The following is a 109,496-nucleotide window of genomic DNA, read 5'->3' on the forward strand; positions in this document are numbered from 1 at the left end:
CGGTTAGTGAGAGTTTGGAGACAGTTTGGAGGTTTATGAGAGTGAGGAGAGAAAGTCAGGAGAGAATGGAGCCAGCTAAGAAGAAGAGGATGTCCTCCCCTGTGTGGGAACATTTTGATTTTATTCCTCCCAACAAGGTATGTAAATTTCTACAGAAGATGTATTTTCATAATACTGATGGTGCAATATAATTTATGTTAAGCTGTCTTTACTTTTGTACAAGGTGAAGTGTTTGCTATGTGCCAGGGAGCTGGGATATAACAACAACACCTCATCCATGCTTAGGCACTACAGAGCTTTGCATGAGAATAAGGGGAACACCGATTGTGGAGCAAGACCAGGTGAGCCATCAAATGTCATGATAATATAGCATGCAGTAATGTTACTAAATGATATAACAATATTATACAACTGTTATAAGTTACGTGTGTGATATTTATATTTGTGCTTTGTCTTTATTGTCTTTCCTCAGGAGAAAAATCTCAAATAGATGAAGACCTGGTTAGCATGGTGATTGAGGACTCCCAGCCATTTAGCATTGTGGAGGACAAAGGATTCAAAAGATTTGTTAAATCATTAATCCTAGCTATGTTCTCCCCACTAAAAGGTCATAAAAGCAGTGAAAATGTAGTTTTTACAGAATAAAATGTGAACAGGCAGGACTGAGGCTCAAAGCCTCAGTGTGTAGCTGTCCATACCTCAACGTTACAAAAGCACAACCACTGTCCACACCCCAACCACACCTCACCTCACAGTAAATGATCATTTCCATTTTAAGCATTTCCAAATGATCATTTTCCATACTGCCAGTATAAATATACACAGTGTACTGCATCACTACAATATAGATGTTTTACACACTCCTTTAGTTGTTGACATTTACAGGCTGTGTGCAAAAGGCCACACTCTTCAAATTCATGCCAACTAATATTTTTACGTCCAGTAGGTGTCCTGCTAGAGCAAATGAAGCTTCATGAAGCTTTGCGCTTGGGTGAACCAATTGATGAAAAGCTTCAGTGCTTCATGAAGCTTCATCTGCCCATCACTAATTTTGAGACTGCTGCATCCCTCTGCAAGATATCTCACTATTTTTGACTTTTCTGAGCCTGTCAAGTCCTTCTTTTGACCCATTTTGCCAAAGGAAAGGAAGTTGCCTAATAATTACGCACACCTGATATAGGGTGTTGATGTCATTAGACCACACCCCTTCTCATTACAGAGATGCACATCACCTAATATGCTTAATTGGTAGTAGGCTTTCGAGCCTATACAGCTTGGAGTAAGACAACATGCATGAAGAGGATGATGTGGACAAAATACTCATTTGCCTAATAATTCTGCACTCCCTGTATATATATACTTTTTTTTTCATTCCACTAAGATCCTCAGTTTGAATCCACTGGCTGACTTGGCATGCTTGCATCACTGTCGTGTTGTACAAACCCTTCTGAGAGGATTTGAACTTTGTGGCATACTGAATAAACATAGTACTAAACATAGTACTGCATAGTAAATAAACATAGTACTGCAGATGGCCCTTTATGCAGTCAGTGTGTAAACAATGAACTAAGATAAACAGGAAATGTAAAACAATGCCCAAATCTTACCCCAGAAATGTAACTTTAATTACAGTAATTTAAAAAAAGGTGTACAGTAAACAAAATATAGTACTTCAGAGTTTCTGCTAGAAAACAGCAGCTTGCATTGGGGAACATAAGTCAACCTGAACAAAGAAAACAGCATAAAGTTGTATTTGTTCCTTGTTTCTTTCACACTTTGAATTTGCACATTTCAAAGTCTTAAGCAAGGCAAAGGGTGATCTGTATAAACAGTCTGCAGAATCTGTGGCACCAGAAACTTTTCTGGTACTTGGTGCATGCAGCAAGTCCGAATGAAGAATGAAAGACAAATGCACTAGTCAAAGTGCACTCTCAAAACAATCTGATGACATCATACCTCTTTAAAACCGACAATGTAGACTATGACCAGTGCATGGGACCCAAAGTTCTGGTCTGGATATCCAGCCACTACACTGCAAGCTCCAAAGTGTCGGCCGTTGCTCCAAGAGGTTCTTCAGACCCCAGAAATTCGGATTTCTCCACGAAAACAAACATGAATGTCAGTTTGATGTCCCCTGAAGTGATGGAAACATGGTTGTGTGGGTGTAAACAGCTGGGTTCACATCCATTAGTTTCTTTAACAGTTTTAAAACTTGGGGGTTGACTGGCGAAGTCTTTTCCTGTGTGAACTTCCCAGTCTCCTTTGACGGGAATTTGCCTTGTGGAACTTTGGTGCCTGTGTCGGGATTTATCCCAATCAATCGCCTGGAAAAAACAAATGTGTGGTCAGATCCAAAGTGACACAGGAACGGGTTCTTGCAAGCCTTTTAGCACAAAGACCTCACATCACAAATTAACAGCTGGAAAATGTACTCATCTAACCTTTGAATGAATTCCAGTGTGCATGCAGCATCGTCTTGATACTGAAGATTGAAGATGTAGTAAGTAGAAAAGACAGCAGCGAGGCCGGACAGAAAAGTCGGCTGGATGCCCTCGCAAATGATGTGCCCCTCAAGACTGATCATCCAGCGGCGAATGGAGCTTTCCGGTGATTCGGCTTAAAATCCAAATAAAATCCCACCATTAGTACTGAAATGGTAATGAGCTTATTTATTCAATATACTTCTTCAGTGCAAATGTGTTAATAAACACACAGAACCATCAAGTACATCACTCATACCCTGTCAAGAACATTTAACATCTGTATCTGACCAGAATTTCGCAGTTAGGCATGAAAATAAAGCTGTAGATTTTCCAGTCACACAGCGTGACTTCAGCTTCCGGAGTCGCGCCCATAAAATAAAATTTTAATATGCCGATGATTGTGTAGTGTATATGACTCGGCAATATATAAAACATTGTTCATGTTGACTGAACATATATTTACAGGGAACTTTGGGCATACAACTTGCAAAAGCAAGCTAGATAAGCTTTGTTTTTGTGTTGTGTTTGTTTTCTTTGGGGTGCTGAAGAGTAGCTTGTTGCAGAAGCTGTTTTTTAAGACATGATTTTCTTCTAATTTATTGACTTTGACAATTTTTTGATTTGCAAGTTATACAAAGTCTCCTGTGTTTTTTTCATCATAATAAAATAGAAAATGGAAATGGAGAATCTTCACCACTTGAAGGTGCTAAAACTTCTACTGCCCAGACAGAGTCCTCCAATATCAGAGGAGCTATGGAGAAAATTATGAGCTGGTGTCTTCCAGTGATCATCATATTGAATGTGAGTTGTGCCACATTTATGCTTTACAGCAGACAAACAGGTGAGGGTAACATTTTCTAATTCAAGATCAGGAACAACCTGCAATCTGTGAAGGTGCCAAAAAACGTCAGCATGACTCTGCCTTTTGTTTTAAGCTTCAGTCTCTGGAGACCTGTTGGTGACTTCCTAACTGGATGACGATTACTGCAGTTTGCATGGAAAATGTGCAAAAGAGACAAGGCAAGTGAAAGAAGCCAACAGTGAAACCGGGTGAAAAATATGGGGGGGGGAAAGGCAACCGGTAATTAAAATTTGACCTCCTCTAGGTCGACTGAAGGCTCATTAACTCATCTCGGTTTAAGTTGAACTAAATTTCTTGTGACTTTTAGCATTTGGCAACGGGTGAACGTTCACTGTTGTAACAGGATTCTTGGGTAATAAGATAAATCTTTGTTATGACATTATAAGTCATGAGTTATGAAATTATAGTGAGGCTATTTTTCTTCTCAAGAAGCACTTAATGCTTAACGCTGTTGGCTTTTGCAATCATAACTAGGGATGTGCACTGGTGTCCGGTTCTGACATAAACTGTAGTAACCAGACCGAAAAGCAGCGCACATTTCGGTGCTTTATTTCGGTGCTTTATTTCGGTGCTTTATTTCGGTGCTTTTTTTTTCCTGAGCTGTGATACACTTCTAGCCAATCATTTTACGTTTCCGAGGATAGTAGGCGGGCCCAGGTACGTACGTTCAGTTAGAGCAGAGCTACAGATTAAAAATGTCCAAGGCGAAGCGGTCAAAAGTCTGGCTGTACTTCACAGCAAAATATGCAAACTCAGCAGCCTGCAACAAGTGCTTTAAGCTGATACTGTGATGCTGTCAAAGGAGATAACACCTCAAATCCGATGAAACACCAGGCGACGCATAGCGGTTTTTTTAAAAGCCGAGAAATGCGCCGTATTTGATAGCTTGCTGCGAGACCTCACACCGAGCGCATCTACTGCGGGTGGGTTGCCTGTTATGCAACATCCCCCAAAAACCCGAAGAGGAGAGTCCTGGCCCCTAGCCCTGCCAGTGTAGCAGAAATGATGAGGATGATGATGGCAGCAGCAGCCGTTCTTCTCTGCGTGAGTAGTTTAATGTTGTTCGTGTGTAATTTACGTTGAGTAGGCTAACCACGTTATTACATTAATGCATGTAAGGTGAACTAGCAAACATCATCATAGCTACATGCAGCTGTCCTCTTGTTTGATGGCAGATACTCCCTTCACCCTGGCCAAAAAGGCTAAAATGACCAAAGAAAAAGTGGAAAACAGTTAAACATGAGAGGTTTTTGGACAAAGTTTGTGTTTTTTCCATTGTTTAAGCACTGCTTCCAGCCAAGAGTGATACCATATATGCCCCATAGCTGCAGAAAAGGCTAACATTGTTATCTTTTTACAAAAAACCAGCTGAACATAAGAGGTTTTTGGACCAATTTTGTGTTCTCCATTCTTTGAGCACCGTTTGAGCACCGGCACTGTTTCAAAAGTACCGATTTGGCACCGGTATCGGATAAAACCTAAACGATACCCATCCCTAATCATAACAACAAAAAATAAATATGTATGTCATACCGAGGAGTATCAGTCGAGGAGTTGCAGGTAGTTGGAGTGTCGTCTGTAATTCAGCTGCTGTGGCATTTGCCTAGGACACAGAGTTATGACTAAATTAATTAACAAAAACATGAAACAAATAAAACTGCTGTCTTCCCCAATAACAGAGACAACAGATACAGGTGTCACCTTTGAAGAAATCAAAAACCCTAAAATAACTCACATTTGCAAAAAGAATCAGTCCTCCGAGGGGTTCGGAGAAGTGAGCCATCAGAAGTTGCAGGATGCAGAAGGATAGTTCAAGTTTTGGACCCACTGAGAGGATGGATTGGATATCTGGATTAGTGGACTTGCTGAAGACCTCCAGGATGGTTGGTCCACACTCCTCCATTGCAACCTCAAGAGTGCGAAGCACTTTGATATCAGTGAGCAGCTCGAAATGAGTATAAAGTCCATTGTGTGTGAAAAGATAAGGCCATCGGCCCCTTAAATCTCTAATAGCCGGTACTGGGAGTGCATTTATTTGGCGGCGCTGCAGGTAGAAGGTTACTTTCATGAGTTCTTTTACTTCGTCTTTTTCTACCATGCTTGAGCCATCCTGATGGTAAATTTCTTCCAGTCGCTGGCGTTTTCGCTCCACTGTTTCATTTGTCTCCTCCGGCAGCAGGCCAGGCTCAAATCTGGCGCAGCCATAATTGTTGGTGGATCCTCTTTTCATTCCAGACAAACGGCTGTGGCGAAAGTTGCTGGTCCGTTTCAGGTTATCAATTCGGTTTTTGATTTGAATCACAAGCGAGATGTAATCCTCTTCCAGCAGCTGACCGTTGTCACACAGATCAGCAAAGCTCTGAGGGTACTTACGGACAATGTTTCGGCAGATGGTTACACACTGAGCACGTGTTGGGTTTAGCTCGTGTTTCCTCATCTCATCTGCTAAAATTCTAACCATCTGTCTCCTTGCTGCAGGGGATGGTCTCTTGCCCTCAGCAACCGCTGCTTGAATTTCCATTGGCATGAGGTCCCAGGGCACCTGGAACGTCTCTGCCCAATGTTTTCTGAAAAGGGTGGTTTGCCCGCAGCTTTCTGAGTTGTCATGTTCTTGATTTGAGAGTGGGAGTACACCAGATGAAGTGGAGCAAGGTGACGCTGCAGGACTGCTGAGCAGTGAGCTAGAGGAAGGAATCACTGGCAGGTCCAAAGTAACCAGGTCTGTCTCTGAAAAGGAAAGGGAAAAAAACACACAGTGAGCTCAATTGTCTCTTATACAAGGGTGAGCTTAAAATAAGTTAATAATATATATATTTTTTTAAATACTGCCGACCGTCAGTCCGACCCCTGAGCCTCCCAGTATCCTCCTCCTATGGTATAATTTTCTAAACCCTACATCTCCTTGTTCTTGAGTTATGGATTCTTAAGGTTTTCAGAAAACTTGACCTCTAACGGTGAGTTCAATTTAACTGGAAATTGAACTAATCCAGGATTTTTAGTAGATGCGCCTATGTCACCCTGTTTCCAAGTTATCATATTCACAAACTTTGGTGTCCAGAATGAAGACAATACCCCACTAGCCTTTTATCAACAACCAAACCAGGAACATGAGAATACAAATACTAGCAAAAATCTCACCAGAAGGTTCTGATTTTCCCTAGGATCTGAGGCTCCATAGACATAATGAATCCCCCTTAACTGTTTTTTTTTTTTAACGGAGTAGCGCCTCCATCCAGATAGATACCCCTCTGAATAGCCAAGTTACTCATTATATCTCTAAGGCCTTGGTCAGAAAAACCTAGACATCTATCTAACAGTCAACAGGGTGGTTGCCAGTAGTCTCTGGAAGTCGCTGGCAGTCGCTGTGAAAAGCTCCCTCAGCCACAGAGGGTCACCACACAGGTAGTTGATGTTTTATTTGGCAGATTTTTCATCCTGATTCTATTCCTGGAGCTCCCAAGGGATTTGTGTCTCTTTCTGGGATTGAATCAAGGATCGTTTGCTTGTTAGATAAATGTCTAAGCACTACTAAAGACCCATTCATGCAGGTCCGGTTCAGACTGCTGCCCCTGATGTGAACCCAGATAAACATCACATAATGGATGGATCAAGAGCTGCATCATATTAAAAGGTTTTGGTAAAAAACACAGACACTTGGCTGTAGCACTCAGTGGGGAAACCAGCAGTGTTAGAATGACAAAATAAGTTAACAGAAGTAAAAAACAGTTTTAAAAACTTTCAGTACAATTTTACCATTTCGCTGTACTGACGGATTTAGTGTTCAGGGAATATATATTTTAAGAAAAAGGCTGTTAGAAATGATCAGATATACTACTATAACATTGTATAGAAAAAATAGTGTATTTACGTCAACATTACCATTTTTAAATGCTTCCAGGAGTGTCTGTAATTGAAGGGGAGGCAGCAAGTCAGCAATATCATCTTCAATGACAAATTTTAGGTCCTGGGTAGACTCCACTCCATCACTTAACAGCTTATGAATCAATGACTGTTGAGTGTCTTCAGAAATTAATGGCAAAGCTCTGAGGATGATATCCTTCAGGTCTTCATCCAAGGGTTTCCTTTCATTACTGTGAGAAAAAAGATCCACGACACTCATGAAAATGTTTTCCTCCAAGACAGAATAGACTGAACATTTAAACACACATTTCCATGAAATGATTCTTCAGTAGCTAAATTGGTAGTCAGTGTTGAATAAAAGTCAATGTAATCTGGAACAATCTTGGTTCACATTCAGCATCTCGTTTAGAAACAGGAGTTTTAATAGTGGGTTAGCAATCCAGCATCTCTGTTTCCATTTAAGAATAAATGGAATAACTAATGCTTCCTGCATAAAGGTTATCATTAGCAGCTGTGCAGTTTGGCAAACCTGACTGCCTTTCTCAAATCAGATTCGCAAATTAGCTTGAAAACAATTGACAATTGTCAATACATACTTTAAGATCAAAACACGCAAAAATTAACTTATAATATAATCAATAATATCAACAGAATGTTAAAAATAGAAATATTAAACATGTCTACATTTTACATCCACTGCTGATTAGCATGCCAGCTAGCATGCTAATCAGCAGTGTTCAGACCATCATGTCTTATTATACACCTTTGTATCTTAAACAGCTACCTATCATCCATATACCCATAGTCTAGTATAAGAGGAAAAGAAGTGATGACGCCACATCTTGCCAGTGATGCCATACCTGATAAATGGAGCGGTAATCATAATGTTTCATTACTCTCTGGGCAAAGATCAGGTTGCATTCAATAGCAATGAAAAGAAACAATAGCAGCAAAACTCTGCTAACATAACATCTGCCATCCAGCACTGGAGCTGCTCAAAGTTTTCAATCAATCATTTAATCAATCTTTTTAAGGAAGCCTGTATTTCAAGGTTTGATATGATATGAGTGAACAACAACTTCCAGATAGTTCATTTTTCATTCTGTACATCACTTTAAGTTGCAGATCACCACTGCTGAGGAGTCACGCTTATGTTGACTATAAAAATCATCGACAAGTAATTTAAAAGTCGACACGTCGTTGGAAGTTTTGTAAGATTCTGAAAGACGCAGAAGTAAGTAGTAGGTAAGTAGTTTAACGCGACGAAGGGTGTCCAAATTCGAAGACTCCTCGAAATATGGCCAAAAAAATCCACCCTCTTTTTCCCTAGATTTGATTGATGGGTCGGGTGTATCCTTCGTGGCCCAACCTATCCCAGAATTCATAGCGCGGCCCAGTTTCCAACAACGGCAGCAGCTACTTAGTTTTAATATTACTCTTTCTGGGTCGCAAAACTACATTCTCGCCTAAAAATATCTTAAAGGTTTATTTTGCAACCCTGAAAATCTGGGACTCGCCACCATTTGACCTTAGAACTGAAGAAGCTTCTCGGATGAGAGGTGAAACGTCTTCAAGCAACTTAAAGAAGTCCAGACGCTTTTCTTTACAAGCTCCTTTGACTACGATGACCTGGATGACTGAGAACCTTCACAGACAACCCAGAAAGAGTGTAAGAGTAACAAACTTTTAAGATATTTTCAGGCGAGAATGTAGCTGTGTAAGCTTCAAATATCTGCTCAATTTACCAAGACATCACATATTTGCAAAAGTGCTCCGACGTTTTCGGAGACACCTGTTACGCACCAGCTCGATAGCTGACCAGGAGGTCAAGACTCACTAGAGCCAGCGAGAACAGTCAACCCCCGGCACATCATTTTCGACTCCCCCGCGGTCTTTTGCTACTCAGGTTAAACATATATAAGTCACTTAGATAACTTAAAAATGTCATTGTTTGGATTTTTTCAGTGTTTTTTATTTGTTCCTGAGTAAATCAGTTTGGTTGAGATTAAAGTTATAGTCTTCACACAGCTGAATAAATGTCAAACAGAAAACTGATTAAACAGAAGTGTGAGATGGTCGAGAATTTACTCCAATGTCCTGTTAAATTTTAGGGAGCGAGAAGCAGACGGCTGAGTTTATTAAACTCCACTGAGACAATCTGCAAATTTCATTAAAGGTTTAATAAACTATCATCTTGTCTTTATTTTAAGTTAGCACATACCTTAAACACTTCAAGCTGTAAGCTAGCGCTGGGCGATAGAACGATAACGATATGTATCGCAATATAACTTTTACTCGATAGAGAAATTAAACTATCGCGATAGACCTCGCCACTCTTGTCCTCTTAAAAAAAAAAAAAAAAGGTCAGCCAATCCAAATTAAGTAGCGCAGAGCCGAACCAATCACAGCCGCAGCGTCATGTTGCGTGACTTGTTACGTACAGCACAAGTGCCAAGCCGCACATGTGTATTTGTTTGGGAAGCAGCCAGCGACCGTACCGCCCGGGTAATGGAGGAAATGAGTGTGCCGACTAGAAAAATCAACCAAGCGTGACCGAAGGTTACCGAAGAGAAAACAGATGATGGTTCCAATGCCGGAGAGATTGTCGAACGGAAGAGCCATAGAAGTTCTGTAGTGTGAAGGTATTTCGGCTATTTCAAGTCTGACAAAAAATAGAGTAGCGTGCACTGTAAGTTGTGCCGAAAGCAAGTCTGGAAATACAATAAACTGGTGCATGCGTCACACTGTGCGCCACGTTATTGTTTCGGTGAAATGAATTTCTACAATACTGTTACTGTTGATTCTACTCTCTACAGTGTTTAAATGCTTACATATACACACAGTTACTGTCCCTCCACACATACGACTCGGTTCTGCTTCTATTCCCCAGCTTTGTTTACTTTTTCCCACCGAGGCTTCTAGACTTCTGATTGGCCAACATTTCTGCACGGTTAGGAATCTAGCTCCACCTGCTGCTTTGGCATGTTCATAGCAGCGTTTACCTTCATTTCTGCCTTTATGTGTGGACGGGATTATTTTTTAAAACGAAAACGGAAAATCTCCGTTTTCAAAAATACCCGTGTACGTGTGGACGTAGCCTCAGTCTCTGACTGGAAGCGCTAATTCGTCATTCGGCTTTTGTCAGACATCTACCCTGTTGAACTTCATCCATCCATTCGCGTCCGCTTAATGGATGAACTTATTATGGGAAATAAATATTTAAATAAAAACAAGCTGCTGATTATTTCACATTTTACTTGTGAGCAACGGCACATTTAAATCTTACAAATATAGTTATTTGGCTGATATCGTGATAGATATCGTTATCGCCTGAAATGAAAAAAACATATCGTGATATGAAAAAATCTTATATCGCCCAGCTCTACTGTAAGCTAATGATAGTTATATAAGAGCAGACACATGCTGATGCAATAAGCTGTACGGTATACATCCAATAGATGCACGATTTGATTAGTCGACTAATTGCAAAAATAATCGGTTGCTAGTCGACTATCAAAATAATAGTTTTGGCAGCCCTAGTCTACCCATACAACAGGAAATATCAAACAGCTCAAAATATTAAAGCCAGAAGACAGCACACCAGGTAGGAGTGCAACCAGGAGAAAGCTTATTGTGTTTTTTGATCTTTACTGTTTCTGAACACCTTTGAGACCAGAGGTAAGCCGGTTTTCTACAGCAATGTCTCAAGGGAGAACATTGCAGAATATGTTTTTTGGCCACACCAATGCAGCCCTCTTCATTCTTTCTCCAAGATGTAACTTCTTTCATCTTCATCTTCAAAAAGGTTTCTAACCCATAAGATTGAAGATGGGTCAAACTACCATCTTCGGGGCAGGGCAGGGTGGGGAAAGGTGGGGCTGTGGTGGTAGAGCAGATCAGCTACTGATTGGAAGGTTGGTGGTTCGAACCTTTGCTTCCCCAGTCTGTATGCCAAATATCCTTGGGAAAGATACTAACCCCAAGTTGCCCTCCGATGCGTCAACTGGAGTGTGAATGTTGGTTAGATTGTACTTGAGGTTAGAAGTCCTTGTGTGAGTGGGTGAATGAGGAATGTTGTAAACAGCGCTTTGAGTACTCCAGGAGAGAAGAAAAGCGCTATATAGGAATCAGTCCATTTGTCACTGTCCATTTCCAAAATGCAACATAATAAATGCTATGAAACTGTGTTTTCATTCTCCAATTTTACCGTTTTTTATTAATCACTTACCTCCTGTGCAGTGTGGTTTGTTCAGAAAAGGATGAAGAGTCTTCAGCACCATCAAGCTTATTCACATCATCCTGAACATCCTCTGAGGCCTGGAAAGTTTTATAGTTTTTATTTAGTATGGGTTTTGTAATTAATGGTTTCTGACAATGCCATGTGGAGGGATTAAGAAGGACAAAAGAAAAATCTACAAAGGCAGAAATGCTGAATCTGACACAGTACCTTCAATCGAACAAAGAGGGTAGCACTCCCAGTTGACTGGACAGCCTCTTTGATCTCCTCAGTTGTCAGTGACTCCATATTTAGAAGCTCTAGTATCTTGTCGTCATTAGATATCAGGAGCTCCAGAGGTTCAGCAGCAGCCAGCTGAGGGAAGGTTGACCTCAGCTGAGCTAGGAAGTCAGCCTCCTGAAGACCTCGAGGAACCTGCAGCTCATGAGGCAGGTAATTCTGAAACACTGGGATAAAACAGGAAAGAGTGCTAAGTTGCCAGCTAACAGGGAGCATCACACCAAAACCTGACAATTTCATTCAAAAAACAAGAGCTCAGACGTCTTAGACAGTCTGTTATCAGCTGCAAAGCAACTACAATATTTATCAGATATTTGCATTAAAATGGTCCAAAAGGCTCCAAGAGCACAAACACAATCCAGAGGTCCAGCTGAGGTTCAGGAAGCAGCTACAGCCACCTGTCAGTCAAAGAGACCATGTCCCCAACATTAAGCCTTACCACTGACAGCCTTGCTTGAAATCCTCTATCACGGTACCACTACCAAAAAATGACCACCATCAGCATTCTGAATGACTGCTGTGTAGTGGCTCGTGCTCCAGTAATCATGAAGTGCTTTGACAAACTGGTCCAAACTCAGGTCATCACAAGCTTCCCAAACCATCCAGCAGCATGCCTACAGAGCTCTACAAAGGACCTCATAGTCACAAATGTGTCCTGACCACCCTAGGAGCTATGCTCGGCTACTCTTTATTATTTCAGCTCAGCATGTGATCACAGTGGTGATAACTGAATATTGTACTGGACAGATAAATTAAAAGGCTTTGAACTTACGATTGGGCGAGATGGTATCCATCTGAGGGTCCTCCACAATGTGGACCTTGAGATGCACGTGGGTGTCTGATTGACTGATCTGAGGTTTCTCAGACTCAACTCTGGGGGAAAAGAACAAAATTGGATTGAACTGTTGACATAAATAACAAACTCTAACAGCAGCAGCTTACTCTTTTCTTTGACTCACTCAGTGGTCAGTGTGGTTGGATCCAGGCTGGGTGGAGGAAGTTCAGCAGCGGTAGCATCTTCTCTCTGTAGAGACCTTTTCTCTGGACCCTAAATTTCCACCAAAAAGTAAAAGAATAGTTTTTTTATCTGATTTTTTATTCAGAACAACATGCTCTACATTTAAACAATGTTTTCACCCTGATGTTAAATTGGTTCTTGCAGTACCTTCAGTCGGATGTAAATACCAGGATTCCTAGTCCTGTTCTTGCAGATCTCTTCTGCAGTCATACTCTCCACTCTTGGAGGAATTAGATCGTGGTTGCGACCAATTAAGATGGTAAAAGGTTCACCAGCAGCCAGCTGAGGGAAAGTGGACCTCAGCAGAGCCAGGAAGTCAGCCTCCTGAAGACCACGAGGAACATTCAGCTCATGAGACGGGTGATTCTGACACACTGAGAGAAAACAGAGAAGCTCACAAAGTCAGAATCAGAATGTCTTTTTTGTCATTGTCACAGGTAGAACGAAATTAGAATTGATCTCTGATCAATGCATCATCCATACAAATGTAAACTTTAAATAAAATTTGTAAAATAAAATCAATCCCCACACACATGCCTCAGTCAGTGCATAGATCACTTCAGGAGTAGCGTGATGGACATTTTTTTAGTAGCAGCATCAAGACATATTTTTCTGATTTGGTAAAAGCTGTGTTTGAGTCTGTTTGTCCTTACGCTGATTGCTTTGTACCGTCGGCCCGAGGGCAACAGTTCAAACAGGGAGTGGCCAGAGTGTGAGGTATCTTTTATAATGTTACGAGGTTTTTTAAGACAGCGGGTAGTGTGACTACAGTCAGAGCAGTTTCAGTCATCGACAAGTTAGAAGACATGTTTTCCTGAATCAACTAATAAACGGGTAACTCAGCAAACCTGCACAGAGAGCTGGATGACTAGTACGTTGGACTCTTGAGACATGCAAAGCCTCTAAATCAAGTTAAGGAGCTAATAAGAGGTAGAAAACGTTAACGGCATCAAATCCTTCCAAAGATCTTTGAAGGTTAAAAGCTTTAAACTTACTTATATTTGTGATCTTATCAATCTTAGGGTCCTCAAGGATGCGGATCTTAAGTCTTAAATCTTCTGGACACAGTGACTGTTGTATGTAGAGGGTAGATCCCCGAGAAACTCTGATGATTTCCTCTGGTGTCACAGAGTCTCCTTTCAGAGGTTTGAGTTTGTTGTGCTTGGCCCTTAAAAAAAGGTCAAAAGGTTCATCTCCAGCCAGCTGAGGGAAGGTAGACCTGAGTAGTTTCAGGAAGTCAGCTTCCTGCAAACCACGATGAACCTTCAGCTTGTGAAGCGGGCACGTCTGAAACACTAGAACACAGAGGAACGCTGAGAGATCAGTTCAATTTTTCCAGTATTAGGAGAAAGAAATCATCACTTTCCTGTTGTACTTTCACTAAATGTTCGTCTGATACTACTTTCCAATTGAATCTGGAATCTGCTTTCACAGTTTGGAGGTACCAGTGGTGACATGGGCTCCTAATGTTCCAATCATCACAGTGAAATCTTCCACATCTGCTCCAGAGTTTCATGTGTACTGAGGTGTTTTCATTGTGTTTTATAATGAAAATATTCTTGGTATTATAGTACATATTTCTTTATTAATATGTTACAATTCTTAGACCAGGGAGTAGTGCAGAAAGATGAAGATGTCCATGTAGAGTGCAGGGAGGCAGCACAAACGGTATATGTGTCCTGACCAATGTTCCCTCTAATTTTTCATGTGTCTGAGCGAACACACAAACTCCCTGAGCGATCCCTTGGACCATTGTGAGCGACATCAGACGTGTGCACTGTGGTCATGCCAGCATCGAATCCATCCAAGTTACATGGTTTATTAAAATAATCAAATTATAGCATTTACATTTACATACAAGCTCTGACTTGTATTATGGGTATGAGTCTGGTCTGGGAGATAGTCCTGTAACGCTCTGTCTGCAAAATACAGTTGATGTCGGGCAGTTAATTATATAGTTACTTCTTCAAAAAAGTTACTGAGTTTTGCAAACAAAGTTTTTTGCAACTGTTTACCTAAAAATGCAACTAAGGCATTTTTTTAAAAAAACATTTCAAACTATTTACGGAACAGTCAGCTGTTCTGCATCAAATTTGATGCCCCCCCATTCCTAAACCACTAAATGCCATATTGCCATATCATGTTTTGATTGGTCGACATGGTACATTTTTCGACGAATGGGAAAGGGTGGGGGCTTTTTGGTTTTGTCTTTGCTCACAGGTGGAGAGTGCTTTCGAGCGTTTTCCTTATAAAACGCAGTTTTTACCATTTCTTCCCGCAGTAAATATAAACAATGATAATATTCAGGAAGAAAACCAAACATTGCAGATATTTTTGTCATAACTCTGGTTTTACGTGGCCTATCAACACAATTTAAAAACTGGTATAAAGTCCACACTTATTCCGTCAATTGTTCTGTCTGTCCTGCTCACATCTCCAATGGTTATACACTAACGTGGCTTCACGCCACATCAGTCACGCCACTTTGCTAGCTAAAACACCGGTGTCGACACATAAGGACGCTGTCATAGCCTGTTAGCGATGTTGATTAGCTGCGTATATACGAATGTGAATCGCATTATTGGCTGGACTATGGGATAAGGTGGCATCGGTCTAACCCCATACGGGAGCAGCCAGTCACTTACTAACACTGCAAAAAACAGAATTGTTAAAATATTTACTTTAATTTCAATTCAGGTTAGATTTTTTTTTTTGCGCGCAACCTAGATTTTCTGTACGCAGTACGCAGCTTAGAGGGAACATTGGTCCTGACCAGGGTTTCAGCTGCTCTCGAGCATTACTGGCATCAACAATTGTGATTTACAAGGTGCAAATGACTGTTTTTGGTATAGAGGTGTGGTGGAGACCATCAGCTTCACCTGTGTTTAATAGACCGATCTCCGAGCAGGTAAAAGGGTGAAAAGCACTTCAGAACTTACCTAGTAGGTAACAAGGTGATATACGGCTTACATGTGCTGCATTTTTATAGCAGAAACATCTAAATTTCACATCATGTTTGCTTTAGACTTACCTTGTTTTGACAAAACATTAATCTTTCGCTTTTCCAGGATGCGGATTCTGAGATTTATATGGGTGTCTGTCTCAGTGGATGGAAGATCTTCATGATCTTCATCAGCATCTTCTTTCTGTTTTACAGAAGGTCGGAATTTTCTTCTCAAATCAAGTTGTCAATGTGTTGTAATCTTTGGTAACGCTGTTGAGATCAGTTAAATCTTCTCAGCACAGTACCTGCAGTCGTATGTAGAGGGTAGATCCCCGAGAAACTCTGATGATTTCCTCTGGTGTCACAGAGTCTACTTGCAGAGGTTTCAGTTTCTTGAGGTTGCAATATAAGAAAAGGTCAAAAGGTTCATCTCCAGCCAGCTGAGGGAAGGTAGTCCTGAGTAGTTTCAGGAAGTCAGCTTCCTTCAAACCACGACGAACCTTCAGCTTGTGAAGCCGGTACATCCGAAACACTAGAACACAGAGGAACACTGAATCAATCACAGTGAAATCTTCCACATCTGCTCCAGAGTTTCATGTGTACTGAGGTGTTTTCATTCTGTTTTTAACATTTAAATTTCACATCACGTTTGCTTTAGACTTACCAGTATTTGAAAGCACTTCAATGTTTGGGTTTTCCAATATGCGGATTTTGAGATCTATGCAATTTTGTGATTTGCTGATTCGACGTTTGCCATGTTTTTTTCTCCTCTTAGACGGAACTGTTTGAGTCAAGAACCTAAGGAAAACACGGAAAAACGGGAGCTGGGATACAAAAGATAACACATATACTTTTGTACATAGTAGACATTTATGCACTTGTCTTTTAACCTTGATGTTGTTACATAATCCAGCTCTGTCGTGTATCCTTCCTCCTGCTCTAAATATTCATACTCTTCATCCTCTATCGGTGCCTGAAATCCCAGGCTCCTACTGTCGTCCACCCCTAGGAACAAATAAATTCTTATGTTAGTCACAATTATGTGTTGCCCGGCTCAACAAGAACTTGACCATTTACATAACCGAAAGGGAGCATGCTGCTACTATCTACTGTTTGTGCTTTAAGAGGACATGAGCTAATGTATCTTTTCCATTACAACCTTCTCGGCTCGACCCAACTCAGTTAAATTGTTTTTCATTACAATCAAGTACTGCCTATGTGTGCAAGGTCATTACAGCAATACTACTAAAAGTCCCATTTTGCATACAACAAAAGCACAACATCACACTGGAGAAACTTGAGGCGATGGTAGACCTGCTGTGTGGTCTATAGCTTTTTGTCAGATTTGGAGACAGGCTTTGAGGATTTGATTTTTGTGAATGACATGCTCTCATGAGTCATCGAGTGACAAAACTGACTAGCCAATCGGTGGAATGCAATCTGTTGACGTTACATTTTCAGATTGACTGAATTGCTTTGGCTGAGTAGGTACTAAAAAAAGTACCTGGCCCGAGAAAGGACCCAATGGAAAACCATATAAACTTTGTAACACGCATTTGTTACACCATATCTACCTCTCTCTCTCTCTCTCTCTCTCTCTCTCTCTCTCTATATATATATATATATATATATATATATATATATATTAGTGCTGTCAAAATTATCGCGTTAATTGTTAAGATCAACGCGAAATGTTTAATGCATTAAAAAAATTTAACGCTGATTTTGTTTTTTTATTAATTTCCTGTAATCTAAGACCTTTAAATTCATGAGCACCTCTGGAGGAGGGGGCAACAGTGTGCTATGCTGGCGTTTGGCCTGACAGAAATGATTAGAAGAAGAAGTGACACCATGCTACTATCTAGCTAACACTAGCTAACACACGCAAGCATGGACGAGGGCGGACTTTTGGGTGGAAAGTTTCTCTTTAAGAAGTTGCCTGATGGCTTGTTGGACAAAACGAGAGTAAGATGCACAATTTGCAAAGCTGAATTCAAGTACCACAGAAGCAGTTCATCACTGGCGTATCACCTGAGAGCAAAACACCCAACTGAATCCACCTCTACGGGACCTCGCCAGTCTACGCTTCAGGAGTATGGTGCTTGTGGACGAATAACAAAAAATGTGAGAGAAAAGGTAACCAATTCCTTGGTTGTTTGGATAGCTAAAAACTGCCGACCAGTTAGCATAGTAGAAGATGATGGACTGAGAGAAGTCATTCGTGCTGCATCAGGAGATGAGTGTTACAATCTGCCCTCGAGAGGAACCATTGTGTCGAGACTGCACACTTTGTATGGGGACCAGAGGGCTCAGCAGTCCAGCAAGCTTGTGCAAGTAAGGAATGTCGCTCTCACCGGAGACCACTGGACTTCGGTGAACAACGATAATTACTTGGGGGTCATGGCGCATTTTATTGATAACGACTGGACTATGCAATCGTTTGCACTAACAGTGAGTAAAACTGAAGAGAGACACTATGCTGAGGCGTGTGCTGACCATTTTCTGAATGTTGCAAACGAATGGAAAATCAAGGACAAGGTAACCACGCTTGGCACCGACAGTGCTCGTAACATGGTTGCAGCCGCCAGACTACTTCCATTTGAACACATGCCCTGCATGGCCCACATTCTGCAAAGAACGGTCACAGTTTCTCTTAATGACAGCGCATTTGAAAGGGCTCTGGCCAAATGTCGCAAGATTGTTGGACATTTTAAGCATAGTCCAGCAAACGCTCAGGAATTAAAGGCACAGCAAGCTGCACATGGACATCAAACAGAACCGCTTGTTCAGGACGTTCCAACAAGATGGAACTCCACCCTAGAGATGATCAAGCGGATCCAGAGAAACAAATTTGGGCTGACCACCATCCTGACTCAACAAAACAGCAAGGTGACTATGTTGACTGACCAGGAGCTTGACAGACTGCAAAAGCTGGAGGAACTACTGGAACCTTGCAGGTAAATACATTTTGTTTCTCATGATTGTGTGTCTATCTTTGCATTCTAGCTTTGTTTTCAAGTATGTTCTCCACCTCCACCTCTCTGTGTATTTTCATATGTAGTTTTTATGTTTGTCTCTGTGTGATTAATAGAAAAATACAGACTTGATCTTTCTATTGCAGATATGTTACCGAACTGCTGGGAGGAGAGCGGTATGTCTCTTGTTCCATGGTGTTGCCAGCCTTGTGTCATTTGTTCAGGATTATGGAGCCCTCAGATGATGACCCAGTCTACGTTTTGAGGTTTAAGAAGATTTTTACCACAGACCTAGCTCAGCGGAGGGACAGCAGCAATCTCACATGGCTGAAGATCGCTACTGCCCTTGATCCCAGGTTTAAAGATCTTAAATGCCTTTCCAAAGATGAAAGAAGAGAGGTGTGGGCATCAGTACATGACCTTCTGATGTCAGAGACGGATGCACACCAACCATCTGTTCAGACAACAGAGGAACCCTCACCAAAGAAGAGCAAGATGTCCATCTGCTTGCTGGGTTCTCCTGATTCAGATACAGAGGAAGAGGAAGATGCTATAGACTGCTGTCTGAATCTGTACAAAGCAGAGCCCAAAATTGACATAGGAGAGTGTCCACTACAGTGGTGGTTAAAGAGAGAAGGAGCACATGCCAGGCTGGCACCTATTGCACGCAAGTACCTGTCAACCCCTACAACCACAGTGCCTTGTGAGAGATTATTCTCACTCTCAGGTCACATCATTCAAAAGAAGCGTGCTTCTTTGTCATCAGACAATGTAAACAGAATAGTCTGCCTCAGTAACTGGCTGAGTGCAAAGAAGGACTAATCCAGATTGCTCCTTTGAAGTGAAAAATGTTCAACATTCTGGGTTTTCAGCTGTGTCTTTTTGTGTTTTAAATACTGAGTTTTGTGCACCCTTTATTGTTATGATATTCACTTTAACCTGTAGGCCTGGGTTCAGTCACTGTTGATGGCCTTAAAGGTTTTTTGTAAGTTTTCACTGTGTTAACGATTGATGAAAACTATTAAAATTCTCTTTGAATTTCAGCATACATTCTTTGTGTTTATTCTGCATTTACTTCATTGTGTTGCATAAATGTCTGTTACAATCTTAAAATATAAAGAATAAAAAAAATGTAATTGGAGCCAGGCTATTAATAAAATAATTGAGATTAATCGCAATTAATAACAGAAAATTGTGAGATTAGTTAGTTAATTTTTTTTTAATCTATTGACAGCACTAATATATATATATATATATATATATATATATATATATATATATGTATATATATATATATATATATATATATATATATATATATATATATATATATATATATGGCGTACAACATTAGAGGCCAACTCCAAGCCCATAGCACAAGTCACCATCAAGTGCGGGATCTACCAAGGAGATGCTCTGTCCCCACTGCTGTTCTGCTGATCTTGTTCTTACCATTCAGCTGACTCCTCAGGACTTGCCTGACCCTCTGCAGGTACTTGGTGGTTGCAACTTTCCTACTGGCCTCTTCGTGGTACCCATTTGCCTGTGTGTACCCCAGTTAATTGTAGCTGTTCTCTATGTCTGCAATGTTGCCTTCTGGTAGTTTGATCCCCTCAGTTCTGACTACCTTCCCTCTCTTTGTTATCATCAGACTACACTTCTCCAGTCCGAACGACATTGCGATGTCATTGCTGTATATCCTGGTGGTGTGGATCAGTGAATCGATGTCTCGTTCACTATTGGCATACAGCTTGATGTCATCCATCTACAGGAGGTGGCTGACAACTGCTCCGTTCCGTATTCAGTATCTGTAGCCAGTCTTGTCAATGATTTCACTGAGGAGGTTAAGGCCTATGCAGAACAGTAGTGGGGACAGAGCATCTCCTTGGTAGATGTTCTTGATGGTGACTTGTGTTATGTACTTGAACTAGGCCTCTAGTGTTGCACACCACATCACCATTGAGTTCCTGATGAAGGCTCTTAGGGTCCTGTTGATCCAGGCAGTGCACACGTTATCCAGTCTGGCCTTGCAGTCTCAGCTGATTGTTCGGTCTACCAGTAGCTGGTGTTTTGCCCCTCACGTATTCTTGCCCATCCCTTTCTGTGCCCCACTTATGTATTGACCAATGTGCCTGTTCATCTTAGCCGCTATGATGCCTAACAAGAGCTTCCACATGGTTCTGAAGCAGGTTATTGCCCAGTAGTTAGATGGGACTGGTCCCTTCTGGAGGTTCTTGAGGATCAGGACCGCCCGGCCCTAAGTTAGCCATTCCGGGTGTCTCTCGTCAACTAGCAGTTGGTTAATTTGTATTGCCAGACGCTTTTGGAGTGAAGGTCAGCTTTGTCAGCCAGTAAGCGTGAACCATGTCTGGGCCTGGTGCTATCCAACTCTTCATATTGGAGACTCTTTCTTGGATGTCTGCCACTGTGATGGTTACTGGACCTTGTTCAGAGAGGGTGCTGTGATCTCCTCTCTGACCCACTAGCCGCTGAGCTTTGCTGTTATGGGTTGCATCCTTCTCCCATATGCTCTTCCAGTACAGTGGTCCCTCACTATAACGTGGTTCACCTTTCACAGCTTCACTGTTTCACAGATAATTTTTTTAATCCAATTTTGCATGCTTTTTTTTTTTTTTTTAATGGACTGGTTCTTATATAGCGCTTTTCTACTCTTCTGAGCACTCAAAGCGCGTTACACAACTTGTGCATTCACCCATTCACACCCATTCGCACAAGCACATTGTTCTAGGTGCTTTCTAAGTAACATTCACACACATTCATACTCCGATGGATGCATCGGAGAGCAATTTGGGGTTAATATCTTGCCCAAGGATATTTGGCATGCAGACTGGGGGAAGCCAGGAATCGAACCACCAACCTTCCGATCAGTAGATGACCTGCTCTACCGCCTGAGCTATCAGATACCGTCGTAGTTCCGACCATAAACGATGCCAACTAGCGATCCGGCGGCATTATTCCCATGACCCGCCGGGAAACCAAAGTCTTTGGGTTCCGGGGGGAGTATGGTTGCAAAGCTGAAACTTAAAGGAATTGACGGAAGAGCACCACCAGGAGTGGAGCCTGCGGCTTAATTTGACTCAACACGGGAAACCTCACCCGGCCCGGACACGGAAAGGATTGACAGATTGATAGCTCTTTCTCGATTCTGTGGGTGGTGGTGCATGGCCGTTCTTAGTTGGTGGAGCGATTTGTCTGGTTAATTCCGATAACGAACGAGACTCCGACATGCTAACTAGTTACTCGACCCCGTGCGGCCCGAGTCCAACTTCTTAGAGGGACAAGTGGCGTTCAGCCACACGAGATTGAGCAATAACAGGTCTGTGATGCCCTTAGATGTCCGGGGCTGCACGCGCGCCACACTGAGTGGATCAACGTGTGTCTACCCTTCGCCGAGAGGCGTGGGTAACCCGTTGAACCCCACTCGTGATAGGGATTGGGGATTGCAATTATTTCCCATGAATGAGGAATTCCCAGTAAGCGCGGGTCATAAGCTCGCGTTGATTAAGTCCCTGCCCTTTGTACACACCACCCGTCACTACTACCGATTGGATGGTTTAGTGAGGTCCTCGGATCGGCCCCGCCGGGGTCGGTCACGGCCCTGGCGGAGCGCCGAGAAGACGATCAAACTTGACTATCTAGAGGAAGTAAAAGTCGTAACAAGGTTTCCGTAGGTGAACCTGCGGAAGGATCATTACTGGCTACAGCGAGCGGCCCCGGCTGCTGTCTCCCTTTTGCCGCTGAGGGTCTCCCGCCACCGTCGCCGGTGCGGGTCTCCCGAGGTCTTCGGCTCGCGCATCCCCCACCGGAAGCTCGAGCCTTAGTCTGGGCCTGGTCGCCGGCCGGACGAACCGACGGCCCCTCCCCGCCTCTGCGCCAAAGCGAGCCCGCTGCCCCGACGGCTTCCTCCGAGGGCCGACGGAGGAGAGTCGGGACTGTGGCTCGTTGGAGGCGGGTGCCGGGGTCCCCGTCCGGCAACTACCAGTACCGGCCCGCCACGAGAACCTCGACCGAAAGCGCGGACTGGCGGTCTCGCCCTGGCCGCTGCCCGCGCGCCTCCGGGTACCCAACTCTCCTCCCTCCTGCGGAGGGAGCACGGGGGGTTCAATGTTCAACAGCGCATTGTGTATGTCAACAAAATGTTTTGCACCACCAAAGGCACCTGCAGTAGCACCCAAAAGGCAGAGGAAGATACTAACCATAGTAGGGCTGGGCCATACTATACCGTTCACGGTAATACCGGTATAATGTTAGGAAACGATAGGAAAATGAAATATCGCGATAGGATGGGAGTAAAACGCGCATGCGCAGTGCCTTTGTTTTCATACGCACATGGCCGATTGTTGAGTGAAACAGATGAACCAGAATTGGTTTGTAAAAATGGTGCAACTTCAGTGATGTGGAACTGGTTTGGTGTTTCTCCGTCAAATACATGACAAAGCACATTTTTTTGCAGAACATGCAAGCGGCCGTCATTATTGTTGTATTTGTCGGACTAAGATGCTCTTAAATCTGGGAGTAATCTGGGTCCGAAACTCCGTATGCTTCAGGTCAAATGAACACTGCAGCATCACTGAGAGTTAAAAACTGTCTAAATTCTTTCATCTTTAATAAAACGATCAGCATTGCTGCTTAACCAGGTGAAACTATGAAGTTTAACTTCCAGGCATCCATGAAAACCAAATTTATTACATTTAACGGAGTTAGAAGTTAGCAGGAAGCTAGCGGGAGTTAGCTCGCTAGTTTCGCTAGTTACCTAAGCATGATATTGCATGTTCTGACTGAGAGATTTCTGAAAGAATTAAAAGGTACAGCTCTGCTATCACTTCCAACATAAATGAAGACAGGAAACTAAACAGCAGTGACGTTTGTAGGTAGAGCTGGGCAATAGAACGATAACGATATGTATCGCGATATAACTTTTACTCGATAGAGAAATTAAGCTATCGCGATAGACTTCGCCGCTCTTGTCCTCTTAAAATAAAATTTTTTTTTAAAAAAAAGGTCAGCCAATCCAAACTAAGTAGCGCAGAGCCGAACCAATCACAGCCGCAGCGTCACGTCGCATGACTTGTTACGTACAGCACAAGTGCCAAGCCGCACGTGTGTTTGTTTGGGAAGCAGGCAGTGGGTAATGGAGCCAGCGCGTAATGGAGGAAATGAGTGTGCCGACTAGAAAAATCAACCGAGCGTGACCGAAGAGAAAACAGATGACGGTTCCAATGCCGGAGAGATTGTCGAACGGAAGAGCCATAGAAGTTCCGTAGTGTGAAGGTATTTCGGCTATTTCAAGTCTGACAAAAAACAGAGTAGCGTGCACTGTAAATTGCACGCTACTCGGCACGAAAGCAAGTCTGGAAATACAATAAACTGGTGCATGCGTCACACTGTGCGCCACGTTATTGTTTCGGTGAAATGAATTTCTACAATACTGTTACTGTTAATTCTACTCTGCAGTGTTTAAATGCTTACATATACACAGTTACTGTCCGTCCACACATACGACTCGGGTCTGCTTCTATGCCCCAGCTTTGTTTACTTTTTCCCACCGAGGCTTCTAGACTTCTGATTGGCCAACATTTCTGCACGGTTAGGAATCTAGCGCCACCTGCTGCTTTGGCATGTTCATAGCAGCGTTTTCCTTCATTTCTGCCTTTATGTGTGGACGGGATTATTTTTTAAAACGAAAACGGAAAATCTCCGTTTTCAAAAATACCCGTGTACCCGTGGACGTAGCCTCAGTCTCTGACTGGAAGCGCTAATTCGTCATTCGGCTTTTGTCAGACTAAAGTAACTGTTAAAACTGTTTGAAAAGCTAAGCTATACAACAAGGAGAGATTGAGAATTTCCTTTTAGTTCTCAGTTTATTTGATACTGACAAAAGTTAGTTTTGTCTGTTCTTCTGTAAAACAAACTAAGATTTATTTTTAGAATTAATATTTTGTTTCTAAGTGGAATTGACAATTTAATAGTCTGTTTCGTTTGTTCTATTTTGAAACTTAAACGCTTTAGCGGCTGCCTTTTGTGTAGTTTGCAATATTTGCCTTTATTTATCTGAAAAAGCCTCATGTTCCTTAAGTACATCTACCCTGTTGAACTTATTATGGGAAATAAATATTTAAATCAAAACAAGCTGCTGATTATTTCACATTTTACTTGTGAGCAACGGCACATTTAAATCTTACAAATATAGTTATTTGGCTTATATCGTGATAGATATCGTTATCGCCTGAAATGAAAAAAACATATCGTGATATGAAAAAATCTCATATCGCCCAGCTCTATTTGTAGGGTTACTGAAGTTGGGCTAGCTGGTATATAATGATGTGCTACCTGATTGCTAGCGACACAGCTATGTTAGCATAACATAAACAGTGAAGCTGGAGGACGAACACTAACACTTTTCCACTTATAAAAGTTAACGTTAAAGTTCCTGATAGTTAGACACAAATGCAATTGCATGGCAGGATGCTGTAAACGGACCAAACTTAAGTAAGGAGAACAACTGAGATAATCCATCCACAATACAAGGTTAGTCATTAATATACTGCAACAACATGGGAATAGAGCAGCTGCAGAGAATTCAACATTAATGAATCAATGGTACAGAAGTGGAGGAAGCAACAAGAATGAGTTTAATAAAGTTTGATTTATCTGACTGCTTTGTTTCGCTTAATGTGCCTTATAATCCCGTGCACCTTATGGTCCGAAAAATACGTACTGTACACTGCAGTTTAATGTTGCAAAGCACCTCGTTTTAACTTCAGTGGATATTATACATGGTTATGCTCAGGATATGTCAGCCCATTTCTACTGGAAATGCCTTTTGGTTAAACTTTCAGCAAGGAATTTGCATTTGCACTGTTACATTTTTATAAAGCTTTACTGTACATAAAAACCAGCTTCTTGTTTAAGAGAAAATAAATGGAAAGTTGTCTTTTTGCGCTAGTAATGTTGTGGAGTTGTATTTTGTCTCGCATCAATTATATCGTCAGTTATATCGTTATCGCAAATTTTCAAATATATATCGTGATAAATATTTTTGGCCATATCGCCCTGCTCTAAACCATAGCACAAAAACTTGGACTTTGAAAGGAAGGTGAAAAGGTAGAAGTTACCGTATTTTTCAGATCATGAGGCACACCGAATTATAAGTCGCATTAAGCGACACAAAACCACAGAAGACCAGAAGTCTTGTTCTTTGTCCAGATGAACAGTTCCCAATTAATCAGGGTATTTAGGATGCTTTAGAACTGCTTGGATTCTTTGGAATGGTATGGAACTTTGGATTTTCCCAGAGACTGACAGTTTGTGAAGAGTATGCATAATTCTGGACATAACACTTTTTGCTCAAATGTAAAAAAAAGCTGAGAATTTTTTTTTCCACAAAAATGCCTCTTGTATATCGTCTTATTATCTTTTGGGAAACACCTGTGCCATTTCCCATCAAAAAATATAACTTGCTAGTTGAATAAAACTCACTTTAAGTCAAAATTTGCCAGGGGTATAAATAATAATGGGCTAGACTGTATGCTTTCTGGCTGATGTTTTGGTCACTTTTCAATCCTGGTAGTGATTTCACTCTAGTGGTAACATGAGACGAAGTCTACAACCCACACAAGACGTTCCAGACCTGTATTCCAGTCCTAAATCTAACCTTATCCCTAAAGAGGTCATAAGAGAAAACAAGTTACATAAGACAAGAGAAAGTCACGAAAAACAAACAGAGAGAAAAGTAGTAAACAAATAAAGACAAATAGGTCACAAGTAAGGGGAAAACAAGCAAAGTAAGACAAGAAAGTCATGCAAAGAGAAAAACAGAAACAAAAGCAAGAAAGAATTTTTAAGAAACACAAGTTTGAAACCCAAGAGTGGGAGGAGCAAAGAAAGAGTATAAAAGCCAAGAGAGGCACAGAAATAAATAGAAAGAAATGCCGAAACGTCACGAGGGCCCAATGATGTAAAATGCTTATACACCCAAGATGGGTAATTTTTTTGAAACAGGGCAGGGACATCACCACCCGGCCCCAATGATGGCCCGTGCACTTCAGACTATCACGTTAGCCAAAGCCAAATAACTATATTTGTAAGATTTAAATGTGCTGTTGCTCACAAGTAAAATGTGAAATAATCAGCAGCTTGTTTTGATTTAAATATTTATTTCCCATAATAAGTTCAACAGGGCAGATGTACTTAAGTTGGTAACGAGGATCCATTACCTTAATTGGCTGCTTGAATCCTTCATTTTCAACCGTGTTTATTGGTAGCATGTCTTTAGCAAGGCAGTAGGCTATGGCATTCGTTATGTCGCTATGTCTCTCAGCTTTTTTGTCATATGGTAAGACGCTGGAGAATGCCGACTCAATTGACTGTTGCTGCTTCACAGGGATTCCCCTGGTTGTTTTCGATGACGAATTAGCGATTTCAGTCAGAGATTGAGCATGCTCTAGTGGGTGGCACTGCTTCAGGGGACAAAAAAAGGTATGTTGTATAACCAGACTTTGTGGGAACATGCTTTCGGCACAATTTACATTGCGCGCTACTTTTTTGTCACACTTCAAATAACCGAAATACCTCCTCACTACAGAATTTCTCCGGCCCTTCCTTTCGACAATCTCTCCGGCATTGGAACCGTCATCTGTGTTCTCTTCTCTAACCTGGTCACCCAAGCTCTCGGTTGATTTTTCTCTAGTCGGCACACTCATTTTCTCCATTACCCGGCCGGCACGGTGGCTGGCTGCTTCCCAAACAAATACATGTGCAGCTTGGCACTTGTGCTGTACGTAACAAGTCACGTGACTTGACGCTGCGGCTGTGATTGGTTTAGCTCTGCGCTACTTAATTTGGATTGGCTGTTCTTTTTTTCTTTTTTTTAAGAGAGGAAGAGAGAGAGACGAGGACTATCGCAACAGTTTCATTTTTCTAACAAGAAAAAGTTATTTCGCAATACATATCGTTATCGTTCTATCGCCCAGCTCAACTTATTCCCAACCTTAACCAGCACTTTAATGACGTTAAATAGTGTTTTCCCAAGCGATTATAAGAAAAGGAGCAAACGTGTAGATTGAGTCCAAACGGTTTTCATATTTCCTCATTTTTTCCAATGTCATCATTTAGGAACGAGTTGGGTGCCCAAAAACGTAATATGTTGACGATTTGTCACCTAGCGTAAAATGTTACGCTCTGGAAGTGAGAATGTGTTGTCAATACAAGCTGTGGGGATAAGGTTTGCTGTGTCTGTCGGCTTAGTGTCCGGTGTCATGGAGATGCTATCAGGAGACAGTACATCAGGAGCCTCAAGTGCCAGTGTCCTGCAGGTTTTAGATGTGTTCTTGATCCACCACAGCTCATTAAAAAAAAACAATACCTCCTAAATTACTTCCTCAACATGTCTCCAAGTTCTCCAGAGGCCTGGTAATAAACTAATTATCTGATTCGGGTGTGTTGACCCAGGGTGATATCTAAAACCTGCAGGACACCGGAACTTGAGGACTGCAGTTGCCTAATTATCACATAATTATGAATGAAATGTTTTTATTAGACTTGTCTACTGATCATACATCAGAGACATGAAACAGCAGCCCTGTCTAGAACTGAACTTTATTCATGTATGTCACGGTTCTGGGTCCGTTGGACCCAGTATTTTGAGTTTATTATGTTTTGGTTTAATTTTTTATCATGGATTGTTTTCTTGTTCTCTTGTTGTGCTGGTGTTGATGATGATGATTATGATGATGTTTATTATTAGAGTTTCATGTTTCTGTTTATCCATGTTTTAGGAATTGTGGTCTCATGTATTGTTTGAGTTTCATGTATCATTTTCTGTCCGCCCCTCTGTGTTGAGTCCGTGTCTTTGAGTAGTGTTTCATGTTTCCTGTTTTGTTGTGAAAGTTATATTGTGAAAGTCTTTGTCTTATGTTTGTGTGCAGCTTTGTCCCCCTGTCTCGTTAGCCCTGATCTCTCCCAGCTGTGTCTCCCTCCTGTTGCCCATTCCCCATTATTACCCTGTGTATATAAGCCCTGTGTTTTCCTGTGCTCGTTGTTGCGTCGTACATTCGGATTATGCCTGTGTGTTTTCGTGTTCAGTATTTTCGTGTTCAGTTCCATTGCTCAGTTTGTTTTGTTTTCTGCAAGCAAATAAAGCTGAGGTTGTTGAGTTACAATTCAGTGTTCGAGTCCTGCGTTTGGATCCTCCTCTCCGCCTGCCCACACACAGAGCCCTGACAATGTATGTCAAAGTAGCTTCTTACTCAGCTCATATTTGTCCTGCTCCTGATTATCCAGTAATGGACCACCTCCATCTTCACAGAAGGAAAACAGCTGCTGGTCGTCTGCAAAAGTATGTTTAATGTTCAATTTTAGAAAAAACAAATGTGCCATGATAGAAAATAAATGAAGAAAAAGTTTCTAGCAATGTTAAGATCTGCATCAAGTTGATGAGTATCCTGTACTAAGCTTTATTTCGGTGCTCTTTTTTTCCTGAGCTGTGATACACTTCTAGCCAATCATTTTACGTTTCCGAGGATAGTAGGCGGGTCCAGGTACGTACGTTCTTTTAGAGCGGAGCTACAGATTAAAAATGCCCAAGGCGAAGCGGTCAAAAGTCTGGCTGTACTTCACAGCAAAATATGCAAACTCAGCAGCAACAAGTGCTTTAAGCTGATACTGTGATACTGTCAAAGGAGGTAACACCTCGAATCCGATGAAACACCTGGCGACGCATAGCGGTTTTTTTAAAAGCCGAGAAATGCGCCGTATTTGATAGCTTGCTGCGAGACCTCACACCGAGCACATCTACTGCGGGTGTGGTGTCTGTTATCGGACCCGGATTTAGCAACATCCCCAAAAACCCAAAGAGGAGAGTCCTGGCCCCTAGCCCTGCCAGTGTAGCAGAAATGATGAGGATGATGATGGCAGCAGCAGCCGTTCTTCTCTGCGTGAGTAGTTTAATGTTGTTCGTGTGTAATTTACATTGAGTAGGCTAACCAGGTTATTACATTATTACATTAATGCATGTAAGGTGAACTAGCAAACACCTTCATAGTTACATGCAGCTGTCTTCTTGTTTGATGGCAGATACTCCCTTCACCCTGGTCAAAATGGCTAAAATGACCAAAGAAAAAGAGGGAAACAGCTGAACATGAGAGGTTTTTGGACAAAGTTTGTGTTTTTTCCATTGTTTAAGCACTGCTTCCAGCCAAGAGTGATACCATATATGCCCCATAGCTGTAGAAAAGGCTAACATTGTTATCTTTTTACAAAAAACCAGCTGAACATGAGAGGTTTTTGGACCAATTTTGTGTTCTCCATTCTTTAAGCACCGGTTTGAGCACCGTTTGAGCACCGGCACCGTTTCAAAAGTACCGATTTGGCACCGGTATCGTATAAAACCTAAACGTTACCCATCCCTACTGACCAGACACTTTATAAATTCTTTGTGGCACATATCCTTTGAGCTTGGGTCCTATACCAGACGCTTTGGAGCATTGAGGGTCCTAAGCAGTATCTTAGCTGTTTCTAGGACTGCAGTCTTCTGGAAAGAGATCTCCAACGTTTTTCCTAGGATCTGCTGGAGCCAGACTACACTAGGTGCAGAGTCACCGATACATGAAGCTATACATTTTTAGACATAAGTTGTTGCATAGGTGGTAAAAGTGGTTTTCCATGTTTGAGTCCATGGCGGGGACCGGTTTGCATTATAATTTGCATAGTACAATTTCCTGGTCCGTGTCAGACTGTTCATAACCAACCATGTTAATGCTACAGATGTAGTCCCTCATTTAGGAATAAGGTGCTCAATGTGTTTTGACTGCTCCAAGAGCACAAACACAATCCAGAGGTCCAGTTGAGGTTCAGGAAGCAGCTACAGCCACCTGTCAGTCAAAGAGACCATGTCCCCAACATTAAGCCTTACCACTGACAGCCTTGCTTGAAATCCTCTATCACGGTACCACTACCAAAAAATGACCACCATCAGCATTCTGAATGACTGCTGTGTAGTGGCTCGTGCTCCAGTAATCATGAAGTGCTTTGACAAACTGGTCCAAACTCAGGTCATCACAAGCTTCCCAAACCATCCAGCAGCATGCCTACAGAGCTCTACAAAGGACCTCATAGTCACAAATGTGTCCTGACCACCCTAGGAGCTATGCTCGGCTACTCTTTATTATTTCAGCTCAGCATGTGATCACAGTGGTGATAACTGAATATTGTACTGGACAGATAAATTAAAAGGCTTTGAACTTACGATTGGGCGAGATGGTATCCATCTGAGGGTCCTCCACAATGTGGACCTTGAGATGCATGTGGGTGTCTGATTGACTGATCTGAGGTTTCTCAGACTCAACTCTGGGGGAAAAGAACAAAATTGGATTGAACTGTTGACATAAATAACAAACTCTAACAGCAGCAGCTTACTCTTTTCTTTGACTCACTCAGTGGTCAGTGTGGTTGAATCCAGGCTGGGTGGAGGAAGTTCAGCAGCAGTAGCATCTTCTCTCTGTAGAGACCTTTTCTCTGGACCCTAAATTTCCACCAAAAAGTAAAAGAATAGTTTTTTTTTATCTGATTTTTCATTCAGAACAACATGCTCCACATTTAAACAATGTTTTCACCCTGATGTTAAATTGGTTCTTGCAGTACCTTCAGTCGGATGTAAATACCAGGATTCCTAGTCCTGTTCTTGCAGATCTCTTCTGCAGTCATACTCTCCACTCTTGGAGGAATTAGATTGTGGTTGCGACCAATTAAGATGGTAAAAGGTTCACCAGCAGCCAGCTGAGGGAAAGTGGACCTCAGCAGAGCCAGGAAGTCAGCCTCCTGAAGACCACGAGGAACATTCAGCTCATGAGACGGGTGATTCTGACACACTGAGAGAAAACAGAGAAGCTCACAAAGTCAGAATCAGAATGTCTTTTTTGTCATTGTCACAGGTAGAACGAAATTAGAATTGATCTCTGATCAATGCATCATCCATACAAATGTAAACTTTAAATAAAATTTGTAAAATAAAATCAATCCCCACACACATGCCTCAGTCAGTGCATAGATCACTTCAGGAGTAGCGTGATGGACATTTTTTAGTAGCAGCATCAAGACATATTTTTCTGATTTGGTAAAAGCTGTGTTTGAGTCTGTTTGTCCTTACGCTGATTGCTTTGTACCGTCGGCCCGAGGGCAACAGTTCAAACAGGGAGTGGCCAGAGTGTGAGGTATCTTTTATAATGTTACGAGGTTTTTTAAGACAGCGGGTAGTGTGACTACAGTCAGAGCAGTTTCAGTCATCGACAAGTTAGAAGACATGTTTTCCTGAATCAACTAATAAACGGGTAACTCAGCAAACCTGCACAGAGAGCTGGATGACTAGTACGTTGGACTCTTGAGACATGCAAAGCCTCTAAATCAAGTTAAGGAGCTAATAAGAGGTAGAAAACGTTAACGGCATCAAATCCTTCCAAAGATCTTTGAAGGTTAAAAGCTTTAAACTTACTTATATTTGTGATCTTATCAATCTTAGGGTCCTCAAGGATGCGGATCTTAAGTCTTAAATCTTCTGGACACAGTGACTGTTGTATGTAGAGGGTAGATCCCCGAGAAACTCTGATGATTTCCTCTGGTGTCACAGAGTCTCCTTTCAGAGGTTTGAGTTTGTTGTGCTTGGCCCTTAAAAAAAGGTCAAAAGGTTCATCTCCAGCCAGCTGAGGGAAGGTAGACCTGAGTAGTTTCAGGAAGTCAGCTTCCTGCAAACCACGATGAACCTTCAGCTTGTGAAGCGGGCACGTCTGAAACACTAGAACACAGAGGAACGCTGAGAGATCAGTTCAATTTTTCCAGTATTAGGAGAAAGAAATCATCACTTTCCTGTTGTACTTTCACTAAATGTTCGTCTGATACTACTTTCCAATTGAATCTGGAATCTGCTTTCACAGTTTGGAGGTACCAGTGGTGACATGGGCTCCTAATGTTCCAATCATCACAGTGAAATCTTCCACATCTGCTCCAGAGTTTCATGTGTACTGAGGTGTTTTCATTGTGTTTTATAATGAAAATATTCTTGGTATTATAGTACATATTTCTTTATTAATATGTTACAATTCTTAGACCAGGGAGTAGTGCAGAAAGATGAAGATGTCCATGTAGAGTGCAGGGAGGCAGCACAAACGGTATATGTGTCCTGACCAATGTTCCCTCTAATTTTTCATGTGTCTGAGCGAACACACAAACTCCCTGAGCGATCCCTTGGACCATTGTGAGCGACATCAGACGTGTGCACTGTGGTCATGCCAGCATCGAATCCATCCAAGTTACATGGTTTATTAAAATAATCAAATTATAGCATTTACATTTACATACAAGCTCTGACTTGTATTATGGGTATGAGTCTGGTCTGGGAGATAGTCCTGTAACGCTCTGTCTGCAAAATACAGTTGATGTCGGGCAGTTAATTATATAGTTACTTCTTCAAAAAAGTTACTGAGTTTTGCAAACAAAGTTTTTTGCAACTGTTTACCTAAAAATGCAACTAAGGCATTTTTTTAAAAAAACATTTCAAACTATTTACGGAACAGTCAGCTGTTCTGCATCAAATTTGATGCCCCCCCATTCCTAAACCACTAAATGCCATATTGCCATATCATGTTTTGATTGGTCGACATGGTACATTTTTCGACGAATGGGAAAGGGTGGGGGCTTTTTGGTTTTGTCTTTGCTCACAGGTGGAGAGTGCTTTCGAGCGTTTTCCTTATAAAACGCAGTTTTTACCATTTCTTCCCGCAGTAAATATAAACAATGATAATATTCAGGAAGAAAACCAAACATTGCAGATATTTTTGTCATAACTCTGGTTTTACGTGGCCTATCAACACAATTTAAAAACTGGTATAAAGTCCACACTTATTCCGTCAATTGTTCTGTCTGTCCTGCTCACATCTCCAATGGTTATGCACTAACGTGGCTTCACGCCACATCAGTCACGCCACTTTGCTAGCTAAAACACCGGTGTCGACACATAAGGACGCTGTCATAGCCTGTTAGCGATGTTGATTAGCTGCGTATATACGAATGTGAATCGCATTATTGGCTGGACTATGGGATAAGGTGGCATCGGTCTAACCCCATACGGGAGCAGCCAGTCACTTACTAACACTGCAAAAGACAGAATTGTTAAAATATTTACTTTAATTTCAATTCAGGTTAGATTTTTTTTTTGCGCACAACCTAGATTTTCTGTACGCAGTACGCAGCTTAGAGGGAACATTGGTCCTGACCAGGGTTTCAGCTGCTCTCGAGCATTACTGGCATCAACAATTGTGATTTACAAGGTGCAAATGACTGTTTTTGGTATAGAGGTGTGGTGGAGACCATCAGCTTCACCTGTGTTTAATAGACCGATCTCCGAGCAGGTAAAAGGGTGAAAAGCACTTCAGAACTTACCTAGTAGGTAACAAGGTGATATACGGCTTACATGTGCTGCATTTTTATAGCAGAAACATCTAAATTTCACATCATGTTTGCTTTAGACTTACCTTGGTTTGACAAAACATTAATCTTTCGCTTTTCCAGGATGCGGATTCTGAGATTTATATGGGTGTCTGTCTCAGTGGATGGAAGATCTTCATGATCTTCATCAGCATCTTCTTTCTGTTTTACAGAAGGTTGGAATTTTCTTCTCAAATCAAGTTGTCAATGTGTTGTAATCTTTGGTAACGCTGTTGAGATCAGTTAAATCTTCTCAGCACAGTACCTGCAGTCGTATGTAGAGGGTAGATCCCCGAGAAACTCTGATGATTTCCTCTGGTGTCACAGAGTCTACTTGCAGAGGTTTCAGTTTCTTGAGGTTGCAATATAAGAAAAGGTCAAAAGGTTCATCTCCAGCCAGCTGAGGGAAGGTAGTCCTGAGTAGTTTCAGGAAGTCAGCTTCCTTCAAACCACGACGAACCTTCAGCTTGTGAAGCCGGTACATCCGAAACACTAGAACACAGAGGAACACTGAATCAATCACAGTGAAATCTTCCACATCTGCTCCAGAGTTTCATGTGTACTGAGGTGTTTTCATTCTGTTTTTAACATTTAAATTTCACATCACGTTTGCTTTAGACTTACCAGTATTTGAAAGCACTTCAATGTTTGGGTTTTCCAATATGCGGATTTTGAGATCTATGCAATTTTGTGATTTGCTGATTCGACGTTTGCCATGTTTTTTTCTCCTCTTAGACGGAACTGTTTGAGTCAAGAACCTAAGGAAAACACGGAAAAACGGGAGCTGGGATACAAAAGATAACACATATACTTTTGTACATAGTAGACATTTATGCACTTGTCTTTTAACCTTGATGTTGTTACATAATCCAGCTCTGTCGTGTATCCTTCCTCCTGCTCTAAATATTCATACTCTTCATCCTCTATCGGTGCCTGAAATCCCAGGCTCCTACTGTCGTCCACCCCTAGGAACAAATAAATTCTTATGTTAGTCACAATTATGTGTTGCCCAGCTCAACAAGAACTTGACCATTTATATAACCGAAAGGGAGCATGCTGCTACTATCTACTGTTTGTGCTTTAAGAGGACATGAGCTAATGTATCTTTCTTATATATATATATGTATATATAAGAGACATGTTGTTGTTTCATGTAAGAGACATGAAACAGCAGTCCTGTCTAGAACTGAACTTTATTCATGTATGTCAAAGTAGCTTCTTACTCAGCTCATATTTGTCCTGCTTCTGATCATCCAGTAATGGACCACCTCCATCTTCACAGATGGAAAACAGCTGCTGGTCGTCTGCAAAAGTATGTTTAATGTTCAATTTTAGAAAAACCAAATGTGATATGATAGAAGATAAATGGAAAAAAAGTTTCTAGCAATGTTAAGATCCACATCAATGTCAGTTTTGGCCGGCGGTCATAGGTTCTGTCCAATAATATGACACAAGACTGGAGTAAAAGACATCCATGGATTGACACTTTATTAAAGAAGGAGCATGATAACAGCACAAACACTAACTACTAGTGATGGGACGTTCTGTATCGAGGCTTCGGAGCGTGTGTCGAGTAATGGAGGGGGCGTTTCCGCGAAGCGCGTATCGAGGCTTGCTTCATTTATGGGAGGAGCTGAAAATGATGACGTCCGAAGCCTCGCTGCCCGGCTGTACCACGTGACTGGTTCATGAAGCGGTTCGAACTTTGCCGCAAATAATCATTTTCCATACTGCCAGCATAAATATACACAGTATACTGCCATCACTACACTATAGGTGTTTTACACACTCCTTTTGTTGTTGACATTTACAGGCTGTGTGCAAAATGCCACACTCTTCAAATTCATGCCAGCTATTATTTTTACGTCCAGTAGGTGTCCTGCTAGAGCAAATGAAGCTTCATGAAGCTTCGCGTTGGGGTGAACCAATTGGATGAAAAGCTTCAGTGCTTCATGGGGCTTCATCTGCCCATCACTACTAACTACAACTAAACAAAATGGCTTCCTTTTATACTCTACCTTTTCAGGTGAGCATCTGGAATAGCCCAAGTATGGGGGTTAACTAATCAAAATGAACACATAACCCTCCACACAAACAAACATACAATAACATTAAAGCACATCACAAACATATACATATTTCCAACACATACTATAAACAAACCAATAACATAAGCTTCACCCATTTCTATCTAAATTAAAACCCTCTTTATCCATACTCCCTAACCTGGCACACTGGTCTGCTCCAAGAGCTCTTAAACAGGTGATTGAGCCGCTTTCACTCTTTTGCTCCACATCCTGCAAGAAGCAACTAGGACAGGTGAGTACCTTTACAAGTTCTCATTTCACATATGTTTAGGTTATTGATAAATGATTAACTGCAAACAGCTCTAACTTTGGCTCTTCTCCGACACAGGTAGGATGGCCAGTCCCACTGTCTCTTTTCTGTTACAAGCTGTCAATTTAATCGTATGTCAAATAACCTAATAAAAGACTCCAAAAGAACTAATGTGTTTTCTTTATTACCCTATTTTAAATTCCCAATCCAACAATTTATTATTAACAATACCAACCAGGTAATGGAACCCCTGGTCTCCATTACAATCAAGTTGATGAGTATCCTGTACGTTTTATACACTGACCAGACACTTTATTAGGTACACCTTGCTAGTACCTAATTGCTTTAATTCTTTGTGGCACATATCCTTTGAGCTTGGGTCTTATACCAGACGCTTTGGAGCATTGAGGGTCCTAAGCAGTATCTTAGCTGTTTCTAGGACTGCAGTCTTCTGGACAGAGATCTCCAACGTTTTTCCTAGGATCTGCTGGAGCCAGACTACACTAGGTGCGGAGTCACTGATACATGAAGCTATACATTTTTAGACAAGTTGTTGCATAGGTGGTAAAAGTGGTTTTCCATGTTTGAGTCCATGGCGGGGACCGGTTTGCATTATAATTTGCATAGTACAATTTCCTGGTCCGTGTCAGACTGTTCATAACCAACCATGTTAATGCTACAGATGTAGTCCCTCGTTTAGGAATAAGGTGCTCAATTTGTTTGACTGGTCCTTGTGTTTGGAGCTACCTGGTTTTGGCTCATCTTCACTGGCCATCCTGGCATTCTCTTGTCTGGATCCTCTATTCCTTTGACTGTAAGTGCCATTTATAAGTACATGTTTTTATTTGAGCCAATTTGTTTAATGTATTATCTGAAATTTGATGTTTGACAATAATGTTTATCATTTGAGTTTATTTTTGAGTCTCGACAGAATATTGAGCTTTATTGTGAAAGTTTTATGTGGAATATAAACAAGCGGACGGCGGAGCCACACAATGGTTTTAGCGTCGTTGTTGCTAACCAAAGTACTCACAAACAGTCGGTCCGGTGTGTGATCATATTAATCATAAGAGAAAGAGAGAACTCTAAGGAATTAATATAGCCACTACAGTAACCATCAAAACCATGAAAAAATATTGGCACACAGTTTATTTTGAGACCCTACGAAACAAACGATAGGTACAAAAAAAACGACGTATCGTCAGTTTCAGGCCAATCTCTGTAAACCCTAGATATGGTTGCGTGGGAAAATCCCAGCAGACAGGCCCGTCTGGCACCAAAGACCTTTCTTTCTCACTCGGATTCTCATTTTGAGCTACTGTAGGTTGTCTTGGCCATTTGAAGACATCAAGTTGCTGCTATGTGATTGGCTCATTTGTTGTTTGCATTAACGAGAAGATGAAAGAGTACCTAATATAGTGGCCGCTGAGTGTTTCAAAGCACTTCAATAAATGTTACAGGGGCTAAAACACCGACCTGCCTCCTGCTTTATCTCAGGCTGCAGGAGCTCCAGCAGTCTCCTCTGCCGGTCGAGCTCCTGCCTGAAGCACGCAGCCTCCTCCTCATAGTCGGCTACAGTCCGCTCCACCACCGATAAGATCTCCCGAGCGGCTGTGCTCAGTTTGTCGGTGATGATTCCTCTCAGTATGTCGCTCTTGGACATATTAGCGATGTCTGGCTCGCTGTCCCAGCTCTGCACCATCGTCATCATCATCGAGTCGCTCATGAAATAATTTCTTTTTTCCCGCGTGGGAAAATGTTTCTGTCGGATGTTTAACCCTAGAAGTTTTTACCGAGCTAGTGAACGCGCAAATGTTGTCCGGCTGGAAACATAAAAGGAAACACCATCCTAGGAGAAAATGACACATAGCACAGACATAGCACAGTAATAGACTATCACACGTATAATTATATCAGTATTTATTAAAAAAGAACCCCCGCGCCGCCGCCGCCCAAAAAACCCATTTAGGTTTATTTGGCACTAACTGCATTTCCATCACAATAACAGCAGGTTTTAATACATATAATAGGGAGAAATCATGATACATGTAGATTGTGCTCCGAGGGTTACTTAAAAAAGTGTCGCCCCTGTGTTTTCCTGTAGCCTAATTGTAACTTTATTGTAATTATATTGCTCCACTTTCTGTAGAGTATGCAGGAATATTATTTATTAAAAAAAATTTAATTAAAAAAATTTAGTATGGTCTTTTTCTCGTTTGTGGTTCATGTTTCCAGCCGGGCAGCATTTGCTGTTGTACGTCGCCTGTAGTGTAACATCCGTACCGCACGTTCCCCCACGCGCGTTAATTGTTTCATCTCCGGTAAAGAAGTGAGCGGGACCCACGGAGCCCCACCATGGAGCCGGACTCATCCGACCCCAATACGTCCAAAACCGACATGCTGAGAGGAGTCATCGCCGAGAAGCTCACCTTGGCCGCCCGGGAGATCTTAGCGGTGGTGGAGAAGACTGTAGCCGACTACGAGGAGGAGGCTGTGGGTTTCAGGCAGGAGATTGACCGGCAGAGGAGACTGCTGGAGCTCCTGCAGCCTGAAGTCAAGTTAGAGGCTTTAGGTCTGTGTGTGTGGATAACAGAACAGTGTGTTGTTTCCTGCGGAGAGAGCGAGAGCTCGCGTAATGACGAACCCCGTTTACAAAACACTAATTTAACATTTCTTTGCTTGACGTGAAGCCCATTGACATTCGAGTATTCATCTCAAAACCTGATTATAACACTCCTTAATTTGGTATACATGTAACACCCCTGAGCCATGTCATATTTCAGAATTTTAAGTTTTTATTGGCTCGTGGTAATGTCACAAAGCTAGCCTTTGGTTTCTCTTTAAGTGAAATCCGGTGGGCTTTTAAAGCCTTGAAATGTCGTTTAAAGTCAGCTACAGCTGCTATAAAACCCTCTCTAGAATGATGACAGAGTCATCGGGACTTAAAAAACCCATCCTAGTGACTGATTTAAATAAACATTTTAAATCGTTTCCCAAGTTGCGCCGCTGTTCCCGAATCAAAACAAAGATGGCGGCCTGCCGGCTACATGGACACAACGGTGTTTGTTCAAGCGCTGTGGTGCGATTTTACAGCGCTTGCCATGACTGTTTCTATTGAAATTTATTTAAATCAACTATAAAAAATACTGTGCTATAGTTAACACACAGCTGTGCTGTGAAACCAGCGGTTTTAAGTTCCCAACGTATATAATGTTTAGATATTACCCGTAACCTTTTTGGGGCGGGTGGGGGTGTTTCTTTTGACTTCGTCGTTCATCTTCACATTAATGTCTTTGCGAACCTTCAAATAAGCATTGACTTCTCTTGCTAATAATCACAGTCCTTTATTTTTTTGTAGACACCCATTTTTTAGAACATATCCCTTATATATTTAATTTTTTTTTACAGCTGTCTATGGTTGGATCTGGCCTATGTCATGAAACGGGATATCCTTAAATGTGCTCTCTAGCCTTCAAGTCTCTGCGAGGGGCAGCCAATAAGAAACAACGTGGTTAAAAAGGACTCGTGTCACTCAAGAACCTCTAGCAACTCTAGAATTTCACTCACATGTGATGTGACAATAAAAGTGATTTGATTTGATTTGATTTGACCTGCCGAGGAACAGTCATGTTTCCCTAGGAACCAGTTGTTGCTAAGTGCTTGTCAGCTGGCCTGTGTCCATGGGTTGTTCCGTGTATGTAGTTTGTGTAATAGTGTAATAAGTTTTGTCCACGCATTTGCTAAAAACAGTTCCACTTACCCTCTGACAATAAAATGTATGTAAATTGGACCTGACCATTCTGGGGTTGAAACAACAGGTAGCTCCATGTGCTTTGATTTAGCAGATTTGACACAAATATAAAGAGACTTTTGTCTCCTCCTGGGATCATACTGGGAATCTTTGGCGTATTAGGCCGATGTAGACACCACTACACAAAGGACTTTCCCCTGGAAACACCTGCAGGCACGCAAAAGCCTGTATGGACACCAAATAGCTGCCATATGTGAGAGCTATTTGAATGTGGGAATCCTGGAGTCTGCAGTTTGTTTACATGTAAATCAGGTGAATCTAAAGCTTAACTCATCTACTGCTGTGACTCAAGAGAATGAAACAGGTTGCTCGTTAATCAGCAGTGTCATCTGCGCTCATAAGAATAAGAATAATTCTGACGTGAAATCTTTTTTTTGATTGTTTTGTTTTATTACTTAATAACACTAAAATGCTTATATGGTGCAGATGACCAGCAGCAGTTTTCCCTTTGTGAGGCTGGAGGAGGTCGACTACCAGAAGATCAGGAGCAGCACAAATATGAGCAGAGTATGACTTTTAACCTACTTTGATATATGTAAACAAAGTCGTCATATTTATATTTGTAATGGATCAAGATGCACAGAAACATAAGAGATGTTACTATCTATCTATCTATCTATCTATCTATCTATCTATCTATCTAACTATCTAACTATCTATCTATCTATCTATCTATCTAAACACTGATGTTCGTTTGTATAAATGCAGTTCAAATTAGATGTGGTGTACTGCAGGGATCCTCTCTGGGCCCACTGTTGTTTCTGTTTATGTCATTTGGTACTTTTTATTTGACTTTGTCAAATGCATTGCTGTAATGAACAGTTTGTTGGGCATTATAACCTCCCAGTATTTTTCTCTTAGTAATAAGTTGAATTAACTAAGCTGAATTTGAAGCTGAATTTCAGAAACAACAAAATTTCCCAAATTTGAGACATAAAAGACTGATAGAGTCAAACATTTGGAGTTTTTTTAGTGTTCAGGTAAAAAAATATTTGACTGCAATTTGACCCCAGTCAACGGACAGTTTCAGTTGTAATCACATGTTCACGCACTGAAGGGGAGAGTGTAATTAACCGTCCTACAGAACTGCTTTAATGTTCAGATAATGGTTGGCAGACTAAGTAGTGATAGAAGTGTTCATTGGAGCCTCGTATAATTGTTTTTTTAACAGCAAACAAAATTTGAAGACGAGAATTTAAGTAATAGCGTTTCTTCCTCTTCCTGACGCGGCATGTTAACTGTTGTTTATTCATGGTTGCACATTTGTATGATTAATGCTGTCATGTGGGAAAACTAAATAAATAAACTTTGAATTTGTTTCCAGGGGTGGAGGACAGCCAAAGCCTGGGATTCTCAGGCTACAGTGAGGAACAAATAGAGGAAGACGAACATGAAGATGAGGAGGAGGAGGAGGAGGAGATGGCACAGCAGTGTTATGAAGCAGCACCACGGTTACAAGATACAGACACACTGTAAGTGTACAGACACCGCTCTGTGTGTGCGTGTGCTGTTGTAACATTTGTGACTCATCTGCTGATCTTGAGGTTATTTTGTTCTTTTCCTTTTTTAGGCTCGTGCCTTCCACGGTTCAGACTGACAGACGGAGAGCAGACAGACCTTGGATCAGTGAAACGCAGAGTTTCGTGGACCTCAGGATCCGCATCCTGGACTCGATGATCGACGTGCTTTCAAAGAGGGGTGAGTGTGAGAAAGATGTAAATAAATAAACCATTACTGTTGCATCTTTAAGGGTTTGGATTTTACTCTGGATGTTTTTCCCCATATGATTTTAAACTGAGGACATGGAGTTTTATGGGCAATGTGACTGCTGCAGATACCTCATAATGTATTTCAGCTTATTTGGAGCATTTGTAAAATACAGCTAAAGCACAGGAATGAATAAAAAGTCACTTTTTGTGTTTTTAATCAAAGCCTGTAGTCTGTGGGTGAAGCTTTTCCTGCAGTCTAGATAAAAACTTGTCTATCCCTCTGCATCGCAGTGTTTCAGAAGTACCCACTTCATGAGCTGCAGTGTCGTCGTGGCCTTCAGGAGGCCGACTTCCTGCATCTGCTTAGGTCAACCTTCCCCCAGCTGGCTGCTGATGAACCTTTTGACATTTTTATAACTGACAACACCAGAAAGCTGCAGCCTCTGAAAATAGACTTGTGGACTCCGGAGGCGATCGAGAGGACCATCAGGGCAAATGGGAATTCTGCCCTCTACATCCGCCTGAAGGTAAGGTGCCTAATGTGTGACGCCCTCGCTGGAGTTAACTTCCTGTAAACTATGTTCTTGACTTTGCTCGTTGCTCTGATGGTGTCTTTTGGAGAATGAATCATTCAAGCATAAAAAGGCTCAAACTCAAGGGATGAACCAGTGTTGTGTCTACACAGAACAGAGGACTTGGCGTAGAATCAGTTTTAAAATGGATCTGCAGGCAGTTTGTTTTCATTTCTTTAGTTTTATTAAATTAATCTATGAAAAATGCCAAAAGTAAAGCATTTTTGCACCAACAAGGTGATTCCTGAAGAGCTATTATGGTAAAAAAGTGTCATATCTCAGCATGGTGTGCAGTGAGATACAACAGTGAGCATCCACAGCCATCTGTAGAACACAGTGGAGGCTCTGTCATGATGTGGGGCTGCAATCCAGCCAGTCTAGTTGGGATCTTCTCATAAGGAAAGAATCGTGAACAGTCCTGCAGTCTGACTCGTTTTTGTGCCATTTTTCTAAAAAAAAACTGTCAAAACATCTTTATTTCAGAATCAGCAGAGTTTAGAAGCTGAAGAGGAGCTTCAGCCATTGCACGGAAATAAAGCTGCTGCTGAGCACATGAGGTACCTCAAGTATTCAAACGCTGCTGTAAATAACCAGTAAATATAGAGGACAAAAACAAACAGATACATCGTATATAAAAGGCTAAATTATTTGTTATAATGTTTTTTTTGACTTCTTTACTCTTTCAGGAAGAGGGTGGGCAGACCTGGGTTCAGGAAAACACAGACGCATGTAATGATCAGAATCCGCATCCTGGGTAAAATGAAGTCTGACGTGCTCTCAGCCAGAGGTGCGCCCAATAAAACCTCCAGTTTGGTGTCTCTTTGGACAAACTGTGTCTCTTTGTGACTGTGAAGTTAAATAGTAAAAGCCTGTCCATGTGTGTTCATTGTTTTTCAGTGTATCAGATGTGCCCGCTTCATGAGCTAATGTGCCCTCGGGGTCTACAGGAGGATGACTTCGTGGACCTGCTGAGGTCCACCTTCCCTCAGCTGACTGCCGATGAACCTTTTGACCTCTTTGTGAGTGACAAAAGCAGAAAACTGAAGCCTCTGAAAGTACGGTCACTGACGACGGAGGAGGTGGAGAGGGCTACGAGGACTTCTACGCTCTACATCCGACTGAAGGTGCTGATTCACAAAGACCTTTGTCTGCTACTAAAAAAATCTTAGCAGACAAAGAAATAATCTGGTTTATTGTCTGTCTTTGTGTTTTCTGAGAATCTTGAGCATTAAATAGGTTGTAAAACTCCACGTGTGACCAGTCAGGAGTGCCATTTGTACAGTGGCCCTGAGAGGCCAAACGGACTGCAACTTAAGAAAACACCAGCAATAAGAAAAACGCTGCAAAAGCACACAAAACACACAGAAATAGAAAAAACTAAAACAGAAATAGGAAAAATCAAATTTCCAAAAGCACAAGGGAAGTGTTTCTGGGGAGACAATAACCCGACGGACCAGTTGCAGGAACCAAAATATGCTAAGAACTGCACTGAGAGACACTTAAAAGAAGTGGAGGATCTATCGGTTTGTGAGGAAAGAAAAGATCAGAGTTAAGTGTGTTAGCCTAACTATTAGCCTAAAAATCCATCATCAGTATTAAATGAATCATGATAAAACACACCTAGCATGTTTTGGGTTCCTGCAGCTGGTCCGTTGGGTTATTGTCTCCCCAGAAACACTTCCCTTGTGCTTTTGGAAATCTGTTTCTTCCTATTTGTGTTTTGTGTGTTTTTGCAACGTTTTTCTTATTGCTGGTGTTTTCTTAACTTGAAGTCCGTTTGTCCTCTCAGGGGCACCGTACATTTGCATTTAACTACACAGACCAACAGTACACCACTAAATCTTTTCTTTCTTCTGTAGCCGTCGGAGGAGCTTCAAGCCTCAGCGAAACAGTTCCTGAGTGTAGGAGATGTTTTAGCTGAAACTCTTCCATTGACCCTAAAACCAACCAGAAAGAAACCCGGGTAAGTCAAAACCTGACTATAATAAATATTGGCTAGTCAGCCATAGCAAACAGATCTGTAAAAGCCTAATTTTAAGGTTTTGCATATCAAGACAGGATGAAAAACAAACTCAGTCAGGCTGTGGTCTGCACTTGACTCTGGTGACTGCAAAGTGGCCAAATCATCACCCCACTGTGCCGACTCTTGGTATGAGGTGTGTGTGAACTTTAACATGCTGACTGAGGCCCTTGGAGTCTGAGATGGAGCTTTTTGGTTTCCTGTAGTTTCTCCGGACATTGCACAGTCTGACCTTGTGGTGAATGTGCTGGGGCATTTACTCCTGAGAAGATCGGCAGCTGCTTTGAATGTTTCCACTGTAGAAAATGAAGCAGAATGATGGATGTTAGATTCTTTGGTAACTATTTTTTTCTCGCAGATACAGTTTCTTCTTTAAGATCGTTGCTGATGTTTTTCCTCCTCAGCATTCTGTTAACACACACCTGAATGCTGCGAACCATCAAACTGCCAAAACCTCTGCTTTCCTTTAAGTTAAATGCATAACGAGACAGTAGGGCTGTGCGATATGACCAAAATCTCATATAAGACATCTATCGTCCCGATAACGATATAAATCACAAAAATTTTACATTTTCTGTAAATTCTGTGAATCTCGGGCAGCTCGACTTGCGCGAAGTGTTTCCAGCTGGGCGTCGTGTAGCTGGAGTCGAGTGTTTTAACTGATGCATGAAACAATACATTTTTAGTCATAAGTTGTAACGGGCGCCGTTTTTATTACACGGCGTGCTGCAGGGAAAAGCCTGTTCTGACGTTTGAGTCTAAGGTTTATTTTTTAGCACCTGGCGGCTCTTTTTTGCTTCTCATCCGTCAATACTCTGCATCTTTCACGTGATTCAGTTTATTTTGAAAAGTCTCAACAGGATCTTGAGCTTTATTGTGATTCATCTCCTTTCCTTCTCCTTTTTCATCTTTGTGTGTTGTGTCTCAGAGTACAGTCTGCTAGGAGGAAACCTACCAAATCTGAGCTCAGTGACCCATTCACACATGTGGATTTCAGGGTCCGGATCCTGGAGGACCCTCTGATGGAGGTGCTCACACCCCAAGGTAAATTGAAAGCTTTTAGCTCTGAGGTCACATCTCCAGTTCCTGTATGAGGTGATAATAATAATAATAATAATAATAATAATGGATTTATATAGCGCTTTTTTTCAAAGCGATTTACAATGCCACTATTCATTCACTCTCACATTCACACACTGGTGGAGGCAGCTACAGTTGTAGCCACAGCTGCCCTGGGGCAGACTGACAGAAGCGAGGCTGCCATATCGCGCCATTGGCCCCTCTGGCCAACACCAGTAGGCGGTAGGGTAAAGTGTCTTGCCCAAGGACACAACGACCAGGACAGAGAGCCCAGGGATCGAACCGGCGGCCTTCCGGTTACAGATGTGCTTCCCAACCCCCTGAGCCATGGTCGCCCCAACGACAGCTTGTGTCTCTCTGGAAGCTTTTCTGCTGAGACTCTGAAATGTTAACAGTCTGTCTATAAAGAGGCTCTGTGAGTGCCTGCAGGCTTGTACAAAATCAACACACGGGTCTGAGTCATGTTAACGTATTAATCATATTTAAAGAAATTTCGCCTCAAATAACATTGGGTCGTTTTAAACCAAATGACTGTAACTGATATATAACTGTGAACCTTTTCGATTGTTCTCGGTAAACGCCGGCTGTGACTGTGACCAGCACAAGCTACAGCAGCAGTATATCCTCTGTAACTCGTGTTATTAGTTCAGACTCTTACCTACTTGGCTTTTGTGTTCCCAGTGTTTCTGAAAAGCCGCATTCAGGAGCTGCGGTGTCCTTATGATCTACAGGAGGCTGATTTCCTGGACCAGCTGAGGTCTTCCATCCCTCAGCTGGCTGCAGGTAAACCTTTTGACATCCTCACTGCTGACAAAAGCCGGGTACTGCAGCCGCTGAGTGTGGACACGCTGACACCGGCGGAGATCCACAGAGCCATCACCTTAAGGAGAAACACTACTCTCTTCGTCCGACTGAAGGTACCGTGTAAACTTGAGACCAAGTATCTGATCTGTCGCTCATAAAAATAAGGACAGTGTTGCTGTTTTTGGTGGAAACACTTAAGATACAAACCTTTTTTGTTTTTACCTTCTGGGGGAACAGGGAGCCGGTCCGTCCACCCCAAATCCAACCAGACTGGACACCAGGTGAGTTAATGTTAACAAGCCTCAGCTGCTCATTAATCAATTTAATCTCTCGTTTTATCGCCTGATCTCCATCACTAACGTTATTGTGTCCCAGAGTTCAGTCTGACAAGAAGAGCCTGGGCAAGCCTCAGCTCAGTCGATCAGACTCCCACGTAGATCTGAAGGTCCGCATCCTGGAGGACTCTCAGATGGAGGTGGTCGCACCCCAAGGTAAATGCACAGCTGCTACTTGTGTGTCCAGAAACGGCTTCAGCTGCCATCCATACACAGCAAGCTTGTGGATGCTAGCAGACAGCAGAGCTATTGTCCTCTGCCCGTCCTTAAAAATGTAAATGTAAATAATTAACTTTATTCCTTGTGCTGTGGTGACACGGCATGGTGTGGTCTATGACAAGTACTGCATATTGTATATTATTCGAAATGGTTTTGTGAAATTTTCTTTCAATGTCAACTCTGACTTTGGGCAGTAACCATGAAGGTCTAATGGTTAGCCACCCTAGGTACTCATGGGTCTACTGTGGATGCTAGACTGCTAACAGACAGGCAGACGAACTGAGCCGATTACATACTCCTTCCCTGCGGGGCAAGAATTACCGTGGTCTTGACTTGTCTAGTCTTTGGAAATGAAACAGTCTTTAGAGACCAGCAGAGTGGGTTGAAGCTGTAAAACATGAATGAGAAATAAAAAAGTCTGATTTTACATTTTCATAAGAGCCCTGACTGTGGTTGTTTGCTTCAGTTCAATAACAATAAATCAGCCAAAAAGCTTCCCAGCATCTTTACTGTTTTTAGTTATGTGTTGTACACGTCATGGATAACTGAACAAGCTGTGACTGAGTGGATTCATTTTTCTCTTTCCTCTTAGTATTTCAGAACTACCCACTTCACAAACTGCGGTGTCACCGCAGCCTGCAGGAGGACGACTTTCTGGAACTGCTGAGGTCCACCTTCCCTCAGCTGGCTGCTAACGTACCTTTTGACATCCTCACGGTTGACAAAAACAGGAAACTGCAACCTCTGAATGTGGAGTCACTGACTCCAGAGCAGGTCTACAAGGCCATTGATTCATCAAGGATCAATACCCTCTTCATTCGACTGAAGGTACTGTGACTCACTACATTTTAAAATACTCCTACTCGACATTATCCGGAAACCTTGTACAGCAAGTACAACATTGCTCTCTGGTACAAACGTGAAACTAAATGTGGATGCCCTTATCATGCATCGAAGACTGTTTTCTGCTGAAGCAAAGACATTTTGTGATTTTTTTTTTCTCTTTTTTTAAAAATTTCTTTTCTTTTTATTTTTTTAATACGAAACTCTTTCAGGCACCAGAGAAAGTCCAGGTTGCTGCGAGGAAGCTTGAACACCTGCAGAAAAAAGTGGACACAGCTACAGAGTCGTCATTTTTACCTGAACAAACTGTGATGCATGGGAGGTGAGTCGGTCAAACTATCAGTCTTAGCCGTTCAATAGAAATCTATAAAGAGACAGGAACATACGTGTGATGATGCTTGAACCTTCAAACTCGCATGTGGTCGTGAGTGTTAGGTAGTAACTGAAGAAACAAGACTGTCACTGAACGCTGCTGCACTTCACGGCACCAGCATACTGCCAGGTTGGTCGCTGCAAGTGCAGCTGCCAGTGATGTCGTCACCCAGCCCAATCCATTTATGCTCACTGTTACGGCACAGGAGGCGGCTGTTTTGTTTTGGTGTCCTCACTCAGATAATGTCAGCACTGTGTTGCAGGATCTCGCTCTGTATAATCTGTGACTTTGAGCTTCACTATTGATTTATCATTAAAACAAAAGTAAAAACCAACATTTCAACCCTGGAGCGGCAGCAGTACAGCTAGACCTAGTGACAGCAGCTGGTATATCAATTTGATGTCAGCTTTGTCATAATTTTACATAAATTCCTTGGGGATTAATAACATATCCTGATTCCGGTCTACCACACAGCAGGTATAAAAAGGCTCCTAGATTTCAAAGTTGAGGTGGTGTCTTCACATGGAGGTTCCCTGGACCTTGGTGTTACCCAGTAGGCCATAGAAAACATACCTGTGGAAGGGTGCACTTTATAGTCTCCAGTTCTGTCAAGTTTAGAAAAGTTGTGGTGTTCACTGATGTACAATCACTGACAGTGAGTTGGAAAAATATTGTCAGTATTCCTGTGCATCAACTTTGTTGGGATACTTTAATGCTCCAGTCAACACGACCTTGTTCCTTGGTGTCCTCCACCACACCGGCCAAAATGGACTAAATAATGTGGGGGGTTCATTGAGCCAGTCAGTTGCTGAAGGTGGTGTGGATGAAAATTAAAACGTGCTCTATCCAGCTTTTTTGTGGGTTGTTCTTGGTGTGGAGTGCTTGGTAGATACGAAGACTGTTCCAAGGTGGTTCAACAATGGGCCCAGTTCAGGAGCTCAAGGACCTGCTGCTGAAGTCTTGGGATCGATGACCTGGATGACTGAGAACCTTCAGAGACACTCGCTTTTCCAACTTTTCCGGTCTAAGAAAAAAAGTATTTTTTTGCAGATTAAAAAAACGTACTGAACATTGTCTTACTCTGCTGCAGTGACAGGACTTAAATTTGAAGCTAATCTTTACTGCTTCCGGAAATATTTCTCACATTTGTTCAACTTATTAAAATAGATAAAGGTAATAACTGTAAAGGGGCCAGTGTAACGCTGTGGTGTCTGTCTCTAATGTTATTGTTTCCCAGGGATCAGTCCGACAGGAGGAAGCCTGGTAGGCCTCGGATTAGCCAATCAAGCTCCCATGTAGATCTCAGGATCCGCTTTGTGCAGGACTGGGATGTCAATGTGATTTCACCTAAAGGTAAATTTAAAACTGCTCATTCTGTGTTCAGATTGGTAACAAATGTGCACTGATATGTATTTTTAGGGCCATACCTAAAAATTAGATTATTTAGATATGTGTTTGTTTAGGTTTTCAACTTTCAGTGTCAGGATTTGGAAAATTAGGCAAAGTTGGACAAAGTTGCCTTTAGGATTGCTGTCACTAGGGTTTTATATCAAATTTATTTTAAAAAAAATCTGTAGGCCTAATGCAGCAGTAGCTTGTAAGGTGAGCTGTCTCTTTTTTTCTTGTTAATGTTAGTACAGTCAGCATACTGTTTGTTGTGTTTGTCTCATGGATAACTACCTGCCTGACTATTGGAGTTTCTCTGTTTTTTCTCAGTGTATAATAAGTACCCGCTTCATCACCTGAAGTGTCCTCGAGGCCTGCAGGAGGCCGACTTTGTGGAACTGCTGAAGTCCACTTTCCCTCAGCTGGCTGCTGATAAACCTTTTGACGTCCTCACAGCTGACAGGAACAGAAGACTGCAGCCTCTAAAAGTAGAGCTATTGACTCCAGAGGAGCTGTACAGAGCCATCAAGGCGAGTGGGAGCATTGTCCTCTTCGTTCGACTCAAGGTACTGCATCTGACTGGGTAGATATTTGTGTTGTCCTTCAGAATGTCTGTGAAAGATCTAGATAGATTAATTGACCAAAAGTCTAATAAGTCCAACAAAAACTGAAGTAACACTGCTCTCTGCTTTAAATGTGTGTCCTTCATTCTACAAAGGTAGAGCAAATCAAGATGCAAACTGTAAATTAATAACATTCACCTCCAAAGGAAAGTTTCCATCTTAATGCTGCAGTCGGCAAAAAATTTCATAAGGTGCAACTTTGAAGGCACATGTTCTCCAGTTCTTTGCATCACATCTTTCACAATTTTATTACCACTTAGCAAATATTTGGCAAGTGTTTGCAGACAAATTGGCTCCTTCTGTGAGGTCTACTGGCAACCAAATCAATCGTAGGACATTTTTGTTCCAGTATTCATTTCGCAAATGTCGCCCGCTCAACAGCAAGTACCCTCTAGCAACCACTAACCAACCAACTGAGGTAAAGTACACTTTTCCCTAGCAACCAGTGATTACTAGTCTCTACGCCTCTGTGACTGATGTGTTTTATATTTGCCTCAGAAGTCGGATGTCTTGGACTGTGAAGTCAGGGCTAGTTCAACTTGAGATGTACATTCCAGTTGAAAATTCCAACTGGGAGCTCTAAAATTCTTACTTCTAGGTTCAAATGGAAATAATCACGGGGCCTTAACCCTCTGGCGTCCAGGGTATAATTGGCCGTTTTTGACTACTTTTGATTTTACCTCTATATTTCACCTTTAAAATATGTTTTTCTTGCCTTGTTTGGTATCATTATTTTCAGCACAACCTCAAATATCTGAAATTTGAGTTATTCTTTCATTTTGGTATACTATATTAGCACAGTTGATCTAAATTCAGACAAAAAATTCTAAATCTGAGTAGAAAAAAGTTATATTTTTTACTGTAAAACCCACAAACATGTTTAACGAATCATTTTCATAACTTGAAATGCAAATAGAAATTGTACATTTCTAAAAATTATGCACAAGTTTTGCAAACAACAAAGTTATCAGGTACTATTTACCAAAAATGCAGCCAACACCTCAGGCGTTTTTTTATATAACCATTTAAATCTATTTACAGAACAATCAGGTGTTCTGCACCAAATAAGAAGGCACACAAATGATTTGTGCCAGTCCAAAAAAAATAGTTTGTGTTCAGTATAAGACAGAGGAGAACACCACAGGTCTGACAGCAGGAGGTGCATCCGTCCAGTTTTCCATGTGGGACCAGCATTTACACTGGAATCTGCCTTTGACGGCTTTTTTAGAGCAAATATGAAATTCAGCAGTCTAACTGACACACAATACGAGACAATAACTACACAACACACTAACTACAGCCTCCAAACACGCTAAACGTCACTAATGTCTCACATAGGAAAACTCTCTCACTCTGTCTTTCGCTCGCCCGCTTTCCGTCGCGGGTGTCACTCCTAAAAACTTCCTCTTCTCCCTAAACAACCAAGTGTCACAGGTTGCCTTATCATTTTTTTGATTGGCTGACATGGTAAACTCTAACACCAATAGGGAAGGGGTGTTATTTCTTTTTCTTTTTTCACTCGCAAAGGGAGATATACTAGCGATATCTGTAGAAAACGCAGTTTTTACCGTCCTTCCCGCTGTAAACGCCACTATTTTGTTCAGAAAAAAACATCGCGTGTATTTTTTATCATAACTCTGGTTTTACGTGGCCCATCGACACAATTCAAAAACTGGTATATAGTTTGAAGTCCGCACTTTTGAGCCAAGTTGAAATGGAGACTCCGACGTGCTGCATCTTGTAGCTGTGTCGTCTTAAATTGGTCATGTGATTTTGACGCGCCGGCGCGTCCGGCAACCCCAGGGGGTTAAAAGTTATTTTGATGTATGCTCACGTACCAGAGGTTAATGATTTCTAATTCGACTTTATGTTTTGGATATTCACGCAGGCACCTGAGGGAGTCCAGACTAGCGCGAAAAAGCTTGACCTACAGAGAAAAGTTGACGGCACTGAAGAGTCTTCGTCCTTTACCGAGCAAACTGGGCTGCACATGGGGTAAGCACCACCTGTTAGATCCAATTGTTAAAAAGTCTGAGGTTTGCTGAAAGAGTCTAACTGGACAGATTGCTTTTTATGAAACATTCACTCCCAATCAATTCATGCTCTGTGGTGTTAGAAGATGCTACACAGACACCACTTTGAATATCTCAACTCACCAGTAAACTGTTTGTCATTAATAACAACAATAAGCCCTAAACTTTAAATTTCTGTTCTCACAGAAGCCCTCATCAACCGGAAGAAAATCCAGTGAACATTTTCTCAAACAGCTCAACATCACGTCACAAAGATGTGGAGCTGAAGGAATCTGAGGGTGGTTTGGAGTACACTGGTCTCTCGACCTTGCAATCTTTAATACTTTATGAACACAACGAGTTGAGTGATGGGCTTCCCAATGAGAAACCAAACATAACCAATGATCATCTGGTGAACGGTGAACCCGAGAAGACGAAAGGGAATCGACGAGTCAAACATTCAGTCATCCGAATAAAGAAGGCAAAGCAGAAAATGTTGATTCACAACAGCGAGGCTCTGCTGTCCTGTAAAGTCTGCCAGATTTTACGTGGGTCGACAAACATGCTGATCAAACACGCCTGGAGTCATGTGGACGAGCGAGAAAGGCTCTGTGGAGTGTGTGGAGAGCAGTCAGTGTCTGCAGAGCAGCTCAGGAGTCATCTTCAGACTCACCAGAAAACGCACACCTGCAACATCTGCGGGAAGTCCTTCCTCACCGTCGTTGGCTACAGGGGTCACCTCGCTCGACACAAGGGAAACACGCCGTACAAATGTAGAACCTGCCACAAAGCGTTCCCTGAGAAGTGGGTGCTGAAGAACCATGAGTCCCGGGTCCATGCAGTGGATAAGCCACACAGAAAAAACTTTTCCAAGTTGAAGCTCAAACTTCACCGGCCGACCAATCATGCGGGGGGGAAGCCACACAGCTGCAATGTGTGTGGGAAGCGCTTCCGCCACCTGGATACTTTGTCTCAACATGTGGCACTTCACTCGGGTAGCACGGCAGCCACAGACAGACGGATCCATACAAAGAACCACAGCAGGGAGAGGTTGTTCGCTTGCGATAAATGCAACAAGAAGTTCTTTCACAAGTCAAACGTGGTGACTCACATGAGAGTCCATACTGGAGAGAAGCCTTACAAGTGCACACACTGTGGGAAAGGTTTCAGCCAGGGCCACTGTGTGAGAAGACACCTCCTGATCCACCAGAAGAAGTACCACCAACAAACAGAGCAGCTTAGTAGGGTTGAAACTGAAGACAGTTATGCTAAGGTGGACAGCATGCCCTCTCCCCAAAAATGAAACTAAAATGTGGTGGGTGTGTACAGTAGTGACCCAGAGGGGGAAAGATGTGCCTCACCCTCAATACCAACCGATCTCTGGGGAAAGTTAGCTTATAGGTTTCTAGATAGTTAGAAGGTGAGTGTTCAAGACGGCCCAGACGGTAGCGGCTGAAGTTCAAGGGATGACAGTGGTTCCTGATAACGTCACCAATGTAAGAGGGTACCATCCATTTATTTCATGTTTTCTTTCACTTTTTAACAGTGGGCTGCTTTTTTTATTCTTACTTAAACTAATGGTTACGTTCAGTGTTCTTCACAATGTCAGAAAGGCAACTTCTCAGGATCAGCTGAGGCCTTCGAATGCCTTGATTTGTTCAGACCAAAACTCTGAGACCCAAAGGTTATTCAGTTTACAAACAAAGTAAATACTGAGTATTTTTTGTGTTTACCAATAAAACTAGTGCTCTTAAAGCAGGTAGGGCATTATCTTTTTTGGCCAGTATTAGATATTTGCCAGTAAATGAAAATTTAAAATAAAGAAATAAGTACATTAGTAAGTACACATAACAAATGTTATGTTTCGTGTTTCAAGTGGAAAAATAAAAAATATCACCTGAGATATTAGAATATCAGTTACCGGTATCCTTCTTAAAACTCCAGTATTGGTCAGGTTCTAAAAGTAACTTTTTGCATGTAGTGTCCACAAATTTTCCAAGTTCCTTCACTATGGTTTTTTGTTTTCGACAAAGATTCAGCATATTAAGGCGTGTTTATGCTGCTATATGCTAGCAGCAATGTGGCAAAGGAATATCAAAGAAAACAAAATAATGGTTAGCGACTCAAAGGTTAGAAGAACTAAAATGTAAGGTTACTATGGTAAACAAAGCCTAGCTTCCTTTTTTTGGGATATAATTTGAGCTGGAGGAACCTTTAGTCCTTGGAAAGATCCTGGACATTGAAGCTTAATTAGCAGTACTGCGCTGAACCTGCACTGGCGTTTACCTGCACTTGTGAAACTGAGTTGATTGTGATAAACCAGGAGCTGTTAAATCTTGACCAGCAGTTACTTTGAAACTGGGGAAGGACAAAAAGACTTCAAAACTGACTGAGTCTACACATGAACTGCCAGAGCTGTGAAAATGGGAGGAAAAAAAGGTACATTTCCAACTATTGTGTCAGCATAACTAGCGTTTACGGAAGTCATGCTAATCAGTAGTCCACCAAATGTTATTAGTTACATTTCTTGAGAATGAACATGGTGCAGATTTAACTCAGTACTACAAACAAAGCGTAATGGTACAGGGAAATTAGTGTTTCTGTGACTTCTGGACGGAAGTAATGGATTGATGCTAATCTGCAGGAAATGTTAAATATTTTTCATACACATTCAGATGATCTTGTTCTCTGTTTGCACTTTTTTTTAGATTTACATATTCTTTTAAAAAAAGTACCTCTGTGCCCTAAAGATTACATTATCTCATTGTCAACAACCCCCCTGAAAAAAAATCATAGTTGTAACTCTAGCTGTCCTGTTTTTACTACATGTAGACCCCAGGATTAATGATAACTATAGTATCGCAATAGATTACAAGTTTAGGGAATGATACTTTACAAAAAGCACTATCCATATAGTGTTCCTTAGCAGTCTAATTGGTAAATGGACTGGTTCTTATGTAGTGCTTTTCTATTCTGAGCACTCAAAGCGCTTTACACAACTTGTACATTCACCCAAGCACTTTTTTTTTTTCTTTCAAACGCTGTATGCGAAGTGCTTTCTATCTAACATTCATACTCTGATGGATGCATCGGAATATGAACGTGGGGTTAGTATATTTCCAAGGATATTTGGCATGCAGATGGGAGAAGACTGGGATCAAACCATTAACCTTCCAGGTAATGGTTTGTGGTCACCTGCACCATTTGAGCTACAGCCATCTCAGCCAGTCTAGTGTCTACAGTTTTCAAATATTGTGATGGTAGATACCAATAACAGCTCAACATCAGATCAAGGTCACACCAAACCTAAAAAAATCAGTTAATAAAAAAAGAAATAAAGCGCTTTGTTACCCACGTTTTTTTTTTTTTTTGGTTTTTTTTTTAAGATAGTCTTCAAGCCTTGCAACAATATACTAGGTCTTGAAGGTTAGCAAACCCTTTTACCTTGACCTTCATGGTTAGCGCTCAAGGTCAAAGTCTTCTTAAAAAATTTCTTCAAGAAACCATACCAAGTATGATTGTATGATTTGTGTTGTTTTGTTTTTTCCATTATGACGCCATAGCAGACTGACACCAGCGTGTTTTAATAAAAACATCAAACATAAACATTATAGTATATAGTCCTCACTTTTTGGGAGGAGTTGCGCTCTCTGAGTGCTTTGTTAAAAAAAATTTAAAATTACATTTTTTTTTAAATGTCACATGTTGTTGATACCAGTAAAGAAAACATTGCTGCATTGAATACTTTCCAAATCCAAAAGTTTAATTTCCTTATACCATTGCTCATTTTCTATGGGCTCAAGTTGTTTTCAAAAATATTTTGTGCTTGTAAATCAAATGCGTAGTTGTGAACTGAGTTTTGTAACCTTGTAAACCAAAATTTCTGAAAGTGTTATGGTTGTGCGTCTATACAGGGTGGGACATTTATATGGATACACCGTAATAACATGGGAATGGTTGGTGATATTAAAGTCCTGTTTGTGGCACATTAGTATATGTGAGGGGGCAAACTCCTCAAGATGGGTGGTGACCATGGTGGCCATTTAGAAGTCGACCATCTTGGATGCAACTTTTGTTTTTTCAATAGGAAGAGGGTCATGTGACACATCAAACTTATCGGTAATGTCACAAGAAAAACAATGGTGTGCTTGGTTTCAACGTAACTTTATTCTTTCATGAGTTATTTACAAGTTTCTGACCACTTATAAAATGTGTTCAATGTGCTGCCCATTGTGTTGGATTGTCAATGCAACCCTCTTCTCCCACTCTTCACACACTGATAGCAACACAGCAGGAGAAATGCCAGCACAGGCATCCAGTATCCGTAGTTTCAGGTGCTGCACATCTCGTATCTTCACACCATAGACAATTGCCTTCAGATGACCCCAAAGATAAAAGTCTAAGTGGGTCAGATCGGGAGACCTTGGGGGCCATTCAACTGGCCCACGACGACCAATCCACTTTCCAGGAAACTGTCCATCTAGGAATGCTCAGACCTGGCACCCATAATGTGGTGGTGCACCATCTTGCTGGAAAAACTCAGGGAACGTGCCAGCTTCAGTGCATAAAGAGGGAAACACATCATCATGTAGCAATTTCAAATATCCAGTGGCCTTGAGGTTTCCATTGATGAAGAATGGACCCACTATCGTTGTACCCCATATACCACACCAAACCATCACTTTTGTTGTTCCAACAGTCTTGGAGGGATCCATCCAATGTGGGTTAGTGTCAGACCAATAGCGGTGGTTTTGTTTGTTAACTTCACCATTCACATAAAAGTTTGCCTCATCACTGAACAAAATCGTCTGCGTGAACTGAGGGTCCTGTTCCAATTTTTGTTTTGCCCATTCTGCAAATTCTGTGCTGCAGTAGCTGGAGTTTGTAAGGCTGCCATTTGTGAGTAGCTAATATCCGCTGAAGGGATGTTCGACTAATCCCACTCTCCAGTGACATGTGGGCTCTTGCTGAATGAAGCTAGGACAGCCACTGATGTTTCTTTATTAGTGACAGTTTTCTTTCTAAATGGCCACCATGGTCACCACCCATCTTGAGGAGTTTGCCCCCTCACATATACTAATGTGCCACAAACAGGACTTTAATATCACCAACCATTCCCATGTTATTACGGTGTATCCATATAAATGGACCACCCTGTAGATTAGAATGTGTGTTTGTATATAAAAAAAATTACACAAGTTACACTTATTATTAAGGTCTAGTTACAGATACACAGCAACAAACAAAGTGTAAAACCTTGTGCTCAAGTTGCCTTGCTGTGTGTAAGTTTCAACTTACAAATATGAATTTTCACCCAATTGTTCTTCCTTTCAGCTAATTGGTCAATGTCATGTCAATCACAAATTTAACAATCCAATCAGAGAACAGATGGATGTGGTTGTCGGAGGGGTACCTTACGGAGCCTCAGGTCCTGGAAGGGTGATGGTCCTTTCACGTGCCAGCCCAGCGTTGTCCTTCATCACCACGAAGGAAAACATTCTGTGCGTGTCAGAGTTCGGTGAAATTTTATAGATGCACCAACCTAAAATGTTCAGATATTTTGGTTTACAAGGTTACAAAACTCAGTTCACAACTATGCAAAATATGTATGAGCACAATTTGAGCCCATAGTTTTCATTGAAAATAAACATTTAGTTCATATTTGGGAGAGTTGTTGACAATAAGAGAAATACAGATGATCACCAGATGCCATCAGAAGACTTTTCTATGGGAAGTTTAACAAAGTAAATGTGATTCCGTTCATTAGAGGTCCCTTAAAGTTAAAAGTCCTGTTTATGTTATTTCATCTTATTTTTATAAGAAAATGTGAGTTTGTTGTTACCCGTTTCAGATCTGAACCTTTATTTATCTTTAGTATTTCAGAGTAATTTGTTTATGGGGGCAAAAGTAATTTTGCTGGATGAGTTCTTTGCTGTTTACGTATTAGTCTCAAGAACAAAAACTATTTTTATGTTTACAGGAGATGTTTGATAAGTTTTGACCAGCTCTAATTGACGCCGGTTGTATGAAGGTTAGTTTTATATTTGATCATTTTACAGTAAATGTTGTTTTGGTGGGTTGTTTCCTATGTTGGACCTCGGTAAAGCAGGCCTACAGATCGGCCTGCACCTCTTTGGCAATCAGCGGTAAGTAGTGCAACCCGACTGTTTGCTGGAGGTTTCTGGCTGTTGATGGGTGAAATTGTTTGTAAAGAGAGCGCTGCACCGAAAACCTCCTTGTGAGATTTCTTTTGGTGACACTCAGGTTGCCACAGTCTCAACAATTAATATGGGAGACAACGGTTGTAAACTACTTGCAGAGTTGTTTTAAAACTGAAAAGTTTGCCTCTAAAGAAAAAGCTAACTGCTCTTGTAAGGTGCAACTTTTATTTTGAAGATGAATGGTCTCTGTCTCAGTACAGCTTGGGACTTAGTTAGCAAGTGTTTGCAGACCCGTCTGTATCTTCCATGCAACCTGAGGGAAACCGCAGAAATCTGCTAGTGACCAAAGCAATCACGAGCAGGTTTTTGGTGCATCACTGTGCAGTCTTTCCAATGAGTTTTAGGCAGACAACTCCCAGCGTCCTCCACGAACCACTCAACAATTGACTTGGGATTACATATGTTGGTTGGCAACCAGTCTGTATGCCTGTGTGACTGAGGTCTTAGTTATAGTTGTTCTTAATTAATTCAGAGGCCTGTATCACAAAGTTCGCTGTACTAACAATGAACAAGAACAAAGTGCCCAAATGCAAAGAAAGAAGTGAAAAAAAATTTCAATAATGAAAAGACAACATTGTTTCATTTGTGTTATTTAAAGGTTCATCAACTGCAGTTGACCCCCAATAACCACATGTGAATAGTTTAAATCTACAAATACCTGAGATCCCTCTAAAAACAACTATAACTGCCTGTTTTAATAGTTCAAACACCAAATATAACTTAAACTGTCATCCTAATGAAGATAACCTGATAATACTGAACTGTGAATAGGTGGGGGTCGAGAACACTACTTTGTAAGTATGGCAGATTATTTGACAGTAAGGAGGCATATAACTGATGATTCCTCTGACTCCACATTAGATTGACAGTTCAGACTCTCATGGTGTGATTCACACTTAAGAACTCAAAAGCTGCTTGCTGCTGCAACATGCCGTGAAAAGTTGTTTGACATTTTTACTAACTGCAAAGCCATCCGATGGGCCGGATCGGACACTTCAGAAGGCCGGTTCTGGTCCACAGGCGGTGCGTTTGACATACTTGCTACAGATATTCTACAGGGAACGTCAAATTGTTTCCAGAGTCTGTGAACACCCTTGCACCGCCCCCGCAATCTGTGGGACTTTTATCAGCACACAGTCATTTTAAAACTCTTCGGGGTTAGTCATTGTGAATGTCGTCCTGCTTGGATTGTCTTGACTTTTGTTTAATGTGTAATGTCTTGTTGGTTTGTTGTTGAAATTTGGATTAAAGTTGTTATTTTTCCACTTCATTATTTTACCCTGTGTGCACAATTGTTTTTTCTTCTATTAAACATTTTATTGGAAAATATTCTAGTTGGATCAATATTGTGACAGTGTTTGAGTTTACTGCAGTAATCCCACCTGTGCAGAATCTATCAAAAGATTGTGTTAGGGGGTTAGGGTGAAAAGTAACTTCATAAGAAGCCAAATTTAGATCAGTGCGTTGAGCGGGTGACCACATGCCATACAGCTGAGAGCGGCCCGCCCGGGTTTGAGTCTGACCCGCAGCCCCTTGCCGCATGCTTTCCCCTACTTTACTGTCCTTTCTTCACTGAGTCTATCAATTTTAGCTGAAGAAGTCCAGAAAGAAAAATCTGTTAGACAGTTTTCAGAGATTTCATGTAATAAAATAACCTCCCTGTTTACTCTTAATTCTTCTCTATAATTTCTAATTAAATAGAAGTTTCTTGTATTAAATCCTAGATTTATATGTCAATGTGAATTTAAAAGTACAACTTACACTATACCCATTTCTTAACATTTTGAAAAATCATTTACATTAAACACCTTTTTGTTCAAAAGTATACTTTTAAAATACCTTAAAATGTGAAATTTAGTTTAAATAAAGTTATTAATATTTTAAAATTTAAATATAAAATGCAATTTATAAAATAATAATTAGAAAATACCTATGTTAAGAGTATTTTTGTGTTATATATTAGCTTATGTGATATAGTGTTAACTTTTCATTTTATTGAATTATTGAAATTTTAACTGTTTAATGGAGAACATAAAAATAATGACAAATATGTTAATTTGTTTATTTGTTAGATTACTTTTAATATAGCCAATTTAGTCTAAACCATTGGTTGTTAATAGTACTAAACTGAAATTTTAATGTTTGTTTTAATTATTTTTTATATTTAGTAATGTATATATGTATAACAATATGAATTAATCTAGAGGCTTTAGTGAATTAAAGTCAGAATATTAACAGACAACACTTTATTAGTAGATTTGATTTTTTTTTCTTTATAGTTTTTTTCCTTATGATTTTAAGCTAAATACCTGAATGTAACCATTTTAATAAAAGGGCAATAAGTTAAAGTAACCAAATAACAGAAATGACCATTTTTGTCATACTTGAATGTCACCTGTCATTTTGTTTTCGAGCAGCCAGACTTTCTTGTAATTTTTCTAATGATGTGTAGACAACGTCACAAAGCACCAATTTTAAATTATATCTTTAGTCACTTTGTTACTATCACCCTGTCACAAAAACACATATTTTCTTCAATTTCTATGTAAAATGACAAAAATATAAGTTTAATAGGTATAAAACTGTATTTTCTTATATTCGACTGAGCAATAATCACTGTGTAAAATCACTCAAATGTGCAATCCACTGGTATTCCTATTTATCCATATTATATATTCTGTGTTTATATATGTGTATATGTGGTATATTTATGCCTATATCCTTACTCTCATTCCCCTTTACTGTATCTGTAACATGCTGTGCTTCTGTCGGTGCTGTGCTATTGGACAGAAGCCCCTAATGTAAAGGTCCCCGAGGTCAATGCAGACTGTGCATCATCCAATGCTGAGGGCTAAAAGAGGAGATAGAGCTTTTGAAGCTTGAGATCTATGAATGTGGTGATTTGTTTTAAAAGCAGCTAAAAATATAATCTTTTTAAGCTTGCTTTTGGGTAACTTTTTGTTCTAACATTTAACCATTTTTGTTATGATGTTTATCCTTAAAGGTGCTACATTAAAAATGCTTTTCACTTACTTTACTATAATGCCATGATTTTCACCAGCATCTTAAATGTACAGCAGACATCAGTCTTACTGGGGTTAGCTAGTAAAAGTCACACCAGCAGGGGAACTAAATAACGCCTGATTTTCTTTTCCGGACACAATTTGTAGCTGCACCAGAATCCGCCGGAAACGCACCCTGCGCTGTAGTGTGTGGATGTGTTCTTCGTCAAAACACAGCTGAGAAAACAAACAAACATGTTTTACTGGATGAAGAGCGGCAGCAGCGGCGGCCCCGAGCCGGTCGACAGCGTCGGTAACATGTCTAAGAGCGACATACTGAGAGGAATCGTCACCGAGAAAATGAGCACAGCCGCCCGCGAGATCTTAGCGGTGGTGGAGAGGACTGTAGCCGACTACGAGGAGGAGGCTGCGGGCTTCAGGCGAGAGATCGGCCGTCAGAGGAGACTGCTGGAGCTCCTGCAGCCTAACGTCTCTCTGGAGAGAAGAGGTGAGTGGACAAATAAAGCTGCTCGCAGCCACAAAAAGCTGATTTGTAAATTTAGAATTTGCCGAACTTCGTTTAAAAATCGCTGATTTTACGTTTACAAGCTGTTAAACATACAGATGTGTAATTACAATAAAATGTGAATGCAGGGGAAATAATATTAGCGTTATTTGCAATTCGGCATGAATCTCTCTCAGCTTAAGTGTAGAGAAGAGCAGATGATTCAATTTTTTTTTTTTTTTTCCCCTGAACTAGACCTTGAGGTGTATAAAGCCTCTACTTGAGGTAGAACCTTCAGCCTGGAGTGGTTATTCCATACATTTTTTAGTGCCATGACCTCAGACTTTGAGGGACTAATTAGAATTTCTGCTGCTTCAGGCTGTTCCAGTGAGATGGAGGTCGCCAACAGAAAACATCTGAGACCACCCAACTAAACTCTTCTTGAGCGTGCAATCTGACTTACTGCTTTTTATTATCCACGCTCTCATGGCTGTTGTACAGACTCTTAAAAGCATGTAGCAACAGGCCATATAACCCATAACCATGCCCTTCTTCTCACAAGATATGCCATTGGGCGTAATGTAGTTATCCTTGAGAGCATAAGAGTCTGGTCTAATTCTTATCCCAGATTGTCATTCTTTGTTTTGTTTTGGGTTTTTTTTTTTGTCTTTTTGGAATCTAGAGTTAATTTTTTCTTAGTGGTTTACATAATAAAAACAATGATCAACAGGAAGGAGCGTCTTTGGAGCTGCAGTCAAACACCACAGTCACACAAAGCTGATATATTGATCAAATGTTCTTTTTGACCAAAAAACACAAAGTCCTACAGCCTGATGTGGAGAGGCATGAGGTGGAAGTCGTGCCTGAGGACAGAGAGGAGCAACAGCCCAAGCAACAGACAGGTACGTCTGAACAGTCTTACCATTAATTGTTTTTATTTTGGGGGGGGGGGGGGGGGGTTCAAGGCTTTTATAAAGAATATTGCAAAATGACACAGGCACCCTATAACATGGGTAACCCCATATATAGGTATATATCCAGAATACAACCAGTTGGCAACCAGATGAGTTGCGCTTATTGGCACAGACTGATTAAGATTGATTGCAACATGTTGGCAGTCTGTCCATGTTTGTAAATTGGCCTCCAGTTATTTGCAAACATCACCAATTTGTCACCAGCAGTCAGTCAAAAGTCAGCCTGACTGTTTAGAACCAATTTGCCTCCTACTGTGTGTTAATAAGGAGGTTCAAAGTTTTTATTTTTTATCACCATGGCCTCATCTGGTCAGAATGCAAAGAAAACTGCTATCAATTAGTTGCCGTATATCTTGGTTTACTTCACTGTAATCAGTAGTAACTTAAAGGAAGACACGCATGGACTGCTAAACTCTGAAAGAGAAAACAAGTCATTTAAGTTAATGACTTTAAGTCATTAACTTAAATAAAGATTTAAACTGAGAACTACAAATCAAACTCACCTAAGCTGCCGCCCCATGTGGAGTGAAAAGAGGGCATGAAAGTGAGTGCAGTGCTTATATAATGTGCGCCAGGCGAGTTCAATTAATCAAATTATTACTAAAGCAAACTGACTAAACCACATGTATCGTGTGTTTATCATCATATGATTCAAATTAAAAACCATAACAAAAAGTGACTTCTGATGTATCCAGGTGTGGAGGACACTGAGAGCCTGGGCCTGCTTTGGTACGACGACATTGATGACGATGAAGAGGAGCAGGAGTTGATGCAACCAACAAGTTCCCGACAAAAACGAGAAGATCTAAAGGACCCAGATTATAAAATGCCGTCAAGGTTAGAACAAACACCACTTTAAGGAACAACAAACTGTAGAGGTTTGTGATATGGCCAACAATATGTGGATGGTCCCCAAGTTTATTTGCATTTGCTTTATAGTCTTTTATGGCACTGACTTAGTTCCTGCATTTTCGCCAGAGTTCCGACTATCAGGAAGAAGCCCGGCAGACCTCGCATCAGTGACACAAAGAACCATATAGATCTCAGAGTCCGCATCCTGGAGGACTCTCACACCAATGTGCTCTCTAAGACGAGTATGAAATGTTAATCATTAAGGTTTTGTACTTGTCTGTTATGTGGTACAGTGTTAGCCGTGCTATTAATACCATTTTTTCTTTGTTCCTAATTCAAAGCATTTTCCAATGCTTACAAAAATATTTAATTACATTATTTATCATCAGAAATAGTCAAAGACTGGCCAACTAATCACTTGAACTAATGAATACTAGGGCAAGGTTTGGTTTTACTGACTGCCTAAGGACTATTGATCTTAAGATGAATTTCTTCTGTTCCAGTATTCAAGAAGTTCCCAGCACACGACCTGAAGTGCCCTCTTGGTCTACAGGAAGCTGAATTCCTGGACCTGTTGAAGTCAACCTTTCCTCAGCTGGCAGATGATGAACCTTTTGACTTGTTCACAACTGACAGAAGCCGGAGGCTCCAGCCCCTGAAAGTGAAGACTGTGACTCCAGAGGAGATCCACATGTTCATTGGAAACTCTGCCCTCTACATCCGCCTGAAGGTAGACGCTGTACCTGTTTGTGCTGCTTTTGCCTCTGACTTTGGTAGGATTTTGATAATTTTGCCTCTTTATACCACAATAACAGATTTAAAATGTAACAATCATGATGTGATTTAAATGTACACTTTAAGATTTTACAAAAATGTTAAAGAAATTTTAGCTATTTTACTCTCAGTTAACATAAGTACTGATAATAATTTGGAAATGAACTCTTACAGACTAGTGAGGAGGGAGAGAAAGAGTTTCCCCCTTCACCAACAAACGATGACTGTCCATCCAGCGATGCTGACATAACAAAAGACAATGAAGCTGAACTCCAGTCAAGGTAAAAATAAAAACGGGTATAAGGATTTGTGTGCTCTTGATTGACCGACGATATCAAAAACAAGACTCTAGAATGTTGATGTAAATGGCCTGTATTTATATAGCGCTTTACTAGTCCCTAAGGACCCCAAAGCGCTTTACATATCCAGTCATCCACCCATTCACACACACATTCACACACTGGTGATGGCAGCTACATTGTAGCCACAGCCACCCTGGGGCGCACTGACAGAGGCGAGGCTGCCGGACACTGGCGCCACCGGGCCCTCTGACCACCACCAGTAGGCAACAGGTGAAGTGTCTTGCCCAAGGACACAACAACCGAGACTGTCCAAGCCAGGGCTCGAACCGGTAACCTTCCGATTACAAGGCGAACGCCAACTCTTGAGCCACGATCGGTTACTCATTAATCATAACTTAAGAGACCTTTTACTACTACGTGAGATCAGAGATCAGGGTTTCACTCAATCTAGACGCTGGATTGTGATAATTCAATGAAAAACATGAAATTTAAAAAATTATTGAGGGAACAAATTCTGATCTAACGAATACCAAACCCAAAATTCTGTGGTTCAAGTTCTCTAATGGATGAGTTTGTTGTTTTTAGTTATTGCAAGTAGACGAAACCTATGGCTTTTATGTACAGGCGCTCAGTACTTAAAACTTACCTTTAACCGTTTTGTTCCACAGCAGCTCTGATCAGCATACAGACAGTCCCAGTGTGGACATGCTGGCCAGCAGCTCAACATCACAAAAGCAAGACCTGCAAACAGATGAAGAGGCCTGTGAGAGGGAAGTGGACAGCAAAGATGAACACAAAGCCTTGGCTGTAGACAAATGCTTTAAACCTGTTTCTGAGCTCCAGGTGACAAAAAAGATGAAGAAACAAGTGCGCAAAAGTGACATGAAGGAGATAGAGAAGAGTAAAATAGCCTGTAAAGTGTGTGGAGTGTGGTACTTGAACCTGGGCAGCTTGATCAAACACACCTGGAGTCACCTGGAGGAGCCACAGGGTGGTTGTGGAGTTTGCGGAGAGCAGTTTGAATCTGTGGATGAGTTGAAGAGACATATCAGAATTCACCAGAAAACTCACGACTGCTCATATTGTGGGAAATCTTTCTTCACCATCGTCGGTCTTAACAGCCACGTTTCTCTGCACACAGGAGACAGGCCATTCAAATGTAAGATTTGCAGCAAAACCTTTGCTTACATGTCTGGTCTGAATGTTCACCATTGGGTCCATGTGGAAGAGAAACCACACAAATGTGACATTTGCCCAAAATCCTTTGGTTTGAAGGCGCAGCTCCAAGCTCACAGCAAGATACACACCAGCAAAGACAGATACGTCTGCAATATCTGTGGAAAGTCTGTCTGTGACCTTCGATCTTTGACCCGCCACAAGTTCACTCACTCTGGAGAGCGGCCGTATGGCTGCCAAATCTGCGGGAAGCGTTTCAAACTTTCCGGGAACCTGAAGTCCCACGAGAAGATCCACATGGCTAGGGAGCGACCTTTTCTCTGCCACGTCTGCTGCAAATCCTTCCTGTCAAACTGCAGCCTGATGACTCACATGAAGACGCACAGCAGCGAGAGGCCGCATGTCTGCGGCGTGTGTAGCAAAGGCTTCGTGTCCAACGGCGAACTCAAGGTTCACATGCGAGTGCACACTGGTGAGGCGCCGTACGGCTGTTCCGATTGCGGCCGTTTCTTCAAACGCAAGACTCACCTGACCAACCACATCAGGAGCCACTTGGGCATCAAACGGTTTGTGTGCGCGATCTGTGGGAAGGCGTGCTCTCGCCAGGAACACCTGACGGTCCACATGAGGACCCACAACGGAGAGAGACCGTACCAGTGCACCATCTGCGAAAAAGCCTTCACCCAGAGCCACTGTCTGAAAACGCACATGAAGAGCCACCAGGTGGAGGAAACCTCTGTCCCCAGTCCATCCACAACCTAAACGACACTGAAAACAACTTTTTTTTTATCATAATATACTTACAGATGCAGTTTGTTTTTGTTTTTTTTTAATCTGTGAACTTTATATTTCATTTTTTTAAACTGGAAAAAGTGTTGTGGATTTTTTTTTTTCTTCTTTTTATAACTTTTTGTGCTAAAACACGTGGTTCTTAGATCATCATGTCACTTACAGCAAACATGTAGTCTGGTGACCAACAGTTCTACTAAATCGTTATTTTTTTGGGCATAAAGACCTAAGTTACTGAAGGACCTGCTTATAAAATAAAACAAAAAAAATCACAAAGTTCTGTAAAAAATTTGGTGCAGTAAAATGTTAGTCATGTAAACCACTCTGCTTTAAATAAAAAGGGGAAAAAAGTTAACTATTTGAATTCTTGGTTAGTTTCTTTTCTCTTTTAACACAGTAATACTGATAATCAGAACTCTCAAAATTAGTTTAGTATGATTTTGGCCATCTTAAAAGTCTTTGAGTTTCATCTTGTTTCCTAATTGTTCCCCTTAATTGTGTTTCAGGGGGAACTTTGTATTAATCAAATTGTTTTAGAAGTGAGCTAATATCAAGCCAACAGCCATTGTAAACAGATGTTCCCAGATTTTTTCTTAGAAACCACAGATATCCTCCGCAGTTGTTTCAAAGGAAAACGCACCTTTGAGTGTTGAAATGCCAGTGTACTCAGAGGCGGGGATTTGAAAGTAGCCGATCCGAGAGCGTTGTTCATCTCTCTTAATTGCATCTCCAGCAGATGCAGTCCAGCGTTCCCACATCATACATGTAGCTATCTCGAGTGTTTTTCATTTTGTTCTTAAAGTCATTCATCCCCAGATTTATATATTCAGGGTGTAAACTATAAAATCATTTATAGGCAGTTTTGTTTTACCACATCCAAAATTCAAGGTTTTTCAAAATTCACGGGTGCTCTTGGACCGTAACCCCCCATCAATTTCAGGGCTCAAATGTACATTAACACACACTTTAGATCAGCATATAATTGTAAAAGTGGGCAGTCAGAATAACGAAAACCAGTAAAAAGCTTTAAAAAAAAGCCAAACATCTGCTGTCACCCAGAACTCCTCTGTATTCATACAGCGCCTTTCATCACAGGAAAGGAATTAGAGCCTCACCAAAACAAAACAAAAACCAACCTTGAGAAACATCAAATAAAAAATAGAAACACTTGAGTGCGCAATGAAAACATAATTAACTAGAGATAAAGAAGGCGCGGAGAGATCAGCGAAAGAGTTAACTTAAACAAAAAAAAAAATCTCCACACAGAAACAACCATCCAGGTTTATAAAACTTTGAAATCCAGAAGCTTCTCTAAACTTAGGAGCTGAAAAACAATCTTTTTGGGGGGATTTCTGTCGTATTCTGTGTCATTTTACACTGTTAGTTTGTATAAAAATTGACCAATACTTTACGTTTTGTCTTAAACCTTTAACCCTGCAATTATATATATACAAAACTACCTTGTACTGCTATTGTTTTTAGTACAAATAGCCTAAAATATCACATTAGTTGCAGACATCAGTCATACAAATAAAATAAAGGGGGTTGTGTATGCGAGTGAGGGAGCAGAGCACTGACTCTGTTATGTCTGCAGCAATGTGGAAGACCTGGCAATCTATCCATTCTTACAAGCACAAGCTGAAAGTAGAATAAAATATTGATGTCAAGTAGTGGGAATAAGTAGGACTCTAAACTGTACAACAGTGTTTTGATTCTGCGTTCTGCAGCGTTCTTATATTAAAAAAAACTCCTATAAATCACTTCGAGGGATCAAACCTTGCCTCTCTTCCCTCGCACGATCTGATATCGTCGTGTTCATGTTGTTCCAGATCAACATAGTAAATGTTGTTCCAAGATCAACATTGCAAGTGACCAATCAGAATACTATGTTGATCTGGGAACAACACCAACACAACGATATCAGATCGTGCGTGATCTCGTGGGCTGTGATCCAACATGTGACTGCTTTTAGTGGTAAAGCTACACAACATCAACTGCATGCACTCTGATGGTATGTGACACACACACTCATGAAATGTGCAAGTGTTTTGTTTTTCTTACTGAACTAAATCCAGCAGCACCACCAGTCACACAGAACTGAGAGAAATTTCTGTCAGACATGTCTGGTTCTTTTTTCAAGTCAAGCGGCTTTTATTGTCCTTTCAACCATGTACGGAAATGAGACAACATTCCTCTGAGACCCTGGTGCTACATATGACATATAACAGACAGTCAACACAGGACTACATAAAGTCCAACGTGCAAAAATTGCAAAGAAACAAGACAAGACAGTGCAACACTGGACAGCACAGGACGATACACACACAAAACAGTGTAATGGAAATAGGCAAAATACTGAGTGTTGTGCAAAAAGTAACTTGGTGTCTGATGGTCTGCATGTGTGTGTTAGTGTGTGTGTGATACTGCAGATAAGTGTTTGGTAGTGACGTGTATGTAGCTCTGCGTGTGTGTGTGTGTGTGTGTGTGTGTGTGTGTGTGTGTGTGTGTGTGTGTGTGTGTGTGTGTGCCAGTCCAGTCACTGAGTGTTCAGGAGTCTGATGGCCTGGGGGAAGAAACTGTTTCACAGTCTGGCATTGAGGCCCGAATGCTGCAGTACCTCTTGCCATTGGGCTGCAGGGTGAAGAGTGTGTGTGAGGGTTGTGTGGGGTCCTCCACAATTCTGGTGGCTTGTGGATAGAGCGGGTGATACAAGTGTCTGTGATGGAGGGAAGAGGCATGATCTGATATGGTCGTGTTGGTGTTGTTCCCAGATCATCATAGTAAATGTTGTTCCAGGATCAACATTGCAAGTGACCAATCAGAATGTTGTGACGTCATACTTTTGCGACTTCGGGAAAAACCGCCATAAAACAAAAAACTGTACTTAAGCTGCGAGAAACCGCCTCTGTCCGCCGATCAACGGACCCTGACCCTAACACCCTAGATGGTTATACCCACATCGGCTGGGGGAGTGTTCGCATCAGCTCTTTCGATGGTGAAGATAGCAAGGGTAATTTGTTTGTCTTGGGTCTTCATTCAGGTAAAGAGGTAGTGCCCTGAGGACACACTCTCTCCCCTTTTCAATAGTTTGCTTCTGTAGAGAGTGGCAGAGATACAGGAAGAGAAAACAGAAATACTTTAGGATGACACAAACTCACATTATACGCAAAATGAATGAATGACAAAAACTGATCTTTAACATACAGGGAGTGCAGAATTATTAGGCAAGTTGTATTTTTGAGGAATCATTTTATTATTGAACAACAACCATGTTCTCAATGAACCCAAAAAACTCATTAATATCAAAGCTGAATGTTCTTGGAAGTAGTTTTTAGTTTGTTTTTAGTTTTAGCTATTTTAGGGGGATATCTGTGTGTGCAGGTGACTATTACTGTGCATAATTATTAGGCAACTTAACAAAAAACAAATATATACCCATTTCAATTGTTTATTTTTACCAGTGACACCAATATAACATCTCCACATTCACAAATATACATTTCTGACATTCAAAAACGAAACAAAAACAAATCAGCGACCAATATAGCCACCTTTCTTTGCAAGGACACTCAAAAGCCTGCCATCCATGGATTCTGTCGGTGTTTTGATCTGTTCACCATCAACATTGCGTGCAGCAGCAACCACAGCCTCCCAGACACTGTTCAGAGAGGTGCACTGTTTTCCCTCCTTGTAAATCTCACATTTGATGATGGACCACAGGTTCTCAATGGGGTTCAGATCAGGTGAACAAGGAGGCCATGTCATTAGTTTTTATTCTTTTTATACCCTTTTGATAGGTTTGTAGCATAAACCTATTCGCTGGAACGTTAAGGACAACTTGCTACACAGCAAAAGGCAAGACACAAGGCACCAAAGTTCTTCGTGTTACTCATGCATGAGGGAAACCTGCCTGGAGCCAAGTGTCGTTCCACCACTTGACCTCTGTCAGACTCTCAGCCAGGTTCCCCATAGCACTCCTTTTATTGTGGTTACATGAATATGCATAGGGTCATTAACATATAACATCTTACTTAGGTATACATGTGAACAAAGAATACTGTGTGTGTGTGTGTGTGTGTGTGTGTGTGTGTGTGTGTGTGTGTGTGTGTGTGTGTGTGTGTGTGTGTGTGTGTGTGTGTGTGTGTGTGTGTGGGGTCAGAGTGTGACTGGTCTGGAAAATCTAACAGTTCATCTAAACAAAAGGCACTTAGACTAGAACAGACGTAGCTACGTTAATGTAATGCTACTGTAAAACAATAAAACAAGGTATGACCTCTCCCATGCTCCCATGCTCCCAGCCTTTGCAGCCTGCTAAAGATCACACATCCTATCACTACACAATGATTATACACCTCTAAGCATATATGGTTAAATATTTCCTAATACAAATGACAATAATAAAATCTAAACCCATCACCTTTCTTGCCAGCCACGCTGTGGAGTACTTGGACGCGTGTGATGGAGCATTGTCCTGCATGAAAATCATGTTTTTCTTGAAGGATGCAGACTTCTTCCTGTACCACTGCTTGAAGAAGGTGTCTTCCAGAAACTGGCAGTAGGACTGGGAGTTGAGCTTGACTCCATCCTCAACCCGAAAAGCCCCCACAAGCTCATCTTTGATGATACCAGCCCAAACCAGTACTCCACCTCCACCTTGCTGGCGTCTGAGTCGGACTGGAGCTCTCTGCCCTTTACCAATCCAGCCACGGGCCCATCCATCTGGCCCATCAAGACTCACTCTCATTTCATCAGTCCATAAAACCTTAGAAAAATCAGTCTTGAGATATTTCTTGGCCCAGTCTTGACGTTTCAGCTTGTGTGTCTTGTTCAGTGGTGGTCGTCTTTCAGCCTTTCTTACCTTGGCCATGTCTCTGAGTATTGCACACCTTGTGCTTTTGGGCACTCCAGTGATGTTGCAGCTCTGAAATATGGCCAAACTGGTGGCCAAGTGACGTGCTGATTTGCCTAATAATTCTGCACTCCCTGTATTTAGAAACGGCCAAACAGTCTGCAGTCTATGAACTAACCGTAGCTAACGCCAGCTAACAATGTTAACTCGGTGGCGAGTAGCCTTCATTAATAGTAATAAAAGTCACACATGAAAAAATGCGGACCTCAGCAAGTCCAGGAACTCAGCTTCCTGTAGACCATGAGGACACTTCAGGTACTGCACTGGATACTTAGTCACTGGAAGGGAAGAGTTCATCATGAGTTCATCATGGTTAGATACCATATTTCTAAGATTTTCAGGGTCGAGTACAATAACCTCAGTTCTATCTGAATTTAAGTTCAGTTAGCAGCCATCCAGGTCTAAATGTCTTTAAGACATTCCTGCAGTTTAACTTACTGGTGTGTATTATCTGGCTTCATAGACAGATAAAGTTGGGTGTAATTTGCATATCAGTGATAATGTATCCTATGCCTTCTTATTTTACAGCAGACACCGTCACTGTAAAATATCAGAATATTCCTGAGGGAGGAATCAGTTGGAGTTCAGATTGGGAGAGTATGAAATCTTCAGACTTTTTAACATAGATTAATTCTTTTAATGTTTCTGTGATTAAATAACAAGCTGTTAACCTTGTCGGAGAGCATATCAATCTGAGAGTCCTCCAGGATGCAGATTCTGAATTCAATATGCTTCTGAGGGGCACTGATCTGAGATTTTCCACAAGGCCGTGGTAGAAGAATGTCAGTCATTTTCATCTCATCTTTTCATTTTTCTGCCCAAACCTCCGTCTCTGATAATGGGCTGCATCAGCACAAACTAGGTTTTGGCATAATAATAACACTCTCTGTATTTACCAAGAGCGCGCAGAGAGAGGACTATGTGTAGAGATTTTTGCGAGTGACCTTCTTGCATATGCATTTCAAGTTCCTTTCTAAAGGTGCAAAATATATGCTGGAGAATATTTATGTTGGGCGGAACTTAAAAATCTGGTGTAACACTTTAAAAGTTACTTTGTGTTGTTGGCATTCACATGTAGACTCAGGGAAAAATATGTGTCCTCATTAGGACAGTGTTCTATGTGGGACTATAGCCTACAGGTTTATATTTTTTAATTATAGAGTAATGAGAATGTAACGTAATGAGTATTGTAACAAATTACACTCTCCAGTGAGTAATTAAATAATAATGTGTTGCATTACTTTTAAGAAAAGTAATGTGTAGAGTGTAATACATTACTTTGAAAAAAATAATGAACCCCAACACTGTTTAAATCAAGGGCGCAAACTGATTTTCTAACATCTGCAACTTGCAGTTCACTGCTAATTACACAGATATTAAACGTCAAAAAAGGGTGCTTGCTATGGTCACAGTTATTGCTGTGTGGAAAAAGCATCATCTACTCAAAGATGAAGAACAAACATGGAGCCAGCATGACAATCACAAAGAGAAATGGCTGCAAAACAGAGAGAGCAGAGCAGAGGGATGACATCACGGACTGTCCTAAAAATAATGAGCCTCTGTATGGACATCAGTCTGATCAATTAATTTATGTTATGTTATGTTAGCTTTAAAAACATGTGAAAAAAGTATTTAGTTCAGTTCTGTTTTATTTATATGGGTCCAAATCAAAGTGCTGTTATTACACTCCTGCGAAACTGTGATCATTTCAGGACCATGGACAGCGCATGAGTGTTTGACTGTGCCTCTTGGGATGATCTGATATTATCGTGTTGGTGTTGTTCCTGGAACAACATAGGCTGTATCCCAATTCAGGGTCTGCAGCCTTAAAGGCCGCATTTTAAGGCCAATTACGTCACAGCGACGCGACGAAGGCTGTCCCAATTCAAGGGCTGCTCGAAATGCAGAGCTGTAAAACTAATTAGTAAAGCATAAGGTGGCTGAAAATATAATATTTGAATTAATCTAACTTAAATTTAACATTTTACTGCCACAAATAAGAAATGTGTTTAAGTAACTAATCTAAACTATCTAACCTGTAAATACATAATTTATGTTCATACACCATAACTTGATTTAGTCTTAAATATCTCTTGTTAATCCTAAGTAGTTTTTTAAAATTAGATGACTTAAAGATTTTTGCTTTAAACTAACACAACGCAATTTCGTGGAACCTGTTGACAAAATAATTTTAATTAAAGTCAACGTTTCATTTTTTTGAGTGGGAAAGCTACAATATCAAGGCTTAATGCAGAATTTTCTGTACGTTTTTGTCCTTGACAGGTTAAACCACAATAAATAGCAATAGCATATACGTTGTGTGTGTGTAGTTGTCTGCCTCTTATAACTCTAGTGATTTTCCTGCAGTTTGAAATCTCATGTGATCTTGTTAATTTCATTAGTCCAGCAACTAACCACTCTTACTAGATTGTATCAGGTCATCTCAACAAGAACAAATTAAGTTGTTGAATTTCGTACAGATCCTACATGATTTAATTACGTTCAAGATAGAAACATGAAAATTTTGTGTTCAAATTACAAGGTAGACTTTTTTAATGTAACAACCACCCAATTTACTTTTTTCGGTATACCAAAAAAACGTAGAGGCAGCTGTTCGACTTGACTGAGATGGATGCCTTCCTGAAACCACAATCCAAAGCGTGCAAGACTGAAATCCCGTGCAGTGTCGCGAGAATTAACATTGCTATATCATTGACTTACTTCACTCAAACATGATATGAACAATTCTTATCTATCCGCTCTGCATATTATGTAGTTTTTACACTATATAGTTACACTTAACTTTAAACCATGAGGCAATTGTGTTAAATACACGCAAGGTGCTTACGTAAATCCAAGAGCTGGCCAATCCCTTTTTTTTTAGTGTAGCTACAAATAATCATGTGCAGTTCCACGAGATTATTAAAAGACAAAAGGAAAACATATTACTGATACAGAAATAGTTTCGCTGCAAAAAGTGCAGCCTTAGCTAATGCAGTGGCGGAGCGGGGGGGTGGCTTACTGGGCTTAAGCCCGGGTTGTTTTTTCAGAAGCCTGGCGTCTTTTGGAGTGTAATTTTTTCATAGTTAGATGCCTGGCTGACAACTGTATAAAACAAAAACTACACACAATATTCGAAGCACATAGTGCACACTGTGGGAATTTACGACTGTGCGTAAATCCCCCCTAATATTGGTATGATCCGAGCTCAGGCACTAAGCGACTGAGCGAGGGGGCGGGGCAGCTGCTGCTTGCGAGTGCGCTGTTGGAGAAACGGAGCCAGGCAGACAGAGGAGAATGGAAGTTTGACCAGATACCAAAGCAAATCATTTGTACTGTACAAATAATGTAAATATGACGGTGTATCACGAAAGATTGATATCAAACTGATCGCCTGACCCATATTACGTTACTTGCTCTTCAAGTGAATCAACAAATGGCGAAATGAAAAGCCGAACAACAACAAAGCTGTTTCTTTAGAGAGTCTTAGCTTACATGTGTGTTTATTTCATATTTTCAGTTGTTTCCCTCCAGGCTAAATAAATCGGTTTCAGTAATGCACTAATATACAAGAATGGACATAAGATAAGATAAGATAACCTTTATTAGTCCCACACGTGGGAAATTTGTTTTGTCACAGCAGAAAGTGGACAGTGCAAAAGTTATGAGGCAAAAATTAGAATACAATAAGAATAAATACAGTACACAACTGTACAGAATAGAATAAAATAAAATACTATATACAGTAGAATAAAATAAAATAAATATACAATAAGATAAAAATAGAATACAAATACAAATACTATATACAACTGAGTAAAAATACAATGATGACAGAAAGGATTATTGCACTTAGTATTATTGCATATGTATGGATGTGTGTGCTTGATCAGTTAAAGTCTTTATTATGGAGTCTGACAGCAGTGGGGAGGAAAGACCTGCGAAATCTCTCCGTCCCACACCGTGGGTGCCGCAGTCTCCCACTGAAGGAGCTGCTCAGTGCTGTCACAGTCTGCTGCATGGGGTGGGAGATGTTGTCCATCAGGGATGACAGCTTAGCCGCCGTTCTCCTGTCACTCACCACCTCCACTGGGTCCAGAGGGCATCCTAGAACAGAGCTGGCCCTTCGGATCACCCGAAGCTTCTTTCAAAGAAAAAACTCTGGTAGTATTTTATATATTATGGTTTGTATGTTGTTCAGCATATTTCTATGCAAAACAAGAGGAATTTCAATACACAGCAGGATATTCACAGTTTAAACTAGATATTTACATACACTTTAGGGAAAACACAAGAGAATTTTTTTACTGTACAACATCAATTTAGAGTAAACTTGTTCTGTTTTGGATAAATAAATATTGAAATATCTTTTGAATTAGTTAAAGAGAGAAAGAGCTGTCTATTGTTTTATCATTTTCATCAAATTTAGGAGTACATGTACACTAAGTTTATTGTTAATTAATAAGAAAACTCCAGACGATTCCATTTTGAGCTGAAGAAGCCTCTGATAGGTTAGTAGAGTCCATGTGAGTAAATTGGTGGCACAGCTGTGGATGCATATAAGGCAAAACACAGAGCCTGTTTCTTTGAAATGGGAAAATTAAGAGATGTCAACCAAAACACCAGGAAAACAATTGTGGAGCTCCATAAGTGTGGCTCAATTTGAATACAATTTGGTGCCATTTACAATTAAGAAATACAGATAGTTTCTCTCTTTACTCTTAAAGTTAACAAATATGTTTTTTATATTTATCAATCTAAAAAAATAAACATTTAGTCTGATTTGATCTTACAATTAAAAAAGTGTTTTTATCTGAAGAGTACATAAATATGTGGTTTCAATTGTATATTTGATGATTGTCAGCACAAAGAGGGAGAGAGAGGAGCAGAGAGGGAGATGGAGAATGAGGACAGAACAGAGATGAACAAGAGCAGGTGAGACACACATGTTAGTCAAATGGTCGTTTGCCAGAAGTATCACCGTATCATAGGTACTCATGTATCTCGTACCTAGTGTTTCTTTTTAGGTTTGCTATTTTTCAAATTCTATATTTACTAAGTTCTGCAGGCTTGTTTGCACAACAAGGCTGAATAATTATATAAACTTTTCTCAATCTAAATAGTGGACTTTGGTAGAATAAAAAAAAATAAGTGTAGTGCAGGTCTATGATGATTTTTAGTGCTACTATCATCTAGTTCTGATTCTGGTTCTGTCTTGGTTAAATCCTCAGTAGTCCTGATTTTGAACTGGAATTAAAACAGCACTACATCCTGTTTTAATTCTGGATCAGTTCTGGGTCTGGTTGAATTGGGGTTTATTCCGCGTGTCTTGATACAGCCCCGACTTTGTTCTGCCTTGCTGCTTAATTAAAAAACTAGTTTAAGGTGTCCTGCATATGTGATACAGTGGGGCAAAAAAGTATTTAGTCAGCCACCGATTGTGCAAGTTCCCCCACTTAAAATGATGACAGAGGTCAGTAATTTGCACCAGAGGTACACTTCAACTGTGAGAGACAGAATGTGAAAAAAAAATCCATGCAGGCTCCAGGTCCAGACGGCTTTCCTGCAGAATTCTACAAAGAATTCTGGTCGATTCTAGCACCAGTTTTCTACAGAACATTGTTGGAAATTAAAGAAAAGGGCAGACTTCCATCAAATATGAATTCTGCAAACATTAATCTCCTGCTAAAACCAGGCAAAGACCCTGTATATCCCTCAAGCTATCGTCCAATATCCCTTATAAATGTAGACCTTAAAATAATCTGCAAAGCTCTCTCAAAGAGACTGGAGAAAATAACCCCCCTCTTAATTCATCCTGACCAAACTGGTTTCATAAAAGGTAGGCACTCATCAACAAATACACGTAGATTACTTAATTTGATAGACTACTCATACAGTAAAAACCTAGAAACTACAATATTCTCTTTAGACGCAGAAAAAGCATTTGACAGAGTTAACTGGAAATTTCTATTTGCAACTTTACACAAATTTGGTTTTGGATCCTCTTTCATAAACTGGTTAAAAATATTATATAATTCCCCAACAGCTTGTGTTAGAACAAATGACCAGACATCCTCCAGCTTCTGTCTCTTGAGGGGCACCAGGCAGGGATGCCCACTCTCCCCTTCACTGTTTGCAATTTTTATTGAACCACTAGCAGCAGCAATTAGACAGAATTCAGTAATTAAGGGCATAAAATGCAAGAACGTGGAACATAAAATCAGCCTTTATGCGGATGATGTGTTACTCTTTCTCCAAAATTCACAAACCAATATCTCTGGGGCGATTGAATTGATAAACTCTTTTGCAAGAATATCAGATTACTCAATTAACTGGTCAAAATCTACAGTTCTACCGATTAATTGCTCCCTCCATAATTCCTCTTCTACACCACTGCAATCGGGAAATATAAAATATTTAGGTATTAATGTTTCTCCCAAGCTTGCAGATCTAACTAAATTAAACCATATCCCACTTTTAAAGAAGGTAGAAGATGATCTGGCTAGATGGAAATGTCTACCCATATCACTCATGGGAAGGGTTGCCGCTATAAAAATGATGGTCTTACCAAAAATAAATTATTTATTCTCAATGATCCCAACTAAACCGCCAAAAGATTGGTTCAGATCTCTAGATTCATGTATGTCCAAATTCCTTTGGAAAAATAAACCCCCACGTATAAGCTTAAAAACACTACAAAAGACCAAGGATAAAGGAGGACTAGAACTGCCTAACTTTCAGCACTACTTCTTAGCCAACAGGCTTCAGTTTATCTCAGGATGGCTAAAACATACCCTCTTAGATGAACCTTGGCTAGATGTAGAACAAGCACTTTGCAATAATCTAGAGATCTCAGACCTACCATTTATCAGCTCAAACATCCAACGACATGAATGCTTTAAAAGCATCAACATCAGCTCTTCTCTGACAGCATGGTGGGAGTTTCTAAAATTGACGGCGTCTTCATTAATCCCATGCAAACGTACACCTATCTGGAACAACCCTGACATATTACAAAACAATAATATGATAAACTTTTCAGATTGGAGTGGTAAAGGAATCAAATATTTAGAACATATACTAGAAGGAACAGAATTTATCTCATTTGATGGACTAGTTACACAATATGGAATCAACAAGAAAAGATTTTTAGAATATCAACAAATTAAATCCATAGTAAAAAAGAAATTTAAACCAGGTCAAGTTGAACTACAAACACCACCAAGTGTGGTTCAATTTCTTACTCTTAAACCCCCCAAATTACTATCCAAAATATACAGAATGCTTTCTAAAACAGATGAATCAATATCACTTCCTATTGCAAAATGGGAAGCGGATTTATCAGTTAACTTAGACCTAAACTTCTGGTCTCAGATTTGCTTAAAAACCTTTCATCTAATTAGAAATCCCAGTCTTCAATTAATTCAATACAAAATATTACATAGAGTGCACTATACAGGTCATCGGATGTTCAAGATGGGCTTTACGTCTACCAACAACTGCTCTCACTGCCAAACCAATTCACCGGACAATTATATCCACGCTCTTTGGTTCTGTCCACCAGTTCAGAAGTTTTGGCGCGAGATATGTGAAGACTTATCGAAGTGTCTGAAATGTAACATTCCAACTTCCCCCTTAGTGTGTTTGTTGGGCAGCTTAGATAATGTCACTTCAGAAAAGAATATCGCCCATATGATTTTCACTGCCCTATGCATAGCCAAGAAAACAGTCCTCATGAACTGGAAAAATAAAAATAATCTTAATTCTAACCAATATAGAAATTATCTATTAGATTACATTAGTCTTGATACAGCCTCTGCCACCACATCAGATCAATTGCTCTGGGCTCCTTTGATCAGCTCCATCACCTAGTGGGGGTGGGGGGTCATAGTTTGGTCCCACCTTCACTGTTGTGATTGGTGTGGGGGTAGGGACAGGCTTAGGGCGTCGGGGGGTTCCCCGGAGGCATCTTCCTTGGGGGGCTCAACCCGGGGTAGTGGTCATGTCCAGTTAGGGGCTCTGTTGGCTCTCATGTGACTGTTTCCTCGCGGCTGCGTGCAGCGGGGCTAGGGGAGGGTCTGTGCTGACGGACGTGGGTTACTGACCTGGTAGCCTGGCTGCCCCTGGGTGGGTCCGGGATGGGCGTGAGGTTCTGGGGGCGCTCCGTCTCTGGGCTGGGGCCCGGGCCGGGCCTCGGGGGCTTGGGTCCTGGTTGGTGTGTTGCCGGGGTTGTGGGCGGGTGGGTGCTTGGGGGCCACCCCTGGAGCAGGGTGCCGCTGGTGCATCGAGCCACCTGGGGGGCTCTTCAACTGGTGGGGGAGATTGTCACATCTTGCAGGAGCTTTCCTCTCCTCGGGAGCTCCCTCTGCAGGAGGGGGAGATACAGGAGAGGTGGAGGAAGATCTCAGCCTGGGTGTTTATTGTCTTATGTAGTCTGGAAGATGAGTGGATGGTGGGGTGGGTGCAGTTTTCTCTGTGGTGGGGTTGGGTGGACTGTCCCGGGCTCTGTGGGGCCGGGAGGCGCTGCGGCACTGGGCCCCGGTCTGGATGGGCCTGGGCCCCCTTTCCCTGGCGGGTCGCGGAGTATGGGGGTGCCTACTGGGGTCAGCGGGGGAGCTGGCCCCAGGGAGGGGTCACCTGCCCCTCCCTTCCTTCCCTCCCCATCTCCAGCTGCCTCCCTCTTCCCGCTCCACCACAACCACCCACACATGCAGGACCTTGGAGTAGGGGTATGTCACCAGGGTGCAGAGGAGGCTACCCCCCCCCCCCCCTGTCCCCTTCTGGCTGCCTCTGCCTCAATTTTATCCCACAATTTAGACATTCACATTACTCACACTCTCATTTTTTTTTTTTTTTTTTTTTTTTTTTTGGCATGTCCCGTTTGGCTCTTTTGCCATCAGAATTGTTGTCTAAAGGCAAAGAAAGATGCCCAACGGATTTACTTTACCAAACTGACCATCCCAGCCTTGCCGTAATGGTCCATTTGATTCACCTTTTATTGTTTATTTTATTTTCACTTACTGAATACGGGACAGACTTGACTGGGGGAAAGAAGGGGAGAAAGAAAGAGGGAAAGAGAAACAGCTGAGAAGAGGGACGGGGGAGAAGGGCAAAAGACAAAAACCAACAGAACGGGCAGAGAAAAAAAATGCATATATCAATCACCTGGATCACCTGCTGAGAAAGAAAAAAGAAAGCAAGCAGAAGAGAACAAGAGTAATAGAATAAACAACATCACAATGATATATGGGAATATGACAGTAAATACTAAATGTTAAACATTATTGTGCAGCACATAAGATCAACAGAACACAGTGTGCTTTGAGGTAGGAGCCAAAAAGGGTGTAGTTTGTGGGTGTGATCACCCGTGTGTACACCTGTGAGCATGGACGCGCTTGTTTTTTGTTTTTTTAAAAGGTTCCTTCATGTAATAATCTGCTAGAGGGTGTGGGGGGGCCACAGCCCCGTCCTCCAGGGCGTGAAGCAGGTGTGGAGGAGATCAAAACTCCAGACATCCAGAGGCCCCCAGAACACAAGAGACCAAGGAAGACCAACAGAGGGGCAGCTGCGCCACTGTCCCGGAAAGAGCTGAGGAGAGTCCCAGATGAGGGCTCACTCAGCAGCCGCGGAGCAGAAGCCAGGGGGAGTTGCAGTGACGCGCCCGTGAGCTCCGCCGGCAGCCAGCTGCGCCTGAGTGACCGAGCCCCAGGCCGAGAGGCCGGGGGCACCCCACCTCCGAAGTGGCCCGAGCGAGCCCCAGGCTCCAGGCCCCGATAAGCGGCCGCCAAGGAGTGAGCCGGTGTGTACCCGGACGCCCATCCCCGGACACAAAGAACCACCAACGCACCGATGTCTGAGGGGGTCCGCCACTGGCAGGGGAAGTGGTGGTAGGGGGAGATAGGCCTCCAAACCTTGGAGGGCCTGAGATGTCCCCAGAGAGGTGGCGCCTGACACCCAACCTGACATATAGACACAGACATACAGGCACACACAGATACAAACATCCATTCCCACCCTCATGCTCTCATATGCACTTACTCCACACTCAACCAACGTGGAGACAGACATAAAGAGACATTGTACACACAATCACACTCCCCAAGCGTACTCTACAAACCGGGTCTAGGTGCCCCCGCCCCTGGAGGGGGGAACTGCACCCAGACCCAGGTGGTGTTTCCCTTTTTCCCTGCGGTGGGGGGAGGCAGACCGCCCCGACTCCGCAGCAGCAGGAAGGCTTCACACTCCAGACCGCAGTCGGACGGCCAACTCCTCCTCCAAGTCCTAGCCCCCCTGCTCCAGCAGGTCGCAGAGAACGGGGGTGAGAGAAGACTCCGAACCTCCCTCCACCCGCTCATTGTAATGTTGATGCATGTATGTTCTAAGGTGCATTTAAAACCCAGGAGGGCTTGGAGCTACCTGCCAGAGAGCAGCAGGTAAGCGCATGGTCCCTCCTGCTAGCCCTCAATGTCTACGTGTATTTAAAATTGAGAGGTGGGCAACGATGCCAGGGGTGGGGTGTACACCCTGATGGTACTTTGGACTCTGTGTATCGTGCCCACCCCCAAGATCCTATATGTATGTGTAATGAGAGTGTGAGTAATGTGAATGTCTAAGTTGTGGGATAAAATTGAGGCAGAGGCAGCCAGAAGGGGACAGAGGGGGGGGGGGGGGGGGGGGGGGTAGCCTCCTCTGCACCCTGGTGACATACCCCTACTCCAAGGCCCTGCATGTGTGGGTGGTTGTGGTGGAGCGGGAAGAGGGAGGCAGCTGGGGAGGGAAGGAAGGGAGGGGCAAGTGACCCCTCCCTGGGGCCAGCTCCCCCGCTGACCCCAGTAGGCACCCCCATACTCCGCGACCCGCCAGGGAAAGGGGGCCCAGGCCCATCCAGACCGGGCCCAGTGCAGCAGCGCCGCCCGGCCCCACAGAGCCCGGGACAGTCCACCCAACCCCACCACAGAGAAAACTGCACCCACCCCACCATCCACTCATCTTCCAGACTACATAAGACAATAAACACCCAGGCTGAGATCTTCCTCCACCTCTCCTGTATCTCCCCCTCCTGCAGAGGCAGCTCCTGAGGAGAGGAAAGCTCCTGCAAGATGTGACAATCTCCCCCACCAGTTGAAGAGCCCCCCAGGTGGCTCGACGCACCGGTGGCACCCTGCTCCAGGGCTGGGCCCCCATGCACCCACCCGCCCACAACCCCGGCAACACACCAACCAGGACCCAAGCCCCCGAGGCCCGGTCCGGGTCCCAGCCCAGAGACGGAGCGCCCCCAGAACCTCACGCCCATCCCGGACCCACCCAGGGGCAGCCAGGCTACCAGGTCAGTAACCGACGTCCGTCAGCACAGACCCTCCCCTAGCCCCGCTGCACGCAGCCGCGAGGAAACAGTCACCGGAGAGCCAACAGAGCCCCTAACCGGACATGACCGCTACCCCGGGTTGAGCCCCCCAAGGAAGATGCCTCCGGGGAACCCCCCGACGCCCTAAGCCTGTCCCTACCCCCACACCAATCACAACAGTGAAGGCGGGACCAAACTATGACCCCCCACCCCCACTAGGTGATGGAGCTGATCAAAGGAGCCCAGAGCAATTGATCTGATGTGGTGGCAGAGGCTGTATCAAGACTAATGTAATCTAATAGATAATTTCTATATTGGTTAGAATTAAGATTATTTTTATTTTTCCAGTTCATGAGGACTGTTTTCTTGGCTATGCATAGGGCAGTGAAAACCATATGGGCGATATTCTTTTCTGAAGTGACATTATCTAAGCTGCCCAACAAACACACTAAGGGGGAAGTTGGAATGTTACATTTCAGACACTTCGATAAGTCTTCACATATCTCGCGCCAAAACTTCTGAACTGGTGGACAGAACCAAAGAGCGTGGATATAATTGTCCGGTGAATTGGTTTGGCAGTGAGAGCAGTTGTTGGTAGACGTAAAGCCCATCTTGAACATCCGATGACCTGTATAGTGCACTCTATGTAATATTTTGTATTGAATTAATTGAAGACTGGGATTTCTAATTAGATGAAAGGTTTTTAAGCAAATCTGAGACCAGAAGTTTAGGTCTAAGTTAACTGATAAATCCGCTTCCCATTTTGCAATAGGAAGTGATATTGATTCATCTGTTTTAGAAAGCATTCTGTATATTTTGGATAGTAATTTGGGGGGTTTAAGAGTAAGAAATTGAACCACACTTGGTGGTGTTTGTAGTTCAACTTGACCCGGTTTAAATTTCTTTTTTACTATGGATTTAATTTGTTGATATTCTAAAAATCTTTTCTTGTTGATCCCATATTGTGTAACTAGTCCGTCAAATGAAATAAATTCTGTTCCTTCTAGTATATGTTCTAAATATTTGATTCCTTTATCACTCCAATCTGAAAAGTTTATCATATTATTGTTTTGTAATATGTCAGGGTTGTTCCAGATAGGTGTACGTTTGCATGGGATTAATGAAGACGCCGTCAATTTTAGAAACTCCCACCATGCTGTCAGAGAAGAGCTGATGTTGATGCTTTTAAAGCATTCATGTCGTTGGATGTTTGAGCTGATAAATGGTAGGTCTGAGATCTCTAGATTATTGCAGAGTGCTTGTTCTACATCTAGCCAAGGTTCATCTAAGAGGGTGTGTTTTAGCCATCCTGAGATAAACTGAAGCCTGTTGGCTAAGAAGTAGTGCTGAAAGTTAGGCAGTTCTAGTCCTCCTTTATCCTTGGTCTTTTGTAGTGTTTTTAAGCTTATACGTGGGGGTTTATTTTTCCAAAGGAATTTGGACATACATGAATCTAGAGATCTGAACCAATCTTGTGGCGGTTTAGTTGGGATCATTGAGAATAAATAATTTATTTTTGGTAAGACCATCATTTTTATAGCGGCAACCCTTCCCATGAGTGATATGGGTAGACATTTCCATCTAGCCAGATCATCTTCTACCTTCTTTAAAAGTGGGATATGGTTTAATTTAGTTAGATCTGCAAGCTTGGGAGAAACATTAATACCTAAATATTTTATATTTCCCGATTGCAGTGGTGTAGAAGAGGAATTATGGAAGGAGCAATTAATCGGTAGGACTGTAGATTTTGACCAGTTAATTGAGTAATCTGATATTCTTGCAAAAGAGTTTATCAATTCAATCACCCCAGAGATATTGGTTTGTGAATTTTGGAGAAAGAGTAACACATCATCCACATAAAGGCTGATTTTATGTTCCACGTTCTTGCATTTTATGATATATGCATTTTTTATTTCTTTTTTTTTCTCTGCTCATTCTGTTGGTGTTTGTTTTTTGCCCTTCTCCCCCGTCCCTCTTCTCAGCTGTTTTTCTTTCCCTCTTTCTTTCTCCCCTTCTTTCCCCCAGTCAAGTCTGTCCCGTATTCAGTAAGTGAAAATAAAATAAACAATAAAAGGTGAATCAAATGGACCATTACGGCAAGGCTGGGATGGTCAATTTGGTAAAGTAAATCCGTTGGGCATCTTTCTTTGCCTTTAGACAATAATTCTGATGGCAAAAGAGCCAAACGGGACAGGCAAAAAAAATAAATAAATAAATAAAAAAAAAAATCCATGAATTCACATGGTAGGATTTGTAAAGAATTTATTCGTAAATTAGGGTGGAAAATAAGTATTTGGTCACCTCAAACAAGGAAAATCTCTGGCTCTCACAGACCTGTAACGTCCTCTGTAAGAAGCTGCTTTTCTGTCCCCCACTCGTTACCTGTATGAATGGCACCTGTTTGAACTCATCATCTGTATAAAAGACACCTGTCCACAGCCTCAAACAGTCAGACTCCAAACTCCGCCATGGCCAAGACCAAAGAGCTTTCAAAGGACACCAGGAAAAGTATTGTAGACCTGCACCAGACTGGGAAGAGTGAATCTACAATAGGCAAGCAGCTTGGTGTGAAAAAAATCAACTGTGGGAGCAATCATCAGAAAATGGAAGACATACAAGACCACTGATAATCTCCCTCGATCTGGGGCTCCACGCAAGATCTCATCCCGTGGGGTCAAAATGATCATGAGAACGGTGAGCAAAGATCCCAGAACCACATGGGGGGACTTGGTGAATGACCTGCAGAGAGCTGGGACCAAAGTAACAAAGGTCACCATCAGTAACACACTACAACGGCAGGGAATCAAATCCCGCAGTGCCAGACGTGTTCGCTGCTGAAGCCAGTGCATGTCCAGGCCCGTCTGAAGTTTGCCAGAGAGCACATGGATGATACAGCAGAGGATTGGGAGAATGTCATGTGGTCAGATGAAACCAAAGTAGAACTTTTTGGTATAAACTCAACTCGTCGTGTTTGGAGGAAGAAGAATACTGAGTTGCATCCCAAGAACACCATACCTACTGTGAAGCATGGGGGTGGAAACATCATGCTATGGGGCTGTTTTTCTGCCAAGGGGACAGGACGACTGATCCGTGTTAAGGACAGAATGAATGGGGCCATGTATCGTGAGATTTTGAGCCAAAACCTCCTTCCATCAGTGAGAACTTTGAAGATGAAACGAGGCTGGGTCTTCCAACATGACAATGATCCAAAACACACCGCCCGGGCAACAAAGGAGTGGCTCCGTAAGAAGCATTTGAAAGTCCTGGAGTGGCCTAGCCAGTCTCCAGACCTCAACCCCATAGAAAATCTGTGGCGGGAGTTGAAAGTCCGTGTTGCTCGGCGACAGCCCCAAAACATCACTGCTCTCGAGAAGATCTGCATGGAGGAATGGGCCAAAATACCAGCTACTGTGTGTGCAAACCTGGTAAAGACCTATAGTAAACGTTTGACCTCTGTTATTGCCAACAAAGGTTATGTTACAAAGTATTGAGTTGTATTTTTGTTATTGACCAAATACTTATTTTCCACCCTGATTTACGAATAAATTCTTTACAAATCCTACCATGTGAATTCATGGATTTTTTTTTTCACATTCTGTCTCTCACAGTTGAAGTGTACCTCTGGTGCAAATTACTGACCTCTGTCATCATTTTAGGTGGGGGAACTTGCACAATCAGTGGCTGACTAAATACTTTTTTGCCCCACTGTATACATTTTTCCCTATATGAAGTAATTCTTTTTTGAGCAAAAAACACAACAAAACAGAGCCTATTACTCTCTGTTTTACTCTCTCATTCTAGTCTAAACAACAGTGTCTCAGTAACTTTCCACTAGAGATGGTCCCCACTTATCTGCATTTTCCAAAGCAAGCGTGAGCCAGAGTCTGCAGCTTTCTACTCCCCAAGGACACATGGTCTAATGCCTTTATTTTTCAGGGCTCTGTCCACTCAATACTACACTATATAACTTTATTAACAAAAAGCATAGCATTATTGAGGCACTGCAAATTATTTAATTCTAACAGTCCCTCCTTTGATCTGCCCCATGGCAGATCAACACTATTAAAAGCCATCAAGCATCATCATGTCTGCTCATGTCCGATCCCCAATAGCCCTGTTTTCCAATAATCCTCGGATAGACCACAAATTACCCAAATAGCTGTAAGTATGAATAAGGAAACCCCAATAAACCTAATACACACTTTCCTGTTCTGGTGTCTTGGGTAAACCACGGCCTGAAGCCTGCCCTGGGGTCCTGCCCTCCTTTTCAGGCTGTTTGCGACCATTGCTGCTGCTGCTCACAGTGCTGTCCATCCTGGCTCTGGCCCCAGTTGGGGCAGTCCTCTCTCCAGTGTCCATGCTCACTGAGGTGAAACCTGCATCGTGTTCTGTATTTTGTCTGTATTTTCTGTATAACTTGTATATTTTATAGTGAAATGCCATCTTGCCATCATCTTAGTGGTAGCAATGAAAAGCAGTTAAGTATTGATAATCAAACAAGGGGAAAAACGCTGGCTTTCAAATAGCTTTCTGTTAATGCTTGTAATAAATAAAAGTATTTAGTTAGAGCACTAACAAAATTCTCCAAACAAAACAAACTTCAGGCCCATAGTTGTCTGCAGTTTTTGTGACCTTTTGAATGAATGTTAAACATAAACCATTGCAGCTTCTTCAGTCTGTTAAAAAGCCTTGACCCTGGAACACGAACCTTTTACCAGTCATGGAAAGTTTTATTACATTTGTGTAAATTATTGTCAACAATAACTCTAATGAAACTTTGAAATCCTGAGTTCTTTCTTTTGATATTATTGTAGCATCCCCGGTTGAAAATGGTTCACAATCCTTTTATTAAACAGCCGTGTATGTGAACACACCGTAAGAGCTACAACATACAGAATAAAAGACTATTAGTAAATCAAACAGTGTGTTACCTTTAACCTTTTGACTTATTCATTAATCACAAATTAATTCTCCTTACCTTACATAACAAATAACACTAAAACTTGTAAATTATTGCATATAACAGGGAAATCGTTGCATCGCTGCCTAAACATGACGAGGTACGTTAGCGCCCTCTAGTGGGTGAAAACTTAGCCTTTATGCTTAGTAGCGGTCAGCAGCTATATGCTCCGTAAAACAACCAAATACATATCTACAGGACAAACTTTGTTACAAACCTTGTTCCCTCATCAACCAGGTGCTAAGAAACTGCTTTCGACTCAGTGTTGCACCTTAATAGCCGTTCTTTTTCCTTTTTTTTTTTTTTTAACTTTATTTAAAGTAAACAAGTTTACATATAAAATGCACATACACATACAATTATACATACATACGTTCTTTTTCCCATTCCCGTCCATTAACCATAGAGCACACCACCTCTCTGTGCATTAAAACTCGCGCTTCTGCTATATGGTTTACGCCACTTAATTTACGGCACCTTGTCGCTCTGTGACTTTCAAAATAAAAGCACCCGCTCCAACAATATAATAGTCACTCATAACTTTACAAAACACTTTACAAAATATTAATGAGGTCATTTACAATTATTGCCATCTTCATGCTCCTCCTCAGCGAATAACCTTTTTTCATTTGTTCATACAAACCTCTGTTCCTCATGTGTGAAAAAAGGGAAAAAAATCGACAGAATTTTATGTTCCAAATAAACCAAAGATTGAAAAATCCTAAACATGTCCAGAGTCAGAATAGTCTGTAGAATCCTCTCTGAATTTGTGAGGTGAAAGTTTTGTTTTGTTCCTGATGTTTCCAGTTTTTTCTTAGTTTGACTGCTCACATCCATGGGTCCATTGTGTTTTAAGCCAATCCATGATCTTCGTTTAAACCTAATCCATCATGCTCAAACCTAACCAAGTAGATCTACAATTGCTAAACCTTATAGTAGTGGTAGTAGTAGTCTCAAAGTTAGTTTCACACTTTACATTCTTCTCTCAGAAAAATGAGAAAATTCTTGTAATGAAAAAATAGGATTAAATAAGATTAAGATTAAATATTGTGACTGTCTCACAAACTGCCGTGAGACTGAGTTGGCTGGTCAGGGCAGATCCAGCATGCCTCGCTCGGCCAGAAGCTGCTGAGTTCGTGTGTGCACCAGCATCAGGGCGTCGATGATGATGCGCAGGATGGGCGTAGCCTCCTGCTGGTTCTGCACACACACCAGCTGCAGAAAGTACTGTCTGTTGGGAAGGGCGAGGAAGACAAATTCTGCTGCCTGCCGGAGCACCCAGGGGTGGTGTGGGGCCAGCGCCACCTTGTAGGCATCCCTGAACGGATAATAGTATGTATGTTAGTCAGTTTTTACTCTAAACATGAGAGTTTGAGTCTGTCTGAGTACTTAAAAACAGACTGGTGGGGTTACCTGCTCAGCTCCCCCGGCGTTTTGTATTGTCCATTTTCATTCGGTCCTTCAGCCAAACCCTCCAACATTAGCTTCAGCCAGAGGAGGGAACGGTGCAGCCGGAGCAGCGTCCTGCAGCCTGAGTCTGTGCGGTACGAGAAGTTTACCATATCCGCTCTCAACTCCGCCTCCATCATGGATCTAACAGAACGATACGCCTCCAGAGAAAAATAAAACCGAAAATGACAGTGTCACAGTGTGATGCCAGGATTTTGTGAACTTTGACCTCACTATTTCTTCAGGAATGTCTTTGTTACCATTTAAAAACATCAACAATAAACCAAAATGTTAAAAAAAAAACAAACAAGAAAATTCACATTTCTTTTTTGGCAGGTATACTAGAACATGGTTTGTGTTAGATGAAAATTTCACACAGTAATCCTCAAACTCACCCCTGTTTTTAATCCAAATGCTTCTGGGGTTTGTAGTCCAGCGGGTTTCCCATTAGCCTCTGCACTGTGTCTGAGTGACAGCTCTCGAATCAGCACAACCTTTTCTTGCACCTTCTGAGAGAAGAAACTGACCATCGGCCCAAGCGACTCCATGAACCTGAGGGCAAAAACATTGATGAGACCCTTCTGTGAAGATAACACGAGTGCTGTGAGAATCAGCTTTCACAGATTTTAGTATTTTTTAAAACTTTTTGTTTTTCCCTGCATCGTCATTTTTAATTTTGGACCTTGGTTTTATGTTAAATTAGTCAATCAAGAGCACATACCTAGAAAACATGCCCCTGTGAGACCACAGTGGGTAGCTGTGGGTAAACTCTGGGGATGTGTGGGTAAGACAACCCAACACTTGTCCAATGCACCCCCCAATGAGTGTGCCCGCACTGGGCTTGCCCATAGAAACATGTGGTGAGTTAAAGCTAACATGTTTTGTCTGATTGATTTTTAAACCCAGAAATGTTACATTTATTAGCATAAAATCAGATAGATGGACAGATAGATAGCTACTGTCCCCAATGGTGGATACTCACATGAAGCATGGCCAAAGTTTTAAACAATGACATCAGCACAAGTAGCTGCCGTAAGCCAAAATCTCAAACTGCTCTAAACACTTGTTTTCTGTGGGATTTCCTTAAATGATCACTTGTGAGCCTTGAAGCCACACCCACAATAAACTTTTCACATTACAGGGAGTGCAGAATTATTAGGCAAATGAGTATTTTGTCCACATCATCCTCTTCATGCATGTTGTCTTACTCCAAGCTGTATAGGCTCGAAAGCCTACTACCAATTAAGCATATTAGGTGATGTGCATCTCTGTAATGAGAAGGGGTGTGGTCTAATGACATCAACACCCTATATCAGGTGTGCATAATTATTAGGCAACTTCCTTTCCTTTGGCAAAATGGGTCAAACAAAGGACTTGACAGGCTCAGAAAAGTCAAAAATAGTGAGATATCTTGCAGAGGGATGCAGCAGTCTCAAAATTGCAAAGCTTCTGAAGCGTGATCATCGAACAATCAAGCGTTTCATTCAAAATAGTCAACAGGGTCGCAAGAAGCGTGTGGAAAAACCAAGGCGCAAAATAACTGCCCATGAACTGAGAAAAGTCAAGCGTGCAGCTGCCAAGATGCCACTTGCCACCAGTTTGGCCATATTTCAGAGCTGCAACATCACTGGAGTGCCCAAAAGCACAAGGTGTGCAATACTCAGAGACATGGCCAAGGTAAGAAAGGCTGAAAGACGACCACCACTGAACAAGACACACAAGCTGAAACGTCAAGACTGGGCCAAGAAATATCTCAAGACTGGTTTTTCTAAGGTTTTATGGACTGATGAAATGAGAGTGAGTCTTGATGGGTTAGATGGATGGGCCCGTGGCTGGATTGGGAAAGGGCAGAGAGCTCCAGTCCGACTCAGACGCCAGCAAGGTGGAGGTGGAGTACTGGTTTGGGCTGGTATCATCAAATATGAGCTTGTGGGGCCTTTTCGGGTTGAGGATGGAGTCAAGCTCAACTCCCAGTCCTACTGCCAGTTTCTGGAAGACACCTTCTTCAAGCAGTGGTACAGGAAGAAGTCTGCATCCTTCAAGAAAAACATGATTTCCATGCAGGACAATGCTCCATCACACGCGTCCAAGTACTCCACAGCGTGGCTGGCAAGAAAGGGTATAAAAGAAGAAAAACTAATGACATGGCCACCTTGTTCACCTGATCTGAACCCCATTGAGAACCTGTGGTCCATCATCAAATGTGAGATTTACAAGGAGGGAAAACAGTACACCTCTCTGAACAGTGTCTGGGAGGCTGTGGTTGCTGCTGCACGCAATGTTGATGGTGAACAGATCAAAACACTGACAGAATCCATGGATGGCAGGCTTTTGAGTGTCCTTGCAAAGAAAGGTGGCTATATTGGTCGCTGATTTGTTTTTGTTTTGTTTTTGAATGTCAGAAATGTATATTTGTGAATGTGGAGATGTTATATTGGTTTCACTGGTAAAAATAAATAATTGAAATGGGTATATATTTGTTTTTTGTTAAGTTGCCTAATAATTATGCACAGTAATAGTCACCTGCACACACAGATATCCCCCTAAAATAGCTAAAACTAAAAATTACTTCCAAAAACATTCAGCTTTGATATTAATGAGTTTTTTGGGTTCATTGAGAACATGGTTGTTGTTCAATAATAAAATTATTCCTCAAAAATACAACTTGCCTAATAATTCTGCACTCCCTGTATATTGTGATATAGCTCTATTTTTATTTTGCCTGGGTGGCAAAATACGCTTCCGTACTAAAAGGCCTAAAGTAAAACAAAAAGGACACTTTTTTTCAACTGTGAATCATGCAAAGTCAAAGAATAAGAGTAATAATACTGTCGAGCTGTTTGTGTACTTCAGCAGCTGGTCCCAGCTCTTCAGATATGGCTCCAGCAGGATATCTTCGTTGTTTGCCAGGCTGGATTTCAGGTACAGCAGCAGATGTGAAGCCTGAAATGACTGGCCGGGGCACTCCTTTACGAGGGACAGGGCTCCATCTGGCTCCGCCCACTGCTCAGGGGCCCATGGAGGCTCTGGCTAAAAGAGAGAAACTTTTTTTTTACTAAACAACAAGATAGTTACTGTTATCATGATCATGTTAGTTTCTCTTTGTTTCTCTTCTTCATTTCTAGTCTCTTCATGATAGACTTTGTATTTGCGTTCACATGTCCTTAGTCAGTTTTAATAATTTAATTAAAAATATAGCATTATATATATTATTAAATATCATTCAAACCGTTCTAGTTTAACTAAAACTATTAACTTTAGGTGAAGTATTGACTAATTTTATGTCCAAACATTTTGTTGAAGAGATATTAATCGAAACTCTCCTATGGCAGGCTGTACTTTCCAGCAGTACCAGTTTGTACTGCATGATGGTGCAGCAAGTCATTGTTAGCTTTATTTCACCAGGTATGTCTTAAAACAGACATTTGTATTCATACAGGTGTTCTGGAAAAATAAAACAACAGTCCTCTAAGAAAAATTTGATTGGATCACTCAGAAGAGCTTTTTAAAGGTTTAGATTTTTTGTGAACATTACAGGTTTTTATTTATTGTGCAACTTACATGTATATAAGTGGAATTAATCTTACCTTCTGGTGGTAAAAACTCAAACATGGCTGCCAGGGGCTGCCACAGTCCCGGACTCCACCCTGGGCTGAAACAAACAGATGACAAACCAACCAAACAAAACTCTGGTTAGACAAATAAGATGCAAACCTCATCAGCTGTGACTCATAATAATTGCAGAGTTAATATATTAAATGATTGCATTTGGTAATAAAGTTGGTTAAAAAGAAGCAATGTTCAGTTAACATTATTAACTTTAGGATTTCTGGTAATGTAGTTTTGATTTTAGAGTTCATCATATGTTTATCAATGTAAAATAAAAATATAAAAGTAGCTAGTGCAGTGCTTCCAAACTCTAAAAATCTAATGTGCGTTATTCTTACTTTTTTTTTAAATTTATTTTGGGACTCGTAGAGTAGCTCTGTTATTTATACTGGGCTTTTATACAGCCCGACTTACACAATGAGCTCACTTTCTTTTGACTGGCCAAATTCTGGAAGCCTGCTGAGGGGCAGCTGAAGTCCGCTGAAGTCTAGTTTTCTCTCTGTCCACACTTTTTCTAAGTAGCAGGGTATTTTAGGCTGATAAAAAGCTAGGAAGACAGCTTTACCGGATAAAATTGTAAGTTAACATGAGCTTATCTGTAGAACATGTTATCATAAACAAGTGAGTTAAGGTTAGCTTGCTAGGGTTAGGGGGTACCTTAACTCACTTGCTAACATTGATGCTAAAATTACTTTATGAAGCCTTACTAACGTGATTATTTACTGAGGGTTATTTTTTCCCCCATAAAAAGTAAGCCAGGCAGGCGTTTATCAGATCAGTGATTCTGGCTGATATCAGCAAACATTAGCTTACCTGATATTATTTGATACCAATAATATCAGGTAAGCACTTACTGACTAACCTTAGCTTGCTTGCTAATGCAAATGATACAAAAACAAAGCAACAAAACCAAACACAAACTATCTCGAGCCTCCCTAAAAACTCACCTTCACCTGATTGGCCAACTTCTGGAAACCTGTTGAGGGGAAGCACCCAGTGCTTTGTAAACTTAAACAGAGTCTAGGAGTGAATTTTTGCTTCCCGAGGTTGAATTTATATACTTTCAACTCAATATTTGATACTTTGACCATATAAAATGTATGGTCTTTCATATATCTGTATCTAGTTATTTATGACAGAATAAGCAGAATAGATCATCTTTAAGTGTCTTAACACTACTTGAGCAAATATACTTTGTTACAGTCTATGGTAGAAAATAACTGAGAGTTGGAACCAACAGTGACGAAGGAAACTCACGCAGCCAGAAAGAGCTGATGAAGAGGAGCAGAGCCAACATGGCCGACAGCAGCACGTAACGAAGCAGCGGTGTCCGTCTGAGGAAAACCATGGTGACCAAAACACACATACACGCACACACACACACACACACACACACACAATCAGCCAAACCACACAGATTTGCCTGGGATCCTCACTTTTTTCTCACACAAATTAAAACACGCACACATCATCTACCGTTACTTCATACCATGCTCTCACTATTAGTCACTCTCTCGGGATCAAAGGTCGCTCACTCCCACAGGTGTAAACACACGGGGACAACCTTTGCTCCTGACCTTCTTTGTGTAGCAGCTTATCTTAGCCCATTTTATCTTAACCGCATGTCATCCGCAGAGCTTTGCTGACTGAAACCTGCACTGATCAGAACTCACAGAGACAGTTTTTTTATACACTGATTGGATCTTTTTGCAACAAAAAAAAAAAAAACATCAACGCTGACCAGGTGATATTTGTGTATCTCGGAAGCTGCAGAGGAAGCTGGTGGTTCTCAATGTCTTTTACGGCGATTATACTCACCGTTCTTGCCCTTGGTACAACAGTGCTGTATGGCAGTTCCAAATGGATATGGTTGTGTGACGACACCACTCCTCGTGCCCAAAGCAATCAATGTGGTGGGTATAATGTGGCCCACATTTAATCTTCAAAAAGCTGTTACTATGAATGACCCCTGTGGCTGTTAATTGAACTGCAGGCAGCGAGCTGCTATCACCCACAACATCCACTTACAACGTATTACTACTCTATACTGTATGTCATGAGTGTTGTACAGCAGCTGAAAAGGCAGCACATATTAAGGTTTTGCTGTTACATGACTTAAACCTGCCAGTTACAAAGGCCTAGTAACCAGTTAGTGACCCCCTTCCAAGATGGGCATTCCCCTCCTGGCTGGCGAAAACCATCTTGCGATTGCTTTGGTTGCTAGCAGTTTGCCATGGTCACCTGAATATTGTATGGAAGATGCCAGCTTGTTCCGAAACACTCGCTAACAACTCACCGAGCTGTAGGAAGCTTGCAAACCAGAATCGGAGACAATGCAGAGGCATAACTTTTACTTTTAGAGTCCTCTATTTCCAATTTCCATTTCACTTTTTCTAACTTCACTAGAGCTCAAAATACAGAACAGCTACTTGCCCATAGTTTGCATTTTCCACACACTTGTTTGGGCAACCAAACCAACAAGAATGAGGGTTTTGGTGCAGCACTGTACACCTCTTTGCAACCAGTCTCCCCTTGTAACTACTGGTAACCAGTCACCAATAGGTCAGGAAATATAAACTTTTCTCTATTTTGGAAGTGATTCTGTAAGCCTCAGCAAATGTAACTTTAGTAACAGGTCTCAACCTCCAGGAATCACTTGGCAAATACAGTAGACCCCCAGAATTCACGAGGGTTACATTCCTAGAGCACGCATGAATTGTTGAAAACCATGAATTTTGGATATGGTAAAAAAAATGCTAATGCTGTCAATAAATGCCTATTTTTTTTATAGTTTAAACAGTTTAAAGATTCGGCAGGGGGTTCTGCAAACAATTATCGGTTAGGTTCTAAGCAAAAATCCCCAAATGACTGAGTCCACAAACACTGAGCCACGACTTCTCAGGGGTGGATTGCAAACAATTTGCCCTCACAACCCCTGATCTTTAAGCCTGTGCGACTGGGACCTAAATCCTGTGTGCAGCCACATCAGGTTTTATTTTTGTGTTCAAACGTCACATCCTTAGATCCTTTAGATTTCCATCTCACGTTCATCAGACAGGAATGAGTCCAAAGGCTGTTTGAGGTAACTGAGAGACTCAAGGAACATTTTTATTTTTAAGTGGAAATACAAAGTGTTTCACATGTGACAAAGCATTGCATAGGGCACAATTAAGGACAGCAGATTCCAGTCCAACATTAGAAACAGAAACCTTTGATTGTAGAAGACGAACATATCTTGATTGTTTTACAACATAATTAATCAAGAGGAGACACAAACCTGATGAGGAAGTGATTTATTGATGGGGAAACCACACAGGTAGCATCTGCAGCTTCTAGGGGTTGCTAAAAGACACATTTTTTTATCAACACATCTGCAGGTCTCACTGACAGGTTGATTCGACTGATGTCTTTGGTGCATAATTCAATGCGCCCTGCTTGCTTGTGCAAAAAGTCTTTGTGCATATGTGGGTTCTTGTGCTTATATTTAAGGTAAAAATAATGAACAAGGGTTCTGTTAAAACTTGAGGTAAGACTAAAGGTTATGATTACTTCAATACAACAAGTATGGCTCTTATTTGCGGAACAACGATGTTCTGTTTGATAAGGGTAAATAAAGGTTTATTAGAGGTGCCTCAACTTTGTTGAGGTCTGAGTTATTGCAAAAATAGAAGAGATGAATAAAAGTTAAAGGGCTCTAAGATTCGTGAGGAGAAAGAGTGCTAAAAAAAGAGGTCACTATGGTAGAAAAAGTTCTTATTCACACTTTTAAGTAAAAGTTAAAGGATCAAGATTTTAGTTTGAGGTCTTGCCTTCCCATTTCACTCAATGAGTGACTCATACAATTATTTTAAGTCTTATTTTTAATGTTAGAAGCTGTTCATAATAAAAAAAAAAAGTCCTGCAGGAAAATTAAAGCTTAAGAAAATATGAAACCTCAGATGTACTTTTTGAGTTTTAGTCTTTTGGAGTGAGCAGGGGTTAGCCTGCTTTAGCCTGATTGCCACTTAGTCTGTCCTATTTGTATTATTAATAGATTTTAAAAGCTTTAAGATGACCTCGATTAGCCCAGTCTCATTCTCAGAGTTCCAAATACTGCCATGTTTCTTAGCCAGTGGCATCTCAAAGATAAAATGAAAATTGGTGTTTGTTCTTCATGTATCGACGCTTGTGAAGGGCCCTTTCGTATCATGCCATTTAAACATAATTTTTTAACATAAGGCCATACTTATTGCTAGGGCTGTTCGATATAACGATATATATCGGATGACGATATAAAAACGTTTCATTTTACGCTATCGTTTGTTTCGTGGTGTCGCAAAATAAACTGTTTACGGCAATATTTTTTCATGGTTTTGATGGTCACTGTAGTGGCTATATTAATTTCTTAAAGTTCTCTCTTTCTCTTATATTTAATATAACCACACTACGGACGGACAAGCGTCTCTTTTTATGGGTTGTCGTTAGCAACAATGATGGTAAAACCATCGCATGTCCGCTTGTTTATTTTCCACATAAACCTTTCACAATAAAGCTCAAGATCCTATTGAGGCTTTTCAAAATAAACGGAATCACGTGAAAGATGCAGAGTATTGACGGATGAGAAGCAAAAAAAGAGCCGTCAGGTGCTAAAAAATAAACCTTAGACTCAAACGTTAGAACAGGCTTTTCCCCGCAGCACGCCGTGTAATAAATACAAAGAAAACGGCGGCCTTTACAACTTATGTCTAAAAATGTGTAGTTTCATGCATCGGTTAAAACACTCAACTCCAGGTACAAGATGCCCAGCTGGAAACACTTCACCTACCCGAGATTCACAGAATTTACAGAAAATATTACATTTTTTGTGATTTATATCGTTATCGGACGATAGATGTTTTATATCGGGATATGAGATTTTGGTCATATCGCACAGCCCTACTTATTGCCTTTAAAAAAAAAAAAAAAAACTTGACCAAGTAGTTTTCCGTGCCTACAGCTAACTAATTTCTTTTAGCAGCCCCATTTCCTTGAGAGGTTTTTTTTTTCTTATATAACTTTAATCATTTTTCTGGTTAAAAAAGTCTCCACTGAGTCGCTGCACTCTCTTTGGGTATACATTGGTATTACACCAAACTACTGCTTTTTCTTTAACACAGTGTTTAGTTCTGTTGAGCTTTTCAGCTTTAATTTGATTTTGAAGGATTTAAACAATTTTTGAAATAAGTAGCTTTAAAAGAGGACTGTTAGATATGTCAGGACAATCAAGCCAAAGGAAACCTATCAATAGGACAACAGCAGCATCAGATAGAGTGGCAGTATTTGACGCCATGGGACTTGACTGCTTTGCATGGGTTTAGCACAGATATTAAGGGATAAGTATGGTTTATTTTAGCCTAAATTCCTAAAAACACATTAAATACCTTTTATTCTTTTTCTTTTTCTTTTTCAATAAATCAAGCTACAGGTAGCCTATTTCCTCAAAAAACAGTTTCATAAACAGTTTGGGCCAGTGTGTAGTAAATATTGCACACATTAGTTCAGGGAAAGATTAATGGCTTCAGGTAAAAAAAAACAAACACAAAACCCAGATTTAGACGTTCTCACGTATAAAAGAAAGCAGTTTGCGCTGAGGTCAGGAGAAACTGTCGGCTTTAACCTGCAGGACGTCACTCACACCAGGACGCGTCTGAAGAACCTGAAGGGGCACAAAAATGACAACATGAAGGTGGTCTGTGCTTAAAGTCTCTCTGAGTTTTAAAGCTGACCTAAAAAAACTTCCTCTCCAGTTAAGTCGTCCAGAGTTGGGTTTATTTAAAGGAAATTAGATCCTTGGTAAATCCAACCATGACCATTTACAGATTTACAGGAAAATACAAAAACATTGTGGTTAAGTAGTACAAGCATGTTCTGACCACTGAGTTTGACGTTGTGGGATTGCATTTGTACAGATTTGTATGCCTGCACCGTTATACGGATGTATCCTGAATTGGTCAGAGGGTTTCTGTCTGTAGACAGTTTGTCACAAATGTCCGAAAATCACACGAGTGCAGAGTGAACTGATGCACTCTGCTTGTTGAAAGCACACTTCCAGAAGTATTTTGAGAGCTTGAAAAACTTGTAGAACTGCTTCTGCAGTTCTAAAAACAAAGCAAGTTGTAAAGTGACTGTCAGTGATGTCAGTTGTTTGTGATGTTTGTGATGATTTATTAAGTATTCATGAAGCCGATAGTGACCAAAGTGTTTTTGTCTTTGAGCAATTCAGAGCGGGGTTTATTTATGACTGGCACGTCTCAGGCACATCATTCCAAGAAAAACATTAAACCCAAGTCCAGAGCTTTGCAGACCCATGTTGTAGCTATGTACAGTCACCAGGGGGCAGTGTCAGGAACTTGTGGGACAAGCAGCAAATGTGAGCTACTCTTGTTTATATTTGTGTTTTATTTGATGTTTTAATGTTTCATGTTAAACATAAGTGAAGTACATTTGAGGGGAACTATTCTGCTAATTTACTGTTCCACATTTTTATTCTAGATGAGCTTTTAGTGATTCACAGTTAAAAATAATCCTTCTTTGTCTTATACTTGGCTTTTTTGTAGTTCCTCAAGGGTGATTGATCATATTTGTGGAGCCTGCTGAGGAGCAGCTGATTTAGCCCCCTGCCCATAAGCCCAGTCTTATTTTCTCTCAGTGCACACTTTACATTGAAATAAATATTTGTCTGCTTGTCCTGACAGCCAATCAAAGAGCAGTATTTATAACTCACCTTCAGTGTACTGAGAATCTCTCCAAACAGATGTTGTGCTTCCTCAGTGTCCGGTTCTTCAAAGTAATCTGACGCAGAGACCTCGACAATGATTGACCTGATGTTCTCACACTCACCTGCACAGGTATACAGAGGAGTCATCAGCAATCATTGATTAATAATAATCTCACATTTCTGTGTTGCCTTCAGTTACAGAGACTCACTGTGGAAGTGCAGGATGGCCTGACCGCTCACGGGCGTGTGTGTCAAGATCAACGTCTGCAGGTTCTTCAGTCCAGCCTTACACAGCTCTGTCGCCGCCTGCAGGCCGAGGTCAGTAATACGCTCCAACTCCAGCACCTGTAGCTGAGCACAGTTGCGTACTGCACACAAAACACACAACAAAAAAACCCCCACACAGCTAATGGTATAATGCATTGTATTTTTACACCAAAATAAACTGTAACTTTACAGTTACTACGGATTTAATCTGTACAAGCATGTAGGAGAAGAAACAAAAATGTCAATAACCATATTTTTCACTGACCAGCAGCAACCAACCCCTGAGTCCCACAGCCAGCTCCGCCCACACTGAGAGAGCGGAGGTGTGGCCAGCAACGGCCAATTGTCTGCAAGCAGCGGTTACCAAAACGAGTTGGCTGTTGGCTGGAAATATTGAAGAGAGAAAAAGACTGGTGTCAAGGTGACTCAAATCTGCTCATTTGTTCCTGCACTCTAGACTGGATTCACAGCAGACAGGACAGGAATTTTTTTTTTTTTTTAGAAAAAGGGAAACAGATTTGTTGTTTTTCAGTATGGAGCTATCACAGTGGACTGTGTGTGTGTGTACTAACCAGGGATGAGCAGGCGCCACCTGCAGGCTGGTGATGCTCCTGCATCCAGCACCCAAAGCCCAGAGAACCTCCTGACCGAGAGGATCTGATGAACTCCTGCAGAGGACCAGACAGACAGTCGAGTAAGCGGACAGACAGGTGAAGAAGGGGACAGGTAAACAGCCTCACCTGTATGTGAGCATCTGCAGGTTCCTGCTGTAGCAGCTGGCCAACCACAGGGTCCTATCGGTGAGGATGTGGGGACACTGAGAGATAGACAGGTGGAGCAAGCTGCCCCCTGCTGACCGCAGCAGGGCCTCCACCCCGGGCTCCACACTCCCTCTGATTGACACACAAACAGACGTATGCCAACTACAGTACCCACAATCCACTCAGAGGACAGCTTTCTTCTCTTGTAACGTCTCAGAAACCTGTTAATGCACTGAGCACTGACCAATCAGATAACAGCTGCGTTACCATGACAACATGCATTTCAAAAAGATAAGAAAAGCTTGTACATTTCCTCGGTAGCAGCATTAATCCTTGAGAGCGGTGTGTGTTTGTGGGCTTGGATTTTTGATTTTGTAGGGACACAACTCACACAGTCACACTGTGGGGACAAAAATTAATCCTCAAAATGTAAATAATTAGGTTTGAATGAGGGCTTGAATAGTGGCATTGTAAAGCGCTTTGGGTGGCTTGAAAAGCGCTATATAAATCCAATCCATTATTATTATTATTGACTCAGTGGTTATTTTTGGTTTAAATCATCACCGTCTGGACATTTTGGCTTGCCAGTAACATTAAAGACTTAACCTATGCTTGGGCTACAACCAGGGCCCTCAGAAGTACAGAAAGTCAAACCTTGAGTTTAATTTACCGTATGTTTCTGTGGTAATCCTCTCGCGTCTCGTTGGCTCGACGACTTCGAGGCTTCAGGTTGCTGAGCACCACGGCCTGAGTTTGAGTGCACCACTGTGACAGCGTCGTCAGGAACTACACACAAAGAAAAACATTTTAAATGTGAAATAAACATTTTAAAGTATAAACCTAATAATTCCTGCATTTTTTCCCTGACAACATCTTTCATGTAGTCACTCTGCCACACAGTTTAATACTACAAGACAGTAACTGTTTATTGAATAAAAATCTGATTTTGGAGTAGTACTGAATAAAGAATATTCTGCCTAATTAAGGTTTCTATGTGTGAACACAGTTTTAAATTAGCAACAATTTTAAAACTGAGACAAAAAGCAAACACATATTTATTTTGTATAGATGCTGCTCTTTCTTTTATCTTTCTGTTGAAGCTACTATGCCCCATCTTGTAATCGCAAGGCTAAAATTATGGAAAAAAGACAAATTCCAAGTATGAAGTCAAAAAAGAAAACCAACCAGCCAAGCTTAAGTTTGGATGGAAATACCCAAACTGAAAGCATGAAGTGGTTAGTGTTGCAGTTTTCAGTTTCTTTCATGCAAAGTGGAGGTGACCTTGGCATTCTGCTAGTGACTAAAGCAATCACATGTATGTTTTTGCAAACATGCACAATACACATTTTCCCCTAGCAACCAGTGGTTGCCAGGGGGTCACTGACTAGTTTCTAAACCTGTGTGAGTGGGGCGTTATTCCCTTCACCCTACACTGTCACCATGACTGTCACATGTCCAAAATGGCGGACAAGTTAAATGTTACATGGCCAGCAGATTATCAGGGACAGCTATAAGAGGATGACATTAGTAACTATCTGAAGATGATGAGGACTTCGATACCTCTGTAGACACTCTGGCATTCTCCAGCTGGAGGCGTGTCCAAACAGCAGGGTGCCTGGCAACGAACCGCCAATCAGAGCACACCTCGGCTGCACGCAGCATTGAGCGCACGTCCAAATATGGGAAGATGCAAAAAAGGCCCGCCCTCAGCCGCAGGGTGTCTGCTACCAGCTGTCTGTCACCAAAGCAACGGGAGGGTGTGGAGCGGACGGAAGAGGGGGTATCTGGGTCAGGAGAGCAGAGTAATGAAAGGCAGAAGCTTTTATTGTGAAGCAGCCACAGGAAGTTTTGCATTAAAGCAGCCTGTAACAGCCAGAGGGGAAAAGAAAGACCACAGGAATGATGGGCAGAAATTATATACCTGATCCAGGTGTGTGTGTCCTGGCAAAGATGAGTCTCCTCATCTCAGCACTGGTCCACAGTTCCTCATCTTCCTCCTCTTCCTCCTCGTCTTCCTCCTCGGTGCTATGGTGACGAAAGTTTCTTTTCTTCCACGTTCTCCCCCATCCCTCTTCCGCAGTCCTGAAATCACAGCAGAAGAAAGACTTGCTCTTTAAAATTTTAAGCCCTGTTCAAAATAAAAGTCACAAAACAAACATCTGCATACCAGAACCTCTCCCTCCTCCCATCTTCTCCTCCTTCTCCTCTCTCTCGTTGAGTCCAGGGTTGGGCGTAGGGATTCGGATGGAGATGGGTTGATGCCGCCTCGCAGTTCCAACCCCCCGAACCCAGAGACGAGGTTCGCATTCGTCCAGCAAGACCACTTGATGACAGAAACCGAGAGGAGGTGTGAGCGTTTCACTGACACTGTAAACTCTTTGAAAGAGTCAGGTGTGTTCAGGTACCTGTAGCGATGGTGTCCATGCAGCTGCTCTCCCAGCCTGTAGGAGCTTGACACGCTATAACTCCTCTGGAAGAGCAGGATGAGGAAATGTTGAGTGAGACCTAACAAATTCCAGGTCCTGCTCCTCTCTATAGACAATACATACTCTCATGAATACTTTAATCAAAGATGTTTGTTTGTATTTCCCACCCTGTTTCCAATGGTTTCCTGCATCTTATTTGCAATGATGTCATCAGTGCTGCCATCCAGACTGCGTCCCCCTTGGCTCCGTGTAGGTTCGTAAACCTCAGTGAGCAAATAGGGCTCGGTGTATGCGTACCCGTCACTGTCTGGGAAGAGGTTGCGATGTTCGTGCGAGCCAAGCATCAGGAGCCGTCTCTCTGCGCAATCTGCTCGCTCCAGCAGTGTCTCAATGAACATCTGTAATCAAGCGAAGCACCACAACAGAAAGATTTTATCGGATTTGCTGACTTCTGTATGTTCACTGTAAGCTGCATCTGAATACCAAAGGTTTTTGATAGGAATTACTAACACACCCCACAATCATGAACTAACATGAAGTTGTAAGAGGTTCTCTTACACTATGAAGCACCAAGACATGACTAAAGAAAACTGAATTGAGTGGAATATCTCATTCCAGCTCTACAGTCCTTAGCATCGCCAGCAGCCAATGTCCTTGAGAAGAGAGGCTGTCTTTAGTTACAATTCAGGAAGAACAATGAGGTTTTCATCCTAGTCAGGAAGCACTGGACCAGCTCTTCTCAAGGATATTCAGGAATATGTGGGCGTTTGCCCAAGGCAATAAGACAGACTTGTGCTCAGTGGCTTTTGGACTTCACCAGGACATTACTGGACAGTCTGGTTCTGATGGCTTTATTGAGCAATGAGCTCCAGCATGGATCAGGAAATTGGACCTCAAAGTCTGAGGACAGGTTGGAAATGATCGCTACCCCAAGTGGAAGAGTTCAAGTATCTCGGGGTCTCGTTAATGGGTGAGAGAAGAAAGCAGCAGGAGATTGATGAATAGACTGGTGTGGCATTGCGGTGATGCAGACCCTGTACCGGTCTGATGTGGTGAAAAGAGAGCTGAGCATGAAAGTAAAGCTGTTGTTTTACATTACCACCCTCACATGTGGCCACAGGTTCTGGGTAGTGACAGAAAGAATGAGGTTTAGGGTCTCTGCCGTTTGGTTGGTACTCTGAGTAGAGCCGCTACTCCTCCACACTGAGTTAGCCTTTGACTCGGATGCCTCCTGGGACCCTTCTGGGTGAGGTGTTTTGGGCATGTCCAACTGAGAGGAGGCTCTGGGACAGACCCAGGACTGGCTGGAAAGCTGTAGTAGGGGAAGAGGACGAGGCAAACAAGGCAGGGTTTGCCTTAGAGCAAGTTTGATGAGTCACTTTTGGGTTTGTTATTGAAATCGAATATTTTGGGTATTTTTGTGACTGTCTTGTAGTTTTCCTTCCTTTGTGATTGTTCACGCCACTCGCATTAGTTTCACTGTGTGTGTGCACTGTTATCTGCACCCGTGTCAGTTAAATTTCTTGTTTGCGCTGCATGTGCACCCCCATGTTCCTCATGTTCATTGTGGGTCTCTTAACTCAGTGTGGGTTAAGATCCAATTTCAATGGATGTGTTTTAAAATTGTTTACAGTTCTAGTTTGAGTGACAACAGTGTTTGTGGGCCCACAGACTAAGCAGCCTGGATGACACTAAGGCCTGAAAGGAGTCCTATGACAGATACTTACATATTTAACTCGCAATAGAATTAACATCTGTGCATTTTGCAGGAGTTTTCTTAAGTTGCCAACAAAAGCTTGCTTTTTGTATATTAACTCTGCCCAGTGTCCTTTATTTTCTCTCTGGAATCTGAACACGTTCTTGTACATGAACTCTATGATTTTGACCCAAACTCTAATCTAAAAATCTAACCAAACTATGTGGGAAGAAAAGGTTAAGTTAAAATATAAAGTATAATATAAAACTGTACAGGTTTTGAATGACAAAGGATTATTTCATAGACGAGTGCACATGCTGCATACTTGCCCCCCTCCAATACGTCGTTTCATGTGTAAATAACAGCCTCATCTTGGCCAACCCCACTATAAAAACTGTCGGGTTACCCTGTGTGAGCTGGGTCAGATTAATCTCACGCATCACTCTTGTCAAACAAATCAAAATAAACCACCCAGAGTTTAATTACAAAAGAACCAACAACAGAAGATCTCCTGCATCACCTGCAGCCTGGATTTGGCTTCGGCCTCTTTGTCTGCCGTCTCCCTCAAAAAATGCTCAATGTCCACCATCTCCCTGAAAAACACACACAGTTCAGAATGTACACGTTATTCAGTGACCCAAATGATAAATAAGTTAAATAAGATAGACGGCACAAAAAACACGCAAAACAAACCGAGTGACCTCCCAAAAATACACACCCTCGGGCTGCTCTGCCTCATTGTCATCTTACATTTATCATCCCAGCAAACCGCAGCAGAGTGTGTGTGTGTGTGTGTGTGTGTGTGTGTGTGTGTGTGTGTGTGTGTGTGTGTGTGTGTGTGTGTGTGTGTGTGTGTGTGTGTGTGTTAGAGAGAGACAGAGAGAAACACAGAGTGAGGCAGATTAAACATGACGTGTCCTCTGCCTGTGCACCGTGTTTCTGTGCTCAGCGCGCTGTAGTTCCATGATATTACATTACATGCTGTTTGCTTCTGCTATTAGTGTTTCATTTTCCACAAACAAAAACTGACCACACGACAAATTCTGCCACACTGCATCTACTGCTGCCAGAGGATACGAGTGCAAAAGATTTTAATGCCCAAAGCACTTCCTACTTGGTATTTAAATCTGACCCCATTCACCTCCACATACTTGCCTTACATTCTACACCAGAGTTCAAGTTTGCCACTGAGGGCTGAGTAAAATTAGCCAAAAACAACCTCAGCAGTTGCTGCCTGCAGTGCTTGGAGATCTATTACTGGATGAGTGTAGTACTAGAGGAAACTTTAAAGCTCGGTAAGATTTAGGTAAGCGCTACACTAAGAAAAAGTGTTTTTTTTCTATAATTTTCAGAAGAATTTATGGATGTCTTGGTCATTTTATTGGTGATAAATCGGAAAGGGACTCCAAACTTTAGTCCTTCATACAAAATAAAAAGGTGTGATATAAACAAATTAAAACACCCAACAGAAACTGGTTTTGTAGCAGGCTGCAGACATGTTTATTTCTGCTGTAAAGTTGGAAAATTTAACATGGAAGTCTATGGGCACTCATTTACTTTTACACCCTGCCCCAAGTGGACAATAGGGGAACTGCAGCCCTAAACTGCTGTTTAGTCTTTTCAACCTTGTCTATTTACAGAACAAGTTAAAAAATGTACACTATTTAAAATAAATACGTGAACATGTTAAACTTTTTACCATTGTTATTGTGATGACTAGTCCATAGAACATAGAAAAGTGGCTGATCATAAATGAATAATAACAATGGTGCAATGAAGAAAACTTTCATCTAAAAATGTCTTGTTTGTTCCATAAAAAGAGGGAAAATAAATCCTGAAAACACAGTTTTATCCACTAAACGTCCAGATACTGACTGTTGTCGTTTGCTCAGCTCCTTCTCTTTCCCTGTAAGATCTTTCTTTAATTTCTCCATCATCTCCATGGCAGCTGAGACCTGCAGGAATACAAAAATAGAACAGTGAATATACAGCGACTTCAAAATCGTGTTTAAAACATTGCTTAAAGCCCCACCCACCTGTCGGGACAGGTAGGCTGCTTTCTCTTCCACTTCCTGTTTCTCACTCCTGAGTCGTTCCTTGTCTCGCCTCGCCCGCTGTAGCTCCATCTCTCTCCTCTGTAGCTCTACTTTCAGTCGGGCCATGCGTCGGTTCACCCTCTCCTCAACCTCCGCGAAAGTCCGGGCGATTTTATGATCCAGCCCGAGCCCCAGTCGCTCTTCCAGCCCAATCTCCACCAAGCCTAGCTGGACCCTCACCTCTCCAAGGTTCTTCCCAGCAAAAAGATCCACAGATCCAGGAAGGGCCAGAGCAGTGGAGGGGCCTTCTGAATGTACCGTAGAGGAAGGCAGAGGGCAATCTGAAGCACCGAACATCTCCCTGAGCAGTTGGACGGAGGCAGATGATGAGGCGAGATCCAAGCAGGCCAGTGGCAGGGGCAGGCTTTGATGTTCCATGTCCAGAGAAGTGCTCTGACTTTGGGATACAGCTGGGCTAGGGAGTGGGAGGAGAGAACTGGTTCTGGAGCTTCTGACCCGAGCCTGAAACATTAAGACAAAGTTAATACTGGCACTGGTAACGCAGTTCAAGGGCTGATGACATTAAAAAAAATGTATTAGTTACAGGTGGAAGATCTGGATCATCTCAATGGTCTCCAAACGATCCTGTAAATCTTCCTTTCACTCTTGCTGCTATCGTTCATTCACAAATTACCCCTGACACTCTCCCCCCACTCCACCCTACCTGCACTCTCTTCCTCATCGCTCTTGTGCACTGTCTATTGCTTTGGATGGTTGACTCACCTTCACCTTCTTTTCCTCTCCAGAGCATACCTCCACCTCTCCCTGCTCAAACTATAGAACACAGTGTCATCTGCAAACATCAGAGTCCACAGAGACTCCCGTCTGACTTCCTCTATCTTCCTCTACCTGTCTATCATAACTCTAAATAAGGGGGGGGTAAAGCCAAACCCTAATGTGGTTCCACCCACCTGCCACTCCTACTGTCTCACTGTCTTCAAATGTGTCCTGCACCGCTTTTAGAATGCAAAGAACTAAAATATTCTCAATAAAATGAAGGAGAAGAAACGAATAACACTGGTATAAATTTCATGGGTGTCACAAACTCACAATATTAGTTACATCCCTGAGTTTATGATGCTGACATGAGGATCAGAGAGGTGATGCTTGACAGAATTCACATAAATCTAAACAGTTTAAGAGTCTTAATTATTTAGAAAAATAAAAATAAAAGCCTGTGTTTGTTTCTATTCACAAACCATGCACTAACCAGATTAACTGTCAGACACAGCCACTTATTTTCTTCGTTGCAATAATCTGGTCAGTTTTTCTCCCTTTCTAAGGTCTGACACGACCTCACTTCTGTGTGCAAACAGCACGAACATCCATCGATCTATGGTTTATTTTTGCAGTCCTAGCATGATCAGTTATGACCAGGCAGATTATGTTGGGAATTCAACCATGTTTGCTAGGAAATTAAAGCTACCAAAGTCATGTATTGTTGGCTAGCTTCATTACCAGCAGGTGTCAAACAGAAACAGAAAATCTTAAATCTGAGAGGCTGAAAAATGAAACAGACAACATCAGTTTGTTTTAATGTAGAATAACTAATGAGTCTCTGTAGCTCCATATAGCTGCTTTCCATCCATATTCCGTATTCACCGGGTGATGTCAGACAGATTTCCCAATCAGATCCATTATTATGTGTCCAAATTGCAATCGTTTCCACGATGTGGCCTCTGGGAGGACACATTATTTCTTTGTTCCACATGACAGTAAACTCAAATCTCTTTAGTTTGTCACATATCATGAAATCTTCCACAACAAAAGTACTTTAGCAGTTAACCAGTCGTGAAAATGATCATTTGCTTGGTTACCTGGGAGAGCACCAGCAGGGTCTCGTAGGTGTGTCGGCTGACCAGGTGCGCCCGGAGCTCAGCTACAGATGAGAACCGAAACCCATCCCCGCAACGAGGACAGAAGTAGGGCAGCTCCATGGAAGAGGAGGAGGACGAGGAGGAAGACATGATTCACGAGGAAGCAGCAGACCTGGAAGAAAAGATATGAGCTCATTAGAGAAAAACAAAGAGACTGCAACGAGATAGTAAGAGTAGAAGAAGAAACACACAGAGTAAACCGGAGTGAAAACTGGGTCAGAGTGCGTGTGAGCTCTACATAATTGATTCTATGCAGATGAAGATGTAACGAGGCTCAGACCTGAACATTAAAGACAGCAGAACACGTGTGTTTGATTTATTCTTCACGGATAAGCCGGATCCATGCTGGAGCATCACATGCGTGTCCTGTGGCGAGCTGCTGGGTCTGATGTTAGTGGGGCGCATGTGTGTGTTTGTTTCTGTGAGGCAGCAATCTTTCACGCCGCTGCTCCGACCCGTGCAGAGGAATTTAAGCACGCATGGATGAGCAGGA

The 109,496-nt window shown here is 41.7% G+C and overlaps 6 protein-coding genes across 9 annotated transcripts in view; 3 read left to right on the forward strand and 3 right to left on the reverse strand.

Annotated features, from left to right (window-relative positions):
• Positions 1-1,603: 1,603 nt before the first annotated feature.
• Positions 1,604-38,370, reverse strand: LOC308399219 (uncharacterized protein). 2 transcript variants are annotated; one of them, XM_080886333.1, is made up of 26 exons: positions 37,968-38,370; positions 35,378-35,458; positions 35,005-35,119; positions 34,779-34,912; positions 34,420-34,646; positions 34,202-34,316; positions 32,167-32,466; positions 31,320-31,546; positions 31,112-31,200; positions 30,925-31,025; positions 28,928-29,008; positions 16,575-16,689; positions 16,349-16,482; positions 15,990-16,216; positions 15,772-15,886; positions 13,736-14,035; positions 12,888-13,114; positions 12,682-12,770; positions 12,495-12,595; positions 11,654-11,889; positions 11,435-11,523; positions 7,225-7,436; positions 5,081-6,072; positions 4,879-4,948; positions 2,442-2,616; positions 1,604-2,324 (listed from the first exon to the last, which is right to left on the reverse strand). In XM_080886333.1, the coding sequence occupies exons 1-26, from the start codon at positions 38,215-38,217 to the stop codon at positions 2,120-2,122; spliced, it is 5,007 nt and encodes a 1,668-aa protein (XP_080742459.1). In that variant the 5' UTR covers positions 38,218-38,370; the 3' UTR covers positions 1,604-2,119. The 2 variants fall into 2 exon arrangements, with proteins under 2 accessions (XP_080742459.1, XP_080742460.1); XM_080886334.1 differs by lacking the exon at positions 28,928-29,008.
• LOC308400294 (E3 SUMO-protein ligase ZBED1-like) lies at positions 17,344-19,481 on the forward strand (the record flags this gene model as incomplete). The annotated part of the gene is made up of 2 exons (XM_080887922.1): positions 17,344-18,641; positions 18,806-19,481. Exons 1-2 carry the CDS (start codon positions 17,575-17,577, stop codon positions 19,479-19,481), a joined length of 1,743 nt encoding a protein of 580 aa, XP_080744048.1. The 5' UTR covers positions 17,344-17,574.
• Positions 38,371-38,692: 322 nt separating the features above from the next.
• On the forward strand, positions 38,693-59,777 carry LOC308399326 (uncharacterized protein). The gene is made up of 19 exons (XM_080886538.1): positions 38,693-39,063; positions 40,729-40,809; positions 41,627-41,774; positions 41,873-42,000; positions 42,303-42,538; positions 43,067-43,140; positions 43,270-43,370; positions 43,481-43,707; positions 44,443-44,546; positions 45,532-45,647; positions 46,365-46,600; positions 46,725-46,768; positions 46,863-46,978; positions 47,634-47,869; positions 48,097-48,206; positions 49,495-49,610; positions 49,974-50,209; positions 52,155-52,261; positions 52,486-59,777. The coding sequence occupies exons 1-19, from the start codon at positions 38,847-38,849 to the stop codon at positions 53,579-53,581; spliced, it is 3,729 nt and encodes a 1,242-aa protein (XP_080742664.1). The 5' UTR covers positions 38,693-38,846; the 3' UTR covers positions 53,582-59,777.
• A 1,894-nt stretch (positions 59,778-61,671) lies between these two features.
• LOC308393370 (uncharacterized protein) lies at positions 61,672-67,237 on the forward strand. 2 transcript variants are annotated; one of them, XM_080877082.1, is made up of 7 exons: positions 61,672-62,009; positions 62,828-62,908; positions 63,676-63,817; positions 63,959-64,074; positions 64,336-64,562; positions 64,781-64,887; positions 65,580-67,237. In XM_080877082.1, exons 1-7 carry the CDS (start codon positions 61,757-61,759, stop codon positions 66,844-66,846), a joined length of 2,193 nt encoding a protein of 730 aa, XP_080733208.1. In that variant the 5' UTR covers positions 61,672-61,756; the 3' UTR covers positions 66,847-67,237. The 2 variants fall into 2 exon arrangements, with proteins under 2 accessions (XP_080733208.1, XP_080733207.1); XM_080877081.1 differs by having other exon boundaries at positions 65,577-67,236.
• A 20,365-nt stretch (positions 67,238-87,602) lies between these two features.
• Positions 87,603-94,644, reverse strand: LOC308404769 (ceramide-1-phosphate transfer protein-like). 2 transcript variants are annotated; one of them, XM_080894974.1, is made up of 7 exons: positions 94,634-94,644; positions 94,402-94,478; positions 93,123-93,187; positions 92,384-92,565; positions 89,931-90,087; positions 89,500-89,696; positions 87,603-89,404 (listed from the first exon to the last, which is right to left on the reverse strand). In XM_080894974.1, exons 2-7 carry the CDS (start codon positions 94,439-94,441, stop codon positions 89,176-89,178), a joined length of 870 nt encoding a protein of 289 aa, XP_080751100.1. In that variant the 5' UTR covers positions 94,442-94,478; positions 94,634-94,644; the 3' UTR covers positions 87,603-89,175. The 2 variants fall into 2 exon arrangements, with proteins under 2 accessions (XP_080751100.1, XP_080751099.1); XM_080894973.1 differs by having other exon boundaries at positions 94,402-94,638.
• Positions 94,645-96,312: 1,668 nt separating this feature from the next.
• LOC308395691 (F-box only protein 41) overlaps positions 96,313-109,496 on the reverse strand; it is a 14,804-nt gene continuing 1,620 nt past the window's right edge. The window contains exons 2-17 of the mRNA XM_080880627.1: positions 108,944-109,115; positions 107,067-107,588; positions 106,906-106,985; positions 105,551-105,623; positions 103,502-103,732; positions 103,314-103,378; positions 103,076-103,231; positions 102,830-102,990; positions 102,469-102,692; positions 101,579-101,694; positions 100,888-101,040; positions 100,720-100,815; positions 100,413-100,531; positions 100,090-100,248; positions 99,887-100,002; positions 96,313-98,818 (exon numbers count right to left, since the gene is read on the reverse strand). Of these exons, the coding sequence (XP_080736753.1) occupies positions 98,756-98,818; positions 99,887-100,002; positions 100,090-100,248; positions 100,413-100,531; positions 100,720-100,815; positions 100,888-101,040; positions 101,579-101,694; positions 102,469-102,692; positions 102,830-102,990; positions 103,076-103,231; positions 103,314-103,378; positions 103,502-103,732; positions 105,551-105,623; positions 106,906-106,985; positions 107,067-107,588; positions 108,944-109,093 (2,484 nt within the window). The 5' untranslated portion in view covers positions 109,094-109,115 and the 3' untranslated portion in view covers positions 96,313-98,755. The remainder of the gene's footprint in view (positions 98,819-99,886; positions 100,003-100,089; positions 100,249-100,412; positions 100,532-100,719; positions 100,816-100,887; positions 101,041-101,578; positions 101,695-102,468; positions 102,693-102,829; positions 102,991-103,075; positions 103,232-103,313; positions 103,379-103,501; positions 103,733-105,550; positions 105,624-106,905; positions 106,986-107,066; positions 107,589-108,943; positions 109,116-109,496) is intronic.

This window comes from Rhamphochromis sp. 'chilingali', assembly GCF_963969265.1.
Source record: "Rhamphochromis sp. 'chilingali' genome assembly, chromosome: 1".
NCBI lineage: Eukaryota > Metazoa > Chordata > Actinopteri > Cichliformes > Cichlidae > Rhamphochromis > Rhamphochromis sp. 'chilingali'.

Bases quoted from the DNA above. Each gene is read 5' to 3' on its own strand.
- LOC308399219 (XM_080886333.1), bottom strand. From the start codon at position 38,217: ATGAGCGACTCGATGATGATGACGATGGTGCAGAGCTGGGACAGCGAG. The intron at 34,317-34,419 runs GTACTGTGCTGA...TCTGTAAAACAG, and splicing joins CCCTCTACATACGACTGCAG to AAAGAAGATGCTGATGAAGA. The intron at 16,483-16,574 runs GTTAAAAGACAA...TGTTTTCCTTAG, and splicing joins GATTATGTAACAACATCAAG to GTTCTTGACTCAAACAGTTC.
- LOC308404769 (XM_080894973.1), bottom strand. From the start codon at position 94,510: ATGTGTGTTTTGGTCACCATGGTTTTCCTCAGACGGACACCGCTGCTT. The intron at 93,188-94,401 runs GTGAGTTTCCTT...TGTTTGTTTCAG, and splicing joins CATCAGCTCTTTCTGGCTGC to CCCAGGGTGGAGTCCGGGAC. The intron at 90,088-92,383 runs GTACACAAACAG...TTTTGCCCTCAG, and splicing joins AGCTGGGACCAGCTGCTGAA to GTTCATGGAGTCGCTTGGGC.
- LOC308399326 (XM_080886538.1), top strand. From the start codon at position 38,847: ATGGAGCCGGACTCATCCGACCCCAATACGTCCAAAACCGACATGCTG. The intron at 46,979-47,633 runs GTAAATGCACAG...CTTTCCTCTTAG, and splicing joins GGAGGTGGTCGCACCCCAAG to TATTTCAGAACTACCCACTT. The intron at 49,611-49,973 runs GTAAATTTAAAA...GTTTTTTCTCAG, and splicing joins CAATGTGATTTCACCTAAAG to TGTATAATAAGTACCCGCTT.
- LOC308393370 (XM_080877081.1), top strand. From the start codon at position 61,757: ATGTTTTACTGGATGAAGAGCGGCAGCAGCGGCGGCCCCGAGCCGGTC. The intron at 62,010-62,827 runs GTGAGTGGACAA...AAAAACACAAAG, and splicing joins CGTCTCTCTGGAGAGAAGAG to TCCTACAGCCTGATGTGGAG. The intron at 63,818-63,958 runs GTTAGAACAAAC...CATTTTCGCCAG, and splicing joins GATTATAAAATGCCGTCAAG to AGTTCCGACTATCAGGAAGA.